We start from the raw sequence: 141,015 nt of genomic DNA, 5'->3' as shown, positions 1-141,015 counted from the left end.
GGAAAGATATGTAGAGGTACTTTAAGGCATAAATAGGTCCCATGAAAGACATTCCAGGGATCATTAATGATCAAGGGAAGTGTGTATGCGAGGATCTTCAAAAGGCAGAAGTATTGAGTCAGCAGTATATAAAGTTTGTTGGTTACATGGATAATGTCCAGAGAGAGGAGATGAATAACACTAAAGAAATATTACAACTTACATATGATAACATGTACATTTACATAATTTGAAAACTTCAATATCAGCAGTTATTGATAAGGTTTTGGGGGATACATTAATGACAGTGGGTTGGGATAGAGTACCATATCTAACGTACATATTTGATTATTGTTTGTATGCTGGAGCTATACCAAATGAATGGAGAGTTGCTATAGTAGGCCCTGTCTATAAAGAAAAGGGTGATCGACATAAAACTGAAAATTACAGCCCAGTCAGTTTGACATGCATTGCATTTAACATTTGGGATAGCATTCTTTCTGATTATATTAGAAATGTTTGCGAAATTAATAACTGGTTCGATAGAAGGCAGTTAGGGTTTAGGAAATGTTTTTCCACTGAAACTCAACTTGTAGGATTCCAGCAAGATATAACAGGTATCCTGGATTCAGGAGCTCAAATGAATTGTGTCGTGATTGACCTATCTAAGGCATTTGATAGGGTACGTCATGGGAGTATACTGGCAAAAATGAGTGCAGTTGGACTATACAGAAGGGTGACTGAATGGGTGGCTACATTTCTAGAAAATAGAACTCAGAGAATTAGAGTAATCGAATCTTTAACTGACCCTGTAATAATTAAGAGTGGAATTCCTCAATACATTATTATTGGACCTTTATGTTTTCTTATATATATCAATGTTATGAGTAAAGAAGTTGAATCAGAGATAGGGCTTTTTGCAGATGATGTATTCTGTACAGAGTAACAAATTACTAGATTGTGACCATTGTGAAGTATGTGCAAAGTGACGTCGATAATGTTGTGAGATGGACAGTAGGCAAGGGTATGAGATAAACGGGGTTAAATGTCAGGCTGTGTGTTCCAAAAATAGGAAAGACCTTTCAGTTTTAATTACTGCATTGATGGCGTGAAAGTTCCTTTAGGTAATCGTTGTGAGTACGCAGGTGTTAATGTGAGGAAAGACCTTCATTGGGGTAATTTCATAAATATGGTTATAAATAAAGGGTACAGATCACCGCAGATGATTATGAGGGTATTTAGGGATTGTAGTAAGGATTTAAAGGAGAGGGAATATACGTGTCTGGTAAGACCCCAACTAGAGTATGGTTCCAGTGTATGGGACCCTCACTAGGGTTACTTCATTCAAGAACGGGAAAAAATCCGAAGAAAAGCAGCTCGATTTGTTCTGGGTGATTTCCGACAAAAGAGTAGCATTACAAAAATGTTGCGAAGTTTGGCCTGGGAAGACTTGGGTGAAAGGAGACGAGCTGCTGGACTAAGTGGTATGTTTAGAACTATCAGTGGAGGTATGGCGTGGGACGATATCAGTACAAGAATAAGTTTGAGTGGTGTCTTTAATAGTAGGAAAGATCAAAGTATGAAGATAAAAATGGAATTTAAGTGTACAAATTGGGGAAAATGTTCGGTTATAGGAAGTGGAGTTAGGGATTGGAATAACTTACCACGGGATATGTTCAATAAATTTCGAATTTCTTTTCAACCATTTAAGAAAAAGCTGGTAAAAGAACAGATAGGGAATCTCTCATCTGGGTGACTGCCCTAAATGCAGATCAGTAGTGACTGAGCTTGCCAAACGGACAAAAAATATCGTAAAAGATATATTCAGTACCAAATTTAATTAGAATGCGGATTAAATACAATAATTATGTTTATAATGTTGAGAGTGAGTACTTAGCCTCAAAGAAGCAGCAGATAAATGAGTTTAATTGATTTAATTAAGTGGGTCGAGCGTGGAAACGATAACAACTATTAGGACATTTTTCCTCCTAACTGTAACTTATCGTTCGTTGGAACGTTGATTAGATAATAAGATTCAAATTTTCCAAGAAGTGCAAAATGTCAGTTACGACACATGTGTATATCACATATCAACAATCAGTTCTCGTCTGTAAGAAATCAAAACATATCCTCGAAAACGTTACATGTGAGTGTTGATAAAGGTAGAAGTGCTCTCAAGATTATCTTAGAAATTTTATATTCACATCCAGTCAATACGGGCAGCTAGAGCAGAAACGATAATGGGGAGCCTAATGATAGCCGCTGACTTGTTTGTATTATGGCTATTGCTGGCATATCCTGTTGGTGAGTATGAAGATTTGTTTCTTGTTTCTTTTAACGGTTGGTAGTTCTTATGAAGAATAGAGTTTCCATACTGAAAGAGCATGTGTGTGTGTGTGTGTGTGTGTGTGTGTGTGTGTTCATTGGAGTAATCCTTGTTTGAGGTGTCTAGTATCCCTTTCAGACCGAGTACGCACAATTGTGTGGGTTCGTATTTTCGTTATCCCTGACAGTATTTGATGTTTTTTCGGCGCTACATCGGACTGCAGTGATTGTGCAGGACACGTGGCGTGTATTTCAATTGATTTTAGTATGCGCTTGACCGCCAGGGCGAAGGAAGAAGAGTTTAAAAAGCACAGTTGATCGGCGAGATGGCAGGAAGCAGTAGTGCCGAAAGTAAGTATTTATTTACTGCGTTTATATTAATCTAGAAGCTTTACTGAATACCGGAATATATTCAATGAAGTGTGTACATTGGTTAGTGAATGTAAATTTTGAAGCTACACCATCGTACGTGATACAACGAGGTTTTGAATTTTGATACGCACAATTGAGTGGGTCCTGTTTTTCGGATGTTAGTTTTTATTTTGTAAAATAAACTATTAATATGTGTATTGAGGAGCATTTTAGTCAGTTCTTGACGTACAAACAAAAATTCACACCTCCAGTTTTCTTTCCGGTCTGAAAGGGGTATAAAAACTCGCAATCTCCACTTTTTCTGGCAGATATGAGTTAAAGCATGGAGAACATTCTGCGATGTAACTGCCATCTATGACGAAATTGTTGAGTTGCGTAACTGACAAAATCCTCCTCGAATGTAATATTAAATATTGCGGTTAGTTGCAAAGTTGGCAATCTCCATCTAGCGTTGAGTTGCATGAATGGGTCCATGTTGTACAATCTCAAGGAGATTGATTGTTTCAAATTTAATGTTGTCAAGGATTTTGTTCCGACAAAAGCTAAAACAAATCCACTGAACAATAATCTAGTGCGATGAGAGCCTCATTATCGAAGTGACATGTTGTTGTTTGAGTCATCAGCCCATTGACTGGTTTGATGCAGATCTCCATGCTCGCCTGTCCTGTGCTAACCTTTCCATTTCTACATAACTGCTCTTACCTGCTTGTCATATTAATTCAGTACCTTGGTCTACCTCTACCGTTCTTACCACCTACACTTCCCTCAAAAACCAACTGCACAAATCCTGGGTGTCTTAAGGTGTGTCCTATCATTCTATCCCTTCTTCTGCTCAAATTTAGCCAAATTGGATCTCCTCTCACCAATTCAATTCAGTACCTCTTAATTTTTGATTCCATTTATCCATCTCACTTCAGTATTATTCTGTAACACCACATTTCAAGAGCTTCTATTCTCTTTCTTTCTGAGCTAGTTTTCGTCCATGTTTCACTTTCATACAATGCCATTCTCCAGATAAAAGTCTTCTAACACATCTTTCTGATTCTTTTCTTAAGAAAGGCCTTCTTTGCTTGTTCTAGGCTGCATTTTACGTCCTCTGTACTTCTGACATCGTTATTATTTTACTACTTAAGTAAAAATATTCATCTACTTCCTTTAGCACCTCATTTCCTAATCTAATATTTCCGGCATCACCTGTCTTCGTTCAACCGCACTCCAGCCATACCATTCAGTAATTTCTCCTGATCTTCTTTTAGTCACAGATAAAATAAGATTATCATCAGCAAATCTCAGGGTTTTGATTTCTTCTCCTTGGATCGTGATGCCCTTCTCAAATTCCTCTTTGATTTCCTTTACTGTCAGTTCTATATAAACATTGAAAAGGAGGGGGTGGTGGTCAAATTGAAACCTTGCCTCAGTCCTTTATGTATTACTGCTTCTTTTTTTTCAAATCCTTCGATTCTTATCATATCAGTCTTATTTTTGTACAGAATGTAGATAATTCTTCGTTCTCGATCTGACATAGGCGTAATTAAAAATAATTGTGAAACTGGCAAAAATATGAGAATGATTTAGCCCGCTGTAAATGAAAGACGTGTTAACGCGAATTCTTCGAATTTGCGAGGCGTTAAATTGTTGAATAAACATTACGGCAATCAGTGCAAAACGTTTGGCATCCTTATATGTCACCCAAATTTGCTGGAAACAATGGGGAATGATGTCCCACTAACTACTCTTACGGTTTTCGGAATTTTGTCCCGCAGGAGTTCTTTTACGTGCCAGTAAATCTACCCACACGAGGCTGACGTATTTGAGCACCTTCATGTACCACTTGACTGAGCCAGGATCGAACCAACCAAGTTGGGGTCAGAAGGCCAGCGCACAACCGTCTGAGCCACTCAGCCCGGCAAGGAATTCGTTGAAAGAGAGGAAGGTTCCATTGAAACAGATGATTTGATGGTTTAGATGTTCTATTTCTGTGGTTTAACAGTAAATATAAGCTGAACTCCTTTTTGATAATGATTTTCTGTTAACTCACTTGCAATTATGGCAAGCTCCTAAGAATTTTGGATGCAGAAGTCAGAACGACAGTGATCAAAATACATAGTAGACATTAGGTTACGTTGAATTTTAAAATGCTTAGGCGTAGAAGGATTATTTCTCTAAAAGTATCAAGTGTTTATCTCCTCTAGTTACAGAGTTCTAATAAATCAGTTTCTCATGTAAATTTGGGTTGATTGGACAATGCCATTTTGCTTCTAATACCAAATACCATTCACTGATCACGAAATTCCCAGATCCAAAAAATCTATAAAGCTGAAATTAGGAACACAGTTTCATCTTTTGACCTATAGGTGCACTAGAAAGGGGTTTTTCAAAATTCAGCTTCTACCCTAGATTTAGGCTCTTTTCCATTGAATTTTTTGTACAAGAACGAGATAAAGCTCATTTTAAGTCTTACAACGCGTGGAAAAAATCTCGGTCAGTACACCGAAATTTACGTCTTCTCTAAAACTATCCCCTTTCGATTTATTGGCACCACACTGCTAACGCTGTGTGTTGAAGTGCTGGGGGGTATATTTTTACAGACACACGAACGATACGATCAGGAGCGTCCGGTTTCCTTTGGAATAGACTGCGTAGGACATGAAAAAAGTTCCAGGAAGATGATATTAGTCTGTGAGTGAAGGTTACTGCGCTCACTGCCAGTTGTCTTATTTGCAGCAATACGATCAGACGTGCTTCTGCGTGCTGTTGTCTCATTTACGGCTACATTATCAGACGTGCTTCTATGTTATATTCAGAGAGCCTTACACTGTTCATTAAACTAACTTTTATTTGACATACATGTTTTCTTTCTAATATATCAATCTTCTATTCTTAGTATTTTTCACCTTTCCAGACTCATTTTAGTCACACTATTTTTACTTTCTTACATATTGCTTAACGGCCGTAGCCGTGTTGAAACACCGGATCCCGTGAGATCTCCGAAGTTAAGCAACACTGGGCGTGGTCAGGAGTTGGATGGGTTGCCACGCGCTGTTGGTGGGGGGTAAGGGAATGGAGGAGCGGAAAGGAACTGGCCACCCTACCGCATGTAAACTCCGGCTCAGGAACACCTCTGCGGAGGTTCGGACCTGCCTTCGGGCAGAATAACCCTTACCTACATTTTGCTTTACGTCGCACCAACACCGATGTGACTTATGGCGATTATGGAATGAGAAATGTCACGGTGGGAAGCGATCTTGGCCTTAATTAAGGTACAGCCCCAGCATTTTCCTGGTGTGAAAATGGGAAACGACGGAAAACCATCTTCAGTGCTGCCGACAGTGGAGTTCGAACCCACTGTCTCCCGGATGAAAGCTGATAACTACGTGGCTCAAAGGCACAGGTAGTTGTTCGTTCACAACGCTAGAGTCTCCTAGAGATCCTTAACATAGGAGTTCTTGCTTCTGTGTTCTGTAGTTCCTGTTATGCATAGTTGAGTCTACTTCCCCTTCCATATAAATCTTATATACTTAGAAACGCACAGACAAGCTTCTGCGTGCGGCCGTCTCATTTATTACAGCAGTACTATCAGATGTGCATCTACATATCCTATCATACAGCTTCATACTGCTCCATACAGTTCACTGAAGTCACACATAATTTTCTTACCTTCTCTTCTTTTATTCTTAATACTTCCACATTTTTAGACTAATTTTGGTCACAATGCTATAGTTGTTCTACCCGATTTTTCTTTCTGTTTACCTACGGCTTTGTTATACTCTAGTTCCTGTTTCTCACAGCTGACTATTTTCTTTTTTCATAACAGGTTTCGTTAGCCATGGAGCTCACTGCTGTTTTTGTTTGTTTGTTTGTTTTAAGTCGCTCAGACACAGATAGGTCTTTGGCGACGATGGGATAGGCCTAGGAAGTGGAAGGAAGCGGTCGTGCCCTTAATTAAGGTACAGTCCCGGCATTTGCCTGGTGTGAAAATAGGAAACCACGGAAAACAATCTTCGGGGCTGCCGGCAGTGGGGCTCGTACTCACTATCTCCCGATTACTGGATACTGGCCGCACTTAAGCGACTGCAGCTATCGAGCTCGGTGAGCTCATTGTTATTGGTAGCGCTTATTCACCTCTGTCTGATAATAGATAACCAGGATAGACTGCGAAATGTAGACCGCATAGCTTTGTAAAATTTTCAGCACGACGTTGTGTAGGCATTCTTGTTCGTAACATACGTTCTTTAACAGCTTGCCGTGCTTCTGTGATTATTTGGCGAAGATGACCAGCATTTTCAGGCTCCTATCAATGCATCCGTGAAGTGACCCCACAGGAAGAAGTCAAATGGCGTAAGATCGGATTACTTGGGGAACTAGGAAACGGGCCCTCCACTTACTATCCATTTATTAGGACACTAGCAAATGTGCCCGTGCTTCGCTACGGTATTTTACATTTTTACGGATATCGAAGTAAATTACTGTACACGCAGTGAATGCGATTTTTTAATATCGCATGTCTCTTAGTGTTATGCATGAAACAGCATGAAGAGGTCGCTATACGTTATTTCCAATGTAAAGTACGAATTTCGGAATTGTGATGATAACTGCAGGCTCACATGCCTACTCTCATTCAAAATCGAGTTGGGAAGTTTTAATTAAAATTGAAGGCCCCTTTGTCTACTGTGCGCTGACAGTTGATTTGAGGAGCTTGCGTTACAATGGCAGGCATCTTTACCTACTTCCATACACAATCGGGTAGGGGAAGTTTGAAGAAAATTTCAGGTTCCCTTGCCCTCTGCGAGTTAAATCAAGAAGGTAAATATTCATTACAATGTTAGTTACACAGGAGTTGGAGAAGGACCCTATTCCTACTGCCAGTCAAAGTTGATGTGTGGAGTATTGTTTACAATAGCAGACGCCCTCCTGCTGACAATCACTATCTATTTGTAAACTATCAATTATAATGGAAAACACACCCTTTCTAGATCACTACAAATCGACTTCAATGAATATGCATACAGTAGTTCGACATACGAAAGTATAACTTATGCATGTTTATAATATTGCAAACTTTCATTTACATATTAACTGTTCCTAAATGGTACGTTATATCTATAAGACGTCTATAAGACGACTATTTTAGCGCCTTTTTTTTTTGGTTAGGTTGAGTTAGAAACTTTGATTAGGGAGAAATTTTTTAAGGGGGCACACACCGCATTACTTTTCGTATACTTGTGTTACAGATAGAAACTGAATTTCGAGCACATATGGCTACTGGTAGGGCCAATGTTCGTGCCGAAATGGATGATTCTGTCTCTCCTATAAGTGAGTCAAACTAATAATTATACGTGTAAAACCTGTAAAATTTACGTACAATCGAGAAATGCTGCTCTGTCTAACGTACAAGGGGTGGGGATACGATAAAATGTCACAAAACCAATATTTCAGATATCTTCATGCTGAGTTCGATTGTGATATCCGTTTTGTGATGCAGCTTACCGTTTAGCAACGAAATAAATCGGAACGAAGGTCTGCACCTTCATTATAATTGCCCCCTTATTTAGATATTTTCTGAGGGAAAATCGAAAATTTTAAACATATTGGAAAATTTGCGTCGGTTACAGGCCAAATTCCAATTTTCTAGATCGCCTGGCAGATTGTGCCGCCATGTTGCTTTTAGGGAGAGGGGTAAAAATGAGGACTTCCAGGAAACGAAAGCAAAAATATATGCAGATGGTCATTATTTCACTTGAAACGAATAACTGTTCGAAAAGTTCGCCAAAGTAGTCGATGTACAGAAACACGATCAATAAGATACAGATAAGTGTTACAATAAAAATACTTCAAATCCTATTTCACTTCTTTTCAAGCCCCCTTAAGTGGATTTTCTGGAAACAAGTACGTGTTTCTTTATTTTTAATGAACATTCCATATACCTATTTTCACTTAATTTTTGGAGATATCAGTTAATAAAAATAATTCAACCCCATTTTCAGTTCTTTTTACGCCCCTTAAGTGGTTTATCCGGAAACAGAAAGTAGATGTTTATTTATTTTTTAAAGATATTAATAATGCCAATTTCCACGTCGGTAACATGTTAAGTTTTGGAGATATACTGTAGATATGCTCATTTAAAAAAATCACCCCGTTTTTCACTTCCTCTTTGGATTATCCGAAAACAAATTATACTTTAATTTTACAGGAGATTCGAAATACCAATTTTCACGTCTGTAGAATGTTACATTTTTTAGATACACTCTTGATATACTCATTTTAAAAATTCACACTATTTTCACTCCTCTTCACCCACCGTTATGTTGATTTTCCGGAAACAAAAAAATACCGTACCTGTTTCTTTATTTTTAAAGGAGATTTCAAGTACTAATTTTCATGTCTGTAACGTCTTTCTTTTTTGAGATATAATATTCTCATAAAAGGTATTCAACCCCGTTTACACCATTTTCCACCTCCATACGGCATTTTCCGAAAACAAAAAATACGTGTTTCTTTATTTTTAAAGTAAATTCCAAATACCAACTTTTACGACTGTAAACTGTTAAGTATTTGGGATATAGATGTACTCATTTAAACAGTTCAACACCTTTTCACCCCGTTAGCGAAGGAATATCGAAAAATCCTCCCTTAGTGAGCATCTACACTGTAATATAAGTGTATCCCCAAAATTTCATATATTTATGTCGAGTAGTTATGGCTGGGCGTTGATTACTGTTAGTCTGAGTTAGCCTTTTATATATAAAGATGAAGCATGAAGATGGTTTTGAACCACTACTGATCCAGCGTGGATCCATCTTCTCTTTAAACTACGTAGTGGCACGCTCTGCAGCAATTGTGGGAGTTAATTTTGACAAAAAATGGCGTTAATGTGCATCCGTCAGGTGGAGGTTGAAGAAAAATATGGCGAATAGGTAGTCGTCCAATATTCGATACCGTGCATTTACTCCCCTCTGTACTTTGAAATGCACCCTGTGTTAAATGGTGACTCTCTGGGTTCCAATAGTGCATATTGTATCGACACACAGTTCCATTGTTGTGAAAGAATCTGAAAACAGGACTCTTGACAGGACGACTCCATCATTGGTCAAACGGGTAATATCCATTGAGGAAATTTTACTGGAACATCGAAACCACGTCCGTGGACTGGAGCTGCTGGATGTAACTGCAGATGGTACGGGTGAAACGTATTATTATTAAATATTAGCATAAAAGACGACTGGCTGATGTTGGTCTGTCGTGTAAGTGGCCATATACTAACATGAGATTTATCCCGGAGAACGTCCAAACAAGTCTCCCCATTTGGACCAGACGTTATTATAGGTGCATCCTAAAAGGAGAAACCCTTTCAAGTGTCCCAGACGACAATCATCGTTCAAGTTTTCGGAACACGTTAGTAGTACGAAGTCTGCTGTCAGGAAACTACTCGTGATACGGCCGTTGCAACTCGAAGGAGTCCCGCATTGCGTTTCCATAAATTAGCAACATAACAACGTATTGGCATTTATCGTAAGTGAATCAGTAAGTGCTGTGATGTGACCTGGTAGGTATGAATAAATCCCGTTAAATATACGTCAAGTCCTGCTGTTCAAAAACGTCTGTCATGCTAGATTCCAAAAACTATACCATCGATACTCACTGATTATTGTGGTGTTCTTCTAGTTGACATGACGAGGGAACAAACACTTAAAAGAGCACAGAATTCCTGCCTGCGATTTATTTACAATATTGGGTATGATGTTCATATCACCATATGCACTAAAAATGGCTTAAGTCTGATAAACGTCGACAGCTACTCATTTTAAGGATGGTGTTTAGAGTGTAAAATCAGCCGTTGATATATTTCTTCCAGATTCTTCTTTTTTATCATAATTTCATGACTTGAATATCCGTTCAAGATCCTTTCTCACTATTCCAGTGCACCGCACAAATAAAATTAATAGATTTGTGATGACTATGGATTTCCCTGCCAGCTCACGTCAGAGAAACTAGCTCTGTATCAAGAGTTAATGTCGCTGAGGATACTAACTACTGAGAGAAACGGACTGCATCAAGTATGAATGTGTGCGTGCCTGAGGATCAGTTAGTTTTAAGAGTTGAAATATTAATTTAGTTTTCGGGCTGACCAGCGGTCGGACACAAAGGGTCTTCATAGACCTACGTGTTCCTTATCTATCTATCTCAGCAGCGGTCGCTTGGTAGGCCAGTGCCCTTATAGACTGTTGCGCAATGGGGGATATCACTTTAGTTAGTAAATTTTTTAAATTTTTAAAAATTTATTTTTAACTATTTAAATTCATTCATTCATTCATTATCATTATAGACTGTTATGCCTTTCAGCGTTCAGTCTGCAAGCCTCTCTTAGTATTTTATTTTAGATTATCAATTAATATATGAGTAAGTGTAGGAGGGGGACTCGATGTCTAACTTCGGCACTGAAAGAAATACTAATAAGTGAGTAAATAAACAAAATAAGTTAAATACACCACGGCCTAGCGGCACATCATCGACTAAGCCACAACAAAAACGTACATGACACTAGCAAGAAGAGTGATATTAATCTATGATCCTTCTTTCTCGGAAGCTAATATCCGTGCCACGATTTTCAATCATGGTTTACGGTGTATATTTAAGATCACCTGGCATTAAGTATTAATTCGATCGTATTGCGGGTGCTTGTGTTATTTCAGAGACAAAGAAATCGCATCTTTGCACAATGGCTGTAGGATTGAGCGGGTAAATTGTGCATACTAGTACTTTCTCTTCCAGTTCCATCACTCCTTTACACTTCAAACCCAAATGCAGGATGCAGAGCTATATACAACTTAATAGAAATTGAGTGTTTGTTGGGTTTCAATAGAACTAAATGGTGGGCCAGCCACCCGGTAAAAATACACTTAATAATTAATTAAATTATAAAATAGAACAATTTACAAATTAATTACGCTGTGTGTATTTGCATACCTACATTATATTGTGACAATAATTCTTTGACACTAATTACAACCGAAGCACATTCCAATTTCAAAGAAATGATTACACAGTATAATCATTCGATTGGTATTTCATGTTCAAACCATCCCTAAGATCTTCCTTTAATCGTGCAAAACACACTTTGGATAGATGGCGAGAAAATATAATTTTCTCTTCAATATTTTGTCTTCATTCCTTTCTTTTAATTTACTCTCACGAAGAAATGTCACAATGAAGATGAGGGGATCTCTTCTTCTAACATTAACTGCAATTTATAGAGCAGCAACTCTATCACAAGGAGAATAACATCAGAATTTGTACATAAGGCACATGTTATTTCTTTTGTTTCATACAGAGGGACGCACAATCACACGAAATGACGAACAAATAATTGAAGGAAGGGAAGCTTTGCCTGGCGAATTCCCTTTCCAGGTGAGTACCAATTAGTTCATTGCCCTACGGAATGTGGATATGAAGAGATTAGCTCAGATACTAAACATTCAACGCGGTAAAAAAAGGTATTAAGTATTAACTAGCTATGTGTCGGAGCAAGAGTCTCAGTATATTGAGAATAATTCAACATAGTTAATTGAACTGAAAATCTACATATATATGAAATAAGAGTTTTGTCTGTACATTGCTCAGAATTTGAAAAGAATGGTATTTCTGTATCGGTCATGTCCACAGTATCAAGGAAATGCACTTTTTACTTTCCCGTAATGTCTGTCAGTCTGTCTGTCTGTCTGTCTGTCTGTCTGTCTGTCTGTCTGTCTGTCTGTCTGTCTGTCTGTCTGTCTGTCTGTCTGTCTGTCTGTCTGTCTGTACACACATCACTAGCAAACGGCTAAATAGAATTTAATGAAAATCGGTATGTAAAGTCGGGGAATAAGTCGCTACAATCTAAGCAATCAATAATTTTATTCACGCTGATAGAAATGGTAGTTTAGGGGAAGGCCTAAAATTTAATTTTTAAATATGTATGTTATTAGTTGTCCTATTTTAATAAACATTGGTATGAAAAGTCGGGAAAAACGTCGCTACAATCTAGGCTATAAATAATTTTATTCACGCTGAATGAAATGGTAGTTTAGGGGAAGGCCTAAAATTTAATTCTCAAATATTTATAATGTTATTGGTCGTAACGATAAATATTACATAACCAAAGTTATATAGAATTAAATTTATGTCTTATACATTTTTACCGTACCGGCTATGATAACACAGATATTCATGTGCTCTGAATTTGGGAGCTTGGATTGGCAACTGCGGACCCTCTAGCAAATCTGGCATTGCTTCTACTTTCTTATAACAGGCTTCCGCCCTCCCATAATCAACTCCTGATCTCTTCCGGCCAGAGGGTATTAGACTTGCGATGCCTATGGAATCTTTTATTTTCTCCTCATTCGTGACCCTTGCGTTTGTATGCCGATAACTTTGGTGCACTTGCATTTTCATTTCTGTTACTCCCCTTAATAAATAATAGCCACCACCACCACAAAATCTTCGTGGAAGATGGCTCCGTGAATATTACACACTGTGTACTAGAGTCTTGAAGTGAAAAGGCGGAGAAGGTGTTGCGTCGTACATCTCAACTACTGTTCTAGATATATAAACGGGGCGTTTCACAACGTCTACTGAAAATTAAAGGACGACAATGTTTTAAATTATTTTAGAATGTCAATAGCTTCACTCGATAAGCTGGTGGTCAAATTCCAAGGAACGATTCAAGATCTGAATATATTCTATTCAATATATTTATTTATCACCTGCAGGATGTCCCAATTACAGATAATATATTAGAAAATTAAGTAATACACATATTTATAAAAACATACAAATATACATCTTCACATGTTTTTTTTACAGACAATTCACATAAAAATTCACATAATGTACACAATTTACACGTTCCACCCCTGAGAAGAACTTTCCGAACTGCAGTGGAAGGGTGGTGAAAAATGACGAGTGACACTTCTAGCTGATTTATGCGCCTAGGTGCTTGCATGAACCAAGAATTTTCGTGTGCGACTACCCTGCGTTTCGGCAGGTGCAATGTGCAATTCTGCCTTGTCGCCTGCTTGGAGCATGAGGAGGAATCAGCTCCAGTATAGCCTGACAGTTCATTTTAATCTTCAAGCATTTGGCTGCTAACAATGCGTTCAGATATTTTCGGCGCGATGCCGGAGTATACATGTCAAGAATGTTTACAAATTCTTCATACATGCTTGCCCAGGAATCCCAAACTAATACACTTCGTGAACCTTATCTGAACTCTCTCGAGATAGTGTATGTGGCCTTTCTGATACGGGAGCCACACCTCACAACCAAACTCGACAGAGGGGTGTTTGGCATTTTCTGCACGACAAATGTTGGCGACTACTCTCAGTTTAATCTGTAAAGAAGTATATTAAATAGGTACAGGCAGGTAAAGCTCAAAATACATTTTATTAACTTTTTCTAAGCCATGCCCGAGTTAACTCGGATGTAAATATGATTGCCATTGTAACATGAAAATGGAAACAATTATATATTTGGGCATGTCTGCTTATGTATTGGAATGTTATCTCTCATTATCACCCATTGTTTGGAACGCTCCTCTATTTGTGCAGTCTACAGTGCAAATGTATTTTAAAACTGTTATCTGCAATTATGACGTCATTGCTGGATCCTCCCCTATTCGCTCAATATGTGGACCAATTAGCTGGGTGCATGCGCATCACGGACTTCTGCTCGGTGCGCACCGGTCGCGTCGAGGAGAGAGCTCGACTTCTCTGGTGGCTGTAGTGCAAGATGGCTGTGTCAGCGCGTGTACTTTGGAAGACATTTTGGTGTGGTTGGAGAGTCTTGAAAATGGAGTTAGACACTCCAGGCTAGGTAGTGGAGAATTAAGGCTATGCCCTTGTGGCTCCAACTAAATACAGTAGAAACAATACGCGACACTGAGCGAGATATCGAGGGACAGCTATTGGAGCTCACTCTAGCGGATAGACCTGAACGGTAGTGATTCTGTCATAAGAGCACATGTATTTTTGTGTGAAGTTTTTGGTGTTATTTATGCGTTTTCAGTGAGTTGGCATAATTAAATAGTAGCGTGTGCCATTCCGTGATATATCCTCTCAACATGAGGGGAAAGGTATGTTCTGTGTTTGGCTGCAGTAATTACGAAGTAGAGAAAAATGCGCGGTCGTTCTTCAGGTTCCCTCGTGACAAGAACATGTAAGTAATACTGTGTTTGCATATATATTCTTCCAGTGACAGAGATGTTTATAGTACTTCATTATCTTCTGACCTGCTCGACCCATGTTTTAACGGGCTTAAAATATTGTATAGTGCAGCAGTTAACCTTCAATACCGATGTGTTGTTGTAGGTGTGATCTGTGGGTTTTGAAATGTCACAGAAGCGATTTGGATAAAGTGTACAAGAAAGGAGGGACGTTACGCTTGTACATGAATTGTAAGATCTGTTCAGATCATTTCCAGGCCAGCGACTTTAAAAATCCTCGACTATACAGCCAAGGGCATGTTACATTTTTACTCTAATTGTACGTAAATATTCCTCAAAGCATCACTATCGACAACATTTTCAAACTTTTCTTTCTTTTATCCCTCTTCTCAGATTAAAGCCGGGATTTTATAGATTTTCTTTCTGTTAGTAGGCTTCATGTTAATAGGAAAATTGTCCAGTTATTAAATGTTAATTCATTGCATCATATGTGTAAGAAATGTGCCGATATTTTTATTGACAAATGTCTTAATGTGATGATACAATGTTTTTAAATGAGGAAAAAAGACAAATCCAACCATAAGATTTCAGGCAGGTATGCTAAAGCTAAAAAAGTAATGCATAAATGAAAGATCAAGCCATTTCACAGCAGTCCATTTCACACCTTGTTTATATGTCTAATTTCAGTCTTTGAATAATAACCTTTTAAATAATTCTTCATTCATTTATCCAGAATTGCTTTAGCAACTTCGAAGTTAATATCTCAATACCACTTTCTTTCTAGACGTAATTTATTTATCCATTTCCGTATATACATTTCCATTGATATTTGAATTTAGCGCGATTTGTTCAGGTCAAGTCACTAGGAGCGCTACCGTCGAATTATCTCCCATTTTAGCAAGGCGAAATCCGTAAGTGTCGTGTATTGTCTCTGCTGTATTTGCTCCAACCTACCTTTAAACTTATTATATGAGAAATGTCGTGTGAGTGTTTACCGTTACCGGCATGGTTAGCTTATAAATGTGCTGTAAGTTGTGAAATTGGATATTCTACCACAAAGATGTAAGTACGGTGAAATCTTAATATTTTTGAGAGCTCGTCTAAGGCCGTGGATTATGTGAAGTAAAAAGACTATCGCGAATCTCGCTTACATATTAATTTACCTTTTCGGCGAACGTTTGCTTACGTAACTGTACTGTGTTCACTTCTGCAAATGAAATTTTCTTAAAAAAGACCAATTCATCATCAAGATTCATTTTTAAATATGTAACTACCTTTTAAAAGTTTTGATTATGGGCTAAAATTTCAAGATCTATAATGAAATTGTGAGGCAATATGGAGTCGCTAGTTATGCGTGTATGAGGTTGTGTATTCTATTTGTTTAAATTTATTAACTTATCGTTCGTGCTGAATTTTCAACTCATTCTTTGGAGTTATTATTATTGTTATTATTATTAAATTTTGGCCTGTGTATTCCTTTCTAATTTTCTTCGTTCTTGTATTTGCTTTCTAACTGTGCTATTATTGTGTCTGTTGCCCTTGGTTAAGTTATGGGATCGTTATTTGCGTTTTTCTGGGGTCTAAATAATGTGATACCTCATGCACGCATCTGGCCCTGTCCAAAGCTTCCTCTATTCAAACTTAACAAAGCTTTCGGCGAACCGTTTAATGAAATGTAAATGTTATTTCGTACTGTCATCCACGACCATAATGATAATTATTATTTTTTTCTATAACGTCGAACCTGTGAGGAATTGAAATTTGCTTGTCGCCTTTTAATGTTATAAATGTCATTTGGTTAACGTTCTCTTGTCCCATTCTCCCAATTGTTTGTGATCTTAGCCTTTGTAATTTGTTGCATCATATATTATCTTATCTTATTTGATCTTATATTATGTTATCTTATCTTGTGTGTACGCATTAATTTTTAGTGGCTTTAACTACTTTTAATGACTGATAGCTTGGCTTCGGTAACGACTAGCTCCAGTAGTGTGCGTCCGTGTTCTGTTATTAATTGTTAAACGTTTATATTATTTTTCCCTTGTGGTTTTTAACTTAGTTGGGAAAATTTTCTGTCATTTATTTATTGTCATTTAAACTTCATTTATTTATTCGTGTAATTTTTATTTGCTGTTGGGGCCACATTTTGTTTTTAGTGCGTGTATCCGTGTGTGTAGCTTATTACTGATGTAGGAATGTATAGCAAATTTCAATTTTAAACAGTTGCGGGCCCTTATTTCATTTATCGAGTGGGAATTAATTTTAAGTTAGATGATCAGTGGTAGGCCTCTTGATTTATGCATTTTCATTATGGTCCAAATAATTATAACTTATTAAATAGGTTGCAACATTTTCAATATTTTAAATTTTCAACATTTTAATTAAGCATTACTTATTAATTTATTAAAAGATATACGATTTTTTAAATCACCCAAACATTTACTTTTATTGTGATAGTCTATATAGGTATCTGCTTTTATTTAATTTTATTTAAAATTCTTTAAGTAGTATTTGCTCTTCAATTTATTTTTCTTTGAGTTTTGTTGGTTTTTAAAAGATATATTAATTGTATATATATACAGTCTGTAGTACCCGGAGTTGCAAGGATGCTTTTAGAATGTTTACCTTTAAGATTTGTGTTACCAGTTAGTTATGTGTGAAGTGAAATGTTGTAGAATACATTTTTGGGATGTTGATTTTACCATCTATTATGTACTTTTATAGTTATTTAGATGTCTTTGATTTCAAGCTTCATACTTTTTTAATTTTCGAGTAAAACGTTGTCCTTGTGGAAGCTCGATTTGACTGGGAAGTATCTGATCCTTTCAAAAAAAAAATTGATAACTGCTATAGATATGTTTTTCGCGATTTCAACTCTCATTGAGACCGTCACCAATCAGCCTTGCTACCCCCAAGAGCAGTGGATTCATCACTAATCTCGGTCATTTTAAGCTATTTACTATTAAGCCCATCTCAGGGGAGACTGAATGTGAGCCATATAAACAATGTTTTCGACATTAATATTGGTTATTTTCCATTATTTTCCCATTTCATCCCCTCCCAACCCCCAACCCCCTCCCCCCCCCACTTTGGGATGATTCATCTTCATAGTACTTTTTTCCAGTTGGTGAGTCATATGTGCACGAAGTTTCGTTGAGAGCTATTCTGGAACATACCCGCATACATCCATAATCTTGGTTATTTTTACATTCATTTTCACCCCTCCTCAACCTCCATACTGACTGCGATGAAGTATGACTTAACCATTCAGAGTGTCACAGTTGAACTTAGCGACCTCGTAAATGATGCATTCGACATTAATATCAGTATTTTCCTTTATTCTTGCAATTTCACCACCTCCGCTAGGAGTGCTAGTGGTGTTTTCCCCAACCGGTAATTGAAATGTGTATCAATTTTATATGAGGGCTCTGCTAGAGGAAACACGGATGCATCTGTAAATTTGATCATTTTTGAAATTTTATTTTCCATCTTTCTCATCTTCACGCCGATGGGGGTTGAATATAGACTTTAACGACGTCCGGAGTGTCACTATTCTTCTCAGCGACCCTGAAAACGTTGGATTCGACACTATTTTCGATATTTAACATCTCACGCCCTCAGGTGCTAGTGTTATCATACCTCTACGCAGTTTGTCTCCTGATAGTAAGTCATAAGTGTACGAAGTTTGGTTGAAATCACTCCCCTAGTCCAGAAACGTATGTATTCAACAATAACAACAGTCGTTTTTAGTTATAATTACATTTCGCCTCCTCCCATAGGTCTTTTACGGGTGTCTTGGCCCCACAGTATTTTTTACAGATAGCAGGTAATATTTGCACCAAGATTAATTGACACCTATGCTGGAACATACACACAAAATTCCATAATCTCGGTCATTTAGAAATTTTCTTTTATTCACCCCTTCTCACGCCCTTGCCGATTAAGGCTCAACTTGCACTTCAATGCCATCCGGACTGTCACTATTCATTTCAGCGACCCCGAAAAGAATGGATTCGGCACTATTTTCGATCATTTTTATGGTACACTCACCCCCACCCCTAAGGGTGTTAGGGGTGCCTTTCCCCCACGCAGTTAGTCTCCTGACAGTAAGTCATAAGTGTACCAATTTTGGTTCAAATCGCCCCAGTAGTCCTGAAAACTATGGATTCGGCATTATTATTGATCGTTTTAATTTGAATTTGTATTTCAGACCTTCCTCTGAAGTTTCTAGGGGTGTCTTGGCCTCACAGCATTTTTCACACATACTAAGTAATATTTCCACCAAATTTAGTTGACAGGAATGCTGCACGTACATCCATAACTCCGGTCATTTTGGTAATTTTACTTTTTCACACCTTCTCACCACTTACGCCAAAGGGGGCCGATCTTGGACTTAAAGAATCTTAAGTGCCACTATTTATCTCATCGCCCGCGAAAACTATGAATTCGACACTTTTTCCGATTATTTTTATATCTCGCACCCACCCCAAAGGGTGATGAACTTGGACTTAGTAAGAATCCGGAGTGTCACTATTTATCTGAGCGACGCGGAAAGCTATGGATTCGACACCATTTTCGATTACTTTTATATCTCACACCCCACTCGCCCCCAACCCCAAATGGGGCTTAACTTGTACTTCAAAAACTCCGGAGTGTCACTATTCATTTCAGCGACCCCGAAAAGTATGGATTCGACACTAATTTAGATTATATTTATACCGTGACCCCTCTCCCCTCGACTTTAAGGGTGCTTGTGGTGTCTTGTCCGCGCGCGGTTTTTCCTGATACAAAGTCGTAAGTGTACCAAGTTCGGTTGAAATCGCTTCAGTGGATTAGGAGGAGGTGTAATACATATCTACCCACACAATGACATTTATATATATGTAGACCTATGTCCGACTCGTTGGCTGAATGGTCAGCGTAATTGCCTTCCCTTCAGAGGGTCTCAGGTTCGATTCCTGGCCGAGTCGAAGATGTTAATCGCTTCTGATTAATACTTCCGGCTCGCGGACTGGGTGTATTTGTCCGCCCTAACACTCTCCTCATCATATTCAGACAGCATACCACACTACAAACCTCCACAGGAACACGCAATAGTGATTACATCCCTCCATATAGGGTTGGCATCAGAAATGGCATCAGGCCGTAAAACAGGGCCAAATCCAATGTGCGACGCAGTTCGCACCTGCGACCCCACACTTGTGGGAAAAAGCGGTAGCAAAAGAAGATGTATATACTCTATATACCTATTACGTACAGTCACCTTTGCTCGTTGGAAACCCTCAGTTTCTCTTCGTTAGGAGTGGGTGATAACTCGTGTCATTCCACAGTTCATATTATATTTTTCAGATTTTTCATATATATTTTACACCATATAATACACAGCTACATTTTTTCAAACTGGGCAGACCTATACAAGTTCGTCCTATGACATGAAGGTACATCTCGATCACGGCATGTTGGATTGCTATTTCCAAATAACAGGCATAAAAATGAACCTCCTTGGCGACGTGTTCCCATCCTCCTATATACAGCATTTATTACTATGAAGATATGGCGTAAGCTGCTGCCACCTAGCGTCAATCTGTCCATAAAGTCGATCCAATCTTCTCGCGGCTTTGGAATTAAGTAAAATTACCAAAAATAGAAAAATAGAAAACTACCCATCGGATTTCGTTCAAACTACTTTTTAATCCCTCTCAGAAGTAATGAGAACAAACTGTGAAATTTTCATCAAATATCGTTCTAGTAGTTTTTGAGTCTATTAACGTCAAATATACCAACATGCAATTTTATATATATAGATAAAAAGATAAAATAAAATTTAAAAATTTATTAAGTTTTTAAATTAACTTTTAATATCGCTTCTTATTTGGTAGTTAACGACCCCTCAAGCATTAATTTTAAGATCCTGTCCTCTTTATTCCTTTATTGTATGGGTCCTCCACGCGTTATATTTGATACTACTGCCCTCAAGGTGAGTAATTTTGTGATTTATGTTAATTTTACCATTTATGTGTTTTCATTGTTGTTTCTGTGTCCTTCAGTGCTGCAGCCGCTATCCCGAACACGAGTTAATTCGGATTTCAAGCAATGGGTCCTTCTCCACTTCCGAGTTCGGTCTGACGTTGTAATTTTGTTGTTCATCACATGTTATGTTCAAACGATGTATGATTCATAAATCACCTCACGTATTCTGACGATCATTATCTTCCTTGTGTTTTTCTTTCAGAGATGTTTTCTGAGATGGGTACGTCAAAATGCACAGAAAGCATGAAGGAAGATTCCTTTTAGAAATTTTAGGGTTATGATAACGCAGACTTTCATGAGTATAGTGAAGATAACTTGCAATAAATATTCTGTAGATATTTATCACTTCATTTTGAATCTGGTAAAAGAGCCAATAGCAAACTATCATCAATTCTGTCTTTCCATAACAGTTTAGTAGCTGTGTAAATAGAAGGTATTTTTAGCCTATTTCAACCATTGTCGAAATTTCCGTAAAAATCTGGTGTCGGACATGCATAAGGCTGAAAATGACTTGCATGTGAAGAGGTTAAGGATAATGTAACAAATTGCTGGGATGAAAATACGAACATAATTACAAAAATCATCCTTCCTCTTAGCGAAATGGGTGCATAATATATTACTTAAGCTGATAAAGCAATTCTAGTCGTATTTAAAACTGCACGCAACTGAAAATACCCGACAGAGCGGTTAGTGGCACTGATGTACAGGCAGCGGACTGCTGACGATTCACGCGTTCGCATGGCCTGACCCATAAGATGTCATGTCATGCACTTGAAAAGATCGATGCGACACTTTGGCCCTGGCGATCTCTAGGACACGACGGTGTGTATTTCAGACCGTCGCGACGAATTAAACGCGTGACAATACATACATTGTCTCTTTCTTCTAGTTGTTTTACAGAACGGCCCACATTGTACCGTCCTGTGACACTTGGCACTAAATGCGTGCATAAAAGCATTCTACTTAGAATATTTTTGAGAATGTTGCTTCCACTGCCTAACATTTCTTAGGGCCAATTTTCTAAAGATACGTAGATGTACGGAATTTAAGCCTCACACATTCAGCAGTAACATCGTAAACTTCTGATTTTTGGCTTAGGTGTGTGTGTGCATATTCCATCCTTAATATCATGTTTGTTTTACCTCGAAACCATTTAATGTCCACGGGGAAGAAATGCTATAATAATGTATTTTTGAGATTAAATGTGTGAAGTCATATCCCTAAAAGTCACGAGCCATTACTGGCTTTAAGTGGTCTAGGATAATAATGAAAATATTTTTCTTCCTACCGTAAATGCATGTTGTCTTTATAATAATATTTTTTCAGGCTTCAATGGGATATATAAACCCTGAAACCAAAGCTTACGTCCACTACTGCGGTGCAAGCATATTGGACAGGCATCATGTACTGACGGCGGGTCATTGCGGCATGCTGTAAGTGACAAATATGCTATACTTATTCAAAATTTACATGTTTTATTGTTGTTGGAACGAGGAAGTTTAACACACGCCTCTTTATTATGTACTATGTACTATTACAACTCCTTCCTTCCCTTAAGAATGAAGTTTTCTATCTCAGATACATTATTATGTTGAGCTTGTACCGTCTAGTTATCATATTTAGCGTTGAAATAATTCCTAATAAGAGAAGTCACGATAGGGATAAAGTGAAAAATTTTGTAAACTGGTTATATCAAGGACGAAGTTCGGATCCTCGGCTGAATTTCAGTATAGACGACTTTTGATCTGATAGACCCCCGAATTTTTTTCCCAGGCAGGTTTGAGATTTTGCCAAATTCAGTTTATTCCTCAAGCAGTGCGCTCGGACTTTTTCGTCTTTTTAATATTGTTACTTGATAATGAGACTGCAATCTCAACAGAATCTACCATGGATACTGCCTGGAATGTGTGAGTAAGTTAGACCGGTGACATCCCGGCTGGTCGGAGGGCATCTAATTGCCTTTCCTTGTATTTAGCTTTTCGTCTGGAGTCTCCTTGGATTTACTGGATTGCAAAAGTAGAATTCTCCTATTCCGAACAAACCCCGAAGATACTAGAAATTTATCAGCAAGTGTATAAAATTCCGCCTCTGAGGTGTAGTAGTTGATGTGAATAGCTGCCACTCCCGGAGGCCCGGGTTCGATTCCCGTCTCTGCCACTCAGCCTCGGGAGGTCAACTGAGTAGACGGGGTCTCGATTCCCTCCTCAGCCATCCTCGAAGTGGTTTCCTGTTGTTACCACTTCTCCTCCGGGAAAATGCCGGGATAGTACTTAACTTATGGCCACGGCCGCTTCTTTCCCTCATCCTTGTCAATCGATTCCAGTCTTCCCATCCCCCAACAAGGGGATAAAAGCTTAGCATGTGAGGCCGCCTGGGCGATGTACTGGCCATCCTCCCGAGTTGTATCTCCCGACCCAATGTCTCACACTCCAGGACACTGCCCTTAAAGCGCTAGAGGTGGGAACCGTCGCTGAGTCCGAGGGAATAAGCCGACCCTGGAGAGTAAACATATTACCGACCTCGATAGCTGCACTCGCTTAAGTGCGGCCGGTATCCAGTATTCGGGAGATAGTATGTTCGAACCCAACTGTAGGCAGTCCTGAAGATGGTTTTCCGTGGTTTCCCATTTTCACCCCACGCAAATGCTGGGGCTGTACCTTAATGCCACGGCGTCATTCTGCGATATATTTGGTCGTAATACTCATTTTACGCCCGGTCCGGGATGCGAGCGACGCTGCGCTAGCTCGAGAGGTGTAGCTCTAATTACGCTGTAAGGGAGAAAGCTCTCAGTACAGGGAAACCTTGAAATTGCGCACCCTATCCAGCAAGCGAGATAAAAACAGCACGCCACACTAAAATACCTCCTAGGTCAGGAGGAGGAGTTAACTTTGAAGGATTATAATTTGAAAACTGGATATTACCATCGTATATTTATGGATGCCAACTCACAATTTCCGCGCCTCAAGTAATAATAATAATTAATAATAATAATAATAATAATAATAATAATAATAATAATAATAATAATAATAATAATAATAATAATAATAATAATAATCAAACTTTGGTACAAGTCTTAGAAATTTGCTGGTAAGGACTCATTGAAATCAGCATAATTTACAATATTTAATAATGTAAGAAGATGTATTAGTAATGACGCACATTAAACAGATGTGTGGTGATATGAAACATCTGACCTCGCGCTTATCAAGAGAGAGATAGGGTAGTCCCTACCTCACACTATTCCGCGCGTTGAAATCCAAGAGAAAGCTTATGAGATTACCAGAGTTTCAGTGATGAGATTTGCATGAAAATAGATCAGTAAAAGGAAGAAGTTGTGATCTACAAATTGAGTATTCATACGACCCTGAGGAATAATTATCAACGGACCGATTTGGGCCTTGTGGGCGGAGATTACCCTTTCCATAGTTGACGACCTGGATCTCCTACTTACCAACCTCTTTCAGTGCGGCTAGTATCCAGTATTAGGGAGATAGCAGGTTCGAATCCCACTGTTGGCAGCCCTGAAAATGGTTTTCCGTGGTTTCGCATTTTCACACCAGGCTGTACCTTAATTAAGGCCACGGCCGCTTCCTTCCCACTCCTAGCACTTTCCTGTCCCATCGTCGCCATAAGACCTATCTGTGTCGGTGCGACGTAAGCAACTAGCAAAAAGAAAAGGTTCTCCTACAAAAGAAGATCAGGCCAGACATTAGTATTCATTCATTATTCATTCGTTGTTCAGACTCAGTCATTCATTCTGAACCAGTGTTGCTCATTCGGCGTGACTCAGTGTTACTCAACAATACTCTGTGTTATTCAGTGTTCTAAATAATCGTGTTAGACAGGGGCATATTCCATGTTAGACTGATACACGTTTATAATATAATCACATTTTTCTTGTGTAAAATAATAATTGTGGTGTGTGGACATATGCGATTCTGATCCCAATATATATTAAGGGGATGCAGACTAGTAAAGTCAGTATCGGCTCACGTGAATAATTTCAAAGAACGGGTAAAATTCCATTAATCGCCAAGACGTAGTGAGTTATTGACTATAGAACACCAATAATTATTTTGCCGTTATTAAGTCATGTGCAGTAATAGGAGACGTTTATTCTAAAAAGTAAAAGTTGTTAGATTAGCTAGGAAATGCTACCTACCTAAGTGAACAAGTGACGCTCACATAGGATTAAATAAGGCTTATAATTGTGCCGTTTTATAACAAAGGGGAATCGAGTAGTGATCTTCAGAGACTGCAACCGTTACTCGGGTAGTCCATTCGAGCCTATGAGTGAGTCTAGCCATATTATGTTCTTAGAAGGCATATAGACAATGCTTCAATCACCAGTTTCCCATTTGTCCATATGTGTGTGAGTGCTCGTCGAATCCAGGACTCTACTCTACCAGAACTCGCCATTGTGGCTGCATTATTGGATTATACTTTACTAGAACGCGCCAGTGTATCTGTATTATTTCAATGACGGACCATCCAGATCTTCCAACAGTGGGAGATTGCCGATGAAGTCACCATGGACGCAACCACGAAGAAGATGAAACTAGGACTCTCTGCTAACGAAGTACCAGTGATGGAGGCTTAAATCTCTACGGGTACCCTCTGATAAAAGTGCGGTTATACGCAGCAATGATAAGTGAATTCCATATTCCTAAGCATGAAATTCACAGGTGTCGGATTAAACGTAACTTTGTAAATATAGAATTTTTCAATATGTACTTTGATAACGTGTAGCTGCCGCAACATGAGTGTTTCAATGCGCCAAAGTTTATTTATTAGTTTGATTTCCTGTGCTTTTGTCTTCTGTGATTATGGATTAATCACGAATATTTATTCCGTGGATTTTGCATGAATTAGTATGTACGGGCACATATGTTGTATGTTTGGGTGAAGCAATTGTAAGGGTTGAATTGATAATTCAGCAGATTTCATAATCCATTCCGAGTTTTATTAGTTGAGATTCGTCTTCACAATTCTTCAAAGTTTTATTATTCAAATGCTTCACGGCTTACGACTTTAATGCATGGTTCAAGTTAGTCCCCTTTTGATCTTAAGGATGCGGACAACTGAAAGAAGGAGATGTTGGCTCGAGGTGCAATCAATGATCTGTATAGTTACGCGGATAAACGTTATGCTAATTAAATCACCTGTCGACTTAGGATCTTGAGTTTGTGATACACGTGTGTGAAGTGAAAGGCGAAACGGAAGATGTGAAAATGCTTAAGATGACAGATTAAGAATATGTTGATAATGATAAATATAATGATGAGGAATGAACCCATAATGATATAGTTGAAGCAGTGAGATAAAATGATATTGAAGGTATCCATAAATGATTATACTTGCCTGGAGAAGAGCGAGAGAATTGAAATGAGAATTACGTCTGGGAGCGAAGTGAAAGTAAGTATTCTCCCAGCTGACGAGGACAGGCTGCCTCTTAGGGAAAGATTTAAGGCCTTCAGAAGGAATGGAATGCCAGGCCTAAGCGGTTGGTCCTTTCTTCTGTCAATGCTCTCAAATGTTCACATAAGATGTTTCCCTCACTTTCGCACTCTATTAAACATTCAAGTGCCAATAACTTGTCCTATCAAAGTTGTATTTTTCATGATTTGATAGGTGAAGTAATCCTCCCAATTTGATATTCAAATGAGGTCATATAGGGACTTCGGGTGCGCCTCGAAGTCGAACTAACATGGTTCAATACCCGATTGGTATCGATGTCCTTGGTTCGACACCAGGAGACTTGTAAAGGGTCACAGTTTCAGAAGGCATTAAAGTGTGTGAATTATATATTTGTGTTGATGTATTTACAGGTAATTGCGTCATTCTTCATGTGTTTATATTTATGTACACTGACTGACAGAGCAAATGCAACACCAAGAAGGAGTGGTCAGAACTTTATGCCAATTGCAGGGTAGACTGACGTCACTGAGGTATGCTCATGATGTGAAATGCGCCGCTGTGCTGCGCACGTAGCGAACGATAAATGGGACACGGCGTTGGCGAATGGCCCACTTCGTACCGTGATTTCTCAGCCGGCAGTCATTGTAGAACGTGTTGTCGTGTGCCACAGGACACGTGTATAGCTAAGAATGCCAGGCCGCCGTCAACGGAGGCATTTCCAGCAGACAGACGACTTTACGAGGGGTATGGTGATCGGGCTGAGAAGGGCAGGTTGGTCGCTTCGTCAAATCGCAGCCGATACCCATAGGGATGTGTCCACGGTGCAGCGCCTGTGGCGAAGATGGTTGGCGCAGGGACATGTGGCACGTGCGAGGGGTCCAGGCGCAGCCCGAGTGACGTCAGCACGCGAGGATCGGCGCATCCGCTGCCAAGCGGTGGCAGCCCCGCACGGCACGTCAACCGCCATTCTTCAGCATGTGCAAGACACCCTGGCTGTTCCAATATCGACCAGAACAATTTCCCGTCGATTGGTTGAAGGAGGCCTGCACTCCCGGCGTCCGCTCAGAAGACTACCATTGACTCCACAGCATAGACGTGCACGCCTGGCATGGTGCCGGGCTAGAGCGACTTGGATGAGGGAATGGCGGAACGTCGTGTTCTCCGATGAGTCACGCTTCTGTTTTGTCAGTGATAGTCACCGCAGACGAGTGTGGCGTCGGCGTGGAGAAAGGTCAAATCCGGCAGTAACTGTGGAGCGCCCTACCGCTAGACAACGCGGCATCATGGTTTGGGGCACTATTGCGTATGATTCCACGTCACCTCTAGTGCGTATTCAAGGCACGTTAAATGCCCACCACTACGTGCAGCATGTGCTGCGGCCGGTGGCACTTCCGTACCTTCAGGGGCTGCCCAATGCTCTATTTCAGCAGGATAATGCCCGCCCACACACTGCTCGCATCTCCCAACAGGCTCTACGAGGTGTACAGATGCTTCCGTGGCCAGCGTACTCTCCGGATCTCTCACCAATCGAACACGTGTGGGATCTCATTGGACGCCGTTTGCAAACTCTGCCCCAGCCTCGTACGGACGACCAACTGTGGCAAATGGTTGACAGAGAATGGAGAACCATCCCTCAGGACACCATCCGCACTCTTATTGACTCTGTACCTCGACGTGTTTCTGCGTGCATCGCCGCTCGCTGTGGTCCTACATCCTACTGAGTCGATGCCGTGCGCATTGTGTAACCTGCATATCGGTTTGAAATAAACATCAATTATTCGTCCGTGCCTTCTCTGTTTTTTCCCCAACTTTCATCCCTTTCGAACCACTCCTTCTTGGTGTAGCATTTGCTCTGTCAGTCAGTGTATTATATCAGTGTATGGTGATTTATGGTGATTTTCAGGAAATCCACATTGTGTGTGTTCGCTTTGTAATATAGCAGAATAAGGTAGTGCCCCCGGAGAAACCCGTATATGCGATAGTGTGATATAATTAACGTTATGAAGTAGATTTTATTAGCGACAAGCGACGACATGATTTTCATGACAGGGTAAATGTGCGGAATTGTATCGTATAGAAAGATTTTAATACTGCAAACTCTGTCAAAGAATATTGTTTCTCTCACGGGAATATTATCTTTTATTTTTGTATAATTTATGTGTTGTTGGGTATTAATAAAGCGGATACCTGCGGGTACCGATGTTAGACAAAGGGACAGATCCCTATTGATTGATAAGTGCAAGATACATGTGTCTAGTATTAATAAGCTGATTTGGGAATGCCAAAAGGTTATTCAGAAGTGATAGGGATTGACATGGACATTAAACGGCATTTTCCATATAACTGATTTTTTGTGTTTAATAATATGGCATTTTCTCGTGTTACCGATTTTTCATGTGACTCTATCAGTTTATTAAAATTATGTCTTGATTGAGAACAAAACATTTTTATTATTCAGATATAGTGTATTCCTCTTTTATCATAGAGCATCCTACTTTCAATATAGTTAGATTAAGTGCCCAATTTTCTAATGAACAGACCATTGCCCGTATGCTCTTGAGCGTAGCCGTTGTGCCGTTCGCCAGTTCAAAACAGGGAGGATGGGACTTCGACGCTCGGGTTTGATTTCTGAAGTTCAACTTCCAGAAGATTTCCGTCCAAATATTTATTTGTGAAATTAAATTTTACACTCAGTTCTCTGCCGAGCCCGAGACAGGTGCAATACGTCCATTATCTCGGTCATTTTGGAAATTTTGCTTTTCACATTTTCTACCCCTGTACAACAGGTGGCTGAAATTGGACGTCAATAATCTCCGGAGCTTCACTATTCCTCTCAGCAACCCCGAAAAGAATGGATTCGACACTATTTTCGATTATGTCTTCATCTTACCCCTCGTAGGTGTACTACGGTTTTCATACCTCCACGCAGATTGTCTCCTGATAGTCAGCGTTGTACCAATTTTGGTTGAAATCACTCCCGTATTCCCGAAGAGGATGGATTCAACACTAATACAGGTCGCTCTTAGTTATAATTATATTTCGCCCCCTTCCCTAGGTCTTCTAGAGGAGTCATGCCCCCACAGCACTTTTTCCTGATAGTAGGTATTATTTGTACCAAGTTCAGACAGCTATACCGTAACGTACACACAAACATCCATAATCTCTGTCATTTGAACATTTTCTTTTCTTTAGTCCTCACCCGCCTGCCAATTGGGACTCTACTTGGACCCAAACGGCATACGGAGATTCACTATTCATTTCGGCGACCCCATAAACAATGGATGTGACAATATTTTCGATTATTTTTATCTCACCCCCTCCAACACCTACCCCTAGGGGTGCTAAGATTTTCGTACCCCACGCGATTTATCTCCTGTTAGTAAACCGTAAGTATACCAGGTTTGATTGAAATCACCTCAGTAGTCCCTAAAACTTTTGATTCGACACTATTATTGTTCGTTTTTATTTATTTATACATATTTCATCTCCTCCCTTAGTCGTTCTAGGTTTCTCCCATCCTAAACAGTAATTTCCTCCAGATAGTAAGTCATACTTGTATCAATATTGGTTGATAGCTACGCTGGAACTTAATTATCTCTTTTTCACACTTTCTCATCCCCTTACATCAAAGGGGGTAAATTGAACTTTAACGAATACGAATGTCACTCTTCATCTCAGTGACCCCAAACATTATGGATTTAACACCATATTCGGATATTTTTATACATCCATCCCCTCGCCCACCACCCAAAATGGGCTGAATTTGAACTTATACAAAATGCGAGGCGAAAGTAATTGTCTCAGCATCCCCTATTTTAAAAATCCTTACTTTTATATTCCATCCGTCTCAACCCCACAAGATGCTAGGTGTGTCCTGCCACCACGCGGTTAGTCTCCTGCTGGTAAGTCATAAGTGTACCTACTTTGGTTCAAATCACTCCATTAGTCCTAAAACTATGGATTCTATACTATTATTGATCATATTTACCTATATTTCACCCCTTTCCATTAGGATTTCTAGGTGCGTCTTGTCCCCACACCATTTTTCACAGATAGTAAGTAATATTTGCACCAAATTTAGTTATCAGCTATGCTGGAAAATACACAGATACATCCAAAATCTCGGCCATTTTGGTCACTTTATATTTTTTCGCCCATTCTCACATCTAGACGAAAGCGGACTGCGTATGAACTTATAAAATATTCGGAGTGAAATTAATTATTCACCGCCCCCGAAAACAGCCGATTGGACACTGTTTTCGATAATTTTTATATATCACTCTCTTCTCGCCTCCTCCCCAAAGGGGGCTGAACTTGAACTTTAAAAATTCCAGATTGTTACCAATCATCTCAGCTACCCCGACAACTACCGATTCGACACTATTTTTGATTAGTTTTTATATCACTCCTCTCGCATGCCCACCTCAGACGGGGCTGAACTTGGACTTATAAAAAACAGGAGTGTCGCTATTGATTTCAACGATCCCGAAAAGTATGGATTCGACACTATTTTCGCTTATTTGGATATATCACTCTCCCTCAACCCAAACCCCATAGGATACTGAACTTGGAATTTAAACATTCCGGAGTGTCACGATTCATCTCAGCGACACCAAAAAGTATGGATTGGACACTATTTTCAATTATTATTATATATCACACCCCCTCGCCCCCTCCTCACTCCAAAGGGGGCTGAACGTAGAATTTAAAAACATCACTGGTGTCGCTCTTCATCTCAGATACCCCCAAAAGTATGGATTCGATACTATTTCGATTATTTTGGTATATTACACCCTTTCACCCTCCGCCTCAAAGGGAGCTGAAGTTGGACTTTGAATTTTTGCGCGTGTTAAAACTCCAATACGTAACAAAGTCTTTATAGTGGACATTGAATCTATCAGTCGAGTTGAACTTTGAATCTGTGAGCGTGTTGGAACTCTAATTGTGACAAGTCGTGTATTGGACTTAGGTGCTAACAGTCGAGCTGAAATTAGAATCTTGTGGATGCTTGTTGTTTTAAGGGGCCTAACATCTAGGTCATCGGCCCAAATTAGAATCTGTGGGCATGTATAAACTTCTAGATGTGACCTACTTTCCTGAATGTGGAACTCAGTTTATTACCACGTTGTCATTATGAAACTTAGTTTCTGAACAAATATTAATTTCAGTGTCACACTACTGCGATATACTATAAACTGTGATATACTTTAAAAAAGTCTCAGTCAGCAGAACTTAGTCTCTGAACGAATATTATTAGTTTCAATGTAACCCTACTGCGATATACTATGAACTGTGATATTCTTTTAAAATCTCAGTCGGCATAATTTCATAATTAAATAAGAGTGTTTAATGAAAGTGTTCAAACTTTCCCACCAATGTTAATGCAAGTGATTATCTATTGTAAAAGGTTAACTCGTGTGCTTCGACACAAGTGGTTATTCTGAATTCAAACTGTGTTAATGTACAACGGTACGTGCCAACTTTCACATTTTTTAATTTATGAATTGAAGTGAATGTTGTTCGATTCAAACAGAACTACCTTCTGAACTATGTATCATTTCTTTTTCAAAGTGTTGGTTATTTATGTGTTACTGTCAGCAGTGTCTTTTGATAAACTCTTGAGTAGTCGCATATTTTACTTTATGTCAAGTGTGCCCATCTTTCCGTGGAATGTAACCATGAACTGTGCTTAATCACTTCCAAACGTATTTTTTCGTCAAAGTATTTATTATTAATGCATGACTGAAAGCAGTGTGTTTGATAAACTCTAGGGCAGTCATACATTTCTTTAAATCTCAAGTGCAATCTTATTCAGTGGAAAGCCACCAATAACTCTGCCTAGTGCGTGAACAATTTCAGTTTCATTATTTCTATTTATGAACTGTGATTTATTTCTTTCCAAACTTGATGATATCCGCAACTTCATCTTTAATGGACTTATAAATTCTGTCTGCAAGGGATTATGAGAATTTAACTGCATATCACGACAGTATTAAATTAAACAGTGCTGTTCAACAAATTTGTCGGGGAACTGTACAATTGTGGACACTCGTGTCAGTTAAGTGACGCGTGAGTACCCCGAAAAATCGTCGGAGATCGTCGGAGAACGTCGGAGACCGTAGAGAACGTCAAAGATTCGAGCTCAATCCCATGTCGAGCCGACCTGAGAGTTCCAGCCTCATCTCATCGTAACGTGAGCAACTTGCCGAACGAGTTCCAATCCAGTTCAGCACGGTGACCTGGGAGCAAAGGTCATCCGATAGGCGATATTGAAGACAGCAAGTATCCACAGTAAGGTGATGTGCACTACAAACATGCATTTTTCTGAATAAAACTCTATATTAATAATATAATTTCGTGTGGCTATTTCTAGCTGAGTGCAGCCCTTGTAAGGCAGACCCTCCGATGAGGGTGGGCGGCATCTGCCATTTGTAGGTAACTGCGTGTTATTGTGGTGGAGGATAGTGTTATGTGTAGTGTGTGAGTTGCAGGGATGTTGGGGACAGCACAAACACCCAGCCCCCGGGCCATTGGAATTAACCAATGAAAGTTAAAATCCCCGACCCGGCCGGGAATCGAACCCGGGACCCTCTGAACCGAAGGCCAGTACGCTGACCATTCAGCCAACGATTCGGACAATAAAACTCTATTCTTAACGTTTTCTTGTAGATGGGACCCTTCCTCCTGTACCAAGCCTTAGCTAGAAATTACCTGGTATTGCCCTGAGATATACTTCATGCCAATTTAAAAATAAATGATAAAGTCGGGCTATAGTTACTGGTACAATACATACATACATACATACATACATACATACATACAATGACATTTACAGTATATATATTCAAGTTCTGTTTTAATTTTCTTCGTATTGTGCCAATTCCCAGTTATAATGTACAACCAAGCGAGATGACCGTCGTTAATTTAAGATGTACGGTCCTAAAATATTATGAAAATTTTATGATTGTATAAAGTTTTATTCACACAAAGAAATCATTTTCCTTTTGCAGTTTTATTAATAGTGTATCGTATGGATGGTTTGTGGTTGCTGGTGCTCTGAACGTGTCCGATCCTACCGAGAACACCAGAGTTGAACGGCCCATTGCACAGGCATACATGCATGAATACTTCAACGAGTTCACCATCGAGAATGATGTCGCTCTTATACGAGTATGTAAATTCTAAATACTCTCTACTAAGTAGGTACTAAACAATAAGGATGAAAGACGCGAAATATTTGAAAGTAATCTATCATTTTAATGTCCTTATTTATTCTCACTTATAATATTAATTTTTCCCTAACATACGAAGAAATGCATTCAAACGTTCTGTTGTCAACTGGATTACGACAATACTTCTCACTCAAATTTTAGAATTTTACCTTAAAACATGTTAAAATTATAAAGATAAGACTGTCACTGAGATAAGTAGTTCACATATTGTATGCTTCTATTTATTATCGCAACAAATTAGATGCTTCACCTCCGTTTGTCTATTCTATCCGCTACTTGTCTTTGGGAGAGAGTTTTCCACTTCATTCTTTACGGTGTTAATAATTTCTGATAATAGCGTCATAAGGTTCACTCATGAAAAACTAAGCCATGGGATTGAAATCTGGAGTATATCCATCTCGACGAGAGGATCTACTGTTGTGCCCACTACTCTTGCGATGTTGCCCTGATGACCGAACCATAACAGCAGCTGATGATTAGTTTAAGCAGAATATCGAATTCTACTTAGCAAATTGTAATTATTTTCCGATCCACGTGTTTATAAATCTCCTTCTTTTACAGATTTCAACAATTTCTCCATGACGTGGCAGTAATTAAAAATCTAATAGCCATAGACATGCCATGAATTATTGCTTTTACCTGAAAAAGTCAATTTATATCACGAGAGAAGATTATTTTTCTTTCCAAGAGTCTTCAAAAAAGTCAAAGTTCCTGGGTACGCATTTCCGCTTGAATTATCTCCTCGAAATTTAACGTTATGCTTTATCGCATCCCTTACAGAAAGAAGCAAGGTTTTGAATACTCACTCCACAAACTTAACCCCGTGAACAGACGGACGAGCACTGCATGGGATCCAAGTATTTCTCCTGCTCATAAAATTGTTGTCTCCTTAGTGCTAACTCCAACGTCAACCTACTCGAGAGTACACACAGTTGGAAAGGATTATTCATACCTCGAGATTCATCGCTGAGTGGACAACTCCTCCTTTCGGGGCTGTTGCAGCAACGCTACAAGTCATTTATATTATTTTCAGTAACATTTAGAAAGTAACTGAACCTGGTGCTCGTTTTAGATGTATCACGTGTATCCAAATGGGAAGCCAGTAACTCAGTGGGTAACGCAGCAGCTGTGGTTAGAAATCCACACTTTGGGTGGTTCCAATTGTGCACTTGTTATTTATCGGTAGTATTATATTTATGATAAATATTAACTAATAAGTGGATTTTTTGCGTGGCTCATGTATTAATGCTATGGCTGGTGCTAACAAATAAGAAAATTGAACCCTATTACTTATATGATGGTACAGGTTGCAGAGTATAATATACCGGTATTTTTTCTTCCGTATCTGAAAAAATGCTTCGACGCTGACAATTCAACCAAGGAGCAGGAATGTATAGATCTATCTACATTAAAAACGTTATTTGAGTAATCTGATGATGTTTACAAGCAAATCCTGTTTCTTACTAATGCTATACGTCCATAATTCGACGGCTTGTTTTGCTTTGTGATAGCAGTGTCGATCTAGCACATCACAGTGCTGTTAATCGAATTACTTTATACTGCTAATGCACAGCATGACATGATAATATTTACGACATGAAGCACGCTGATTCCCTATAACTCATTTCATAAACAGTTTTCTGGGGTAGGTTCTTTAGAATTAGTTGGATTTTGTAGCGCAGATAAATGTTTATTAGACTATATATTTCCTATGATGTCAGCAATTAAATTATCTCTGGCAAATAAAATTCCATCTTCTCTACCATTGCAGAGCAAAATTGATGCTCCGGTATCTTAAATGGCATCAAATGCCTGCACACGACAGCTCATATCATAATGATTCTTCTTCTTCCTCTTCTTTTTGAAAGTCTATACCAAAACTTCGGATTAAAATGAAGATTTAAAATTACGCATAATTTCTCCAGGACTGTCACTTTAATCTCATCTCCAAGAGGGGATGGTGACCAATATAATTCCCTAAAATCTTCAAAAAACTCTCTGTCAAACACATCAAGCTACCATAAGAAGGCCATAAAACTCAGTTCACTCCAAGTGACATTTATCTTTGAAGAAATGTACTGTGAGTTCATTAAACACTCCTGTTTTCTTCGTGTACGACTGATCCTGAAACTTTCTTGTCTCCATAAAGTATTATAAACCTCACTGAATAATCCTGACTGATATAGCGGGTGAGAAAAATAAATTTAATTACATACTCCTTGGCACTACAGCCCCTGTAGGGCCTTGGCCTCCTGGACAATCTCCACCCTCTCTTCTCTGTTGACTGCTCTGGTTCTCCAACTCCCTGTGGTTTTCCATCTTTTTACATGTCCCAACCATCGCAGTCTACTACTCTGCTACTATATCCGGTTTATTATCCAGGTTTATTCAGCGTTCTTAATACCAATTATATTCCATTTCCGTTGCCAGGGTCGTTTATCCATTACATCCGTCCTTTGGCTCCGTAATGAGAGTTATCTTCCGGGGCAGAGTTGTTGAAACCACGCGCAGGCCCCAACCTGGAGGACCAGGGTACTGCTCTTAGTCTGGCCCATCGCCTTAGACCTATCAGCTTGGGTGGCCCTACCAGGAGCCGTAGCTCCCCATGACATAGCTCTAAGGGTAATTTGAGCACCCAAGCCTCCAAAAACACCCGGCAATACCATATTGCCTTCGTCAAGGTGGCAGTACCTGCGGGAGGTCAAAATAAAATTGGCTCGGAACATTTTTACATACATTCATTAATTTTCGTGTCCGCTCAGCATTTCCAGAACACTGCAGCTGCGATGGCCTCGTTGTTTCCTCTGAAAACATCTTGTGGTGTGCATTGGTTGTCCAGGAGAGAACAGATAAGTAGTTGGTTTCGGTCTTGTTCAGCACCACATTCACACAAGGTGTCTGCGTTTGCTGGGAGGATTCCTCGTTTCTTTAGGTTGGTCTTGCATCTAGGGACGCCCACTCTTAAGCGCTTGAGGGATCTCCATACTGGGTAAGGTAGGTCGGCACCAGGAGCTAGTTCTTCCTTTGGTTACATGTCTGAGGGCAGTGAGCTCGTCCATCTGTTAAGACGAGTTGGTGTTCCCTCCAGCGGCAGAGTCCTAGCAGGGAAGCTCTTGCAGGATCTGCAACTTGGTGACAATGGAGTGGATGTCGATGGTCATTCTCCTGCTTTTGTCTCTCGGCGTCCGCAGCAATGGTCCTCGGAATGTTGGGTGGAGCTATACCAACAATTGGGTACAGTGTCTGCACTGGCGTTGGTTTTAGGCATCCCGCGATTATCCTTGCACTATCGCTGATCACGGTATCAACCTTCATAGTATGTACTGAAGCATTTCACACAGAAGCGGAATGGGGGTACATGAAAGGAACCTCCACGAAGATTACGATTATTTACGTACAGTTAATGTTCAGCAATCGGGTGTACCCTGGGCAACGTCAGACGATGCAACGAAATTTTCTGATGGCTGATCCTTTCACAACCGGTCTCTACACAATAAAATATTTAGATAAGGACTGATGCGGTATTGGCCCTCGTTAATGAACATCACAGAATATGTTGGAAAAGGCCTCATTTGCAGAAATGAAAAAGTCTTGATGCCACATCACTCAGAAACCACCGGCAGAACTCAACACGCGAAGGTTCGTCTGGACGCTTTAAACCATGTACAGCAGCAAATATGTAAGGATACAAATGCAGCTCCTTTTTGATAAGTTTTCGACACGACGATTCCTTAATTCCCACTTGCAGAGACACATGGAGTTGAGATTTCATCGGACTTCGTTCCAGGCTTTCCGTCACTCGTTTCTGGTGTTCCAACTCTTTTCGGGTTGTTGCGGGTTTTATTCAATACAGAGCCCGTTTCACGCAATTCTGTCATCAAGTTTTGCATTGCAGATTTTTCTGGAGGTTTTCTCAAAACACTCCCACACTAAAACTCTTGTTCGAACAGTTCCGCACAGGTTTTTCACAAATCGCCCTTGGCCACTCGACAATGAACACGCGGTGATTTATCGTGAACACCATTTTGTGTCGCATTCAACTGGTCACTAAACATGTCTGCTCCTCTCAATCACTCACACGTAATGTCACAGGGACGTATTCGGGAGATGCGCATGCGCTGCCATGTGACCACAACCGATTGGTGCATCGAAATCACGGTGTCCAGTATTTCCTTTGATGGGCAATTGACTTCCAATCAAAAGGATTGATTAATTCAAAATAAATAGTCTGAATGATATTTATTGTTTCATTATTCGCAATCATCTTAACTTCACCCGAAAACAATAACTTAAATTACCAAAATCACCAGATAAAATACATCCCATAAAAAATAAAAAAACTATAATTCTCCTGTTTATTAACAAGGGACACTTCCGCGTCAGTCCTATCAATATTTTCTGGACCATTTTGTGTTTGCCCGCCCTGTAAATACAGTGCAACCTCTTATATCCTGCCCTCTGATATCCGGACCGGTTTCCGGATATTAATTTTACCGGGTGAGTTGGCCGTGCGGTTAGGGGTCCTCAGCTGTGAGCTTGCACCCGGGAGATAATGGGTTCGAGCCCCACTGTCGGCAGCCCTGAGAATGGTTTTCCGTGATTTCCTATACTCACACCAGGCAAATGCTGGGGCTGTACCTTAGTTGAGGGCACGGCCGCTTCCTTCTCACTCCTAAGCCTTTCCTGTCCCATCCTCGCCATAAAACCTATCTGTGTCGGTGAGACGTTAAGCCAATTGTAAAAAATAGATACGAATTTTTCTAATGAATGTATGATAAGTTAATATTTTCCTGCCGGGATGTAGTCAACTACTGTACTGAGTTGGTTTGTAGCATACTATGGAATGCAGGGTAGAAATTAGTGTTACCATAGCGTATCGAAGAGGAAGTGCGACATCTTCTCCGTTCGCCCGTACGAGAGCTCAAGAGGTTGGTGGGACACCCGCTTGGTGGCAGCACAGGCGATTGCGATGTCAACAGAGACCCTTGGCCATTAGCCCGCGTTATATTTGCCTTCAGATGTAGTAATTTTTATTGTTCATTATTGTCGCTGTCAGAGATATTTCGACAGTTTGCATTATTAGTGTATTCACGACTGAGTTGTATGAGAAGTGTTATGTTTTAAATACCTCGGTCTTTGTCGCTATTGTGCTATAAGGCAACGTATATCAGTGCGGGAGGAAACTCCCACATCACGCCCTCTTGTTTTGTACCCGGCTGTAGATCTGGATATGACCGATCGTCTTCAGGTAGGCATTTCTTTAGGCCCCCTAAAGAGAGTGGCGTTTTTTCTGAAATGGGAGAAGGCTATCCATAGAAAAGACCGAAAATTAACTCATAACTGTTTCGTTTGTGACATTCATTTTTGCGATGACTTTCTAGTGAAAGTAGACTCGTTTACGGTGAATGGTGAAAGAGTAGCGATACCAAGACAGCGCTGGAAATTAAAACTAGAAGCATTTCCTCACATATTTCCTGATCTACCCAAGTATATTTCTAAGGCAGTTAAGAAACGAAACTTCCCCACGAATAGGCAATCCACACAAAGAGATTTCTCTAATAAAAGCCCTGAACAGATCGTAAATATCAGTGATAGTGATCAACCTGTATGCTCAGTAGTTGAAGATAGCTCTAATGTCGCAGATGCTAGGAAATCAATTGCGCTATTAAAGAGGAGATTGGAGAATCAGAAACGTAATTTCATTACAACGCGAAATCAACTCAATGTCGCTAAAGCTAAGATACATTTGCTTGAAAAAGACATTTCTGATATAAAATCAAAAAGAAATTTCACTGAGTCAAAACAACTCGGTTCTCTCAGCAAAAAGCAGAAAATTATAGTCGATACAATGTTAAAGAAATGTCAAGCGAAAAGTAAAAAAAGAATGAGATATAGTGATGAATTTCTTCTTGATGCACTTCTTTTAAAAATAAAGTCTCCCAAGAGTTATCGGCACTGTTTAAATCATGACTTGCTGCCTTTGCCTTCTGAATCCCACTTGAGAAATTTGGTGAAGGGCCTAAAATGTTCGTACGGCATAAATGAGCATGCTACCGCTGCCATAGCAGATTTTTTTAATGGAAAGGAGGAACATGAACGCTTAGGGATGTTGATATTTGACGAGGTGAAGTTACCAGAAGAAATTCGCTTTAACTCGGAATCGTTGCAAGTAAATAGTTTTGTTGATTTGGGGAAATTTACTGAAGGTAAAAGCAAGGGTCAGTTGGCAAATCATGCTCTAGCTTTTATGTTTGTTCCTTTTCTACATAACTGGATACAACCCATAGCGAAATATGCTAGCTGGAACGCCACCCCTGGTGATATAGACCTAATTGCAAACATTCTCATTCAAGTCATCATACAATTAGAGCAAGTAGGTTTCCGAATCATTGGTTTCACATCGGATGGTAGCCAGTCGAATAAAAAGTTGTGGAAATGCTTAGGAATATCTGGTAACATAAAGAATCTGAAGTGTTATATTTCCAATCCAGCTGACTCCAACAGAAAATTATGGGCATTTTCAGACGCGCCACATATATTTAAATGTGTAAGAAATCATTTTCATGACAAAGGACAGGTTAATTATAATGGCAATATTGTTGATTATTCATTCTACAGAAAAGCTTACGAATGTGACTCGTCTCCTGAATTTTCCGGATTGAAAGTTTGCTACAAAGTGACCTCTGCCCACTTGGATTCTAATTCGTTTCAGCGAATGAATGTAAGACTGGTATTTCAACTATTCAGTAGATCAGTCGCTAATGGTATAGCATTCTATCGGAGTATTAAAACACAGGGTTTAGAAGACTGTAAACAAAGGGATATTTTCACAAGCGATTTAAACATTACTGTCTGATTGACGCATTAAATTCGTCTATTCCCACTCAAGCACTGTATAAAGGATTACAGGCACATGAAACATTAATTAAATGGCAGAATGTTCTCAGAGATACTCAAAATTCACTCGCTTCACAAAGGATACTGGAGTCCTTAAGAGTTACCGTGGAAAGTACCTTAGAAGTGTCTGAATATTTGTGGGAACGCAATTATAGCTATATTTTGACAGGAAAATTTAATCAAGATCCCCTAGAACGTCATTTCGGTATCCAGCGATCGCTAAGTTGTGATGGTCATCCGTCCAGTATTGACTTTCTACATTTACACACGTTGCAGTCTATTTACGTACCGTCTAAACTTGCCTTATCGTCTGGCGGAAACTGTGAGTGCAGAGCTGAATCCCCATTGACGTCTCTTGTTAATCAAATGCGTATTCTTGCAATAGAAATTGAAAGTAAAAATCGTTCAGTGAAGACACAAGCTGTAGATGAAATCAGGGAAAAAATTGTGAACATCGAAAACGACATTCAAATACCAGACTGGGAAAACAGTTTACCTGAGTTAAGTGGGCGGAATTGTAACAAAGAGTACTTAGTGTATCATTAGCCGGATACATAGTGAGGAATATTTCAAAAGTGATTCAGTGTGATTTATGTCGTCCTTTCCTTTTCGGCAAACCGACTGATAGTGTGCCTGCTTCCGTAACACGAATTAAAGATTACCGCTCAATGCAAAGCGCCACATATCTCACGTATGCGTCGGAAAGTGTTCATAATGTGTTGTTGGGAGTGGAAAATGTTGTTGCAGAATGGATAGTTTATGGGGTGATACTTTCTTCGAGTGCTTGGATAAATTAGATGTTATTAAAGTGAAGTCATCGCAGTTGGGGTGCTGTGAAGATCATGTGCTGTGTTTGCTACCAAAACTCGTATTTCACTACTTGAAATGTCGATTCTTCTTCCGCACGAAGGAGATAAGAAGGGAGCTGGTTACTTCGAAGGCAGCGAAATCATCCAGGAAATATTCCAAAGTGTCCAGCAGATGAAATCATTTTCAAACGAAAGTTGCATGCTTCAGTTTCTTAGTAGATTTTGAAGTAGTAGTCCCGACAATGCCTCTGTTATCCTCTCGCTCAAACATCACTGTGGATGGCAGTGCCATCTGTGCGGCGGTCCACGGTAACTCGTGAAGACGTCGCACTTCCTCTTCGATACGCTATGGTGTTACTATTGACGCATGATCGGAAAATGACTGCAGGGAGTTAAATAGGCTACGATAACAACATTCTGGAGAAAGAAAACTCTGTAAAATGAACATGAAATGAACTTTTGTTGTTGTGATTCTTTTAGGTTTCTTTTTATATTTTACTTATGTTTTATACTGTACTTGAATTGATATCTTTTTTTTCTTTTTTTCTTTTGCTAGTTGCTTTACGTCGTACCGACACAGATAGGTCTTATGGCGACGATTGGACAGGAAAGGGCTAGGAGTGCGAAGGAAGCGGCCGTGGCCTTAACCCATTTATGCCCAGCGGGTCGTTTGCGACCCACCCGAAAGAAAAAATTCTGCCGAACGTATTTTTTGTTGTTTCGCGTTGGTAGAGCATTCAGTGTGTGTAGTAAGATTGCCCGCACTGCCGTGTCTTGGTTGGAGCAGGTTTCCCGCCACAATGCAGATGCTGCGCGGCAGCTAGTTGAGTCGTGGTGGAACCTTCATCGCGCTCTCGCCGTTAATGGTAAGTAGAGTGGTTAAAAGTTTTAAAATGTAGTGTTCAGTGTGTTGATGTTGTTCGGGGATATCTGACACATCTTTAGATGCCCTTCCTATTTCAATATGTCAGTTCGTTCTTACAATACACCACGAATACCATAGTGTGGGTCGCAAACGACCCGCTGGGCACAAACCACAGAACAATATTACTTTAGAGTATTTTTGCATTTAGATGGTTGCAACACAAGGGATTGGCGGAAAATGTTCTAAATAAGTGTTTTTGAAACAATTTCAACTATTCGGAGCACTTTTAAGTCATCCATTCATTAACTAATTAGCAAATTACAATTTTTTAAATATTTATTTCGTGTTTTTCAGGCGAAAAAATTTAACTACTGCTGAAATTCTATCAGAGCTTGAGGTATTGACTGCCAGCAATATTCCTGGAACATTAGTGGATGTTTTTATCACTCCACCGGATGATAAGCCTATTCGGGCGACGAAGATGATTGCTGCAATCCAGACAAAATGAGTGGGTCCCAACTAGGGGCTGAAGCACAAGACTATTTATCAAGGTGCAAAAGCTAACAAAAACCGCTCTAAAGATGTTGGCTTAGGGGAAAGCGTTGTTTTGAAATTCTGCAATGTTTTATCTAAGTTTTACCACAGTGTATGCTTCTCTTTTTACTGCGATACATTTTTTACTTGGTCAAAGCTGTTGTCGGAGTTAAAAAAAGCGAGGAATGCGATGCACTGGCATGGTTCGGTCTAACCGGATGGAGGGCTGCCCATTGCCAGACAAGAAGACGATGTATAAAAAAGAAAGGGGATACTTTGAAAGTGCAGTTGACAAAAAAGACCAAATAGTGGCTGTGACATGGAAAGATAACAACGTCATGAACAGCACAGGAAAAAACCTGTGAATATACCACAGCCACATTTTGTTTCTAAGTACAATAAGAACATGGGAGGAGTAGATCAAATGGACAATAATGTATCTACTTTCCGCATCAACATGAGAGGCAAAATATGGTATTTGCCAATTCTGTTCTGGCTTCTAGACGTTGTGATGAGCAATGCTTGGATTTTGTCGAAATCTCACGGCATGAAGCTTGACGCCTTGGCGTTCCGACGATTCATTGTGACCAGCTTGTTAGAGAAGTATGGAACCCCTCCTTGCAATGTTAACACGAGTCCACCAGTGACTGAAGCCATGCAGGAAAGCCACGGTAGTCATCTTCTGGTGGACAATCAGCCCCGGTGACGTTGTCACGTCTGCAAAAGTAAAACTGTCCGAGCATGCCAAAGATGTGCTGTTGCCTTACACCATTATTGTTTTGGAGAATTCCACAAGAAGTAAAGTGCACTGTGTAAATGAGAACGTATTTTTAGCGCCATAGCTTTAGTAATTTTGACTGATTCAATTTTTTTTATGCAAGTCAAAATGTTTTATAATAATGATGCCAAAGCCTGTTGTGCCATTTCAGTACTGAGTATTCAAAGGAATGTGTAAGACAGACTAGGAAACTCGACTGATAGTATATTTTATATTCTTAATGTTAAATGTTAATGTTAAATTTTGATACTCTTTACATTTTTAGGAGAGATTCCTTCTTATGGCATTTAGTGAAGAGCGACTTCTTTTTAGCATTTTCTATGGGCTTTATAATATTTGCCTCTGTAGTAGATGTGTCATTTTTTCACTAATAATGAGTCACAAAATACACTAGTTGTTCTTATTTTATCATTAAACATATACCATGATGAACCCAAACATGAAAATAGCCAAAGCCGATGTTGGAGGTATGCCCCTGGGGTCCATGCCCAGTGGGTCGTTTACGACCCATGCTATAATTTTTAAACAAAAACAACAAATATTTTTAAAACAATTTTCGGGACATATTCGGACATAACTAAACTGATTCCAGTAGTCAAAACCATAAAATTCGAAAAAAAAATTCTTGGGCATAAATGGGTTAATTAAGGTACAGCCCCAGCATTTGCCTGGTGTAAAAATGGGAAACCACGGAAAACCATTTACAGGGCTGCCGACAGTGGGGTTCGAACCTACTATCTCCCGAATACTGGATACTGGCTGCACTTAAGCGACTGCAGCTATCGAGCTCGGTGAATTGATATCAATATATACATATATGATAAGTCTGGAACGAGATCCACTTAGCCTGGTAAGGTCAACTGAGAAGAGGAGGTTCGATTCCCACTTCAGCCATCCTCGAAGTGGTTTTCCGTGGTTTTCCACTTTTTCTTCAGACAAATGCCGGGATGGTACCTAACTTAAGGCCGTGGCCGCTTCCTTCCCTCTTCCTTGCCAATCCATTCCGATTTTCCCATCCTCCATACGGCGTCTGTTCAGCATAGCAGGTGAGGCCGCCTGGGCGAGGTACTGGTCTTACTACTCAGTTGTATCACGGATCAAATGTCTCACACTCCAGGACACTGCCCATGAGCTGATAGAGGTGGGATCCCTCACTGAGTCAGAGGGAAAACTCAACCCTAGAGTGTAAACAGATTAAATAAATAAATAAATAAATAAATAAATAAATAAATAAATAAATAAATAAATAAATAAATAAATTATATATCAAGTATTATTATAGTGTAGGCGCAATTATAAAATAAAGCTTTGTAGAGTCTTTTTATAAATTGGTGTGCATTTTATTTATAATCTCTGATATCCGGATTTTGTGTTATCTGACCATACGGCGCCACTGTAGTCAGGATATCAGAGGTTGTGTTGTATAAAAATATTATTGTTTTATTTTCCGAAAAATATACCAGAACTTGTGGTGAATATTTCAATTTCAGCCTTCAGTATTGATAATCATTTTCTTATTTCAGGTGGATGGAGAGTTTCCTCTGGATGGAAATATCATCAGCACCATTCCTTTACGTAACGTCACACTGAATCCTCCAGCAGAATGCACTGTCTCAGGCTGGGCTCAATTTTCTCCCGAAGTAAGTAAATATTTCTGACAACCTGCAGCGGGCTCTGCTCAGAAAAAAACATTGTCTTGCTCCTAGAAAGAAGTGCATAATATGTGCAAAACACACCGTATAACGATGTATCCTGAATATGCTTTGTTCAATTTCACTCAACACTAGCCAACCGCAATGATGTCACGTTGGATGTGAAAGGGAGGGTAACATCAATCAACCGATATCTTTTTTTAAGGGCCCGTTTAAGAAAACCGTACCACATGGTGAAGCAGCTCCGAAATCCTTGGCCTATCAAGCAACCTTCGCTCAGCCTAAGGCCTGCAGATTCAGAGATTCAGATTCTATCATTATCGTAGACAAAGGCTGCTGTATCACTATTTAGGTTGAGTTAAGTACGAACCAGCCTGCATAATCAGGCAAAATACACTGACCTGTCCAGGAATTAAACCCGGAGCCTCGGGGCACGAGGTTGGCTAGCTGACATTTGACCGCGGGGTCGTCATGAAGGCCAGTTATATTTTTTGAATATAATACATTGTACACAGTGGTGGATCTTCGACCCAACACTCTGAGGGCATGGGAATGGAAAATAATTTAAAGAATACATCTTGTATTGACCCAAGAACACCATTTAGACATTTCTAAACACTGTTTGTTTTTATATGTTTTAGGTAAGGTGACTAATCTGCAAAGCCAAAATTTTTTAAGGAGAAAAATTACTAACACATGCAGCAACATTTGTATAATATAAAGCACTGAAAAAATCAAGCTAAAATGTTAATATGCTTACCCTCCAGGGTTGGCTTTTCCCTTGGACTCAGCGAGGGATCACACCTCCACCGCCTCAACGGCAGTGTCCTGGAGCTTCAAACTCTGAGTCGGGGGATACAACTGGGGAGAATGACCAGCACTTCGCCCAGGCGGCCTCACCTGCTATGCTGAACAGGGGCCTTGCGGGGGATGGAAAGAGTGGAAAGGATAGACAAGGAAGAGGGAAGGAAGCGGCCGTGGACTTAAGTTTGGTACCATCCCAGCATTTCCCTGGATGAGAAGTGGGAAACCACGGAAAACCACTTCCGGGATGGCTGAGGTTGGAATCGAACCCACCTCTACTCAGTTGACCTCCCGAGGCTGAGTGGACCCCGTTCCAGCCCTCGTACCACTTTTCAAATTTCGTGGCAGAGCCGGGAATCGAACCCGGACCTCTGGGGGTGGCAGCTAATCACACTAACGACTACACTACAGAGGCGGACAGCTAAAATGTTACAAAATATAATTAAAACATAATTTAAAAGTTAATCTTCTATATATATTACTGTATTTAACTATATAACTATGTAAAAGCCAAATACCACTCACTGATCACTGTTTCTCCAGATCCATAAGACCTAGAAAGCTGAAATTAGAAACAGAGGTTCATCGTTTGCCTTAGAGGTGCATTAAGAAAGGATTTTTCAAAATTCTGTTTCTGTTCTAGACTTAGGCCGTTTGCCGCAATAGCTTTTTAAGGGGTTCGGGGGAAATAATTTGACATTAGCGATATTTAAATTGTATTGATTTCAATAGGAAGATATTTTGGAGAATTCTAGTCTTTCCTTTCTTTGGAATTATCATACATGATATATCCGATACTGTAGCAGAAGCTTTTCTTTTTTTATAGAAGTTGGTTTAAGTCGCACCGACACAGATAGGTCTTAGGCCTAGGAATGAGAAAGAAGTGGCTGTGGCCTTAATTATAGTACATCTCCAGCATTAATATGGTATAAAAACGGGAAACCACAGAAAATCATCTTCAGGTCTGCCGACAGGGGGGTTTGAACCCACTATTTCTCGAACAACAGCTCGCAGCTGCGCGCACCTGACAACACGGCAAACGCGCCAGACAAACGCTTATTTCTAAAAGGTACCAAATCAAAAAAGTAAAATTTCACAGTAGAGAGGGAAAACATGCCCACCTCTGTGGTGTAGTGGTCAGTGTGATTAGCTGCCACGCTCAGAGGTCCGGGACCGATTCCCGGCTTTGCCAAAAAATTTGAAAACTTGTGCGAACGCTCGGGCGGGGTCCACTCAGTCTTGGAAGGTCATCTAAGTAGAGAGGGGTTCGATTCGCAACTCAGCCATTCTGGAAGAATTTTTCCTTGGTTCCCACTTGTCCTCTAGCCAAATGCCTGCCACAGCCGTTTCCTTTTCTCTTCATTGTGTATCCCTTCCGATCTTCCCATCCCCCACCCTTGTTCAGCAAGTGAATTCAGTCCGCCTGGGAGAGATATTGGTTCTCTTCTCCAGTTGTATCCCCCGATCCAATGTCCCACTCTCCAGGACATTGCTCATAAGGCGGTAGAGGTGGGATCCCTCGCACTCAACGAGGGAAAATCTGCCCTGTGAGTGGGGGCGGTAGAATATCACCCACTGTATCCCCTACCTGTCGTAAGAGGCGAGTAAAAGGGGCCCCAGGGGCTCTGAACTCTGGAGCGTGGGTTGGCGACCACGGGGCCCTTAGCTGAGTCCTGGCATTGCTTCCACTTACTTGTACCAGGCTCCTCACTTTCAACTATCCTATCCGACCTCCCTTGGTCAACTCCTGTTCTTTTCCGACCCCGACCTTATTACGTATGGAGGCCTAGGGAGTCTTTCATTTTCACACCCTTCGTAGCCCTTGTCTTCCTTTGGCCGATACCTACATTTTCCGAAGTGTCGGACCCCTTCTATTTTTTCTCTCTGATTAGTGTTATATAGAGGATGGTTGCCCAGTTGTACTTGCTCTTAAAACAATAATCACCACCACCACCACCACCACCACCTGGAGGGCAAAACGATTAAGAATGTTGGTTGGAATCAAAATATTTGGAGAAGTGCAAACGTTTAGGTGATTCAATCTGTTTATACAGGCATATCGGCATCAAACACAAACATGCCGTTTCAGCCAATGTCACCGTAGTGTACTTATGGCACGATACTCTCAGCTCGGAGGTCTTTATTCAAACCCCTCTCCTGGCGAAGTTTTATTCTTTATTCTCATGTCGGTCATACGCCACGTAGAGATTTAGGAACATCGCCCTGCAAAGCCCATTTGATTTCGCCCTCGAAACGACCTGATTGGCTAAGTTCAGTAACTGAAAAAATTGCAAGGGCGCGGGATATCGAATTATTTATTTCAAATATTTATCATCATGACCAACCCTCTAACGCTGACATACAGGTTCAAGTTGTTTCAGACCATCCTGTAAATTTGTGTACATTTATCAAGTCACCTTACATTAACTTAAACTGATAAGGCAGACAATGTTTTATTTGTTGCAGTACACGCACCTCTTCGGGTGAAGATGTCGTCTCATCAAAACACAAAATCAGAGAGAAATAGGGAAGTTGGACGACCAAACCTAAAATTGTTGACTGATGTGTAGGGCATCCTTAGGAATGAATGGACGTAAAGGGAAAGCACAAACCGGAACATAATATTAGGGAAGGTGGTGGTTGCTATTTCTTCAGGAAGAGATTCAACTGGTAAAAATTACTCTCAACAATAATCAGAGGAAACACTGAAGAGGTCCGAGGGAACCGATAAAATGAAGGGAAGGACCACGAGGAGCGTGGGAATGAAAGACTCCCCATTCCTCGCAAATACAGTATAATACTAGGGAGAGACCCGGAGTTCACAAGGTGAGGTCGGATAGGGAAGACGAATGTGAGGAGCTTGGTACAAGGTTATGTTTTGTCGTGGGTCCTTGGTCCGGTCATATACAGTTCTTCAGTCTGTCTAATCATACTCCATGCCATTCCACTTTTCCAATTAATCTACGTACTCGTTTCCTACTACAGACCAACCAGTCTTCCAGATTTATACCTGAAGTATCTCAGAGGGAAGCACACCAGTTCTCCGTGCTTACCTAGATCATTACGCATACCACCTTGCCACGACTTAGGCAAACACCCATACATGTCTCTGACAGCCTTCTGAGGAGAACGTTCAGATATTGCTCGGATGGCCTAGATTGACATTGTTCACTTAAACATGTTCTCTGTAAATGATATTTTTTCAACAGAATCAAATTATTTATTTATTTATTTATTTATTTATTTATTTATTTATTGTTTATTTATTTATTTATTTATTTATTTATTTATTTATTTATTTGACAGCCCGTCGCATCCGACATTCTCCAGGAGTTGGATGAAACTCTTATCTCCCAAGAAGATTGCGTAAATGCCTACCAAGACTTCGCCATTCACATCCTGCCAGGCATGCTGTGTACGGACTTTCTAGAAGAAGGTCCTAGTGCTTGTCACGTAAGTAGTCTATCCAGGTGGAGGGACAGTACACTACATATTCTTCTTCTTCTCCTTACTATTACTGTTATTCTTATTGTTGTTAAAGACTGAGTTTTGCCAGCAATTTTTGATGCGTGGAAATGAAATTGAATTTTGTGGTCGCCTATAGAACTGATTAACACTGCAAACTGTACCGAAATATCTTCTTATTCTTATTCTTCCTAGTCTTCTTCAGCACCTTTTTCCATCATTGCAGGTCGGCTGCCTTCATTAATTTCATCCACATTTTTGGTCCACAGTATCCTCTTTTGGCACTATTTATTCAAGAGGTCCAAATCAGCTATATCTCCTCTCATTATCCTCCACCATCCCCTGGATTTCTTACCTTCTACAGACATCCTGCACGCTTTCTTTGTCTTGGCTCTTCCCCGCCTCTTCGCGAACCACGGTCATTCTTCTCCAACACTTGCTAGTACTGGAGCCTCCAAGCTGTACTACACTCAAAATAAGATGTTTGGCGCTGGAATAAAGCACCCATCGAGACAAGAAAGTACCACGAATCACAGCTTTTGTTAGCAATATACAATCAATGGGCGGCGTGTGATGTTGTTCCGGAAAGGAAGTCGGAGACACATTGTTCGCTTCCTTCTGTATAAGTGGTCTTATTTTCCATGTTGAAAATGCTATTTTTCATCTCCTTTAAAAGAGTGATATAGAGTTAGCTGCAGAAAAGTTCACTTCTCGCCGCAAACCACTTCTTGGTGTTTACTACAATGATAGTTATTTGTAAGCAGTGAGAGGGTTTTAAGCAACCGTATGGGAGGAAATGGATAGTTAATATTCTATGGATATCAGAAGTGGAGAAGCACTGTAGGTCTTGGAAACACCCAATGGCGGCTCTGGTAGTAACCACGCAACGAGGTGCGAACATCCAATGGGACCATACTAATTTCGTTTCCTACTGTTCTATGCCAAACGTTTACGTTCACACCAGGAATATGAAATGCATTCACTTATAGTGAGGAAGAGTGAAAGTTTGAACTGAGTATTTATATTTATATTTATATTTATATTTATATTTATATTTATATTTATATTTGTATTTATATTTATATTTATATTTATATTTATATTTATATTTATATTTATATTTATATTTATATTTATATTTATATTTATATTTATATTTATATTTATATTTATATTTATATTTATATTTATATTTATATTTATATTTATATTTATATTTATATTTATATTTATATTTATATTTATATTTATATTTATATTTATATTTATATTTATTTAGCGTATGGTTCTTATTTGGCAATAATGAATTTATTGTAAAGACTGCACTCAAGATATTTTTATACTATACTAAAGATAAATACATACAAAATGGGAATAAAATAGGTAAGAAGTCACCCAGGTCAATGACCACATTTTCAAACCAAACCATAGCTTAGGGGCTAGCATCCAGTAATTTATTCAAGAATCCCCAGAAATCATGGAGTGAGCATTCTTGGACGACACGCTGAAATGGTTGTGTTACTTCACCGCAACCACAGTTTGGGGTATCATTTCACGCCCAAATGTTCAGATTTGAAGCAGTTTTCCTCGTCTCACACATGAGAAGATTATTATTTTTACGGTAATAATAATAATAATAATAATAATAATAATAATAATAATAATAATAATAATAATAATAATAATAATAATAATAATAATCGTATGGCCTCAGCTACCGTGTGCAGACATTTCAATTTGACGCCATCTGGCTGTTTGCTCGTCAATTTCGACGTTCCGTTTTACTCTAGGCCCACTAGATGGCAGACCGAGTAAACCGAAACTCTCTATGGCTGAGATTGTAATGAATTTTGTGGGGTAAACACCAAATGTGTCACCAGAGATCTTTTACATGCCGACATCGTACGACATGGAGTGTCGAATGGACTTTTCTGCGCCCTTCAAAAATCCGACTACCTCTGCCGGGTTTGAACCCACTATCTTGGGATCCGACACTCTACCACTGATCACGGTGTAGTACGAAGAATATTGAAACTCGGAGATATACAGTGTGATTGGAAACTAGCAACGATCCCTGAGCCAGTAAAGATATCAACTCTGTCCTCCAAACAACCTTGGAGTTGAAACCACCGGATATAAACTTCAAGGCAGGTAGGCAGGTAGGCAGGTAGGCAGGTAGGCGAGACTTTAGCCTTGTTTAAGCACAATATCCTCATCAATGAGGAGTTTCTTATTCTGGGTAAATGAACAGTTTTTCCGTAGCTTTTCTTATACATTGAAATGTATGTCGGTAATTTTAAACTTGGTTCGTTACAGTAATTTTTAGCGTGGCCGTTTTTGTCGTTAAACTTAGAAGACTAATGTTATACTTATAACTTAACATTTGTTTCCTTTCGTCGAAAGTTATGTTAGTTATTATTAGGGTCAGTTATACGTGATTAATTTTTAAAATAGCACAGATCACCATTACAAGAACTCTCTCAAGCCTGTCTTAATCAACCATATGGTATTGCCCAATAGTCCTACTTTTACAACCTTCCTTTATATCACATTTATCTTTAACTACGATGATAAGAGCTTCGTGATCACTAATACCATCAATTACTTCAGTTTGTCTATGGAGATCTACAGCTCATCTGGTTATACCAGAACCATGTCCGGAATATTCTTCCCTCTAGTTGGTTCCATCACTTTCAGATTCTGCTGTTCTTCCTGGATCAGCTTATATAATATAGGACAACAGCAACGGCAAATTAATGCTGGAAACTTTCCCCGCTGATCAGGCTTCTATCTATCAGAGAATATAATACTTTAATGGTAAACGGGTGATAAGTCAGGTTATAAGTTTCACAAAGAGGAGAAGTCCTCTCAGTTTTAATTACTGTGTTGATGGGATGACAGTAATTCGCGAGGTTCATTGTAACTAACTAGGTGTTAATATACGGAAATGTCTTCAAAGGGGGATCACATAAATAGGGTTGTAAATAAAGATTACCGGTTCAGATCTCTTCATATGGTTATCAGGGTATTTAGGGGTTTTATTTAGAATGTAATGGTGAGGGCATAAAAGTCACCGGTAAGATTCGAATCACAGTATCGTTCTAGTATGGAATGTTTTTGCTATTGCGTTTTTCCTATTGAGGTTAGTAATTTTGGGTGTTGTATGAGGACGGATCGTATGACCCTCACCATAAATTCTTGATACAAGTACTGGAAAAGATTCAAAGGAAAGAAACACGATTTGTTCTGGGTGATGTCCGACAAAAGAACAGTTGCAAAAAAGAAGGTGCTGAGAAGAGTTGGAAGAAAGGCGACAAACAGCTCAACTAAGTGGAATATTTCGAGCTGTCAGTGGAAGGATGCATTTTAATGACATAAGTAAATGAGTAAGTTAGAGTGGAATTGTTAAACGTATGAAATATAGTAAAATAAAGAATTCAAGAAGACAAAGTGAGGCAAACATTTTATAGGAATAGGAATTGGGTATTTGGATATACAAAAGGAGAAATGAAATTTAATGCCAAAAAGAGCATGATAGTGGTCACAACTACAAAGAAGGAGATACCTACGAGAGGGATAATGCTTAGAGGGGAACAGCTTAGGAAGGTGAAGAGTTTCATGTACGTGGGAAGTATCATAGGGGAAAGTGGAAGAAATAATAAGGAAATAATCGAGCGTGGAAAACAGCCAGGATTATTACTGAAAAGTGTCAGAAGCCTCGTTCGGAGCAAGTATTTCCCTCAGAGAAGCAAAAGAGTGATATACAGGACGTATTATGTACCTGTTCTGACGAATGAAGCAGAAGCCTGGATAATGAGCCTGAGAGCTGTGACTAGAATATAGACAAGTGAAATGAAATTTCTGAGAAGCAGGGTAGGAGCGACAAGAATGAATGAGACACGAGAAAGTTACAGATATAGTAAAAGAAGAGCCCCTACAGAACAGGATAGAGGCATCTAGACTTAGACTGTATGGACACATGAAGAGAATGACAGAGGAAAGTGTACTGAGGAGGCTGTATGAAATGGAGATAATAGGAAAAGGACAGAGAGGAAGGCCAAGATACAGGTTGATAAATGGACTGGATGTGCAGAGAAGAGGAATGGACAGACCAAGAGTGACGAGGGAGAAGTGGTGGGAAGACAAGAGGAGATGGAGACGAAGCAGACCTGGCCAACAGCTGTGAACTACATGTAATGATGAAGTTCAATACATTTCCAAATTCTTTGTATTTACTTAAGAAAAGTCTAGGTGAACAAATGATAGGGAATCTGACACATGGGCGAAAGCCCTAAACGCAGATCAGTGGTGACTGATTTATTCCTATCAGTCGTTATATAAAGAAAGAGATGTACGAACTCGTCCTGTGTCACCTCGTGGACGCATTGAGAAGGAATTGATCGGTAAATATAGATGTCAAACTGCTGGTTTATTTTGCACGACATTGCACCTGCACGTTGGTCAGTCTCGATAAAAGAATACCTTGCTAGGCACAATGTAACGGCTTTGATGAAACCTCCTTACACTTCACCACCTGACTTAATCCTCTTCCTGCAGATAAGAAGTCATCTGCAGGGTCCACGAATCGTGAGAGCTGAAGAAGTAACTACAACCACTATGAGAACAATGAGAGTGCTTGCCAGTAAAGCATCCAAACACTTAACAATCGTTGGCAGCAATGATCAGATCGTAAAGGAGCTGCCCTTAAGGAAATTTTGTCTAAATAAATATTATTATTTTTCTTATAATTATTCTCCCTATTCTTATTCGCCTATTTCTTAAGTTGTTGGTGTTTACACTTGATATGAATTTGGCGCAATTTCATAGCAGGATGCCCTTCCTGACGGCGACCTTATATGGAGGGGTGTATTTGCTATGGTGGTTAGTATAATTGAGTATTGTAAGAAGACATTAATAAATACTCAGTATCCGATAAAGAGAAATTAACAGTACGCAATTAAAATCATCGACCCGTACAGGAATCGAACCTGGAGGTCTCTGAACTGTAAAACAAGTTTGCTGACCATTCAGCCATGGAGGCAAGCACTGTATAGTTGAATATATAGTGATTCATATTCTATGCTATTATCAAATTCAAAAAAGTTGTTGATGCTAGTATCCAGCTCCCTGGTGCGTGGAGGTATTTTAACTTATATTGTGGTTGCATACTGTGTTTAATGGATACTGCCCAGAGAACTTCGTCAGAATAATACTCAAAGGAATATTTTGCAAGCCTTTTATTACCTAGTACAGTACAACATACATTTCTATAAAAACTTTCTTCATCCAGTAAATAAATGTAGTAGCTTCTTCCATGGAGCATGATATCCCTCCATATCCGTCAACCCTTCAGAATAACGTAAACATCCATTATGAAAGCCACTTGTAGGCGTATAAATAAAAACATATCAAGATATCTCTCATGAATTTCTCAAATGTCATGCAATAAGTTACGTTATAGCCTTATTCAAGTAATAACCACAATAAAAAGCTAGAATATTGTAAGATGCTTCTGAAAGTCATCAAATTCAGAACGGTAAGGGTGAACGCGGCTGATAGGCTACATTGATTTCACTTCAAATTTAAATTACTTAATCAATATTTATTTGGCCACAGGATGATTCAGGTGGCCCTCTAGTGTGCGGAAATCAGCTGACTGGTGTTGTTTCGTGGAGTGGAGACTGTTCTACTGGGAGCTATCCAGCAGTCTACGCAGACGTAGCGTACTACAGTGACTGGATTCGAGAAACTCTGGCTAAGAGCATCAAGGATGGTGGTCTCTGAACTTCAACGTGCTACTGCATCAGTGTTATGTAACATATCTTATCTGTATCTAATATTATCAGTGAATGGCGAGATACATTCTCATCGGCTTTAAGGGAAGCAGCAGTTGAGACTAAATACATTCTTCTTCAGAAAGTGTTCTGGTTGTTTCTTTGATATGTCCTAGAATAATGTCCGATCCTTCACTCCTTCCTGATTTTCACAGTTTTCAACAAAATAATTTTGTGGGAATGAAATGTAAAATTCCAATATTTATTATCATCCAGGTTGACATTCTACTGCGGTAGCTGTGGGGAAGCGCTTGAGAGAACTTATGTTAAACCAGCTAGAAAAGTCGTTCTCCAAATGTTCACACTGTGTGCCTGTTGTAATCTGTCATCTGTGAACGGTATATCTAATATATGCTGTTTTTCAGATAATAAAAGTTTTGCTAACTTTTATCTTAAATAAAGATATCAGAAATTAGGTAAGGTTTTTGAGACTGAAAAATTACAATACATAAGAACAAATCACAGTTTCAAGTTTCCATATTCGTAACAAGGAAATAATTATAGCTTCGCATTAAATGTTGATGAAGTTAACGAAATTTCAATTTAATAACAGTATTTACTTTTGTTATCTGGAAAGTCTAATTATTACATTCAACACAAGACAGTGGAAATATTGTTAATTGCAAATTAGTTATTGCAAATTAGGAGTGGAAATCCAGCGTGCATCGGTCGAAAATCGAGTGTGCACTTGGCCAGCACACAGCTCACTTTGCACAGAACACCATGAGAATATTTAGGGTTAGCTTCAAGGCAGTCGGTACAGTTAGTTTAACTGGAAAGTGTGCTTACGAATTGTATGGTATAGGCCTACTTTCTCTTAAGTTGTTCTGAATTTCCTCTAGTTTCGCTGATATGATTTGTAGATCCGTTTATTCCCACCATTCCTAATTACTTTCCGCTTACTTCCGAACTCCAAGCATGCAACCCTGGGGTTACGCATGCCGTAGGTTGGGAAACGCTACTCCTGTAAACAGAAAATGTACGTTAGAATGGTTTAGATGATTTAATATTCTTTTCTTCTTTTTTAAAAATTGTCTTACGTCGCTCCATCACATGGCGACGATGGCGCTAGGAAAGGGTTAGAGGTAGGAAGGAAGCGGCCGTAGCCTAAATTAAAGTATAGCCCCAGCATTTGCCTGGTGTGGAAATGGGATACCACGGAAAATCATTTTCAGTGCTGCCGTCACTGGGCTTCGAACGCGCTGTCTCCCGAAAGGAAGCTCACAGCTGCGCGCCCCTAAACGCACGTCCCGATCCCTCGATAAGTAATTTTCTTGTTAATCACACCGCGATGATAATTTTTACCACCTTCAGTGGTTTTCACACCATTTTTATATCTAGAATGTTGAATTGATACGGCTTAAAAATTGGAAGACTATATTTTCTAACATCATATTGATTTTTGAATAAATTTGTAAATTTAATTTATCTGAATATTAATGGTGCCTGCCTTAGATACAATGTGATCACGGATGTCCGGATTGACAAAACAAAGTATATGGTACCTCACGGGACAATTTTATATGAATGTATAATATATCGAAAATTTAACATGATCGTTCAAAGCTTGAAGAGAATTCTTCAAGATTCCTCGTAGGATGTCTTTGTATTTCTAAAAAAGTACACTGTAGAAAGTATGAAATATATATATAGAGAGAGATTTATTAAAGAATAAATCGTCCGTCCTCCAACGATGCTGACCATTCAGATCCGGAATACAGTCACATTAAATTTTCAATGGAGTTTAAAAACACCAAAAGGTAGAGATTTATTTGTTAATGCTGTAATTATCTTTCCTTTTTCCAAGGTTAGTGGGGGAAGAATATTAATGACGTTCTCTGGTATAAATCGAAATGAATGACATACAGAGTCCCTCAGTATCTGTATTACTATATTTTCTATTTCGCAGAATGGAACTTTCCAAATTTTTAGTAAGGTAAGGGTGCTTCTTGCTTCGTATAGCAGGCCTTTAACAATCCACCTACATTATTTTATACTTCGCTGACAGGTAAGACAAGGACGGAATATAAATAGCTTGCTTATCCAGGTCCAAATCCCGAGCCTGATTTGAGTTTCTTTCAAGGCGTGTGGTGGGATCTAAGACCATTGCTTTCCTGTCCTTTCTGTTGATGTCTATGATGACAGTCCTCCGATTAGAGTCATCGCTAGAGATGCAGTGAACCTCCTCGTGCACCCCCCATCCACACTGTCTTATGCATTGAGCAATCGACGTTGCCCATTAGCTCAGTGCTCCTGCAGAATCCCAGGACACTTCCATCATACAGGTTTACATCATACATATATTTCACCTGACAGTGGTTAAGTTGCCGCGTACGTCTCCGTGGACAAACGTGGTTGAATCTACACCGTGCTTTTTATTATTTCGCGTGGCAAAAGAATGATACAAGAATAATTACAATCTTGTTTAAACGGCCACTGTGTTACAAAATATATCACCGAGCTCGATAGCTGCAGTCGCTTAAGTGCGGCCAGTATCCAGTATTCGGGAGATAGTAGGTTCGAACCCCACTGTCGGCAGCCCTGAAAATGGTTTTCCGTGGTTTCCCATTTTCACACCAGGCAAATGCTGAGGCTGTACCTTAATTAAGGCCACGACCGCTTCCTTCCCACTCCGAGCCCATTCCTGTCCCATCGTCGCCATAAGACCTATCTCTGTCGGAGCGACGTAAAGCAAATAGCAAAAAACAAAAACAAAATATAGGCTACTGTACATGGGATAATAAAACTGCAATCAAGACTTATTCAGAGCTGCACATCAGGTAAGGATATCTAGTTGACAGCTTCTTCGGTGACTCTCTGGATCCTCTCCGCACAACTTGCACAACCTATTGCCATACGATAGGTAGTTTGTGGCGAGTTCCCACACTCACAGTAGAGATGTCTAGCATTTTTCGCTTATGAAGCCGGAACTGCGACCTACAAAATTTTCTCCGTATTCGACGTGGCTGGCACGTCGAAGTTGATGTTTGATAATCTTTGCTTCTAGGCTCATATTATTAACTTTTCCAAGAAAAGAATGTGTATTCAAGTGTCCTAATGTCACGATATATTTACTTCTCGATCCTGTATCTTACACTCATCAGCCTTAGATGTCCCACCATTGAATCGCCCACCTCAGTTTTGGTTTTACAACTCACCGAATGTTTCTGGCTTCAGGCGAGTGAGCTTTCTAAATAGATCCTGATACTAAGAATATGTACTACTGCCAGGAATATTCCCAGTTTCCTATGTCTAACAAAGAGTGTAGATATCCGTATGAGTAATATCGAATTATTCCTAGTTTCATGTTGCTTCAATTGATTGCCCGGTACGAAAATTTTTGTTCCAGCAGGTCGAGAGATATTTTTTCTATTCATAAAAATTCCCGACAAATATAATTTTCATTTGATGCCCCACCCAGTAGAAATAACGGGACAATGGCTGGACATACACAAATCGTAAGACATCTAGTCGGGTTTAGAACTGACATTTATTAGGAAGAACCTCCAATATTTAGACGCTGCCACTGAAAACAAGGCGAAACGCATGGGATTTTATCTATAGAGTTCTATTATTTGAAGAAAACTACAAATTGTAAGGAAACATTAGAATTAGGGCTGTATTTCAGTGCTTTGGAGATGGTGACTAAGGATCTAGATGGAACTGCCGAGGACGAGACTAATTATTTCGGGGATGAGCTTCATTGGAAGTTGGAAGCGCTTCCTCGTGGCGACGAATTGACGAGGAATGGTGCAATGAGCTCCGACCAATTATCAGTTTCCTGAAGGTGGTATTTAGATTTGTACTAAGGGATAGTGGGTTTGTATTTTAAAATTTTTCTAGATTGACTTCCTCTGGCTGACCGCTATGGTGTTCGGACCTGAGAGTCGGATCTAAAATGAATGCCCGAGAACTGTTGTCTTTAAAGACTGTGATGTCAATTCTCTGAGAACTGCCGTTTATGGCCTGTTCGTGTACCTCCTCATGTACTGTGAAACCCTCCTTTCTCAGTTCTATGGCAATGAACGATCAGAGCTAGTGGTGACGAGTGTATCCTAGGAGCTCCCAGCGTCTGTAGAATTCCAGGATATGACAAAGAGTTCTTTCTCTGCGTGTCAATGCCGACAGTGTTTGGTTGTACAGGGATCTGCCTCTCACTAAGACCACCGCAGAAATATCAGCAGTCATCTTTATAGACACTCTCCATTCGTTACAAGACAGTCTATAAATTTGAAACTTCTTCATATTAGGCTTGAGATCATCTTCGTATCGCTTTTTCCTTCCTCGCTGCTTTCGTTGCCCGTTCTTCAATTGGGAACATATCACTTGCATCGGAGGGCATCTTACGAAACGGTACGTCTCCCATGATCAATTGTACGTGGGTTGTTAAAGATATGAAAATCAAACACACTATATATCTTAGCTCCAAATGGAAGGACGCTTAATATAGTTGATTCGGAATCTCTGTAAGGAAACAAATAGTTTTTGTTAATGAAATATTGACTTTTAGGAATATAGCCAGCCTGACAGACAGAGAGACAGACATCAAAAGGAAAAGTTCTACCTCATGTTTCCTGGGTGTTCGGTTACATTTGGTGGAGTTAACTTTCAGGCCGAGCAAAATATTCTGCACCCTCTGATATTCAACTGTTGTGGATCCGTCAAACAACTGTAGGTCTGTGACAGTGCAGAGCATGAATCTCACGGAAAATAGTAATTATTTTCGCCTTTGACGAGTAAGCAAAATTATGTACATATCAAAAAATTTAAAATGAAGGGGCGTTTGACGTAAAGTCCACAGATTTTAGAAAGAATCGATAATGTAAGAGAAAATTGAAAAAGATCTCCTCGTCTTCCTATAAACCCCAGCCCGTTCAGTGATTTTTAAATGGCATATATATCGAAAAGTGCACCCGAATGAGTTGACTCTAAATACAACATTTGGTTGAGATCTAGCCGTCTCTCCGTGATAGTGAAACAAAGAAACAGACAAGCAAATAGACGAACAGACAGACAAAGAGACAAACAGACACGAAAGATGAAATCCACTCATACAGTTTTGATTTGAATTAAAACGGACAAATATATCAAAATCAGGCAAAATAAATGACATTACAGAGATTTGTACCCGTTCTTCCCACGGGAATTTGCAGTGGATTACATGTTATCTTCAGAAATGTGTGCGAAGCAACATGGCTCTACCCACATGTTTAATGCGACATTTCGTACGAAAGCGCGTGGCAATAACGTAAAATATGAAGAAGAACTACATCGAGAGAGAATGATGTCTATTTCCGAATTTATTGTCTGGTACAGTTCCTGGTAGGAAGTTGTGCGAATTTCTCCCTGGTTCTCAGGTTGCATACTGTATCTCTGACCGCTGGCGTGACGCTGTAACATTGATGATACCTCCCTTAATATCTGTCTTAACGAAAATAGTAAAATGGCTCTTTGGTTTTTCCCGTTGCCCACCTTGACGTGACATGTCCTACGGGACTTGAACTAAATATCCAATTTTTCGTAATCATCTGCATTATTATTCGTCGTACGATAAATACGTACATGGCGTAAAGGAACGGAAATGACATATTCTTAAACGTTTGTTGTATACAGTCTTTTGATAGGCCTAATGGTAACGAAAATATTTGAGAATAATCGTCCTATAAATACCAAATCCATGTAATTAACATGACATCATATCCACCTGATAACACAATCCTTTCAATTTGAAGGATGTTCCAGAGTATCGCTTTAATTGTCAAGTTGAACAATGGTAAAGTACTATGACCCTGAAGGCTGTGCGAGAACGCCTGAAGGAGTTTAAAAAACGGATGTCTGATGTTCAAGGTCGCTTGGAGCAAGCCATTGCTGCTAGTATGTCAAGTGCTGCTAACCCAAGCGTCACTCTAAACGGCCATGCATCAGGCTTCCAGGACTTCCGAGAAATTATATCTGCTGAATTAAGTGGCATGAAGAAGGGGGTAGGCCAGCTGCAATATCATCCACATCGGCAAGATATTCAGCTTGAAGAGGCAGAACAATACAGCAGGATGAACTGTCACCTTCTTCACGGCGTAGGTGAAACATCCGGCGAGGATGCCTATGCCGTGTTGTTAGAAACTTCGAAAAGTAAGCTGAACATTCAATTGTCTGCGTACATCATATATTGATGTCACAGGCTGGCCCGAATGAAGGGGGTGGCGGATGAGGTGGTGTCATCGGGGAATAGAACTATTATACACTGACTGACAGAGCAAATGCAACACCACGAAGGAGTGGTCAGAACTTTATGCCAATTGCAGGGTAGACTGGCGTCACTGAAGTATGCTCATGATGTGAAATGCGCCGCTGTGCTGCGCACGTAGCGAACGATAAATGGGACACGGCGTTGGCGAATGGCCCACTTCGTACCGTGATTTCTCAGCCGACAGTCATTGTAGAACGTGTTGTCGTGTGCCACAGGACACGTGTATAGCTAAGAATGCCAGGCCGCCGTCAACGGAGACATTTCCAGCAGACAGACGACTTTACGAGGGGTATGGTGATCGGGCTGAGAAGGGCAGGTTGGTCGCTTCGTCAAATCGCAGCCGATACCCATAGGGATGTGTCCACGGTGCAGCGCCTGTGGCGAAGATGGTTGGCGCAGGGACATGTGGCACGTGCGAGGGGTCCAGGCGCAGTCCGAGTGACGTCAGCACGCGAGGATCGCCGCATCCGCCGCCAAGCGGTGGCAGCCTCGCACGCCACGTCAACCGCCATTCTTCAGCATGTGCAAGACACCCTGGCTGGTCCCATATATCGACCAGAACAATTTCCCGTCGATTGGTTGAAGGAGGCCTGCACTCCCGGCGTCCGCTCAGAAGACTACCATTGACTCCACAGCGTAGACGTGCACGCCTGGCATGGTGCCGGGCTAGAGCGACTTGGATGAGGGAATGGCGGAACGTCGTGTTCTCCGATGAGTCACGCTTCTGTTCTGTCAGTGATAGTCACCGCAGACGAGTGTGGCGTCGGCGTGGAGAAAGGTCAAATCCGGCAGTAACTGTGGAGCGCCCTACCGCTAGACAGCGCGGCATCATGGTTTGGGGCGCTATTGCGTATGATTCCACGTCACCTCTAGTGCGTATTCAAGGCACGTTAAATGCCCACCGCTACGTGCAGCATGTGCTGCGGCCGGTGGCACTCCCGTACCTTCAGGGGCTGCCCAATGCTCTGTTTCAGCAGGATAATGCCCGCCCACACACTGCTCGCATCTCCCAACAGGCTCTACGAGGTGTACAGATGCTTCCGTGGCCAGCGTACTCTCCGGATCTCTCACCGATCGAACACGTGTGAGCTCTCATTGGACGCCGTTTGCAAACTCTGCCCCAGCCTCGTAAGGACGACCAACTGTGGCAAATGGTTGACAGAGAATTGAGAACCATCCCTCAGGACACCATCCGCACTCTTATTGACTCTGTATCTCGACGTGTTTCTGCGTGCATCGCCGCTCGCGGTGGTCCTACATCCTACTGAGTCGATGCCGTGCGCATTGTGTAACCTGCATATCGGTTTGAAATAAACATCAATTATTCGTCCGTGCCGTCTCTGTTTTTTCCCCAACTTTCATCCCTTTCGAACCACTCCTTCTTGGTGTTGCATTTGCTCTGTCAGTCAGTGTAATTAAATTCCTGAGGTACCACGAACGAGACCTCATCTGGCGTACCAAGCGAGGTCTGAAAGGTACTAAGCTACTCATCACGGAATCTCTGACGTCCACACGGATGTAACTACTAAATAAAGCACAGGACTTCTGTGGTATCGACCGGATTTTAACCCAGGATGGCCACATTATTATTCATCTAGATAATGGAAAGAAGCTGCATATTAATTCGCCTTGTGAACCGAATTCACGCTTCAGGCGACTAGGTGGAGTGAAGAAACCGTTGCTATGTGACTTCACAATATTATTGTTTTATTTGGTTTATTGTGTGTGTGTTTGTGTGTGTGTGTGCGTGTTAACCCGTCAGTGGTCCACTTCATCAGAATATCCAGGTAAGATTTCTGTCTTAGTACAAGTATGCCCGTTAGCCTGCCAATTACGAGACCATCCTCTGACAGTAACCGTAGCTCTAACAATAGCACTCCATCCCAGCACATAGATGCCGGTAGCCTTCTGAAACAAAAACTTTCACTGCATCCTTACGCTCTTCAGTTTTGCCATTTGAACAGCCTAAGCTTACTCACACCCGTGGACAAAATAAAGATTATATTGAACGAAAATTTCGTCCATCTGATAGGTATCAGTGAAAGTTGTTTGTCTCCCTTAGTTCCAAACAGTATGGTTCACCATTATGACTATAATCTATATCGTAATGACCGCACCAATAAGAGGAGTGGAGATCTCGCCCTTTATATTAGAGAGTCATTTTCACCTCATCGACGACTGAGATGCTGAAGGCAGAATTCTTGTTCCTTCTGCCTAGGAGTCCTACTTTTAAGACCTTCCTTTCTATCAAATTTATTTTTAACTGAAACAGAAACAGCTTCGTGATCACTAATATCATCTATTACTTCGGTTTCTCTACAGAGATCATCCATTTTTACCAGGATCACGTCCAGAATATTCTTCCCTTCAGTTAGTTACTTCACTTTCATAATCAGCTGTCTTTCCCATATTAACTAATTTGTCATTTGTTGGACATGCTTCCTGCCGTTTTCATTACCTTCCCAATTGACATTCGGTAAATTGATATCACCCGCTACAATCACGCTCCTTCCCATACTGTTTCCCACATTGCTGATTACATTATCAAATAATTCCCAATCAGCGTCAGCGCTACCCTTTCCCGATCTATAAACTCCAAAGATATCAAGTTGCCTGTTATCTTTACAGATGAGCCTTACACCTAAAATTTCATGTTTTCCATCTTTAACGTTTATTGGCTTACACATTTTTCTTTCTGAAACCATAATTAGAAAAAGTAGTTACATCCTTTCCTTGATCTCTTATGATTATTTTTAGAAGGGGATAGTTATCTGACTGTACTTCACTTTTACACAATAATTACCACTCAAAAATAATAATAATATTTTTCCTTACTTTAATGACTGAGGTTGCCAGACTGACAAAGAATATCATATAATATACATTTATTACCTAATCTAATTTGAATACCGATTAAAGAAAATACGGTAAATCTATTTACAATATAGAGAGAGTAATACTTAGCCTGAAGGAAGCAGCAGGTAAATGACATTAATTAATTTAATTAAGTGAGTGAAGCGTAGAAACAATAACAACGTCATCACCTATTAGGACGTTTTTACTGCTAACTGTGACTTATCTTTCGTTGGAACGATCAATAGATAATAAGGTGCTATTGTTCCAAGAATTGCGATATGTCTGTTACATCTGTCTATCGCTTATCAACAAGCAGTTTTCGTCTATAAGAAATTAAAACACATCCTTGATAAATCACTTGTGATCGTTGATAACGGTAGAAGTACTCTCAAGATTATCTTACAAATTTTATGTAACGGCCTTATATATTCACAACCAGTCAACTCGGACAGTTAGAACAGAAACGATCATGGGGTGCGTAAAGTTAGCCGCTGAGTTCTTTGTGTTATGGCTATTACAGACATATCTTGTTGGTGAGTACGAAAATGTGTTTCTTGTGTCTTTTGACGGTTGGTCATTCTTATGAAGGATAGAGTTTTCATACCGAATAAACATGTGTGCGTGCTGATTGGGGTAATCCTTATATGAGGTGTCTGGAATTAAAACTGGCAACCTCCACATTTTTTTTTTCTGGGCAGAAATGAGTTAAAGCACGGATAACATTCTGCAAGGTGTCTGCCATCTATGGCGGAATTATTGAGTTGCGTGACCGACAAAACACTGCTCGTATTTTAACGTTAAACACTGCAGTTAGTTGCAAAGTTGACAGTATCCATTTAGCGTTGAGTTGCAGGAATAGCAATCTTTATGTTGGCCAATATCAAGTGAGCAAGATGTCAGGTGAAGAAGGATAGAATATCCACACCTGTTTCCAGTCATCGGACCGGCTCAGGAGTGAAATGAATGAAGCCCCAATCTAGCGGCGAGAATAGGAATTATGCCGGCTGCCGAAGCCTGTCGCACTCCTCAGGGGCAATCATTAATTGATGACAGATGAAATGAAATGATATTGGAGAGTGTTGCTGGAATAAGTTATGATAGAGAAAACCGGAGTGCCCGGAGAAAAACCTGTCCCGCCTCCGCTTGGTTCAGCACAAATCTCACATGACGTGGACGGGATTTGAACTACGGAACCCAGCGGGGAGAGGCCGGCGTGCTGCCGCGTGAGTCACGGAGACTCTAGGTGTCACATGATTGCTTCTAATTTAATGTTACCAAGCATTTTGTTCCAACAAGAGCTAAAAAAAGTCCAACGAGCAGTATTCTAGTTCGAGGAGAGCCTCATTTTCGGAGTGTCATAGTGGTTGCTAAAAGTGTTTGTGAAACCGGCAAAAGTATAAGACTGATTAGTCCAACTGTAACTGAAAGACGTGTTAAAGTGAATTATTTGGAATTGCGAGACATCAAATTTATGACTAAACATTACGGCAATCTCTGGAAAACGTTTGATATCCTCAACTGTTACCCCAGTTTGCTGGAAACAAGGGGAATGATGTGACAAAGAATGAGGATGAAGTCGTTGAAGGAGAGGAAGTTTTCATAGAAAAACCTGTTTTATTTCTGTGATTAAATGCAGTTAACATACACTGAAATCCTTTTCAATCATGATTTTCTGTTAACTCACTTGCAGTTATCGCAATCTTCTAAGAATGTTTGACACACAGGTGGAAATATCCAACCGTCACTTGCCAAAGTTTCAGTCTCCAATCTTAAAAACGCTACTGCTCAAATTTCATCGTAGATATTAGGTTGTACTGCATTTTAAAACGTGTGTGTGAATAAGGGTTATATTCCGTTTCGTGCATGTATCTTCTCTAGTTAGAGAGTTCTAACAATTCAGTCCCTGATGTAAAAATGGGTTGATTGGATACTTCCAGTTTTGCTTCTAGATCCCTCACATATAAAATTTTAAAAAATTCACTGATCACGAAATGTCCAGATGCAAAAGATCAATAAACCTCAAATTAGGAACATAGGTTCACCTTTTACCCTAAAGGTGCACTAGGAATGGATTTTTAAAAATTCAGCTTCTGCATTAGATTTAGGCCCTTTGCCCCAATATCATATAGGCCTATTAATACAATTGAAAATTTAATTTCTTGTACAAGGAGGAGAGAAATCTAATTATAATTCTTACGATGCCAGGAAGAAATTTATGTCAAGGTACCGAAATCCACGTCTTGTCGAAAACTAACCATTTTCAAGATATTGGCACCACACGGCCAACGTTCTAGGTCAACGCACTGGAGAATATATTTTGACAGAAACACGAACGAAGAGATCGAAAGCGCACGTGATCTCACCCTGATCGATGATCCCGGAAGACAACAATCGTGGATGGCCTTGTCCATCATGGAGGATGTTCACATAGTCCGAAAATGGTTTGGAGCAGCAGATGGTTTGGCGAAGTCGATCTCCCCGGTCCATGATGTGAGTGGCCTAGCCGCCTCAGGTTGTATCCAGGTAGGGCACAGTGTGTGGAAGCTGAACGGTTTCGGACTCGTAGCGCTGGTAGCTGTCCGGACGGCGAATCAGAGTTGGCTGATGTGGCTTGGTATCTGACCATTTTGACGGCGGCTGCAGTGAAGGTCGTGGGATCCGCCAGAGAAGATAGTAATCGTCCCAATCAGTGACGTTATTGTCGAAGTACGGAATGCCGGCCGAAGACGCGTGTGTGCCCAGGCTGAAGAGTTCATCGTCCAATGTTTCCCATAGAGCCGAGCGAAGGCGAAGGTCGTCCACGGGCACATATGATACAGGGATGGGGAGGTTCGGAAGCGTCGTCCAATGCATAGGGATCGACGTTAGCCTGGTAGCTTCGAACGAAATCAGTGATCGTCGGCGCCGGTGTGCCTGAGGCGAGGAGGACCGCTCTATCCGGCTCATTCTGGCCCAAAACCTTCCGATCAAAAGGCCCTGCGCATCCAGTGAAAAGGCCTTGTCATGGTTACAGCACTGTCTCTAAACACAATCAGGTGATCAAAATCGAACTGATGCATCTCAGTGATGCACAAGCGTGCCGTGAGGGCGGCAGTGGTCGTCTCGGCGACATCGATCCGATGGGGTTCTTCGAAAGCCTGTGCCCAGCCTTGGTTGGTGGCCGGAGCGACCACAGCGATGGATCATGGGGTCGCATCAACGTAGACAATGTACTGGAGCACTCCTGCGGGCATTCGAAGTGGCGAAGCAAGAAGATATCTCGTAGGAAGATTAGTTTAGACATGAAAGCCGACCATTCCGATGACCCTCTTCCTCTAATCGTCCAAAACATATTTTGGATGGATGGTGAGAAAATATAACTAATATCCTCTTCAACAATTTGTATTTATTCACTTCTTTTAATTTGCTCTCTCGAAGAAGTATCACAGTAAAGATATGGGGTAGGGTTAACATATATGTCATCTTGTTAACCATTAACTGCAATTTATAGAGTAGTAACTATATCAGGAGAATAACGTCGGAATTTTTACATAACGCTCATGTTGTTTCTTTTGTTTTATACAGAGGGACGCACATTCGCACGAAATGACGAGAGAATAATCGGAGGAAGGGACGCCTTGCCCGGCGAGTTTCCCTTTCAGGTGAGTACAAATTCGTACACAGTCCTCCGGAATATGGATACGAAGAGATTAGCTCATCACAGAACATTCAACAAGGAAATGAGGGAATTAAGTATTAAGTAGTTATGCGTTTGGTTGACAGTCTCAGCATATTAAGAATAATGAAGCGTAGTTCAAGAAGGTGAAAAACAGTTATTTAAAGACTCGTTCTTCAATAAATTACCAAAAAATTCCTGCACGGAATTTCTGTGTTTTAGATATTGCCTAAAATTCTAGGCCCATTCAATCCGAGATTTCTGAAAGGCAGATCGGCGTTCAACATATATGCTGAGCGATACATTTTAGCAAGTGTTTACAAGAAATTGCCTACCCTCAGTTTCATTACAGAAGGGACCGCCCCCTTTCGCCGCCATTCTCGGATAATGATACCCGTCGCAAGGCACTCCTAGGGAAGTGAATGGCAACAGCCATGATGATTTGAACCAGTCAAAATCGGGAGATAACGTGATTCACTTTTCCTCTGGACTGTATAAAGTCCTCCACTCAGAAATTGATTCGAAAATTAGAAGAGGACTAAACTCAGAACTTAATACCATCAAAAGATCTTACAATCGAGCTGTGTCCGGGTGCAAGCCACAAGTTTCGATGTATACTTAATAGAAAAACGTATTTGTATACAGGTCTGCAGAGCAAGAAGCTGCGCGGTATAGGTCACGTAACTATCAGTTTGCATTCGGGAGGGAGTGGGTTCGATCCTTACTCTCAGCAGCCATGAAGACGGTTTTCTGTGGTTTCCCAATTTCAGACCAGACTGTACCTTGATTAATGCCATGGTTGCTTCCTTCCCACTCGTACCTCCTTTTCTGTCAAATCTTCATCCTAAAACCTATATGTGTCGGTGTGACGTGAAGCTAATTGTAAAAGAAATATGAGAATAACGGTCTAATCTGGGTTCGATCCCCACTGGTGTCCGGTTGGCCATTTTTGTTTTATACTGAACATCTCTTTTGCATGCACTGTATGAAAACGACCAAGTAACTTGAAGTATTCTTTGAATTAACGTGTGGTGATGGAATTTACACAATGGACAAGTGTATACAATATTATACAAAAGAAAAACCTGCAAAGAATACATGGTACTAAGTAGGGAACAATTACACATGGATATCTAAATTATTTATCCACTGCACTAGGGATACTGAGACATCAGCAAAGTCGTTCCGGTCTCAACCATTAACATGCAGAGGGCATTCGTCCATTATATGATGCATGGTCTGGACCAAAGCACCACAATCACACGCTGGAGAGTCCCTGAAGCTCCACTGGTGAAGGGAGAATGCAGATCTTCCACAATTAGTGCGAGACCTGTTCAGTGACGACCACGTTCTTCTTGACAAGCTGAAACCAGCTGGGGCGTGGTTTGGATTAAAGAGGCTTGGCCACTCCGGAGCTGTACGAAACCATTGCTCTTTCCATTCCTCTTTTAAATTGAAACCACCATCCATTAGATTCTTAGCTGTTTTAATTGGTGGCTTACGGGATTTCAGCCTTTGTCTCCAGAGATCTGCGACATCCCTGTGGATGAGTAGAGTTGGAGTGGACCTTATCATATTCTTGAACAAGGGCTCTTGAACGTCGCACGCTTAGTGGAGCAATGTGGGACAGGACTGGCAGCCAGTGCGTTGCAGTAGACTTCAGAGTACCAGAGATGATACGCATGGTGGTGCTAAGTTGTACATCGACTTTCTTCACGTGGCAATTGTTAAGCCATACTTAAGAGCAGTATTCAGCTGCAGAATACACGAGGCCAAGCGCAGTACGTCGTAATGTTCCCGCTGAAGCAACATGTGGTGATGAAGACTAAATATTTAACAGTTGCTAATTTCTATGAGAAATAATATGTTTAAACTTCTCATTCCGGTCACAGGTTCGACGAACCTCTGCCACTTACAGGCCACTTAATTTCCCGGTTACAATATATGGTAAGACAAAATTTACTGATGTTAAAGCGTGTTCATAATATGAAACACTTCTGAATGTAGCCAGAATCCTGTCACTGAAACGACAATAGATAAGGCAAGTTAAAAGAGAGTAACCTGTTCTTGCAACAACACCATGGAAACCACCTGTGGGTGGGGATGTTATTGCCTGACAGTCGTAAGAGGAGTATGGTGTTTCAATTTGGGAGCTAGTATTGGTGACTACGGTTCCTCTAGCTGAATCTGACATTGCTTCCACTTATGTCCGGCTCCCCAACTTCATCTATATTATCCGTTCTCACATGAACATATCTTGATCTCTTCCGATTCTGAAAGATCAGTTTGGCGAGGCCAAGGGAAACTCTCATTTTCACCTCACTTCGTGACTCTTGCCTTTGCTTTGCCGATACATACGGACCACTTGCATTCTCATTTCTGATTACAGTTAGGAGGATGGTTGCGCATTTGTAATTCCACTTAATAAATAACAAACACTATCGCCACAAAACAATAGAAATCTCTTTGTTTCCATATGAAAGAATTCCCGTATGCACGCCCCAATGTGGGGCAAGCTGAAAGCATTCACCAGACGATACACGTAGTTATGTTTATAACATAATGACGTATATCTTGATGTTCAGAGCATGTCTGTATTTTATTGTTGGTTTTGCTGAGGGTGGGGATATTGCCGGTTATTCGGCTTTGTTAGCTGAAAGCTATAGCAAGCTCTAGCCAGACCAACCAGACGGTTCATTCTGTGGGGTACAAGTTTGAGAGGTATAGTGAAAGCGTGTTTTAAAATTTTGTCGAAATCTGTCAGAGCAAGTTGTGGCTTTTACGCTTCCAATCTCTGTCACAACGCTACCCTTCTCTTCCACTCGGACTATCCTTCCTTCTCACACTCACATTATCCTTCCCTTCCCAAACCCGCCTGGAACCAGGGGAACAAACCCAGGGTTCGTATCTGGATTGTTAACACTTGAAAACGTATGGGTAAGGGTGTGATCGATGGATTTCTATGAACGTTGTTCATACTTCTTCTTCTTCTTCTCCTCCTTTTTCTTCTTCTTGTACTATATCCTTATTGGATAACAGATATCATCAAAGCGATCTGGTTCTTGTTCTCTGCAACTCAGAAAATCGCGGGGTGTCTGAGCCCATACCATTCTCGTTGATGTGGTAGCCTAGATATTCTCCTCCTTCCTTCAATTTTATCTTTTAATATAAGCTACAGGAGTCCGTATTTATCATTTCAAATGATATGACCAAAGTATACAGCTTTCTTCTTTTTGATGTTGTGCATGATCTATAGGTCTATTTTCAGGCGTTGGAGTACTTCAGTGTTACGTATTCTGTCAACCCATGATATTTTGAGCAGGCGCCGTTAGCACCACACCTCAAAAGATGGAAGTATTTCGCTGGTGTCCTCTGTTAGGGTCCAAGGCTCGATGCCATAAAGTAAGATAGAAAATACATAACACCGAAGTTAACAGTGACTGAGATTCATCTTAAAACCCCGCTTGTAGAAAAGATTCCTTATTCTCTTTGAATGCAGCCCTTTGCCTGTACAATCCGGGACCTAATTTCAACAGCATTGTTCCAGCTGTGATCAAGTACGCTGCCAAGATACTTAAAGCGTTGGACTTGCTCCAGTGATGTGCCAGCTACTGTCAAGTTGACAGGTTGAAGGACATGTTTGCTTACGACCATTACTCTAACCATTTCCGTGTTTAAACGCAGACCTACTGCAGCACTGTGTTCAATAACACAGTTTAGTAATGTCGGCAGATCTTCTGCACTTGTTGCAAGCAGAACAGTATTGTCTGTATATTGCAGATTATTGATTGTGATCCCATTAACAACGATGCCCTCATACTAGTCGTTAGGAGATTGCTGTCCTGTGGTGCAAGATTCTGTTTACTCACGAAAACTGGTGTTTGAGCTCTTTTACACACGCGTTTATTGCCATTTGTTATATGGAAACCGTACAGGGTCCTTTACGATTCATTAGCAGTATATTAATATTTCCATTTCATTAAGATCGTTTCAGAAGGAGCATTATTTGTAGCATAATGGGCAAAAGGAACGGTCCCTGGACTAGATCGGCGTGTGGCCAGAACCGGACCTGCGAATGAGGACTCGACAGACAATAGAAAGGAGGAGGTGAAGGCAGTCCGAGCGGAAAAAACTGCTCATTCTCCTCAGAGTGATTAATTAGACGCTACGCTACAAATAGTCTAATACGCCCAGAGGTGGGGCTTAGGTACTGGGTTCTACACTAACGGAAGGAATTTCCCATTTTACCTTCATGTTTCACGAGTGCCAATGTCGTATTTTGGCCTGCAAAATTATGTGATATTCTGATCTAGACATAGGAAAATTTTGTAGGGCTCATCAATGAACAGAGCTAAATTTGTGTGTTTTCCAGGCTCAAGATGTGGAATACTTTGTTCACGGGGTGAATTAAGGTCACCAGTTGTCCAGGTGCAATTAATGGAAAACAGATATGAATTGAAAGCGTCTAGAAGCCGAGAATTGCGCCCAAAATTTAACTCCACCAAGAGACGTGTGTGCTCTAATTAAAGTAGTGAGCTTGATTACATAAAAATTGCCTATCGATCGGCGGTTGCATTTAGCTCACGTGAAAGGAGAAGTCAACATCTATAACATGAACCCCTTAAATGTTTTGATCGCCATTTATTAACGGAGCTGAGTTGCTTATGACAGAGCTATGTTACGGTCAGTTGGAAATAAAAGGAACGTCACTGGCCGACCCTAGAGTGCCTCGCGTCAACTAACAAAGGGCGAATTTGTGGCCCATCGCGATCGTAGATGTTATAACCCGGGAGTTCATCTTGTGAACTGTGAATTAGGAAACTTGAAGAATAGCCAATCGAGCCTAGGCAAAATCTCAGATTCTAATTAAGTAGGCTGCAAGGAAAATATGAATAAATGCACAGCGGGAACTGGCTAGAACAACGCAAGCATAAAGTACTGCCCCTTAGCAGTCAATTAGCGTCATAAGTTCATGGCAGAAAATTTTGCGGTAGGAATCAGAACTATTCGGCGATCCGAGCAAGGGTTTCTCGAAATTACCAGTGCCTTCGTCGTAGTATCATGTGGAGCGCTCGTGTCTATAGCAACCCGTTTACATAAGGGACACTCCTGTGGTAAATTCTGTGTATGTGTCTTTGCAGCCATAACAAAACGCGTGACGAGTGCTAGAGCTATTGGTTTACTTCAAGATTGGTAGCACTTTGGAGGATCCCATTCAATATAAACTGCAATCGGCGGAATTGGTAGGCTGATTCTTCCGACTACAGCGTCGAGAGGATGAAAGGGTAGAACTGCACCATGGGTTGTCCGTGGAAGGAAACTGATCACCAAATAGATTAGCAGATGACCAGTTTTTCCTTAGTATGCACTAAGCGACCGGAATCAATGATATAGGCTTTTCTTCTTAATGACATAAGTAATGTAAATAATGCATGCCAATATATTGAGTTTGATTTTTCTTCTTCCTAATGGTAACGTATAGCCATAAGAGCGGAGGTATCCCGGCAAATCCACATTCATTCTTCCTTTCCTTGTTACTATTTGTGAGTACGTGAGACAAGGGTAGGAGAGCATGTTCCTTTTGAGCTTGCATTAGAGGGAAGGAAAACAGTAGTGAATGGTGAGGGGATTATACCCTGTCCAGGAATTTGTCATTATTATCATTATTATCAATATGGTTGTCATGGGACATAGACGGCTGGTAACTCAAGGGAGGGGGGGGGTCATTCAGGCATTTGCATGTTAAGATAACGTGTACCGTAGTTGTTCAAGGATGAAATATTCAGGAATGAAGAATTCTGGCTGAGAGAGGGATATACCAACGTCTGATATTTAGGGAGAGAGTTTTAGGAGCAGTATTTTAAATTTCCCTTTTTTGTTGAGTTATTACTAGAACACTACTATGAGTGTTTGTTTGGTTTCCGTATGAAAAAGTATGAATTTGCAGCGTGTGTCAGGAAGTTGGAGGAGTGATGAAATTGACGGCAGGTGCAGAAAGGCATAGTGAGATGTGAGATGAGAGATAGTAACATTCTATATGCTCTAGAAACTATGAGAAGTAGCAAGGTGGTTGGTCGCCCAAAATAATCTAAGATTAGATGTGGAAAATAATGGATTAGGATGTTAAAATGCCCCAAAGTAGTCCGCGTGACTAATGAGAGAATGAAGTATCGGTGAAAAATATTCTTCGGGAAGTCTACGACGATATAATGAAATGACGTATGGCTTTTAGTGCCGGGATGTGTCTGAGGAATTCGGCTCGCCAGGTGCAGGTCTTTGGATTTGAGAATTAAATGATGATGAAGACGACACATTCACTCAGCCCCTGGGCCAGCAGAATTAATAAATTGTGATAAAATATCCCGACCCTGTTGGGAATAGAACCCGGGATCCCTGAGACCAAAGGCCAGGACGCTAACCATTTATCTATGTAGCCGGACTACGACGATATCAATAAAAGAGACAAACAAAGTGGATAGGGCGATGAAATGAAAATACCAGGAAGTGAACTAGTGGTTGTAATTAAAGGACATGACCCATTACTGTCAACAAATGGAGGGGAACTTTCTTTTCGTCCGTCCCTTCGCACAGCAAGGCCGGCCATGTATTGCACACAAATCATGGGTCCACTGCGATTTCACACTTTGCTTTCTTTCTAGAGCTTTTGTCAGAACGTGTGTGTCAAATGATAACATGCTAACCATAAGTGATAATAATGAATGGTAATTAAGATATGTTCCGAGCTGCCAGTGGAGAGATGGCATGGAATGACATCAGTAGACGAATAAGTTTGAGTGGTGTCGTTAAAAGAAGATTTTTTTTTTTTGCTAGGGGCTTTACGTCGCACCGACACAGATAGGTCTTATGGCGACGATGGTATAGGAAAGGCCTAGGAGTTGGAAGGAAGCGGCCGTGGCCTTAATTAAGGTACAGCCCCAGCATTTGCCTGGTGTGAAAATGGGAAACCACGGAAAACCATTTTCAGGGCTGCCGATAGTGGGATTCGAACCTACTATCTCCCGCCTCTACGCGCACGGCCAACTCGCCCGGTGTTAAAAGAAGAAAAGATCACAATATGAAGATAAAGTTGGAATTCAAGAGGACAAATTGGGGCAAATATTCGTTTACAGAAAGGGGATTTAGGGATTGGAATAACTTACCAAGGGAGATGTTCAGTAAATTTCCAATTTCTTTGCAATCATTTAAGAAAAAGGCTAGGAAAACAACAACAGATAGGGAATCTGCCACCTGGGTGACTTCCCTAAAATGCATATCAGTAGTGATTGATTGCTTTCCGCCCATGTGTAGTAGTAGATAGTAGTAGTCAGAAGGAGCCCGGTTTGAAACCCGGGGGAGCCGGCCCGCGCAGGCTTGTGTTAAAATTGAGATAAATTTTAGCCGGTGCAGAAGAAGGTTATGTCCATGTTCCTCTTTCAGGAATGGCCCATTTGTACATATGATTTTGTTCACTGTCTTAATCTATGTCTTTCACTTCAAAAAGAACCGTTGCCATCGTTGTTGATCCTGGCGTCAGGATATACGGGAGTACGGAGAATTTTGCTCATTGTTGTGTGTTCTATAAAAATATTTTCGGTGTTACGCACGTGGCGTAAAGATCCGATTGCATGTGCGAATAAGAGAGTGTATTATGTAGGGGACATCTACTCTAGTCATGAAGGACGATGATCGACAAAAAGACCATGTTAAAGTCAAGATTATATTTTGTCCGAGGAATTCTGTAGTGTAATGATACAATCGAACGCCCTTCAGGCTAGCCTATATTCGCATATACTTTCTATACTTGTGTGGAGAATTTTATTAAGAAAGTGTTGTTTATTCTTATGTCGCACTTCAGTAAATAATGCGAACGACAGGAAGCATGACCAACAAATGGCAAATAAGTTAATATGGGAAGGACAGCTGATTCAGAAAGTGCTGGAACCAACCAGAGGGAATAATATCCTGGATGTGATGCTGATAAAACCAGATGAGCTTTATAGAGAAACTGAAGTAATAGATGGTATTAGTGATCATGAAGCTGTTTTTGTGGTAGTTAAAAATAAATGTGATAGAAAGGAAGGTCTTAAAAGTAAGACTATTAGGCAGTACCATATGGCTGATAAAGCAGGCATGAGGCAGTTTCTAAAAAGTAACTATGATCGGTGGAAAACGGTAAATAAAAATGTAAACAGACTCTGAGATGGGTTTAAAGAAATTGTTGAGGAATGCGAAAACAGATTTGTACCTTTAATGTAGATAAGGAATGGTAAAGACCCACCTTATTATAACAGAGAAATAAAGAGACTAGGAAAGAGGTGCAGACTGGATAGAAATAGAGTTATAAATGGCTGTGGAAATAAGGAGAAATTGAAGGAACTTACTAGAGAATTGAATACAGCAAAGAAATAGGCTAAGGATAACATGATGGCAAGCATAATTGGCAGTCATACAAATTTTAGTGAAAAATGGAAGGGTATGTATAGGTATTTTAAGGCAGAAACAGGTTCCAAGAAGGACATTCCAGGAATACTTAATGAACAAGAGGATCTTCAAAAGGCAGAAGTATTCAGTAAGCAGCGTGTAAAGATTGTTGGTTACAAGGATAATGTCCAGATAGAGGAGGAGACTAATGCTAAAGAAGTATTAAAATTTACATAATATGATAACAATGACATTTACAATAAGTTACAAAAGTTCAAAACTAGAAAAGCGGCTGGAATTGATCAGATTTCTGGGGATATACTAAAGACAATGGGTTGGGCTGAAGTACTTATTTGATTATTGTTTGGTCGGAGGAGCTATACCAGATGAATGGAGAGTTGCTATAGTAGCCCCTGTGTATAAATGAAAGGGTGATAGACATAAAGCTGAAAATTACAGGCCAGTAAGTTTGACATGCATTGTATGTAAGCTTTGGGAAGGCATTCTTTCTGATTATATTAGATATGTTTGTGAAATTAATAACTGGTTCGATAGAAGGCAATTCGGTTTTAGGAAAGATTATTCCACAGAAGCTCAACTTGTAGGATTCCAGCAAGACATAGCAGATATCTTGGATTCTGGAGGTCAAATGGACTGTATCGCGATTGACCTGACTAAAGCATTTGATAGGGTGGATCATGGGAGACTACTGGCAAAAATGAGTGCAATTGGACTAGACAAAAGAGCGACTGAATGGGTTGCTATATTTCTAGAAAATAGATCTCAGAGAATTAGAGTAGGTGAAGCTTTATCTGACCCTGTAATAATTAAGAGGGGAATACCTCAAGGCATTATTATCGGACCTTTATTTTTTCTTATATATATAAATGATATGAGCAAAGGAGAGGAATCGGAGGTAAGGCTTTTTGTGGATGATGTTATTCTCTATAGAGTGATAAATAAGTTACAAGATTGTGAGCAACTGCAACGTGACCTTGAAAATGTTGTGAGATGGACAGCAGGCAATGGTATGTTGATAAACGGGTTTAAAAGTCAGGTTGTGAGTTTCACAAATAGGAAAAGTCCTCTCAGTTTTAATTACTGCGTTGATGGGGTGAAAGTTCCTTTTGGGGATCATTGTAAGTATCTAGGTGTTAATACAAGGAAAGATCTTCATTGGGGTAATGATATAAATATTATTGTAAATAAAGGTTACAGATCTCTGCACATGGTTATGAGGGAGTTTAGGGGTTGTAGTAAGGATGTAAAGGAGAGGGCATATAAGTCTCTAGTAAGACCGGAACTAGAGTATGGATCCAGTGTATGGGACCCTCACCAGGATTACCTGATTCATGAACTGGAAAAAATCCAAAGAAAAGCAGCTCGATTTGTTCTGGGTGATTTCCGACAAAAGAGTAGCGTTACAAAAATGTTGCAAAGTTTGGGTTGGAAAGAACTGAGAGAAAGAGAAGAGCTGCTCGACTAAGTGGTATGTTCCGAGCTGTCAGCGGAGAGATGGCGTGGAATGACATTTAGTAGACGAATAAGTTTGAGTGGCGCTAATAAAAGTAGGAATGATCACAATGTGAAGATAAAGTTGGAATTATGAGGACAAACTGGGGCAAATATTCGTTTATAGGAAGGGGAGTTAGGGATTGGAATAACTTACCAAGGGAGATGTCCAATATATTTCCAACTTCTTTGAAATAATTTAGGAAAATGGTAGGAAAACAACAGATAGGGAATCTGCCACACGGGTGACTGCCATAAATGCAGATCAGTATTGATTGATTTGATTGATTGACGTGCATAATTTTTATTCCTGACCCCGTTGCATGATTCTTGTCATTTCTAGTACCGAGTAAATAGGTGGAGTAAAATAATCCTACTTTCACAGTAGGTATGACTCCATGTGAAATCTTTTTCTTGTTGATTTTCTTTTAAACGTAACCACTCCCATTGTCTCGAGCGATGCCGGAGCTCCCCAAGAAAGTAGGAGGAAGGCGGTTCGAAGCCCGTGTTGGCGGCTCGAACCGCTTATTAATGCAGTCTCATCCATGGTTGCTTTATTCGTTTACACAGGCGAATTATTACGTTCGTGTCTCCTAGTCAAGCCCAGTAAGTGTACAATATGCAGCGGCAATGGACATATAATATCAGTTTCGCAAATCCCTTTTCTCTTTGAACTGTGGAAGATCAATCGATCAATCACTACTGATCTGCATCTAGGGCAGTCGCCCAGGTGGCAGATTCCCTATCTGTTGTTTTCCTGGCCTTTTCTTAAATGATCGCACAGAAAATGGAAAATTATTGAACATTTCCCTTGGTAAGTTATTCCAATCCCTGACTCCCCTTCCCATAAACGAATATTTGCCCCAATTTGTCCTCTTGAATTCCAACTTTATCTTCATATTGTGATCTTTCCTACTTTTAAAGACACCACTCAAACATGGATCCGTGAGTATTGTATATTGCATACTGGAATCATGCAGTGAAAATACGGGAAATGAAAGCTATAATCCCACCTACTCTGATGAATTTATGGATTGGGCTTTACACAACCTCTACTGAAAATGAAGTGACGAAATTTTTAAATCATTTTAGAATGCCAATAGCTTTGTTTGAGAAGCTGGTGGTTAAATTCTAAGAAGCTATTCAACAAACTCAAAGATCTGATATAGAACTTGGCATTTTCTCCACGGAGAATAGTTATAATCACTCTCAGTTAAAGCTATAAAATTATATTAAATATGCACATGCAAGAAAGCTCACCATAAAGCTTACTAAGAATAACATAACATTTCTTGAATGAAAAAACAAAAATAATTAAAGAAAATAGTCCACCTTCTTAACTTAATTCTGTCTGTCATTCAGGGCGATATTGAGAAAACCGGAAGGCTTCAACAGCTGAAAGTGGTACCAGTTATAAGTTTGTTTCGTCTTCTTAAAAAAAAATTCATTTGACCTCTCACGGCCACGGCTTTTGTATTTTGTTTAAAGAAAAGTGCGTTTATTTCAGCGAAATTATTGTCTCATTCGCCGTGACGATGTAGGTACACAGCTACACCTATCGGCACGAGGGCGAACTGCGTACATCGTGACTTCTGTTACCTTTCACAAATACTTTATATGGAATAAACGGAGACCTTATGCGGAGCAGAACTGGTACCAGATATGGGTTACAGGAACTATGCAATGACGACCACCATACTTGAAAGGCTTAGAGAAAAATACTGTCTTTACGTGGAATGAATTATTTCTTCCGTTCTGGTGTTTCAAAACATTATTTCCATCAACTTGCACAGCGTTATAGTGGCCATGGTCGTTAAAGTAGGCAGGTGTATATTATGATCTGACGCTGTGGTTAGCCTGTTCGAGTCCTGTTGGTTGAAAATTGTTTTATCATCAGAATATTAGCCGGCAGGATAGGAGAGGTGATAGTATGAAATTTCTGATCACTGCATTGCGTGCCAAAAACCTAGATTAAATTCCAAGACTTTTTGCTGTGTTCACGTGGAGTCAAGACAGGTGACGCTTTTATGTATTCTTTACAAAAAAATATACAATGAACCTCTCACTAACCTCAACAAACTCAAAGATCTGATATAGAGGTTGGCATTTTCTCCACGGAGAATAGTTATAAATACTCTCCGTTAAATCTATAAGGAAAATACGATTCTATCAGCGAAGTTGTTTTCAAGACCAATGTAATGATGACGGTCATACATGAGATTTGCAGTGAAAAATACTATCCTTCTATGAAATGAATGGATCATTTCTTTCTCCACTCTGGGGTATGAAAACGCACTGTCTCCACAGTTAGCACAGCCCGCAATGCTGGCGATGATCGCTTAGGCGTGTACGTTAAAGGATCAGACACCGTGCTTAGCCGGTTCGAGTCCCGTTGATCGGAAAATAAACCCACTAGAACGTTGGCCGACAGGAGAGGAGAGGTGGTGGTATGCATTTTCTAACCATTAGAATGCGTGCCAAAAGCGTGGATTAAATTCCAAACCTTTTTGCAGTACTCACATTGAGTGAGGGCATATGACGGTGTTGGTGTTTCGTCTGTCGAATAGAGACGTAAAGCGTTGAACAGAACCTTGGGTGCTATTAGACAGGTGTAGGCTCTGTGTCGGCAGGGGTTTCACCCTCTCCCTTCCGACTATCATATAGTACGTCATTCATATTGTCTCATTAACTCCTCTAATGAGTTGATGGTAGGGAGGGCATCCGGCCGCAAAAACTCGCAACCAAGATTCATCTCCTTTCTTACCCGATCCCGTACGGGTTGGATATATGACTTTTTGAGAAATGTCACTTAACAAATGTTGATCTTCTTCGCTGTAGGTGTTTCTATGTAGAGACATGTTTCGGCTGAGATGGAATTTGGTATGCTTGGTTCTTTCTAGATAATACGCCCCTCATTCAACGAGGTGAGGTTGTCATTGTGTTGCACATACGGAGAATTAGGCCAAATTGCACTATCGGGATTCAACAATACCGGATACGATGACATGTCTTTCAGAACGCGGCTAAACGTATGCGCGTGGCAGTACATACAATGACCTATTTGATCCAGTTGTTTTACAGACGGGTCGGAACTTTGCTGTCCTGTGCCATGAGGACGCTAAACGCGTGCATAAAAGGATTCTGCTGTGAATATGTTTGTAACAGTAACATTGTAAACTGCGTGCTAATGTTCTCCAGAAATACAATTTCAGGTCTTCCATTAGAAATAACACTTGGAATTTTCCACTTCAAATCATTTATCAGGATTGAATCCTTCCTTAGATGTGCAGTATTTCCGCTAGAAGCACTCAGCAGTAACATAACTTCTATTTCTTGGCTTAGGTGTGTGTTTATACTTATGGCGCTATTTTATGTTTATTTTATCTCGAAAGGAGTTAATGCCCATGGGGAAAAATTCTACAATATATTAATCAATCTCCACAGACTTGCATTTAGGGAAGTCCTCCAGGTGGCAGATTCCCTTTCAGTTGTTTACCCGGTGTTAAATAATTTCAAAGAAGTTGGTAAGTTATTAAACATCCCCATAGGTAAATTATTCAAATCCATAACTCCTCCTCCTATAAACGAATATTTGCCCAAAGTTTTCCTCTTTGGTTACAACTTTATCTTCATATTGTGATCTTTACCACTGTTGAAAACACCACTCGAACCTGTTCATGTACTGATGTCATTCAACGTCATCTCTCCACTGACAGCTTCGAACACACTACTTAGTCGAGCAGCTCGTCTCCTTTCTCCGAAGACTTCCCAGCCCAAAATTCGTAACTCTTTCATAACACTACTCCTTTGTCAGAAATCACGCATAACAAATCGAGCTGGTTTTCTTTGGATTTTTTCCAGTTCATGAATCAAGTAATCTTGGTGAGGGTCCCATACACGGGAACTATATTCTAGTTTGGCTCTTACCAGTAGCTTAAATGCCCTCTCGTTTACATCTCTACTAAAACCCATAAATAACCTCATAGCCATGTGCAGAGACCTGCACCCATTATTTATAAGACTTTTATATTACCGTAATGAATATTTTTCCTTATAATAACACTATTAGTCGCGATTCCTGATTCGGGGTCGGGATTGATGTGTATTTATAGTGTTATATTTTTGAGATGAAATGTGTATAGCCACATCACCAATCCCATCGCAAATGCATTTTTTTCTTTGCAGGTGTCAATAGGATATATCAATCCTGAAACCAAACTTTACGAGCATAACTGCGGTGGAAGCATATTGGACGAACACCACGTACTGACGGCAGGACATTGCGGCGTGCTGTAAGTGATATATAAAATAACATGTTCTGACTGACTGATTCATCATCGCCGAGCCAGAACTACTAGATATAAAGAAATGATATTTTGGGGATCCATTTTATATTACAGTGTAGGTTCTCACTAAGCGAGGATTTTTCGATATTCCACCGATAACGGGGTGAAAAGGGGGGTAAATTGTTTAATAGAGTATAGCTGTATCTCAAAATCTTAAAAGTATACGGATGTAAAAATTAGCAATTAAAATCTCCTTTAAAATAAGCAACACGTATTTTCTGTTTTCGGAAAATACAATTAAGAGGGGTGGAAAAATGTGAAAAGTTTGTTGAATAACTTTTATAAGGATATTTTTTCTCAAAAACTGAAGAGGTTGCAGACATGAAAATTGGTATTTGAAATCTTCTTCCAAGAAAAGAAACATGTATCTTTTTTGTTTTTGGAAAATCCAAATAATGCGTGGGTGAACAGGAGTGACAAAGGCGCTGAATTTTAGAAAAACTGTATCAACAGTACATCTCAGTATATATATTTATTGAACGAATCAACGACTTCCCGCAATTACGGGTTGCCACAATGGACAAAGTAAAGCATATCAGGATAGAGAAAGTTTTTATCATATAGAAATATAGTGATAATAAGGATTTCTTAGATTATGGAGGTCCGAACAGGTGAGATTTCAGGATTTGTACTGATCCACGTATGGTGGGGGTAACTATTCTTTCAATGCTGTTGATTGGCAGGTCGAACTTTTTCCAGAATTCTACGAACAAGGCAGGTATTGTGCCACGAGCACCAATCATTAGGCCGATAATCTCTACTTCATTCAGCTGGTATTTATTTTTGTAGAACGGAATGGTGGGCGCGTAGATGTTCTGTTTTTCAAGATGAATTTCAGTAGACTGGCCGACATGGTGCTCGAATCGGATAGTCGGATCGATAATGAAGCCTTTCGTGTCGTTATTTTTAAAGGCAATTATGTCAATTCGTCTTGTGCTCCCTGTCGTAGACAAACCGTGGACTTCTTCATATACATGTTACAGACGTACAATTTGGTACTTGGAATCTACTGTAAAAGTAAAAAAAACATGAATAATTTGTTTTCGGAAAATCCACGTAAGGAGAACTACAAACTGGGTGAATTTTTAAAATGAGCATATCTACAGCATATCTCAAAAACTTGACATGATACAGAAGTGAAAATTGGTCCTCTTAATCTATTTTAAAAGTAAAGAAACATGTATTGTTTTGTTTTCGATAAAACAACTTGGGGTGGGGGTAAAAGGACTGAACAAGGGGTTGAATTAATTAATTAGGATACCGATGTCTCTAAAACTGAAGACGTTACACACGTGAAAATTAGTATTTGGATTTTCCTTTAAAAGTACTGTATACGTATTTTTTGTTTTGGGAAAATCCATTTAAGGGGGCTGAAAGCATTGAAAAATTAGTTGAATTATTTATATGAGGATACGTATATCTCAAAAACTAAAGATTTACAGACGTGAAAACTCGTATTTAGAATCTCCTTTAAAAATAAAGAAACACGTACATTTTTGTTTAAGGAAAGGCAACTTAGGGGGGAGGGGGTGGAAATAATTGAAGAAGAAGTTGAATTCTTTTCATGAGGATACTTATATTTCAAAAATTGAAGATATTACAGGTGTGAAAGTCGGTATTGATAATATCTTTAAGAAATAAATACATATTTGTATATTTACGATAAGGCCACTCAAGAGGTGAGGAGATGGAAAGAAGTGAAGAAGTTGAATTATTTTTATGAGGATACGTACTTGTCAAAAGCTGAAGACGTCACAAACGTGAAAGTTGATATTTTGAAACTCCTTTAAAATAAAGAAACACGTATTCTTTTTCTTTTCGGAAAATCCACTTAAGAGGCTGGAAAGAATTGAAAAAGCCGGTGGATTTTTTTAAATGTGTACCGGTATATCTACAGCATATGGAAAAACTTAACATGTTACAGATATCAAACTTGTTATTTGGAATGTCCTTTAAAAATTCAGTAACTTTTTCTGAAAAGGAACTTAACGGGGAGTGAAAATAAGTGAAAAATGAGTTGAATAATTTTTATAAAGATGCTTATATCTAAAAAACTGAAGATGTTACAGACGTGAAAATTGGTATTGGGAATCTCCTCTAAAAATATAGAAAAATATATGTTTTGTTTTCGGAAAATCCGCTTATGTGGGGGTGGGGGTGGGGAAATGACTGATAAAAGTGTTGAATTCTTTTTATGGGGATACTTATATCTCAAAAACTGAAGAAGTTACAGACGTGGAATTAGGTATTTGGAATCTCCTTTAAAATATAGAAACATGTGGTTTTTCCGACTTGAGAGAAGACTGTTTCTCACTTGTACTGTTCTATACCACATGGTCATTTAGCCCAAAATGCAATACCACAAACGTTGTTTACAAAGAGTTTCTGGGTAAATGAAAATCAAGTTTTCCGTCAGTTTTTATACTTGAGGGAATTTCAGGTAATGTCTTAATACAGTACCGGGGAACGATAACTTTGATCAAATTAGAAAATCCACGCGACCGAAGCCGCGGGGAACTGCTAGTATGATATATATATATAAAAAAATTGGCATGTTATATTGTTGTTAATTTAGAATATAGTTTAATGAGCCAGGAGGTTTCACACCACATACTGTAGCCTCTTTGTTGTGTACCATGTCGGCTCCTTCCTTCCTTAAACTACGATGTTCTCTGTCTCAGATATATTATTGTGATGACCGTATACAGTCTAGTTACCATATTTAGAGTTGAAATACAGTGCCTGACAAAAACCGTTAAGCACCCAACAGGAGTGTTTGAAGGTGAATAAAACTAGTTATGCTGAAAGAACATGTGAACTAATTACAGTATGGGATGATGGATACAAAGCTGTTGGCAGTTACAGGTGGAATGTTGGCGCCAGGTAAATAGGGTGTCTCCCCCCCCTCCCATTGTGCGGTTCGGAATGGTGCCTTTGGATCCTCTCCTGAGGCAAGTTCATCCACAGTTGTTACAGCTGTCCCTCCAGATCTCACAGGCTGGTACTGGGACAGAGTCACCTTCCAATGCCATCCCACATGTATTCACATGTTGCTGGCCACGGGAAGACCTCAACTTACTCTAGGCAGTTCATAGACGCATGTGCTGTGAGTAGACCTGCATTTTCTTGTTGGAACACTGTCCCAGGATACTGTGCCATAACACATAGGACGTGCGGACGCAGAATGGCTGTGACGTATCGCTGTGCCTTTAAAGTCTGCCGAAGCTCTAATAGAGGTGACAATGCATAACCTATGGCTCCCCACACCATGATGCCAGGAGTGTCTTTCCACATTATGGGCAGGATCTGCCTTCTCCCCTCGACGCCCCATAGGAGGTAATGGAGAAGCGGGACTAATCACTGAAAATGATGCGACGCCAGTCGTCCTCTGTCCATGCCTCCGGGGCAATGCACCACTCCAAACGCAGGCATTGTTGTTCTGATGTCAATGGCAACATACGCATGTGGCGGTAGGACAACAGTCCGACGAATGCGAGTCGTCGAGACACTATGCCTGAAGTCTCAGGATGTTGTAGACTCTCCAGTGCATGTTTGCGGATGGTGGGTGCCGAAGTTAAGGATCCCGCAATGAAGGCGCACCGTACTACGGTCCTCCATCGGGGTGGTATTTCTCGGTCGATCCAAAACTGCACGACCTGATTGGGTGCCCTCGTGTACCCATTTAGTCCAGTATCGGGCCGTTGTGACATCTGAATGGCGCACATGCCTGGCAATTGCACGATAGACCAACCAGCTGCATGCAGTCCCAAAATGCGGCCACTGTCAAATCCTCCCAATTGGCGGATAGGCTATCTAACGCGTCTGCGAGGTAGAACGGTGCCATCACGAATGCACTCTGGTGGTCGTTCTACGCATTACAGATCCTTGTAAATATAATCGTTTACTCACACATCAATGGTATGCATGTATACCGAAATGGGATAATATTGGACCACTCCTTCAGGGTGTTAAATATTTTTTGGTCAGGCAGTGTAATTTCTGATGAATAAATTAGAGATAAAATAAAAGTCAGAACAAGGTGTTACGTACGGGCGGGTGTACTTACCTAACACTTTATAATTTTGTAAACTGGTTATTTCAAAGACAAATTTCGGTTTATCTGCTGAATTTCAATATAGATATAGTACGATGTTGGCGTGTAAAGTATCTCTCTCTGGTGACACATTCATAAAAACTGAGCCACAGACGCCCAAAAGAGATTCGTTTACACTGCCACCTAGTAGGCTAGGAGTAAAATAAACGTCAAAATTATTATGATCGATAAAGTACGCAAATATAAGTGATAATGAGATACCAGTAGACTAATTGAATCGTTAGGAGCTAAAATGCATTAAGTCAGTTTTCACTACTTTTCTGAAGAGAGAAATAAGTATAAATACTCAGAAAAGCGCAATGTTGATATTATACATTGTAAAACAGATACACTCCTTATATTTGCAGTAGGGAAAGGTCAATGTCCTGTAGCTTCTTTAAGTTTATGAGCACCTTGTCCTTATACGCCCTCTCATAAGGCATTGCAAGGCTGATTTCCCAGATAAAATATATGCGTGGCTGGGGAGTGTATGAAGACTGATGCTTAAATCACTCCAGTATGGTTGCTGTTGAACTTGAATAGCTTGAATTTTATGGGTGAAAATGGTTGTTTCTGCTTCTTAGGTAGTTACATACCTTCCTTGGATATGACAGACTTCTTAAACAGCGATAGCCACCATGCGTCAAAATTTACCACCTCATCATATCCCACGATGTGAACTTCAAAATTTTTCATACTATTCGCTATTGTCTCTACATAGTCTTTTCGTGTATACAGTCTATCAACAGTTTTTATTTTCTTCTTCAATACACCAAAATTTCTGTCGCAAGGTAAATATGAATGTCCACGTTCGGGAAACCTGTGGGTTACTGATTGAAATCTGCCTGTGCCTGTCCAACCCATAGACATTCTGACTGCGGTGTGATTCCTATTTTGGCCAGGACACTCATCCGAAATTAAGTGAAGGTGTTTCACATTTTGAGGAATATAATGCGTTATGCAGTGGTTCAAAAAGGAGCACTTTTCATTGGCCCCTTTTTCCCGTTGCCCTCATGATAAAGACAGACTACAGTGTGTCCATTTTCCAGATCATGTACGTTAAATACATTAATCCACAACTGGCGCAGGTAAAAAATATTTCTTGTTTTGGAATCCTAGGCAAAGGCAGACTTTCCATAAAATCAAATCACTATGTTGGCAAAAGAATTTCACTTCTTATTAATAAAGAACTATGAAATTATTGACTGCTGTGGACATGGATTTCCAATACAGCCTTTGGTGTTCTTCCCATTGTAGTTTATGCAAGGTGAACCTTTTTGGATAATATATTTTATGATTTTTTTCTTATGAATACTGCCTTGTCTATTTCTTTTAGGAGACATAAAGCACAACACACAATTCATGTAGTGAGCAACCAGGAAATGCCGCAAAATAATATAGCGCAGGAATCCTGCAGGGCAGCCAACATTAAATACGGCGAAGAAAGGAAAGAAGTCATTGACTCAATGCTTTCCTCCTCCGATCGCGCAACACATAGCAGTGGTTTCTGCCATAATCAGAAGGCTGACTTAATTCCTTCTTATGCCGTTCGACGGCCCCTGGTTCAATACCTCAGAATACTGAATAATAAAAACATGTGCAATTTTGATTTAATGATTTTCAGCTCCGACCGATTCAGTTGGTCTAAGCGCGCGGTATTCCATAGCAGTTTGGAGACTGCAACATCTTTTGGAGAAGTTATCCATGATTATCATTTGTAGTGACGACCCTTGAGCGTCCTGTTGTCTCACTTCGTTCACGTAAGACAGATCCCGTATGACAGAATGTGTCAACGACAACTGACATTGTTCTGTCGTTACTAATTAAATCACTCTTCGTACTGTTATTTAACTTGAAGAACACTTGTCCTATTCTGACGCCGCACTCTGTATGCCTGGAAGTAATGATCCAAAACAACCATCTCTTCTATTACGAGAACTCTGAATTCTCAAAATTATGTTTAAGGAGTTCACGAGGACTTGGAAGAAATTTGGACTCAGGAGGGAGATACACAGGAAAGAACAACCCTTAGGAAGAAAATTGCGGGAATGAGGGATGCACCGGAGAAACTCGTTAAGCAACCCAACATCTCGAGCAACACGTATCATCTGTACGCAGATGATGTGCAGGTCTGCTCACACGAAATTAACTGGTATTCACGAAGCTGTCTGCAAAATCAATCAAGAAGTGGCGCGTCCCGAAATGTGGACTGGACTAAACAGACTCAGAATGAACCCGTAAAGCCTCAAGCTATAATGATAGGTACATCGAAGATGCATTATTACTTAACGAACGTAGATATCCTCCCCCCCCCCCAATAACATTAAATTGAAATATCATCCCTTTTGAAAACAAAGTTAAAGATGTATAATTAATACTGAACAAAAACATTGACTGGACAGAACATCTAACCGCTATATTACCAACGAGTATTTTTCTACCTTCACTCACTTAAAGGAGTGAAAGATCTAGTTCCTTTCAAGGCCACAGAGCTGTTGATTCAACGGCTAATAATGCCTTTGTTTGACTACTTTGATGACGTCGTGTATGGCAGACTAAGTGGCGCCCTCTCTACCAGACTCCAGAGAGCTCAGAATGCTTGTGTCCGCTTTATAATGAACATTACAAAGTATTATCATATAAATCCTGCATTCCATGAGTTAAATTGTATTAAACTAAATCAGCGTCGTAGCTATCATTAGTCGCTTCAACTCCACAACAATAATATACAAGCAGACACCTTCTTATATAACAGATTCTTTCTAGTTGCTCTCAACCATTCATAACATCCCGACCACAGTTGCAGCTAAAGTAACCCTCAAAGTACCTAGGTGTAAATACAAGGAATGATCTTCATTGGGGTAATCACATAAATGGGATTGTAAATAAAGGGTACAGATCTCTGCAAATGGTTATGAGGGTGTTCAGGAGTTGTAGTAAGGATGTAAATGAGAGGGCATACAACTAGAGTATGGTTCCAGTGTATGGGACACTCACCAGGATTACTTGATTCGAGAACTGGAAAAATCCAAAGGAAAGCAGCTCGATTTTTTCTGAGTGATTTTCGACAAAAGAATAGCGTTACAAGAATGTTGCAAAGTTTGGGCTGGGAAGAGTTGGGAGAAAGGAGACGAGCTGCTCGACTAAGTTATATGTTCCGAGCTGTCAGCGGAGAGATCGCGTGGGAAGACATTAGTAGACGAATAAGTATGAGTGGAGTCTTTAAAAGTAGGAAAGATCACAATATGAAGATAAAGTTGGAATTCAAGAGGACGAATTGGGGAACATATTTGTTTATAGGAAGGGGAGTTAGGGATTGGAATAACTTACCAAGGGAGATGTTCCATAAATATCCAATTTCTTTGAAATCTTTTAGGAAAAGGCTAGGAAAACAACAGACAGGGAATCTGCCTACTGGGCGACTGCCCTAAATGCAGATCAGTATTGATGGATGGATGGATGGATGGATGGATGGATGGATGGATGGATGGATGGATGGATGGATGGATGGATGGATGGATGGATGGATGGATGGATGGATGGATGGATGGATTCATTGATTGATTGATTGGTTGATTGATTGATTGATTGATTGATTGATTGATTGATTGATTGATTGATTGATTGATTGATTGATTGATTGATTGATTGATTGATTGATTGATTGATTGATTGATTGAAAATACCAAATCACAGATCCACACTCTGCAATAAATCTTTTGACGTCAGTACAATTTGAATATGAAATTCGTTGCCCAGTGACCTAAGTGACACCATATCTGAACCGGTATTTAAAAGGAAATGTTGGCAGCGGTACTTGGACGGATCAAGTTGAGTGTATATACATGAATTCTACTTTCCTGTTTTGTTATTTCATTCCGTGTGTCACTAGGTTTTACTATATTTGTTTTTTCATGCATTAGGACCATTTTATTTATTCAGGATTATTTTAGATACGTTTCATTTTATTTCCTTTCAAGCTTTTTTACACTGCCAGACAAAAATACCAAACACCATGAAAGAAGAAATGTAGAATACAGAAATATCGGCAATAAATTTGTGGGATAACATATTTAATTGATTAAAGGTACAAGACTGCAGGTTAATATCCTCCCAAAAAAAGACCCTCTCAAATATGCCATGTAGCAAACGTGCATGCCTTGTGCCGTACAGGTGCTGGATGTCAGCTTGTGCGATGGTGTTCCATGTCTCTTGCATTTGGTCGGTTAATACAGGGACGGCAATGCTGGCCGTGGATGACGCTGGAGTTGTAGTCCAGGCCAAGACAACATGTCGGCACTCTGTAGAGCACGTTGGGTTAAAACAGCGGCGTGGATGTGTGCATTACCCTGTTGGAAATCGCCCGCAGGAATGCTGTTCATGAATGGCAGTACAACAGGTCGAATCACCAGACGGACTTAGACATCTGCAGTCAGGAATAATCACGAGAGTGCTCCTGCTGTCATGGGAAATTGCTCCCCAGACCAGAACTTCCGGTGTAGTTCCAGTGTGTCAACGCTGCAGACAGGCCTCCTTCTGACCAACACAAGGCCACCACTGGCACCAAGGCAGAACAGGCTTTCATCGGAAAACACAACGGACCTCCACTCCGTCCTCCAAGCACTCGCTTGACACCACTGAAGTCGCAGACGGCGGTGGTTTGGGGTAAGTGGAGTGCACGCCGCCGAGCGTCTGATTCGGAGCTGTCCTTGTGTCATTGTGGTGCCAGCTTTCGCTCGATTTGCTCCTGCAGACACCGTCCGCTGCGCCACAGACGTATGCCGAATATGGCGGTCTCGGTGGTGCCATGGGGACGTCCGGAGCCCGATCTTCTTGCGAGCGTAGTGCACCTTTCGTTTATTAATGTTCCCGCGGTGACTTCCACTATTACGCCGCGTTGGAGCATTAACTGAATATACACATGTTTAAATATTGCCCCGGCTACAAAATTCAAAGCATCGGGTCGTAAATCATACCTAGACTCTGAACTGAGATATAATTTATGAACACGAGCTACAACAACATGGTGCATATTCGCTTCTCAGGGTAAATTCGCTTCATTATATTCCCATACGCTTTAGACAAATCGTAGATTCCGTTGAAGAGTATCCGTCCGTTGAAACAGTCATCCCGTATACATACGTGAAGGAAATTATCTGATCATCAGCTAGTATCTAGCATAAATTAATTCAATAAATCCGTATATTATCATACTACTATATACTACAAGTTACTTTAGGAATAGAAACGCGAAATCAAAACTATATCTAGTTTATTAGCATGCTAATGTATTATAAAATTGAATAATATGCATCCATCGGCAACAAAGAAAGGAAAATCGTGTGAAATTACAAATATCATTCTCAAATGCTTGGCTTCCGAGATAAACATATTTGAAAGATCTTTAAGTTATCATCATATTTGCTTACATTTTCGTTAAGTTTCAAAAATATGCCATATCTTCCATGTTTAAATTGATACAAGGGGAAAAATAGGGACCAAAACTTTATTAATCCAAGGAGGAGTGGAATATCTTCCTTTTAATATTGTTTGGGACTTTCTTTGGGGCATCACTTAGGTTTCATCTTTCTTTTCGGTCTGTTTGACCAAATTTACTTCGATACATGTTTGGGTTCTTGTTTGTGACTCATCACGTTACGAGATAAGCATTACCATGTTTAAATCTGGGTTCAAAACACCCATGAAGTTATTAATATTCCTATCATAACCCAAAATGAATAAATAAAAACAGTACATCACCATATGTACAAAATAAACCAAATAATCTTACTACAGAGTGCCATAGATATGATAGTACGTCAGTCTAACCTGCGAAAATCGTGCCATGCATTCCTAATCATGTGCCAATATATTTACATATTCTCAAATATCTCTTCGCTGTGCTAAGTTTTTGTCAAAGTAAACCTTACTTCATATTAGCGTTAACGTGCTGACCTTCAAATATGTAAATATGCGAGACTCCATTCTATTCCTGAATATATATACTACGTAATGTATAACAAACACGTAACCTATCCATATCTTCCGCTGAAAGTTACTACGAGACACATTATGCTTGGCTCGAGAAATACATTCAACTTAACATGGCCTAAATCCTTCACTTGCAGTGCTAACCCAAATATAAATATAATACGTAACACAGGAATTCGCAATTCAATCATCTATCCCATTCTCAAGCAACAAACAGAAACATATCTCCTCAATCTAATTATAACTTGCCACATTAACATTCCATTTCCTTCATATATATATATATATATATATATATACCTCCATATTTAAAAATATCTTCATTCAATTCCACTTAAATAACCTCTGTGTTACGGTAGCAATACTTAATAACCTGATTATTCTCTCATACACTGCAACTTCGTAATATTTCAAACAATTCCTTACAATACAATTATCGTACTGGCCATGATTGCAACACATATTGACCTGAAGTTTTAGGTTACGTCTCGTATCTTGCCTGCATTTTCTACAACCACAACTGGTTAAACGTTTCACGGTCTACAAGTATGGATTGGCACTAAACATGCACAAATGCTCAATCAGATCTAGTCTCCATTAACCGTAAATTATCACATTATCACCATAGTTATATAGCATAAATTGGCACATTTCATCGGCTAATAATTGGAATTTGTATTCTAATATCCTTTCATTGGCACTACATCTCTTACTTCTAGCACTCCTGCACACATATAAATATTTTTCATCAATTGATTTCAAATTCATTACGATGCAACTCATAATACTTATCTCGTAACGGGATTTTGCTGCTGGATCTCTCCTGGACTATGGCATCTTGGAGTAGGCAGCCCCTGCGATCCAAAGATTACGTCATCTTCGGCTCCGGCTGGGGATCTTGGCTTGAGCTATTTAGTCTTGGGCGACCAATTCCATCTGTTTAAGCTGAGTCCATCTTGTCACCAGTTCTCATGCAATCATAAAAGAACAAATACATATTAGAATTCATAGTATACTGGTGGATAGTAGGCTACTCAATACGTAATATTTGTTTTCAAAATCTCGTATTGATCGAAAATATTCTTTTTTTAAACTTATAGATTTCTGTAATTCGGCCTACTTCTTGCTATTTCTTTTCGCTTAAGCAGATATTGTCTCCCTCCTGGAAACAATAAATTATGCCTTCCTTAGCAAGGATTTGCCGCTATGGTACTAATTTCGGCAATGTATAACTCGGCTGAAGTTTCCTTTCGCTTCTGAGTTTAGGTGTTACAGTAACAAATATTTTCCTTCAAATCTACGCCTTTTCTGCCGATATTCTTGCAGATGTAGTCTTCACTGCTGTTTGTATATTAATACTTTAGTATTTAACGTTGCGTTGATCCTTTTATATCTTTCCGTAAGTCGTGCTGCTCCTCTTCAACTCGTAACTCTTTCTCCTCAAGGTAGTCAAGAATCGGTTTCATTCAAATTTTTTAGTCCATCATTATTTAATCTTGAGATTCCTTTTCCTTGCGGCCGGGCGATATCGATTTACTAGATCTCTACTCTGTGTACTTGTACATTACCTGAAGCTATTGTGCGCCATATTTGTCCACTGTTTCCATGACATTTACGGCCGCTAATGTAACGTAATGGTACATTTCACCTCCACGTTAACTTTAAATATGTTGGATACAACATATTTAATCCGCTCTTCCATATACTTGTATAATGGACCTTTACGTTACATTATCCTCATTCTTTGTATCTCATTCCATGTTTGATTATTTCTTAACCACTTTGATATGATTCTTCCTAATTTCTTCCGTATAATCACTCTTGGTCGTTTTCATTCCCATTATCTGTTTGACATTCAATATAGGGATCATTATCTTTCTCACTGATTTCTAAAGTATTATTTGGCATTAATCCTTCGTTTTCTCTGTAATAGTATTTTAGGTTTGCTGCGTTATATACCCCTTTATATGTCCCCGACATATTTTCGATCTGGTATGCGTTGTTTCCAAACACTTTCTTAATGACATATGGTCCATCATCTAAATGTGCAAATTTCGCAAATACCTTCCCTATGACGTTGGAATTGGGCGTTTTCTTAACTAATACAAGATCATTTACTCTCAATTGACGGTGAAACTTTCTGTTTCGTAATCTCTTGAGCCTCTTCCGTGATTGATCCTCCAATTTTGCGTGTACCATACTATTTAATTCCTGAACACTCAGTCTATCCTCCACTAGCCTTTCTATCACTTCATCCCATGGCCTATGAGGGATTTCATCTCTATGTAGAACACTTGGGATCTGTCCGGTTGATTCATGTACGGTATTGTTTATACTGTGCTCAATTATTGGTATTACATCAATCCATCTCCAATGGTTGTTTCCGCAGTAAATCCGACAAAACTTCGAAATCTCTTTCATACATCGCTCTACTGGATTTGACGCTGGGTGCCTAATTGAACACATCACATGTTTTATATTCAACTTCTCCATAGCTTCACGGAACTGTTCTGACGTAAACTGAGTACCATGATCGCTTAGTATTCTCTCAGGTTTTCCCATTCTTGGTATGACACCATTAATGAACGCGTGGAGGACTTGTTTTGAATTGGCTCTCTGTATTGGTCGTAAAACTATATATTTAGAGAATATATCCATCGTTACTACGATAAACTTTCTTCCTTTACTAGCCACTGGAAGTGGTCCAAAAATGTCGATTGCGAATATCTCTTTTGCTCTATCTGGTAGTATTGCTATTGGTTGGTGTGTAAGTAATCTTGCATTATGTTTGGTTCTCTGGCAGATGTCACATGTCCTAACCACTTTCCTTATCATTGCCCTCATTCCTTTCCAGGTAAATCTTTCCAAGACAGTATTTAGCACCTTGTCAATGCCCCCGTGTCCAGTGATTCGGTGGGTCAACCATATTAATTCCCTTTGTAACTGGGCTGGCACCACAATTCGTGCTTTCCTCTGACCTTCAAGAAGATACTTATTTAACCTCCCATTTATAATCCGGTATGTCTGTCTTATGTTCGCTACCGTAGTCTGTCCTTCCAATTTATCTAGTATTTTAGCTAGATTCGCATCTGCCCTTTGTAATATCTCAATAGTTTGCAGCCTTTCAATGATTTGCTCGTCTCGGTCATCCAACTCTATTTGATGTATTAACTCTTCCGTTTGTTCTGGATTTCTACTCAAAGCATCGGACAAAATATTATCCTTTCCTTTACAATGTTCTATTTTCAACTGAAACTGCTGTGTAAATAATATCCAGCGCGTTACTCGTTCGCTTGCCATTGCGGCCTTCAAACCAAAGACTAACGCCTTATGATCAGTGCGTATGGTCACAGGACATCCACTTATTATTTTCGCCCATTGCTGCAATGCGAACACTATTGCCAAGAGTTCCTGCTCGGTTGTCGTGTAATTTTGTTCATGCTTTCTTAATTTACGGCTTGCAAATGCCAAATATGTTCGCTTCTTTCCGCCTTCTGGTTCTTCTTGATACAGGCATGCCCCGATTCCAATCCTGGATGCATGGGATTGTATTACGAATTCTTTCTCGTAATCAGGATAACCCAATCTGATACTATTCGCCATTAATTCCTTCATTTGTACGAAAGCCTTTTCCGCTTCATTACCCCATTTCCACCTATTATTTATTTTGTGTAATTCTTGTAACGGTGCTGCCACTTCGGTATACCTATTACAGTGATCTGCAAAGAACTGCGTCATTCCAAGGAATTGTCTAATCTGCTTAATACTTGTTGGCCTCGGGAAATCACATATTGCTTTGATTTTAGCTGGGTTAGGTCGTATTCCTTCTCCGTCGATAACATGTCCAACAAAAGGGATCTCCGACTGGCAGAACTTTGACTTTGCAACATTGACTTTAAATCCAGTGTTCTTCTAGTTATCCAGCAACTTTTCAAGTCTCTCACAGTGCTTTTCGTATGTTCTCGTTGCCAAGATCAAGTCGTCAACATAGGAAGTCACATAACCCTTTACTTCTGCTGTCAAGTTTCTATCCAGAGCCCTGATAAGAACTGCACAACTGTTTTTCAAACCAAATGGAAGCCTGCAGTAAGCATACGTTTGATTGTCGAACATGAACCCAGTCAATAGTCGTGACTTCTCCTCCAACACAATATGATGGAATGATGATGTGATATCAAGGCTAGAAAAATACTTCGTGTTCTTGAATTTCTTAATGATGTCCTTAATTTTTGGTACCTTATCATATTCTGGAATTAGCTTTTCGTTTATACCCCTCGCGTCTAGGCAAATTCTAAGGCTACCGTTGCTTTTCTTTACGATTACCAAAGGGTTCAAGTATGGTGTAGCTGTTTTAACTATTATCTCATCATCCAACATTTCCTGGATTATTTCTTTCACTTGCTGGAAATATTTTTCAGGTATATCAAACAGCTTTGCTCTGTACGGTGTCCAATCGTTAACCATCAGCTTGTATTTGAAATTGGGGATTTTTCCTGGTTTGTTCTTAAATATGTCTGAATACTTCTTCAAAATTTCGTACAACCTGGTTTTCTCCTCTGGCGAAATCTTAGCTTCCATAAGGCTTTTCCATATTTCTTGATCCTTTTCTTCTTCCTCTAAACTTAATATTCTTTCAATAGTGTAGGCTATCTCTGATTCTGCTGCCTGATTTGGGCTTTGGTTTATAAAATTGCTCTCCTGGTCAGGGCCATTTGTCTCCCGAACTACAATTCTCATATGTTCTGACAGATCCTTCCTAACGCTTATTCTGAGTATTTCTGTCGTTTCCTTCCCATGATCTTCGCTAATTGGAAACCTAATTTCCTGTCTTTCCATATAATTGACCATTTTTGTAGCAATCAAGAAATCCACGCCTAAAATAATATTGTATTTTATTCTGTTCATAATTATAAATGGGTGCTCAAATCTTTGGTTCCCTATTCCGATATTCAAATACGTTTGCATTTTGCATTCCACAGTTTTATCTGGTATAATTCCTTTGATTTTTATTCCTGACGCAGGTATCGTTGGTAACTTCATTTTTCTCTCAAACTCTAAGAATAACATGTTCGAGATCACACTAATACTCGCCCCAGAATCTATCAGACAATGCGACCTCATTTCGTTTACTCTTACAATAATTATTGGTTAATTTACTCCTTGTGGTCCTACATTCGATGATTCATCATACAGTAAATCTTCCGGTTCTATCTCCCATGACTCGATTTGCGCAATTAACCAACTGATAATTTTGCCATTCGATTCTCTTTCTTTATTTATTGCACCTATCATTTATGCCTAATGTATAATCGACGTTTTTTTTCTTCTCGGAAACGTCTATCCCTGCACTAAAGTTTTGTGCATTCGGATTCAACCTTCGTTTCCCTGCCTCCATCTTCTTGTACTCCTGGAGTTCTAAGCTCTCCGCACCTTCTGTCACCAACCATTTCTTTGTCCTTAATCGCCTGTTCCCATTTATCCTTATTGTTTGAATTTTCCCTTAATTCTTGGACATACTTTCTTTTGGCAAATTCTCTACCCTTGTAACTTTGTTCTCTCCTTTCTTCGTAGGGTTGCCTTCTTCGAAAGTTATTCCGAGCTCCGTTTCCTGAGTACCTATTATTCGTCCTATAATATGGTACATATCTATCGCTCGTTTGATATGTCCGTCGATTTACATATCCTTTTTGGCATTGGCATTCTTTTGTTTGTTTCTTTCCATCCATTTCCCGGTTTCTACCACCATTCTTAAGTTCTCTCCATCTACTATTTTCCACATTCTCCGGCGCTATCACATTTATCGATGCCTCATTCTCTGCATTCCGCATTAACCTGGTCGTGGGATGTGCAGTTGCCATGTCTAGTTGCCTTAGCCGGTCTTCCATTTCTATAGCTGTCTGAACATTTGCTACTGCCAAGTGTCTTTGCACCTCGGGAGGAAACTGCCTCTGGATTGTTTTTATTGCTTCCAATTCGCTTGGTGCGGCGTCCAGATCTTGAAATCGTTGAAATTGGAACGCGAAATAATCGGAGTATCTTGTCTGCCCATTAAATGCGAATTTGCGGGAGTATAGCTCCATCCTAAGCTGTAATTGTACCTCTGAGCTCCAATACCTTCGCAAAAATGCTGTTTTAAATTCCTCATAATCATGAAAGCTGTACCTAAATGCTTGGTACCATATACCAGGGTTGGAGTCTAAGTGTTTTTCAACTATTTTGAGCTTTCTTTCATTCGGAATCTGATTAGCCCTAAAATAATCCTCCATTTCTCGAAGAAATTGCTTAGGTGATAGACTTGCAGTGTTATCAAAATGTTTTGGTCTATCATCAACTGTTTTAATAATATTTATTACTGCTGGACCTCCATTGCTACAATTCCCGTTTCCAATTATTCCACCGTTGATAACCTGGTTGGAATCCGTCGTCATCGTTGGTGTTGTTTCTCTTTCGTTCATCCGAATATCCATATTCCCTAACATACTGGATCCTGTGTTTTGGTCATGTACCCTTAATTCCTGTATCTCTTTTCGGATAGTCCGCAATTCAGTTTCCGTATTATGAACTCTACTGTCAACCTCATTCTTGTTCCGCTCTATTTCCTCTCGGATTATATCTATTTTATTCGATACTTGTTCTCTCGCCAGGATAAAATTTACTTCCACTGACTTATTCGTATTTCCTATTATCTCATTTAATTTGTTCATCCTCTCTTGATATTGTTCTCATCTCTCTCTGGAATCTAATTTCAAGCTTTCCAAATTCTCCGTCAAACTCTTCATCTCCTTCTCCTTCAGAGTTCGTATAACCTCTCTATTTTCCTTCAATTCCTTGCTGACTTCATTTATTTTTTATTAACCTCTTCACTCCTATTTTCCACAATTTCCGTCATCTGATTACGCAGCTCGTCGATATCTGTTTTAATTTGCGTGACTTCGCTTCCAAATTTCTCAATTTCCGTTCTTATGACCTCTTTCATATCTTCCCTCATTTCTTGCTGCCTCTCATTTTGCCTGTTAATCTCTTCCTGCTGCTTTTCATCCTGTCTGATAATCATTTCTTGAAATCTCGCATTAATCATCTCTTGGAAACTTTCATTTTGTTTCCTTGCTTCTTCTTGCCTTTCCCTTCTTTCTTCCTCATTTCGCTTTCTTGCTTCTTCATTGTGCCCATTAATCATCTCTTGAAATTTCTCATTCTGCTTTCTTGCTTCCTCTTCTCTTCCTTCCAGTTTGTTAATCATTTCTTGGAATTTTTCATTTTGCTTTCTTGCTTCTTCCTGTCTTTCTCGTCTTTCCTCCTCATTCCGTTTTCTTGCTTCTTCCTGTCTTTCTCTTCTGCCCTCCTTAATCATTTCTTGGATTCTCTCCAAGATTCCCTATTGATTGTCCTTGATCTCCTGTATCGCTTCGTCTCTCTTCCTGACTTCCTCCTCATTTACCTTTTGGTATCCCTCTAGTTGGGATTTCAACTGCGCTAAATTCGACATCTTTATATCGTTTAAAATTCTCTAATATGCCTGTTAAATTCTCTATAAGCCTAACTTTCTCTATGTATCCGTAAATTCAACTAATTCGATCTCAAAATATTACTATAACACAGTCTGTCAGACTTAATCATACACTTATTCTACAACTTTTATTACTTCAACAAACTCTTTCTTAATTTGGAATGATCACCCAAGACTACTTTAGCTCAACCAAACCAGCCTGTCCAAGTCACATGAGAATCCAAACATTTAAAATAATAGTCATTTTCAATTATGTTTATCCCTTATTCACTTAACCTACATATACAATAAATAAAATTAACATTCCATTAATACACTTCCACTATCCTAAGTACCTAACGAAATTTTCTCGGAACAATCTAAATAAATGTATAGTCAATCCGTTTCCTACTTTATTCCTAGTATACAAGAAATCATCGTTCCTCGCATGCCATATTTGCATCCGCAATCCATCATGCTTCATTTCATTCTTCCATGCCGTCTCATAGTTACATTCTAACTCATTGTGCAGCTTTCTTCTTGATTATGGTATACTATATTATGTTTGCCATCCTCTTTTCCTATTATCTCTCTTCACCGCTACAATCTAACCTCATATATCTTCATGTCATCCATAATCTGTCTTCTCAATATTCCTTTATCGCGATATATTTTCCTCCTCCTCTGCCTTATGTTGTATCATTAAATTATATTCAACCATGTCCAACGTCTATCTCCAATTCCCATCATATCATTTTCTTCCATCACTCCTTTTTCAACAACTCACTTTACGAATAAGAGCTCAAAATATTACACAACAGCCACGGCACTCTTTTCAACTTGCTCGAGGCTACGGCATCATATAACCCACGTCCAATCCAATCATCCATATCTCATCCTCAATATTTGCTCCATAATCAAGCTATAAAATTTCTGTACATCCAGAATTTAATTAATCATCCGACCTCTTCAAACTTTGCCTCACGTTCGGGACGAAATTTAATGATATTTGGCGACCACGGTACCTTTCTCTTCAACTTGCTCCACTGTTGGGGGCCAAATTTAATGCACCTATCGTTTATTAATTTTCCCGCGGTGACTTCCACTATTACGCCGCGTTGGAGCATTAACTGAATATACACATGTTTAAATATTGCCCCGGCTACAAAATTCAAAGCATCTGGTCGTAAATCATACCTAGACTCTGAACTGGGATATAATTTATGAACACGAGCTACAACAACATGGTGCATATTCGCTTCTCAGGGTAAATTCGCTTCATTATATTCCCATATGCTTTAGACAAATCGTAGATTCCGTTGAAGAGTATCCGTCCGTTGAAACAGTCATCCCGTATACATACGTGAAGGAAGTTATCTGATCATCACCTAGTATCTAGCATAAATTAATTCAATAAATCCGTATATTATCATACTACTATATACTACAAGTTACTTTAGGAATAGAAACGCGAAATCAAAACTATATCTAGTTTATTAGCATGCTAATGTATTATAAAATTGAATAATATGCATCCATCGGCAATAAAGAAAGGAAAATCGTGTGAAATTACAAATATCATTCTCAAATGCTTGGCTTCCGAGATAAACATATTTGAAAGATCTTTAAGTTATCATCATATTTGCTTACATTTTCGTTAAGTTTCAAAAATATGCCATATCTTCCATGTTTAAATTGATACAAGGGGAAAAATAGGGACCAAAACTTTATTAATCCAAGGAGGAGTGGAATATCTTCCTTTTAATATTGTTTGGGACTTTCTTTGGGGCATCACTTAGGTTTCATCTTTCTTTTCGGTCTGTTTGACCAAATTTACTTCGATACATGTTTGGGTTCTTGTTTGTGACTCATCACGTTACGAGATAAGCATTACCATGTTTAAATCTGGGTTCAAAACACCCATGAAGTTATTAATATTCCTATCATAACCCAAAATGAATAAATTAAAACAGTACATCACCATATGTACAAAATAAACCAAATAATCTTACTACAGAGTGCCATAGATATGATAGTACGTCAGTCTAACCTGCGAAAATCGTGCCATGCATTCCTAATCATGTGCCAATATATTTACATATTCTCAAATATCTCTTCGCTGTGCCAAGGTTTTGTCAAAGTAAACCGTACTTCATATTAGCGTTAACGTGCTGACCTTCAAATATGTAAATATGCGAGACTCCATTCTATTCCTGAATATATATATTACGTAATGTATAACAAATACGTAACCTATTCAATATCTTCCGCCGAAAGTTACTACGAGACACATTATGCTTGGCTCGAGAAATACATTCAACTTAACATGGCCTAAATCCTTCACTTGCAGTGCTAACCCAAATATAAATATAATACGTAACACAGGAATTCGCAATTCAATCATCTATCCCATTCTCAAGCAACGAACAGAAACATATCTCCTCAATCTAATTATAACTTGCCACATTAACATTCCATTTCCTTCATATATATATATATATACCTCCATATTTAAAAATATCTTCATTCAATTCCACTTAAATAACCTCTGTGTTACGGTAGCAATACTTAATAACCTGATTATTCTCTCATACACTGCAACTTCGTAATATTTCAAACATTTCCTTACAATACAATTATCGTACTGGCCATGATTGCAACACATATTGACCTAAAGTTTTAGGTTACGTCTCGTATCTTGCCTGCATTTTCTACAACCACAACTGGTTAAACGTTTCACGGTCTACACGTATGGATTGGCACTAAACATGCACAAATGCTGAATCAGATCTAGTCTCCATTAACCCTCAACTGGTATCATCTACGTTTGTAACGTAACTGTTATCATACGTCTGTCAGACTCCAGATATTTACTTTTAAATTAAAATATTTGTTCTTAATTTTTTGTTATTTATTCAACTTATTTCCTTTAAATATATGTTTGCAAATATGTCAGTGCAAGCAGTAGTGGAAAAAAATTACAAACCCAGAAAAAAATTATAAAATAATAGAATGATGCTCCAAAAATGTGGATGCTTCTGCTTTTCTTAAAAATCTAGAAAATATGATTATTACGATTATTTCGCTGATATATCAGTATTATATAAGGACCATCCAAACAAATAAAACATCAAATTACTGGAAAACTCAAAACATAAATTTAAATTTTAAGGTTCAAAGTCACTGTTTGTTAGAAAGCACAATTTTCCTTATCACAGGATATGTTACTTTATTATTATTTTTTTTTTTGGCGCACTCCAAGCAGATCGGTTTTCCGCACTTCTGGCACTGGTACTTCGTTCTTCTTTTCAGTTGAGGATCGCAAAAGTAGCACGTTTTACGAACCTCGAAGTATTCCGGTTCCTCTTGTTCGTCATCAATCTGATGAATCCTCCTCATCCAGAATGTCAGTTCACGTGGAATTTTCTCCACCTCAGTAAGCTTCCGATGCATTTGAGAATATACCAGTGACTTGGCAAGTGTCTTCATAAAATCAAGCCTAGCCATTATCTCAATAAACACTCAATACTGAATAACGTCATTCCCGAACAATAGTCACGGAACTGGTATTATACGTCTGTCAGACGGCGCGATAATTTTAATAGTCACTTATTCAAGGTGAAACAAAGCGAGCGGTACATCACCTTCCCTGCAGGGAAACAACATTCCAGCTGAGAGGTACACATGGGAAGAAAGCAGTAGGCTGAGGATAGGAGAGGGGATGGCCTTGGGAAAATTTTCGGCCGTCTCACAGACGTATGATACCAGTTGAGGTTAACCTTAAAATTATCACATTAGCATCATAGTTATATAGCATAAATTGGCACATTTCTTCGGCTAATAATTGGAGTTTGTATTCTAATATCCTTTCATTGGCACTACATCTCTTACTTCTAGCACTCCTGCACACATATAAATATTTTTCATCAATTGATTTCAAATTCATTACGATGCAACTCATAATACTTATCTCGTAACGGGATTTTGCTGCTGGATCTCTCCTGGACTATGGCATCTTGGAGTAGGCAGCCCCTGCGATCCAAAGATTACGTCATCTTCGGCTCCGGCTGGGGATCTTGGCTTGAGCTATTTAGTCTTGAGCGACCAATTCCATCTGTTTAAGCGGAGTCCATCTTGTCACCAGTTCTCATGCAATCATAAAAGAACAAATACATAGTAGAATTCATAGTATACTGGTGGATAGTAGGCTACTCAATACGTAATATTTGTTTTCAGAATCTCGTATTGATCGAAAATATTCTTTTTTTAAACTTATAGATTTCTCTAATTCGGCCTACTTCTTGCTATTTCTTTTCGCTTAAACAGATATTGTCTCCCTCCTGGAAACAATAAATTATGCCTTCCTTAGCAAGGATTTGCCGCTATGGTACTAATTTCGGCAATGTATAACTCGGCTGAAGTTTCCTTTCGCTTCTGAGTTTAGGTGTTACAGTAACAAATATTTTCCTTCAAATCTACGCCTTTTCTGCCGATATTCTTGCAGATGTAGTCTTCACTGCTGTTTGTATATTAATACTTTAGTATTTAACGTTGCGTTGATCCTTTTTATATCTTTCCGTAAGTCGTGCTGCTCCTCTTCAACTCGTAACTCTTTCTCCTCAAGGTAGTCAAGAATCGGTTTCATTCAAATTTTTTAGTCCATCATTATTTAATCTTGTGATTCCTTTTCCTTGCGGCCGGTCGATATCGATTTACTAGATCTCTACTCTGTGTACTTGCACATTACCTGAAGCTATTGTGCGCCACATTTGTCCACTGTTTCCATGACATTTACGGCCGCTAATGTAACGTAATGGTACAGTACCTTCTCGTGACCACTGCATGCACAGTGGAGGCATTCCTGCCATGTTGTTGCGCAATGGTGCGGAAGGAACATCCACCGTCACGTAGCCCTATCATACGGATTCGTTCAGCCACAGTGAGATGTTGATACTGGCCTCCTCCTCGGCGTCACCGTCACAGTCACTCCGTCCAATCTCACGGGTAACTAACGCTCTCAAATAGTACAGACCATATTTAAAACAAACCTGATGTGCAAAGTCATGGGGCGCTACTAGTGCCACGCTAATTCGATTTGCGGGAAATTTGAATCAATGTCATCTTTCAGACGTATGAACACGCCTACCAACGTTCGTTAATATAGCACAACCCGTTCTTGGTGTTTGGATGTTCTTTTTCCGCCAGTGTAAAACTTTGCGTACGGTTTAGTATTATAGTGTGTGTGTTCGTGTGTGTAATATGTTTGTAATATAACATTCTAAAATAATTTTATTGTATAAATTCCACCTGTTCAATACACGTTTGCCATTTAATAAATGGTCTGTCTATAAAGCAACATAGGACATGTTTAGACCAAGCCTAGAGGTCATCATCAGCTAAAATTACATAATAACATAAAGTAGAAAGACATATACAAAAAACTATGATACATAAAAACTTGAGATAAAATACAATCAAGTTTTTCAAAACTAGCACTCCGTTTCCAGAAGCATAGCAATTAGAGCAACATTTACCAGTATTCACAATTCTCAAGTATTTCCTACAGCCAACCAATGAACCCACACTTACAACTAAATTCGTCCTAGTTTTGGGCGATGTACATTTTAAAACAAAGATTTCAATTGGATTTGTTGATTGTATTTTATCTTAAGTTTTTATGTATCACTGTTTTTTGTATATGTCTTTCTTCTTTATGTTATTTTGGCTGATGATGGCCTCTAGACTAGGTCGAAACATGCCCTATGTAGCTTTTTAGACAACTCTTTATCAAATGGCAAACGTGTATTGAACAGGTGGACTTTATACAATTAAATTATTTTAGAATTTTAGCTTAGATATTTAAAGTCAATACGGAACCCGGGACGAAGTTCATTACTTGTGCAATACATGTAATATATTGATGAACTTTATGTACATTATAAGATAGAGCCTGGCAGCAGAGCAGGGTCCACAGTCTGTTGTTAGTTGTTAGGTAAACGTTGACAAAGGGTGAGCAATAAATTGAGTGTTCTTTTTCTTCTCTGGCATACTATTTCCATTAATAATGAACAGGTATTTTTAGATAATATATTGTGACAGTTTTCCGATCATTTTATAAGTTGTTATAAGCTAAGAGCAGTGGAATACCAGAAAATATTAAGCTATCAAATACAGCATGCCACGTGTATCTCCCATTTAATCATGCGATGAGGAGAGATCTACTACCTCAAATAAAACAATACTTACTGACGAAAATTATAACATTTTCCCGGAAAATGTTGAAAAGCTACTTGTAGCATTCTTAACTAGTGTTAAGTCCAGTTAATGTGGCCAGTTACTATCAGTGTGAGAACTAGAAAATTATTGCGATGTACTTATGCCTTTGCTGGCGGGACCTAGTGTTTACAGTACACTATGTCTTCTGGTATGGGCTAGAGCAATCTTGTTACTTTCATTGAATCTGTCTCAGCTTTATCCTTTGCTTTGACAAAATGAACGGTACTGAGGTATGAGTGATTGTAGTAATGCCATTCCTTCTGCAGCCAATACCTGCTATGAATGGTGTGAAAATATTGCTCATAGGGTCGGTTGGTGCTTGCATTTCGGTGGGCTTGGCAGACTGATATGTAATAGCAACTTCTGGCTCGGTGAGGAAAGCAACGGGAAACTACCTCACTCCTCATTTCCCTAGTACGCCTCTTCAGTGATGCCTAGGGCATCTATGACAGCTGATGGCGGAGATGTTGAGGATCCAACCAGCCTTCGGGCTGAGGACTAAACATACCTACTTATGTTATATATATTATATTTATGTAGATTTATATTTATATATATTTATTTCATTTTTATCGTATTGTTATGCATAGTCCGCCTGATGGCCATCTTCGTTAAGTGGTCAGGTCTGAAAAATAAGAGTCCCATTGGAGGAAGAAATATTCTCCAATGAAACGTTGATTGTCTGTCGAAAGCCTGGGTTCAATTTCAAATCTATCTATAGTGTTCACATGGGATGAGGGCACATTGATAATGATTTGACCCTCGGATGAGGACCTAAAACCTTGAACAAACTTCTTGGTGTTATTCCACAGAAGTAGGCTGTGTACTGACACAGCGTTTCATCCTTTCCTCTTCTCATTGTCATCATCAACCTCCTCCTCCTCTTCATCATCATCATCATCATCTCAAAATGAGATGCACAGATCACCCATGGACTTCAACTGGAAAGACATGCACCACTGCATATTGTTCGGGCATTAAATACAGAGAAAATCTATAAGGGCTTATTTTGTAAAAAATAATCTAAACATGTTCCAAACAGCCCATAATAGTTTTTATATTTCAACATTAAAATATGTATTTCACATTTTGAACTTTATTAACATATGTTCAAGTTCTGTACAAATTTTCTTCATATTGTGCTTATTCCCAGTTATAATGTAGCAGCAAACGAGACAACCGTTTTTAATTTTGGATGTTCGGTCCTAAAATGTTATGAAAATGTTAAGTGTGTATAAAATTTTATTCACACAATACAAATTCATTTTTCTTTTGCAGTTTTAATTATAGTATGTCGTATGGATGGTTTGTGGTTGCGGGCGCTCTGAACGTGTCCGATCCTACCGAGAAAACCAGAGTTGAACGGCCAATTGCACAGCTGTACATACATGAAGACTTCAGTTGGGACACCCTCCAGAATGATGTCACTCTTATCCGAGTATGTATAATTCCAAATTATCTCTACTTAGTAGGACACAAGACGTGGAATATTTAAAAGCAGGTAATCATTTTGATGTCCTTCTTATTTAAACACTTTGTAAAATAATTTCACAATAACTTTTGAAGGAATATATTCAAACATTCTGTTGTCGGTTGGATTAAAACAATATCTTTCATTCAAATTTTAGAATGTTAACTTAAAAAGTGGTAAAGTTATAAAAAGAAGACTGACATGGAGATAAGTAGTTCAGATATTGTATGCCTCCATTTATTGTCTCAACCAATTGGATGCATCCCCTCCGTTTGCCTATTCTATCAGCTATTTGTTTTAGGGGGAGAGGATTCAACTTCGCTTTTATGATGTTTATGATTTCTTATGGTAGCGTCATAAGGTTCACTCATGAGAAACTAAACCATAGGATTGAAATATGGACTGTATACGTCTCGTTGAAAGGATCATGTGTTGTGCCCACGACTGTTAAGATGTTGCCCTGATGACCGAACCATAATAGCAGCTGATTATTTAAAGCAGAATATCCATACGTTTATAGATCTGTTTCTATTAATAATTTCAACAGTTTGTCCATGATATGGTAGTCCTTACGAATCTAACAGCCATAAACATGCCAATGAATATTGGGTTTATCTGAAGAAATATTCCTGGGGACGCATTTCCGTGGTTGTGAATACTCAGTCCACAACCTGAACCCCGTGACCTGACGGACGAGCACTCTATTACAACTAAGTCTTTCTCCTGCTCAAAAAATTCTTGAGTCCTCAGTGTGAAAGCCAACCTCCAGCTATTCTAAAGTACATACGGTTGGAAATAATTATTCATTCCTCGACATTCATCACTCATCGGCTGACGTCTACTTTCGGACATTTTGCAGCAACGCTGCAAATCAATTACAATTATTTTCAATAATATTTACAAAGAAATTCAACCACTTGCTCGTTTTAAATCTATCACGTGTACCAAAAGGTAGGCAAGACAGTAACTCAGTGGGTAGCGCAGCAGCTATTGTTAAAATTCCACATTTTGGGTGGATCTGAGTGCGCAATTGCTATATATTGGTGGATTATAAAATCTACGGTGAATATTTACTATTAACTGGATTTTATAAGTAGCTTAAGTATTAATGCTATGTCTGGAGATAAGTGTTACTTGTGTTGAGGGTATAGGTTGCAGATTGTAATATACCGGACTTTCTCTTCTGTATGATCAAGAATCGAACCTGGAAACCTCTGAAAAGAATGCCACGACGCTGATACTTCAACAAAGGAATCGGTCTATATACACTGACTGAGCAAATGTCATGGGATAGCGGAGCACTGATGTGTTGTCTGCGCACCACACGCCCCCTGTACCAGCGGCAGTTGTATAGGAGACCTCGTGAGCAGTGGCTGTGCATGTGACAGGTGTAACATGGAACGTCGTCGTGAGCTGACACCGTTCGAACGGGGTATGGTAGTCGGTGCCCGACGGATGGGAAGTGCGATTTCGGAAGTGGTGCGGGAATTCGGCTTCACACGATCTACCGTGTCCAGGGTGTATCGTGAATGATTGAATACGGGTGTCACCGTCCACAACAGACGAACGACCGGCCGTCCAGCCACCCTCGATGACCGTGACCGGCGACATCTGAGACGGATTGTCAATAGTGACAGACGGGCAACCGTGCAACAAATCACGGCTCATTTCAACACAGGCCGTGCTAGACACGTCTCCCAGTGGACAATCCGTATGAACATGGGTTCAATGAGGTATGGGAGCCGGCGCCGCACACGGGTGCCACTGTTAACCCAGCGTTATCAAGCGCAACGACGCGCATTTGTCACCAGTCACCAGGGATGGACACTGGAACTATGGCGTAACGTGATATGGTCGGACGAATCACGATTTCAACTGTACCATGCCGATGGGAGGCACCATGTATGGCGCAACCACATGAAGCGATGGATCCCGCCTGCCTCGAAGGTGTGGTCCAGGCCGCTGGTGTCTCTGTTATAGTCTGGGGTGCATTTTCCTGGTATGGAATGGGCCCCTTAGTTGTTCTGGAAGACACTTAGCATGGTACGCGGTATGTTGAGCTGCTCGTATACCATCTCCACCTATGTTTGCCTTCCAGCGCCCAGACGGTTCTGCGTTTTTTAAGATGATAACGCGCCGCCACATCGCTCCCACGTCGCCCGGGAATGGTTCTAGGAACATGCAGCGGAGGTCCAACGACTACCATGGCCACCCAGGATCCCCGATATGAACCCTACAGAGCATATCTGGGATGTCCTGGATCGCAGGCTCCGTGCCATGGATCCTGCACCCACGAACAGACCAGCATTGGCGGCCGCTCTGCAAACGATTTGGTGTCAGCTGCGTCCAGAGGACTACCAGGGACTTGTCGACTCACTTCCACGGCATCTCACTGCAGTTCGCAGGGCCAAAGGAGGCCCCACACGCTATCAGGTGACTATCCCATGACATTTTCTAAGTCAGTGTAGACCTATCTACATAGAAAAATGTTATTTGCGGAATCTGATAACGTCTGCGAACAAATCCTCTTTCATACTCACGTTCTGCCTCCATAATACGAGAGCTTGTTCAGATTTGTAGTAGCAGTGTCGATGTAACCCATCACAGCGCTGTTATTCCTGCAATGAATTACATTTTACTGTTAATACACAGCATTGCATGATATATTTACGACATGAGAAGTACGGTGATTCTCTATAATTCATAAACAGTTTCCTAAGGTAAGTTCTTTAAGATTAGTTGGATATTGTGGGGTAGATAAATGTTTATTTCGCTATATATTTCCTGAAATATGGGCACTGAAATCATTTCTGACAAGTAAAATTTGCGTCTCCTCTACCATGGCAGAGAAAAATTGACGTTCTTGTACCTTTAATGGCACCAAATGCCTGCAAACTGCAAGTGACATCATACTCTTCTTCTTAACGAATCGAAATGAAATGTTCGGATTGAAATGACGATTTGAAATTAGGTATCTGGACCGTCACTGTCACTTTAATCTCATCTCCATGGTAAGCAATATCTCTCCCTAAAATCTTCAAAAACTTGGTGTACCTCCTCATTCTCCAGGAAGAAGTCCATAAAACTCAGTTCACTCCAAGTGACATTTATCTTTGAAGAAATTTACTGTGGGTTCATAAACACTCTTATTTTCTTCGTGTAGGACTTATCCTGAAACTTTGCTATCTCCATAACGTGTTATAAACCTCACTGAATTGATTTTAGCTCATGATACACCGGGTGGGCAAAATAAAATTGGCCAGGAAAATATTTGCAATAGGACTGATGCTGGATTGACCCTTCTTAATGAAAATCATAGGAGATTCTGAAAATGGCCATAACTAAAGAAATTAAAAGACTTGATTCCAATTCATTCGGAAAACACCGACAGAACTCAACACGCGAAGGTACAGCTGGACGCTTTAAAGCATGCAAACAGTAAATTTGTAAGTATACAGATGCAGGTCATTTTCGATAATGTTTCGAAACGATGATCTTCTTAAATTCCCACTTGCAAAGATAAATGGAGTTGAGATTTCATCGGTATTCGTAAAGGCTTTCTGTCACTCCAGCAATGTTCTTTGGTATTCGAACTCTTTTTGGATGGTTACGGTTTTTATTCGTTGCAGATCCCGTTTCACACCATTTTGCCACTAAGTTTTGCATTGCAGACTCTCCTGAAGGGTTTGTCAAAACACTGCCAGTTTTGAACACTTGCTCAAACAGTTCCGCACAGGTTTTTCTACGAATCATGCTTCGCGTAACAGTCGACAATGAACAGGCGCTGTTATGTCGTGAGCACCATTTTCTGTTGCATTCAACTGGTCACTACCACGTCTGCTTCTCTCACTCACACGTAATATAACAGCGACGTATTCAGGAGATGCGCATGAGCTGCCATGTGACAACCAATTGGTGCATCGAAATCACGGTTTCCAGTATTTCCTTTGATGGCCAATTCTCCTGTTCATTAAAACGGGTCAAAAACGCGTCAGTTATATGAATATTTCCCGGGCAAGTGTTAGTCTGCCCACCGTGTAAATACAGTACAGTACAACGTTTTATATCCGGCCCTCTCATATTCTAGCTCTCCGATATCCAAACCGGTTTCCGGAGATTAGTACCTTTCGGTTCAACAAATCTGTAATATTTCACCTTTGTTGTTGGTAGTTTACATGGATCATCTCTTGAAAGGTATAAAGTGGTAGGGAGGTATTCAGTTGAGTGGATATGTTGTAAACAATCTGGCCTATGCTGACGACTTGGTCTTAATGGCAAATTTTGCCGAACGCCTGCATTCTAATACTTATCTTGGAACTTGAACAACCGAGCACGATAGATGCAGCCGCTAAAGTGCGGCCAGTATCCAGTATTCGGGAGATAGTGGGTTCGAACCCCACTGTCGGCAGCCGTGAAGATGGTTTTCGTGGTTTCCCATTTTCACACCCGGCAAATGCTGGAGCTGTACCTTAATTAAGGCCACGGCCGCCTCCTCCTTATTCCTAGGCCTTTCCTATCCCATCGTCGCCATAAGACCTATCTGTGTCAGTGCGACGTAAAACAAGTAGCAAAAAAAGGAACTTGAAAATAAGTGTAATGTGTATCAATATTAGCCTTTCCAAGGCTAAATTGATATCAGTAGGTAGAAATCCAAGAAATTGAGTGTCAGATTGGTAATAAAAAGTTTGAACAAGTAGATAATTGCAAGTATTTAGGACACCTGTTCTTCCAGGATCGTAGTATAGTAAGTGAGATTGATTCAAGGCGCAGTAAAGCTAATGCAGTGAGCTCGTAGTTCTGATCAGCAGTATTCTGTAAGAAAGAAACTATCTTTACATCGATGTGTTTTTAGACCAACTTTGCTTTATGGCAGTGAACTGGGTGGACTTAGGATAACTTATTCGTAAGCCAGAAGTAACATGCATGAAATTAGCAACAATGATTGCTGGTACAAACAGGTGGGAAAATAGCAGGAGTGTACTCGAAACGAGAAGATAAAGGCTGTTAAGAATGAACTCGATGGATGAAGCTGTAGAAACAGATTTCGGTGTTGCGGTCATGTGAGGCAAATGGAAGAGAATAGGACACCTAGGAAAATAATTGACTCTGTTGTGAAGGCTGAGAGAAGTAGAGAGAGACCAAGACGACGATGGTTATACTCAGTTTATAACGATTTAAAGATAAGAGGCATAGAACTACACGAGGCCAGAGAACTAGTAACAAACAGAGAATTTTGGCGGCGTTTAGTAAATTCGCGAAGGCTTGCAGACTGAACCATAAAATGGAATTAAGGATGGAAATTAGTGTCACTGTAGAAGAATCCGGAAAATGACTGCAGCGAGTTAAATAGGCTACGATAACAACCTTCTGATAAAAGAGTAAAAGGAACATGAACATAACTTTTATTTGTCGAGATTTTTATGTTCCTTTTTTGTTTTACTTATGTTTTTCACTGATTTGATATTAGTATATATATATATATACACTGACTGACAGAGCAAATGCAACACTAAGAAGGAGTGGTTCGAAAGAGATGAAAGTTGGGGAAAAAACAGAGATGGCACGGACGAATAATTGATGTTTATTTCAAACCGATATGCAGGTTACACAATGCGCACGACATCGACTCAGTAGGATGTAGGACCACCGCGAGCGGCGATGCACGCAGAAACACGTCGAGGTACAGAGTCAATAAGAGTGCGGATGGTGTCCTGAGGGATGGTTCTTCATTCTCTGTCAACCATTTGCCACAGTTGGTCGTCCGTACGAGGCTGGGGCAGAGTTTGCAAACGGCGTCCAATGAGATCCCACACGTGTTCGATTGGTGAGAGATCCGGAGAGTACGCTGGCCACGGAAGCATCTGTACACCTCGTAGAGCCTGTCGGGAGATGCGAGCAGTGTGTGGGCGGGCATTATCCTGCTGAAACAGAGCATTGGGCAGCCCCTGAAGGTACGGGAGTGCCACCGGCCGCAGCACATGCTGCACGTAGCGGTGGGCATTTAACGTGCCTTGAATACGCACTAGAGGTGACGTGGAATCATACGCAATAGCGCCCCAAACCATGATGCCGCGTTGTCTAGCGGTAGGGCGCTCCACAGTTACTGCCGGATTTGACCTTTCTCCACGCCCACGCCACACTCGTCTGCGGTGACTATCACTGACAGAACAGAAGCGTGACTCATCGGAGAACACGACGTTCCGCCATTCCCTCATCCAAGTCGCTCTAGCCCGGCACCATGCCAGGCGTGCACGTCTATGCTGTGGAGTCAATGGTAGTCTTCTGAGCGGACGCCGGGAGTGCAGGCCTCCTTCAACCAATCGACGGGAAATTGTTCTGGTCGATATTGGAACAGCCAGGGTGTCTTGCACATGCTGAAGAATGGCGGTTGACGTGGCGTGCGGGGCTGCCACCGCTTGGCGGCGGATGCGCCGATCCTCGCGTGCTGACGTCACTCGGGCTGCGCCTGGACCCCTCGCACGTGCCACATGTCCCTGCGCCAACCATCTTCGCCACAGGCGCTGCACCGTGGACACATCCCTATGGGTATCGGCTGCGATTTGACGAAGCGACCAACCTGCCCTTCTCAGCCCGATCACCACACCCCTCGTAAAGTCGTCTGTCTGCTGGAAATGCCTCTGTTGACGGCGGCCTGGCATTCTTAGCTATACACGTGTCCTGTGGCACACGACAACACGTTCTACAATGACTGTCGGCTGAGAAATCACGGTACGAAGTGGGCCATTCGCCAACGCCGTGTCCCATTTATCGTTCGCTACGTGCGCAGCACAGCGGCGCATTTCACATCATGAGCATACCTCAGTGACGTCAGTCTACCCTGCAATTGGCATAAAGTTCTGACCACTCCTTCTTGGTGTTGCATTTGCTCTGTCAGTCAGTGTATATTAATGTCCTCCTCTTGGTGTAGTGGTTAGTGTGATTAGCTGCCACTCCCGAATGTCTGGGTTCGAATACCGGATAAGCCACGAATACTTTAAAAAGTGGTAGGAAGACTGGAACGGGGTCCATTAAGCCTCCTGAGATCAACTGAGAAGAGGGGATTCGATTCTCCCCTCAGCTACCCATGAAGTGGTTTTCCGTGGTTTTCCACTTTCTCCTCAGACAAATACCGGGATGGTATCTAACTTAAGGCCTCGGACACCTCCTTTCCTCTTCCTTGCCTATCCATTCCAATCTTCGCATGCTCCATAAAGCCCCTGTTCTGCATAGCGGATGAGGCCGCCTGGGCGAGGTACTGGTCTTCCTACTCAGTCGTATCCTCGATCATGTGTCACACTCTCCAGGACACTGCTCTTGAGCCGGTAGAGGTGGCATCCTTCGCTGAGTTCTAGGAAAAAATCAACTCTGCAGTATAAAAGTGTTAAATATATATATTGTGTAATGTTATTATAGGCTCAATTACTTTAAGTTTTTGTAGGGTCTTTGTATGAAATCGGTTGCATTTTGTTTATACTCTCTGTTATCCGGATTTTGTATTATCCGGACCACCCAGCGCCACATTATTCCGGATAACAGAAGTTGTATTGTACATGCATATTTTTTGTTTTATTTTCCAGGAAATATACCAGAACTTGTGGTGAATATTTCAGCCTTCAGTTTTGATAATGATTTTCTTATTTCAGGTGGAAGGAGAGTTCTCTTTGGATGGAAAAGTGATTAGCACCATTCCCTTACGTGATGTCACACTGAATCCACCGGCCGAATGCACTGTCTCAGGCTGGGGTCAATTTACTCCCGATGTAAGTAGATATCTTCGACAGCACGCAGCGGGCTATCTTCAGACAAACCATTGCTTTGCTCCCAGGTACTGCATTATTCACACCGTATGGCGTTGTATCCTGAATATGCTCTGTGTAATTCGACAATATTTGGCAACAGCAATGATATCACGTTGGAAGTGAAAGAGAGATTATCATCAGTCAAGCGATGTTTTATTGTTTAAGGTCCCGTTTGAGAAAACCGTATCACAAGGTGCTGTAGTTCTGATATCCTGGGTCTACCAAGCGACCGTCGCTCATCACGCAGGCCTGCAGATTAAGAGCTGACGCGTGGTCAACTTGATTAAACCTCTCGGTCACTATTGTAGACAGAGGCTGGTGTCTCACTGTCAGACAGGACCTCAAAATTGTTATTATGTAAGCTGAGTTGACTTCGAACCAGCATGCAGAGCTAGTCAAGTAGAACCTGGGACCTCCGGGTATTCATAAGCCAGATACCATTCACTGTATCTCCAGATCCAAAAGATTTAGGAAGATGAAATTTAGAAGAGAGGTCCATCTTTTGCCTTAGAGGTACACTAAGAAAGGATTCTCCAAAATTCAGTTTATGTCTTAGGCCCTTTAACACAATAGCCTTCTACGGGGTTCGTAGGGGGTTAGGGTGGGGAGAAAGAGACTTTGACATTGACGCTGTTTCTTTCTTTGGATGTATCATACATGACATATCCGGGACCATATCGCGAGCTTATTTCATTTTTCACAACTTTGTCTCCCTGTGGTTGGGGGCGGTAGAATAACACCTACGGTATCCCCTGTCTGCCGTAAGAGGCGACAGAAATGGGCCCAAGGGCTCTGAACTTTGGAGCGTGGGTTGCCGACCACGTGGTCATGAGCGGAGTCCTGGCATTGCTTCCACTTGTGCCAAGCTCCTATCTTTCATCAATCCTATCCGACCTTCCTTGGTCAACTGTAGTTCTTTTCCGACCCCGACGCCACTAGGCTTCCGAGGGTTAGGGAGTCCTTCACTTTCATGCCCTTTCGTTGCCCTTGTCTTCCTTTAGCCGATACCTTCATTTTTCGAAGTGTTGGATCCCTTCCATTTTTTCTCTCTGATTAGTGTTATGTGGAGGATGGTTGCCTAGTTGTACTCCCTCTTAAAACAGTAATCACCAGCACCACCACCTTATAACTTGGTTTACGTCGCACCGACACAGATAGGTTTATGGCGACCATGGGATACGAAAGGACTAGGATTAGGAAGGAAGCGGCCGTGGCCTTAATTAAGGTACAGCCCCGGAATTTGCCCGGTGTGAAAATGGGAATCCTCTGAAAACTATCATCAGGGCTGCCGACAGTGGGGTTCGAAACCACTATGTCCCGAATGCGAGCTCACAGCCCCTAACTACAGGTCCAACTCGCTCAGTAAACACTTATTCCTGAACGGTTCCAAACCAAAAGAACAAATGTACAGGAGAGAGGAAAATTATTAATGATGTTGGTAGGAATCGAAATATTTGGTGTGCATGGTACTGGAGAAATGTGGCAAAAGTTTAGGTGATTCATCCTGCATATAGAGTGGTCGGAAATAACGTGAACCTTTTATACGGGCGTTAGAGGGTTGGTCTTAATGATAAGGAATCTGAAATAAATAATTTTATATCTCGTATCGTTGTCATTTTATTAGCTTGTAAAGTTAGCCAATCAGATCGCTTCGCAGGTGAATTCAAATGGGATTTGGGTGACGCTGTTGCCAAATCTGTACGTGATTTAAGAACACACCGTTCGTTTCAGCCAGTGTCACTGTAGCGAACATGCTTTGGCTAGATGCTCTCAGCTGTATCCAAACCCCTCTCCAGGCGAAGTTTTATTCTTCTGGGTCTCTCATGCCGGTCATAGGCCACGTACAGATTTCGAAAAAGTGCTGCTCCAAAACCATTTGATTTTGCCCGCAAGCGATATGATTGGCTAAATGCAGCAGTTGATATAATCGCAACGGAGCGAAATATCGAATTATTTCTTTCAAATTAGTTATCATTATGGCCAACCGTCTAACGCTGACGTGTGTATATGTATCGAGTGACCTTAGATTAACTTAGATTGATAAAGCAGACAGTGTTTTATTTGTTGCAGTACACACATCCGCTCGGATGAAGACGTTGTCACTTCAAAACAAAACAAAACAAAACAAAACAAAACAAAACAAAACAAAACAAAACAAAACAAAACAAAACAAAACAAAACAAAACAAAACAAAACAAAACAAAACAAAACAAAACAAAACAAAACAAAACAAAACAAAACAAAACAAAACAAAACAAAACAAAACAAAACAAAACAAAACAAAACAAAACAAAACAAAACAAAACAAAACAAAACAAAACAAAACAAAACAAAACAAAACAAAACAAAACAAAACAAAACAAAACAAAACAAAACAAAACAAAACAAAACAAAACAAAACAAAACAAAACAAAACAAAACAAAACAAAACAAAACAAAACAAAACAAAACAAAACAAAACAAAACAAAACAAAACAAAACAAAACAAAACAAAACAAAACAAAACAAAACAAAACAAAACAAAACAAAACAAAACAAAACAAAACAAAACAAAACAAAACAAAACAAAACAAAACAAAACAAAACAAAACAAAACAAAAAAACAAAAAACAGAGAGAATAGGGATGCTGAAACGATCAAAACTAAGATTGTTGAGTGACGTCCAACACATTCTCAGGAATGAATGGACGTAGAGGGAAAGTACGAAGCCGAAAATAATAGCGGGGAAGGTGGTGGCAGTTATTCCTTAAGGAAGAAATACAGCTGCTAAAAAACTCCCTCAAATCAGAGGAAATAATGAAGAGGTCTGATGCTTTGAAGAATGAATATTATTAGTTAAAGGAAGGGAATAACCACGAGGACGTGAAAATGGAAGACTCCCAATTCCTCGCAAATGTAATACTAGGAAGAGAACCGGAGTGGACCAAGAAAGCTCGGATAGGAAATATGAAAGTAAGAAGTTTACACCGGTCCTTGGTCCGATCAGATGCAGTTCTTCAGTCTGTTTCATCATACACTATACCTTTCCACTTCTCCAATTAACCTACGCACTCCTTTCCTACTACAGATCACCCGATCTACCAGATTATCCCCGCCAGTATCACCGAAGGAAGCACACCAGCTCTGCGTGCTTACCTAGACCAGTACGCATAGCACCTTGCCACGACTTAGGACTTAGGACTTTGGTAAACACCCATGCATGTCTCTGACGCCTTTCTGAGGAGAACGTTCAGGTTTTGCCCAGCTGGCCTGACTTCATGTTGTTCACCCTCATATACGTGTTCTCTGTGAATGATGTTTTACAACAGAATACAATTTTATTTTATTTATTTTTTCTTGCAGCCCGTCGTATCCCAAGTTCTCCAGGAGTTGGATGAACCTCTTATCCCGCAAGAAGATTGCGTAAGGATCTACGAAGACTTCGCTATTCACGTATTGCCAGGCATGTTGTGTTCGGGCTTCCTCGAAGGAGGTCCTAGTGCTTGTCACGTAAGTAGTCTATCCAGATTGACGTAGAGTACATTTCATACTATTATTATTACTGTTAAAGATTAGATTTCGCCGGCGGATTTTCATGCTTGGAAATGAATTTTTAGCCCACCTATAGAATTGATTAACACCGGGAACTGTAACAAAATGACTTCTTGTTCTTCTTCATCTTCTAGTCTTCTTCAGCGCATGTTTTCATCATTGCAGGTCGACCGCCTTCATGAATTTCCTCCACATTTTTGGTCCACGGTATCATCTTATGGCACTATTTATTGACGAGATCCAACTCAGCTATATCTCCTCATATTATCCTCCACCATCCTCTGAATTTCGTACCTTCCACAGGTATCCTGCGTGCTTTCTTTGTCTAGGTTCTTCCCCACCTCTTCACATTCCGTGCTCGAACCACGTTCATTCTTCTCTAATACTTGCTAGTAATGAAGCCTTCAAGCTGTACTACACTAAAACTAACGTCTCAAAACAACACGTTTGATGCTGGAATAAAGCACCCGTCGAGACAAGAAAGCACCACGAACCACTGCTTTTGTTAGCAATATCCAATCAATGGGCGGCGTGTGGTGTCGTTGTTCCGCGAAGTAAGTCGTAGACTTATTGTTCGCTTCCTTCTGCACAAGTGATCGCATTTTCCAGGTTAAAAGTTCTATTCGTCACCTCCATTAAAGGACTGATATAGAGTTAACTGCAGGAAAGTTCACTTCTCGCCGCAAACCAATGCTTGGTGTCTAGTTTTTTCTTTGCAAGTTGCTTTACGTCGCAGCCACATAGATAGGTCTTACGGCGACGATGGACAGGAAAGGTCTAGGAGTGGGAAGGAAGCGACCGTGACCTTAATTAAGGTACAGCCTCAGGTATTTGCCTGGTGTGAATACGGGAAACAACGGAAAACCATCTTCAGGGCTGCCGACAGTGGGATTCGAACCCACTATCTCCCGAATACTGGATACTGGCCGCAATTAAGCGACTGCAGCTATCGAGCTCGGTACATGCTTGGTGTTTTCTACAGGGTTAGTTTATTAGTAAGCGGTGAGAAGTGTTTAAGTAACTGTATGGGCAGAAATGGCTAGTTAATATTCTATGGATGTACGAAATAGAGAAGTATTATAGGTCTTTAGAAGCATCCATTCGCGGCTCAGGTAGTAACTACATATCGATATACGAATATCGATTGGACCATAGAACTACTAACTTTGGTTTTCCAACGTTCTATGGCAACAGTTTACGTTTACACCATTAATATGCAGCGCATGTTCTGATAGCGAGGAAGTTTGATCTTAGTAATGCATTTATTTATTTATTTATTTATTTATTTATTTATTTATTTATTTATTTATTTATTTATTTATTTATTTACATAGTGCATGTTGCACATTTGACAATCAAAAATTTATACTCAAGATTTCACTCAAGATATTTATATATTACATTCATATGTCCGCATCTGTTTTGTAGTGGTTAGTGTAATTAGCTGCCACCCCTAGAGGCCCGGGTTCGATTCACGGCTCTGCAGCGAAATTTGAAAAGTGATACGCTGGCTGGAACAGGGTCCACTCAAACTCTGGAGATCAACTGAGTACAGGGGCATTCGATTCCCCTCTCGGCCATCTTCGAAGTGGATTTCCGTGGCTTCCCACTTCTCTTTCAGGCAAATGTCGGGATGGTACCTAACTTAAGACTATGGTCGCTTCATTCCCTTTTCCTCATCTATCCCTTCCAGTCATCCCATCCCCTACAAGGCCCCTGTTCAGCCTAGCATGTGAGTCCGCCTGAGTGAGAGAATGGTCCTCCTTCCCATTTGTATCCCCCGAGCCAAAGTGTCACGTTCTAGAACACTGCACTTGAGGCGGTAGAGGTGGGATCCCTCGTGGACTCTGAGGGGAAAACCAACCGTGGAGAGTAAACCGGTTAAGAAAGAAGAAGACGTATATATACCAAAAGAAATGAAATGGCGTATCGCTTGTAGTGCCAGCGGTGTCCGAGGAAATGTTCGGCTCGCCAGGTGCAGGTATTTTGATTTGACGACCTTAGGTGTCCTGTGCGTCGTGATGAGGATGAAATGATGATGAAGACGACAAATACACCCAGTCCCTGTGCCAGCGGAATTAACTAGTGATGGTTAAAATATTGGACCCTGCCGGGAATCGAACCCGGGACCCCTGTGACTAAAGGTCAGCATACTAACCATTTAGCTATGGAGCCGGATATATATGCTGAAGACTAATACATAGAAAAACGGAAGAATACATTAGGTAAAGAAGATTTCTAGGTCAATGTCCAAATATCGTAATTAAAACATAGCTTACGGTCTGTTATATGGTAATTAGTTCAAGAAACCCGAGAAAGCATGCAGTGGGCATTCTTGGACGACATGATAAATTGTCCTTTCTACAACACCACAGCCATAGAAATCTTTCCACCCCCAAACATTCAGAGTAGAAGCAGTTTTACTCGTCCCACACTTGATAAGATTAAGATTTTGCCTTGTAGTACGAGTAAAGTTGAAACTTGCGTTAATCCTTGAGGGAGTAATGATATCCACTTTGTCCACCAAGCAACCTTGGATTTGAAACCACTGGATATAAACCTCAAAGTAGTTCTCCAGGCATGTAGGCGAGACTTTAGCCTTGTTGAAGCACATTTCTTAATATCTTCATCAACTAGGAGTCTCTTATTCTGAGTAAAGGATCAGATTTTTTCCGTAGCTTTTCTTATACATTGAAATTTTTGTCTTTAAGTTTAAACAGTTATTTTTAGCGTGGCCGTTTTTGTCGTTAAGGTTAGAAAACAAATGTTATAACTGATTCCGTTTCCTTTTTTCTCGAAAGTTATTTTAGTTATTAGCAGCGTCAGGTAATCGTGATTCATTTCAAAATAGCACGGATCATCATTATTTTATAAAAAAATTCTCAAGCTTGTCGTAATCATCCATATTGTTCTGCCTAATAGTCCTACTTTTACAACCTCCCTTTCCATCACATTTATGTTTAACTGCTATTAAAAGAGCTTCGTGATCACTAAAACCATCTGTTACTTCAGTTTTCCATAGAGCCCTATAGGGCTTACTTGGCTCTACTAGCACCATGTCCGGAATATTTTTACCTCTAGTTCAGGACGTCTCAAATTCTCAAAATGTCAAGAGTGCAAACCGAGGCACAGAGGTTTTGTGCACCGCGTATCGGTCCGACTCGGCTCGGTTCGGACCAGCGTTTTGTCTCGGAGCGACTCAGGGTAAGCTCGGCTCAAATCTACTCGGATGGTGGACTGCTGCAGAGCAAGTAAGGCAGTGACAGACAGGCGGAGAGAGCGAGAGAGGCGTAGGGAAGGAGCGGGACAGTGCTATTGCTCAAAACTGTATGTTGTTGGAGAGGATTGCCAAGTCATCTGTAAATTGGGGTTCTGCACTTTGGTTAACTTAGCGAAGTCGTCTTATGCACTTTGCGGCGTGCAATGCACCGGTGCATGCGCTTTCAGAGGCCCTGGTCTGCTTGGTTATATCCCTTTAAGATTCAGCTGCCCTTCCCACATCATCTTCTATACCTAAGAGAGTAGCAACAGCAAAGTAATGCTGGAAACTTTCCCTGGTGATGAGGCTTTTGTCTATCAGAGCAGACAACGTTATAAGTTTCACAAAGAAGAGAAATCCTCTGAGTTTTAATTACTGTGTTGAAGAGATGACAGTAATTCGTGGGGTTCACTGTTACTACCTAGCTGTTAATATACTGAAAAATCTTCATTAGGTTGGGGGGGGGGACATAAACAGGATAGTAAATAAAGATTTCCGGTTCAGATCTCTTCATATGGATACGCTATTATTTTTTTTGCCATTTTGCATTACGTCGCACCGACACAGATAGGTCTTATGGCGACGATGGGATAGGAAAGGCCTAGGAGTTGGAAGGAAGCGGCCGTGGCCTTAATTAAGGTACAGCCCCAGCATTTGCCTGGTGTGAAAATGGGAAACCACGGAAAACCATCTTCAGGGCTGCCGACAGTGGGATTCGAACCCACTATCTCCCGGATGCGAGCTCATAGCTGCGCGCCTCTAACCACACGGCCAACTCGACCGGTCATATGGATACGAGGGTATTTAGGGGTTTTATTAAGAATGTAAAGGAGAAGGGATAAAAGTCACTAGTGAGACCCGAATTCGAGTATTGTTCTAATAAGGAAATATATTTGCTATTTAATGTTTCCTATTGAGGTTAATAATTGTGAGTACTGTATGAAGACGAATAGTGTGACCCTCAGCAAAAATTCTTTATACAAGTATTGGAAGAGATTCAAAGGAATGCAACGCTGGTTGTTCCGGGTGATTTCCGGCAATAGAACAGTGTTGGGAAAATGTCGCAAATTTTGTGCTGGGAAGACTTGGAAGAAAGTACACGAACAGCTCAACTAAGTGTAATATTTCGAGCTGTCAGTGGATGGCTGGCTTGGAATGGCATTAGTAGATGAAAAAGCTAGAGTGGAATTTTTAAACATATGAAAGATGTTAAATTAAGATGAAGTTAGAATTCAAAGGGACATTTAAAAAAGGCAGAAATGAATCACTACTGATCTGGATTTAGGACAGTCGCCCAGATGGCAGATTCCCTATCTGTTGTCTTCCTAGTCGTTTTTTATATGATTGCAAGGAAATTGGAAATTTACTGAACACCTCCCTTGGTAAATGATTCCAATCCCTAACTCCCCTTCCGATAAACTAATATTTGACCCCATTTTCTTTTAATTCCAACTTTATCTTCATATTGTGATCTTTCTTAGTTTTAAAGACACCACTCAAACTTACTCATCTACTAATGTCATTTCACACCATCTCTCCACTGACAGCTCGGGGCATACCACTTCGTCGAGCAGCTCGTCTCCTTTCTCCCAAGTCTTCCTAGCCCAAACTTTACAACATTTTAGTAACGCTATTATTTTGTCGGAAATCACCCAGAACATATCGAGCTGCTTTTCTACATCCTTAGTACAACCTCAAACCCCCTCATTACCATGTTCAGAGATCTGTACCCTTTATTTACAATCCCATTTATGTGATCACCCCAATTAAGTTCTTTTCTTATTATTAACATCTAGGTAATTACAATGATTCCCAAATTGAGGCAAATACTCTTATATATAAGGATGAATTAGGAATTTGGATAATTTACAAAGGAAGATGTTCAATAAACTTCCAAATTCTTTGCAATTAAGAAAATTCTAGCCACCTGGGCGATATCAGATAAAAAGTGACTTACTGTATTTATACCTAACAGTCGTTGTGTAAAGAAAGAGATGTACGTACCCAGCCTACTTCACCTTGTGAACACGGTGAGAAGGAAATGATCGGCAAAACAGAGGTCAAACTGTTGGTTTCTTTTGCACGACATTGCACCAGCACATACGTCAGTCTCGATAAAAAAAAAAAATACATTGCTGGGCATAATGTAGCGGCTTTGAAGAATCCATTACACGCTTCAGATCTGTAACCACCTGACTTAATCCTCTTCATGCAGATAATAAGTCATCAGCAGGATCCCCGAATCGTGGGAGCTGAAGAAGTCACTACAAACTCTATGAGAGTGGTTTCACAAATTGGTTTTCGGTAAAGCTTCCAAACACTTCACAATCGTTGGCAGGAATGTGTAACGTCGTAAAGGAGCTGTTCTAAGGGAATTTTTTCTAAACAAATATTCTCCTTCTTCTTATTCTCGCTATTCTTCTCCGCCTACTTCTCAAACTTGTTATGAGTTTGGCCCAATTTCACGAACGGATGCCCTTCTTGACGGCGACCTTGTATGAAGTGATGTATTTGCTATGGTGGTTGGTATTGTTGAGTGTTATACTACGATGTACATAAATATACAGAAACCGATCAAGAGGAATTAACAATACGCAATTGAAATCATCGACCCAAAAAGGAATCAGACCCGAATGCCTCTGAAACAGAAAACCTGTTTTCTGTCCATTCAGCCATGGAGGCAGGCGTTGTATAATATAGAGTGATTTATATTTTGTGCTATTAAGAAATTCCTGAAAGTTTTTGATGCTAGTATCTAGCCCCATGGTGTGTGGAGGTCAGCTGTCTGGTATTTTAACTTATATTTGGATGGAGACTGTGTTACTGGAAACTGTCCTTCAGACTTCATCAGAATAATACTGAAATATATATATATATATCTTACACGCATTTTAATACCTAGTAAAATGAAACATTTATTTCTATCCAAAACTGTCTTCATCCAGTAAATGGAGTTTAGCTTCTTCTATGGAGCATGATACCATCTCCATGTTCTTCAGCCCTTCAGAATAATATAAACATCCATTAAATAGGCCACTTTTAGACGTAGAAATAAAATATTATCTTCATATCACCCATGAATTTCTCAAATGTCAAGTAATAAGTTACATTATAATCTTATGCATTAAGAAAAACCAGAATATTGTAAGATGCCTATGAAAATCGGTCATCAATTTCAGAACCGCCAGGTGAAATGCGGCTGTTTTAAAGATTGGAATTCCAAATATAAATCAATCTGTATTTATTTGGTCCACAGGGTGACTCAGGTGGCCCTCTGGTGTGTGGAGGTCAGCTGACTGGTGTTGTATCGTGGAGTGGAGACTGCATTAATGGTACCTACCCAGCAGTGTACGCAGACGTAGCGTACTACAATGAGTGGATTCAAAAAACCCTGGCTAAGAGCATCGAGGATGGTGGTCTCTAAGCTTCAACTTGCTACTGTGTCAGTGTTACAAAACATATCTTATCTGTATCTAATATGACATATGAATAGTGAGATAAGTTCTCATCAGCTTTAAGTGTGATTAAATACTGAAAATTCTCCTTCTCAAAGAATTCTGTTTGTTTCTTTCATACACATCCTAAAATAATGACCTATCTTTCACTCCTTCCTGATTTTCACAGTTTTCAACAAAATGTTGTAAGAATGAAATGTAAACTATCATCCAGGTTGACATTCTACTGTGTTAGCTGTGAAGAAGCTCTTGATAGAACATATGTTAAAGCAGCTAGAACAGTCGTTTTTCAAACTCTTCACACTGTGTACCTGTGTAATCTGATATCTCTGAACTGTATGTCTGATTTTTCGGATACTAAGGTTTTGATACTGGAAAATTACAACACATAAGCACAAAATAGAGGTTTCAGTTTTCATATTCGTAACAAGGAAGCAATTATAGCTTCACATTAAATATTGATGATGAATTTAACGAACTTTAAATTTCACAACAGCATCATATTTGTTATATGGAAGTCTAATAATTACATTCATCACAAGACAGTTGAAATACTGTTAAGGAGATCCTTGGCTCTCTAATGCTACATTACATGAAGAATTTCCACGTGCTTATTTTCTTGTGTATGAGTGTGTAAGCAGATGAAGATATATCCGCTTTTTCAATTATATTAAATGTCTTGAAGCAAATTAGGAGTGGAAATTTAGCATGCGTCGATCCACAATCGGGTGAGCGCTTGGTCAGCACATAGCTCACTTTGCACACAACACCATGAAAATATCTACGATTAGCTACGTAATTTAACTGGAAAGTGTGCTTCCGAACTGTGTGGTATTCCTTCTCTTAAGTTGTCCTGAATTTCCTCTCACTTTTTCTGATCTGATTAGCACGCCAGTTCATTTCCGGCATTACGGATAATTTTCGCGTTCTTCTGAACTCCCAGCGTGCACCCCTGGGATTACGCATGCCGTCAATTGGGAAACTCAGCTTTTATAAACAGAAAATCTAGATTAGAATTGTTTAGATGATTAATAGTGATAAGTTAATTTCCTTTCCATTTTTACAATTTACTTTACGTCGCTTCATCACACGGCGTCGATGGGGACAGGAAAGGGCTAGGGGTGGGAAAGAAGCGGCCGTGGCCTAAATTAAAGTACAGCCCCAGCATTGGCCTCGTGTAAAAATGAGATACCACATAAAACATTTAGAGGGCTGCCGTCACTGGGTTGCGAGCACACTGTCTCCTCACAGGTGCGCGCCCCTAACCGTACGTTCAACTCACGCGGTAAGTTAATCATACCGTGATGGTAATTTATATCATTTTCAATGGTATTCACACTATTTCTCTATTGAGAATGTTCAGTAGTTACTGCTCCAAAACTAGAAGACTGTATTTTCTAACACATTAATTTTTGAATAGATTTGTGAATTTCAAATATCTGAAAAGGAACGGTGCCTGCACTAGGTACAAGATGACCACGGTGGTCTGGGAAGGTACCTCATAAGACAATTTTATATGAATGCATAACACCTAGAAAATTTAACAAGTAATTTACAAATGATAGTTAGAAACTTGATTCCTCGTAGGATGTCCTTGTATTTGTACAATGAGAGTGAACATTCAGATCCGGAATACAGTCTGTTTCCAATTTCAATGGAGGTTAAAAATATCAAAAAGTGGATATTTAATTGTTAATGCTGTTATTATCTTTCTTTTTTTTACAGGCTTAGTGGGGGAAGAATGTTAATCGCGTTCTCAGGTATAAATGGAAATGAATGACTTGTAGAGAGACCCTCAGTATCTGTATAATGAAATGAAATGGCGTATGGCTTTTAGTGCCGGGAGTGTCCCTCTTCCTCATCTATCCCTTCAAGTCATCCCATCCCCTACAAGGCCCCTGTTCAGCATAGCAGGTGAGCCCGACTGGATGAGGGACTGGTCCTCCTTTCCAGTTTCATCCCCCAACCCAAAGTGTCGCGTTCTAGAACACTGCACTTGAGGCGGTAGAGCTGCGATCGATCACTCGTGGAGTATGAGGGAAAACCAACCGTGGAGGATAAACGGATTAAGAAAGAAGAGGACGTATATATACTAAATAAATGGCGTATCGCTTTTAGTGCCGGGAGTGTCCGAGGAGATGTTCGGCTCGCTAGGTGCAGGCCTTTTGATTTGACGCCCGTAGACGACCTGAGCCTCGTGATGGGAATGAAATGGTGATGAAGACGACAAATACACCCAGCCCCCGTGCCAGCGAAATTAACTAATTACGGTTAAAATTCCCGACCCTGCCTGGAATCGAACCCGGAACCCCTGTGACCAAAGGCCAGCACGCTAACGATTTAGGCATGGAGCCATACAGTACCTGTAATTTATTTTTCTATTTCGCAGAATGGAACTTGCAAATTTTTTCGTAAGGTGTATCTCTGACTACAAAGGGTGCTTCTTGCTTCGTATAGCAGACCTTAGACAATCCACCTATCGATAGGTATTTTATACTTCGCTGACAGGTAGGACAAGCATGGAACATAAATAGCTTGCTTTTCTAGGTCCACATTCTGAGCGTGATTTGAGTCTCTTTCAAGGCATAAGGTGGGATCTAAGATCCTTTCTGTTGATGTCTATGATGTCAGCCCTCCGATTAGAGTCGTCGGTAGAAATCCAGTGAACCTCCTCGTGCTCCTCCCATCCGCGCTGTCTCATGGACTGAGCAATCGACATTGCGCATTAGCTCAGTGCTCCGGCAGAATCCCAACACATTTCCAAAGCACTGAACGTTACGTTTAAATAATATATATATTTCAGTTGGCAGTGCTAAAGATGCCGCGTACTTCTTCATAGACAGTCATGCTTGAATCTACAGCGTGAATTGTATTATTACGTGTGGAAAATAAAATTGTACATGAATAATTACAGTCTTGCTTAAACAGACATTTTGTTACAAAATGTATATGAGACAGTAGAACTACAATTAAGACATATTCAGAGCTGCACATGAGGTAAGGTAAGTTAACAGCTTCTTCGGTGGATCTCTGAATCTTCTCTGCGGTGCACCCATCTACTTACTGCTTAAACCCTGCTAATGGTACCTTGAATTTGCACAATGGACATTCCATTGTTCCATTGTTGCTTGTTGCCACACTCACTATGCAGATGTCTTGGTTTATTTCACTTATGAAGCGAGAATTGTGACCTTCCATGATTTGTCCGCATTCGACGTGGATGGCACGTCACAGCTGATGTTTGATAATATTTGCCTCCAGGATCATATTACTAACGTTTCCAAGATAACAACATGTGTTCAAGAGTCCTAATGTCATGATATTTCACTCCTTTATCTTGTATTTTATACTCATCAGCCTCAGATGTCTCACACCACTGAATCGTCCCATCTCAGTTTTGGTTTTCAAACTCACCGATTGTTTCCGACTTCCGGCCAGTGAACTTTCTAAATAGATCCTGATACTATGAATATGCACTACTGCCAGGAGTATTTTTTTTCCCTATTTTTAACAAAGTGTGTCACTATCCGAATGAGTAATATCGAATGATTCCTAGTATCATGTTGCTTCATTTGATTGCCCGGTACGAGAAGTTGTGATCCAGCACGGCTTGAGATATTTCCCGGTCATAAAAACTCGCGACCAAGATCTTTTCAATTCATGCCGACGCCGTAGAAATAACGAGACAAGGGCTTGACATACACACAACATAAGATATCTAGTCGAATTAGAACTGAAATGCGTCGTGATACGTAACATAACTATTATATTGTAAATTTGGAACTTCTTCATATTAGGCTTGAGTTCATCTTTGTATTTTTCCCCTCTGTCCTTTTGTTGTCAGTTATTCAATTGAGAACCTATCACTTGCATCGGAAGACATGTGACACTCTATTTCTAATTTAAAATTTAGGAATTTCGTCCTTGTAAGTAAATGTCCGTGGCACAGGAAGCCATTGTCGTTCAGTTCGTAATATCCAGAAGTGAATCGGTTAGTTTATGATTTCTGTAAGTCACAAAATGTAAACTTGGGGGAAAACAAAAAAACTGACTGGTGAATAAACCAGAAACTATTTGTAAACTATTTTGTCTCTGAGGATCAATACTTACAGAAATACATCATGGAATTAGGATATGAAGTTTCATTCTTTATAACTTTGTCTATAGGTCAGTTTAAAACTCTGTGGTCGTGCGGTTAGGTGTGCGCAGCTGTGAGGTTGCACCCGGAAGATAGTGGGTTCGTACCCCCCTGACGGCAGCCGTGAAGATGGTTTTCCGTGATTTCCCATTTTCACAGCAGGCAAATGCTGGAGCTGTACCTTAACTAAGGCCACGGCCGCTTCCTTTGTCACTCCTAGGCCTTTCCTCTCCCATCGTCGCCATAAGACCTATCTGTGTCGGAGCGACGTAAAACAAATTGTAAAAATGACTTAAAGGAATACAAAAATTCATATTCATATGACTTATTGATGTGTATATCTGTTTTATTTATGCATAAATTGCTATAAGCATTTACAGTAACAAAATATATAATATTTGAATACATAATGATACACGGAAAATGCTTCTTTAATGAAAATTCCCCATTGACTCCTTGTTAGTGGTGCTCTATTAAAAACAGTATTCCAGAAGACGAGTTATAACGGTTGGAAAAGTTATTTTCAGTTAAATTATGCATCATTAGTAAGCAAATATTAGGTAATATTAGGTTAAATATCAAAATACCCGCAAGGTACATTAGTATTTCGTGGATTCACTTCTTTGTTATTGTAGCCTGCGTATGAAGTTTGTTTCACTCTTGCTGTTTGAATTTTGTTACACTTATATCTGCGTCCAAAGAGAAGTCGCGGCTGCTTGTAGGTACGACACGAGTAATACTACACTAAGCTACAAACATTGGTCGTGATAAACAGTGCGAGCTCTCTGAAAGAGATGCATGTTCATTATTAAACTGTTCATTACGCAGTACTTACAGTAAATGTGTACCTAAACCACAAGTGCACCACCAATTTGAAACTTCACAGCAGCACCTTAGTTCACAAGAATCACCGCGGACGGAACCGGTGTTTATTGTCAGACCTTTAGACATGAGAGTGGCGCATGCGCAGCCCCGCATGCACACGACTTTTTGTCAAACGACCATAGTACATCCGTATTCCTAGTATTTTTTTTTTTGTTGGTAGGATCGTCTGAAAAAGACATGCTTGCACAACAATCAGAAAGGCTTTAATAACAAACGTAATATAATGTGCTTCCCGCGATTAGTAAAATTCGTGTTACCAACAGCTGATACTGACAGCACACTCTAGCGGTAAAACACTGTTACCTTGAGAAATCTCGCAAGTCATTGGCTTATGGAGTTTTAAACCTAACCAAATAGCCTATTGACGATCCTTTCAAAGCCGTTGTATACAGCAGACTTATGGGGGTTCTACACAAAATGATGTAGCTACCCTTCGACATTCATTTTGTGCCATAAAACGAAATTGTCAAAAAATGTGATTTACGGGGTTTTAAAACTAACCGATTCAAGTGTTTGTCTGCGTGTATTCGTGCGATGCCCAGTCTAATCTACGCAAAGCTCTTTCTTTTTTTTCTTCCAAGTTGCTTTACGTCGCACCGACACAGATATGTCTTATGGCGACGATGGGATGGGAAAGGGCTAGGAGAGGGAAGGAAGCGCCCGTGGCCTTAATTAAGGTACAGACCCAGCATTCGCCCGGTATGAAAATGGGAAAACCACGGAAAACCATCTTTAGGGCTGCCGAAAGTGGGGTTCGAACTCACTATCTTCCGGACGCAAGCTCACAACTGCGCGACCCTAACCGCACGGCCAACTCGCCCGGTGATGATAGAATGAGTTCTTGGTTCAGGATGCTTACAGGGGTTAGACAAGGCTGTAATCTTTCACCTTTGTTGTTCGTAGTTTACATGGATCATCTGCTGAAAGGTATAAAGTGACAGGGAGGGATTCACTCACCTGGAAATGTAGTAAGCAGTCTGGCCTAAGCTGACGACTTGGTCTTAGTGGCAAATTGTGCCGAAAACCTGCAGTGTAATATCTTGGGACTTGAAAGTAGGTGCAATGAGTATGGTATGAAACATGCCTTTCGAAGACTCAATTGATGTCAGTAGGTAAGAAATTCAACAGAAATGAATGTCAGATTGGTGATATAAAGCTGGAACAGGTGGATAATTTCAAGTATTTAGGATATGTGTTCTCCCAGGCTGGTATTATAGTAAGTGAGATCGAATCAAGGTGCAGTAAAACTAATGCAGTGAGCTCGCAGTTGCGAACAACAGTATTCTGTAAGAAGGAAGTCAGCTCCCGGACCAAATTATCTATACTTCGGTCTGTTTTCAGACCAACTTTGCTTTACGGGAGCGACAGCTGGGTAGACTCAGGATTTCTTATTCACAAGTTATAAGTAACAGACATGAAAGTAGTGAGAATGATTGCAGGTACAAGCAGGTGGGGACAATGGCAGGAGGATATTCGGAATGAGGAGATAAAGGCTAAGTTAGGAATGAACTCGATGGATGAAGGTGTACGCGTAAACCGGCTTTCGTGGTGCGGTCATGTGAGGCGAAGGGAGGTAGGATAGGTTGCCTAGGAGAATAATGGACTAGGCCATTGAGGGTAAGATAAGTAGGGGAAGAACAATGTGATAATTGCTAGATTCGGTTTTGAATAATTTAATGACAAGAGGTGGGGAACTAAACGAGTTCCCATAGCTCGTTAGAAATACAGGACTGTAGAGGCGTTTAGTTACCTAACAGGAGTTTGCAGAGGGATTGCTAAAAGGTATAAGAGTCTATAAATTACGTACACATATGTACGATGTATATTATTATTATTATTATTATTATTATTATTATTATTATTATTATTATTATTATTATTATTATTATTATTATTATTATTACCGAGCAAGTGACTGTGCAGTTTTGGTCACGCGGCTATCAGTTTTCATTCGAGAGAAAGCGGCTTAGAACCCCACTGTCGTTAGCCCTGAAGACAATTTTCCGTGATTTCCTATTTTCACACCAGGGAGATGCTGGGGATGTACCTTAATTACGTCCACGGCCGCTTTCTTCCAACTCCTAGCCCTGTCCTATTCCATCGTCGCCATAAGTCCTATCTGTGCCGGTGCGACGTAAAGTAGGCTGTAAATATATTATTATTATTATTATTATTATTATTATTATTATTGTTGTTTCGTTTAGGCCAGCTAAGTACCACGACATTCAACTATTGCATTTTGGAATGGGCTTTGATGTTTGCCCAGTAGTTGCGCATCCTCAGGCTGTGTTGCTCCTTCGTCTCCTTTGTCCAAAGGACGCCAGTCTTCTTTGTTGGTAGTCTGTCCTGGAACTTCTTATGTTTAAGCATCTTCCTGAGTGCTGTCCGATCCTTTATGATTCCTTCTGTAATTCCCAGTTCCTGTAGATCTTTATCCACTTCGTTCAACCATGGTGACTTATTCTTCCTATTTTGCCAGTAGCTGAGAATCCAATTGGTCAACCTGGTAGGATGCATCCTGTAGACGTGCCCATATAATGCTAGGCGTCTCGTCCTTGCTAGATTCGTTATTCTATTATTATTATTATTATTATTATTATTATTATTATTATTATTATTATTATTATTATTAACATGTTTGCAATATTTAGGTATATACCATAATTCAGGTACACTATATTATTTAATTACTACACTAGTTCAAAAAGAAGCCTCACTCCTCTGAAACTCTCTTTTTGTTCGGAAATAAAGAAGCTTTACAGTAGGAGCACGTTTGAGATAACGCTCCTTCTCCATTCCTGAGTGTAATTTATAAGGCTGTGGTCTTAGTGACGCCTCGTAATTTCATCTTCGCCGAGCTCGAACGATCTACAACGAATGGAGCCAAATTAATTCAGCAAAAATTACCGTACCGATGAAATTGAATAGAAGAAATCAATAGAACACAAGTGCTGCACCAGTTTAGCAGACATTATTCCTCCCACGTTCTGCCAAGATACTTCTTCTTACTATCAGGTAAGTAATTCTTCAGGGAAGCATCTCTAAGTTTCGTTGCAAGTGGAGTTGACAAATTGAAAATAGAACTTCTATTAGTCAGTTGCCATGTTCTTTTGTGTTACGTAGACAATATGACAGTTTATTAGAACCAGAAAGCTCACGCAAGAGATCAAAATACAAAAAAAAGTATGGGACAATGTTGCATCCCCTACCCGGTTATTTTGAACTATATTTTGAGGCTATTTTTCATCCACCATTAATGAAGTTGGTGGAGAAATCGAGATCAGCGGGAAACAACACACACTCCGCTATGCAGGTTATACAGTGACACTTGCTGACATTTTAGATGGACTTCTGTTCCTTCCAAACGGTATCAACGAGGCACATATATCTTCAGCTATAGCTCATTCCATGTTAAGAAAACAGTATTGGTCTTACGACAAGAGGATTGCCATGTCGAACGGCTCTGCTCAACACCATCATAGGAAAATGGCGACACATACATTTGTGAAATTCAGTATTTATGTCCAAGACAAAAAGCAGAAGAAACTAAAGTTACAAGTTTTTTTTTTGAACTAATTTGGACGAAGAGTTTACAGGGGTTATTTGTGGTTTATACAGAATCAGAGGTAAACTACAGCACACAAAAAACCTCAGTATTGAAGTGTAAGACAAATGGGGGAGAAAATAGACAAATAATTTTTTATGATCTCAAGGGGTGAGGGATGCATTTAATTGCATTTAATAAATTCCTCCAGGCAATAAAGGTTAGAAAACAGACGCAACAAATAAACACTGTAGATGACTCTACAAAAGATCACAGTGTTAATATTAAAGAAAGAAATCATACACGTAGGCTCATCGCGTAACTCACACTCAACACAAGACAATTAAGCACTGATTTAAAGCCTAAAAACACCTACGCAACAAATAAATACTGTAGATGACTTCACTACAGAAAAGGGCTGCCGGCGCTTCTCAGAGAGAGGGACTACATGAGGCTTGTACCAGAAGAAGGAAAACAAAGGAAGGAAATGCAGCGATGGCTATTTCCTCCATTGTGCTTCCTCCATACAAATGTACTTATGAAAAAGAAAATGTTGTGCAGTTATGTTAATAACTCACGGGAAAATGCCTGATCATTTTTTATCTATCTTTCATAATATATTACAAAGTACAGTATAATATCCCTTAATCACGAGGAATTATGGGTGTCTCAGACGGGGTGTGTTCACTCCATGTACGTCCATAAGAAAACTACTGTTTTCTAAATAATGTAATATTATTATTAACAAATACATCGCAATTGGAAAAACTCCCGGTGCCAATAATCACTTCGAGTAGTATGATAATAAAGTAAAAACAAAGGTAAAACCATAAATTCCATGGACAGAAAATATTACGGGAAGTACTACAAGTTTAACATTCTAAATCTATTACCAAGCCATGTAACTCCATGGTCACACAATTAAAATATTGAATATGAAGTCCTACAGCCTGTTTTCCTTCCTGTCTTTAACCGGGCCAGGGATGTAATGAATGAAGCATATATAGGCTATTAGTACCATGGGGTCGCCACTCCCAAAGTTATTTATTAATGACTGATAGATGCTATGAAATGATATTGGAGAGTTTATCTGGAATGAATGATGACAGAAAAAACCGGAGTACCCAGAAAAGATCCTGTCGCACCTCCGCTTTGTCGAGCACAAATCTCACATGGAGTGACCGGGATTTGAACACCTATGCTCCCATTGAAAGTAGGAGTTTGGTGCGCACTATCAACAGAGAGAGTCGTGGGTCGATTGATTTTTCTTCACGATACAGTGAACACTAAACAGTACCGACGCATTTTTAGTGAATTCGTTGAATAATTGGATAATACTGACTTGCGTCAAGCGTACATTCAACAGGACGGTGTCACTTGCCATACGTCACGTCAGTCTACGGCGTTGATCAACCGTTACTTAGACGACCTTATAATATCCAGGAACTTGTGGCCACCAGGATGATCGGCGTCACCAGACATTTCCTGTGAGGTTATCTAAAAGGCCCTTGGACTTTTGAAGATGTGAAGGAGAACATTACACGCGAAATCATTGTTAATGACAACGTAACGGTCGAGTGAACTGCCACAAACATGAAACGATGTGTTATGCTGTGTCTAGATGCGGACGGAGGACATTGTCAGCACAACCTTTAATGGCAAAGTAATCTCTGAAATATGCTTTATATTTAAGACACAGTAGCAAGTTACTTATATCCTTCTTGTCAAAATTAACATAAAATGAAAATCATATTTTATATGATTCTCACTGTATAATTAATATGTACCGGTTTTATTAAAATATTAATTACTGGAAAATGTGCCCGTGCTTCGTTACGGTATTCTACCTTGTATCTAGAGTTCTAAGTTACTGTACACGCAATGAGTAAGATCATATTAAAATGTATTGCATGTCTCTTAGGGCTATCCTAGAAACAAAACGGGTGGACCCCATTCGTTTTTTAACATGTAAGGTGCACGTTGGGGAAATTTTGATGATAATGGCAGGTCACATTTCCTACAGCCATACACAATCCAGTTCGGAAGTTTCTTCAATAAAGGAAGGCTAACTTGCCAAGAGCCATTCAAAATAGAGATGGATAGATTTTATAATAATGATAGGTACCATTTCCTAATCCCAGTGACAATCGAGTTGGAGAGATTTCATTATAATCGAGAAATACTGCGCTATCTGAAGTATAAAGAATCGAGATACGAGTATAAGATATAGGACAAAATTTGAAGATCTCTCGAAATTGAGAAGCGATTGTGTAATCGGTTTTGTAAACTGACGTGCAGTTTAGAAAGTAGTTACCACGAAACGAAGGATGGCAAACCATTGAAATTGCCTCCATTTATCGACATTTTCCGGGGCCTAAAGGTGATACGTTTGTACAGCCTGTAACTTTCCTTCAAACGAAAGAGTGCCTGGTGACCAAGCAAAATTATGTACATAACAAAAGTTGTTTAATATGAAGCGACGTTACACATATAGTGCACGGATTTTACAGGAAATCAATGGTATAAGGGAAAACGGGAGAAATATCTTGTGGATTAGCTACAAATCCCCATTCTATTGAGTGATTTTTAAATCATATGCCTATCTAAACCTTACCTTGGATGAGTATACTCTCCATATATGAAGTTTGTTCCAGATATATCCAGCCGTTTTGCTGTGATGGTGAAACAGACGGACAAACAGACAGTCGGACAGACAAGAAAACTAAAAACCATTGATCCGATCTTGAGTTGACCTAAATCGGAAAATTATCTGAAAACTTTTTAAGAACAAACGAAATTACAGACAGCGGACCCCTACAACTTTATTTATACAGATAAGCATAGGCACGTTTATAAGTGCAGACCTTCATTATGAGATTTACTGCTTTTAAGTGGTACGTCATATCACAAAGGAATTCCGTTATCAGACGCCCCTTTTAGTGTTCTACATCGTTGTTCCTATGACATTTTCTCGTATTTCCTATATTTATGGGTTATATTCAGTTAGAAACATGATATAGGGGGAAATTTTGGGTACAGTTTTCGCACATTACTTTATTTTTCGGATACTTATGTGCCAGATGCAATCATAAAATTTGGTTAACATATGACCACTGGTGGTATCAATGTGCGTACCGAATTTGATGATATATATTACCTATAAGTGTTCCATACGATAAGATATACTTGTAAACAGTACAAAAGTAACTTAAAATTGAGAATTGCAGCCCTATCTAATGTATAAGGGATCGCAATGCCACGATGTATCATAGGAACAAAGATGTAGATCTCTCAAAATTGAAAGGCGATTATGTTATTTATTTTTGTGATGCGACTTACCGTTTAGCCACCAATTGCCCCAAAACGAAGGTCTGCGCCGCCATTGAAATTGCCTCCATATTTTGATACGTTTCTAGGCCAAAAAGTCATATATTTGTACAGCTTGGAATTTTTCCTTAAAGGAAAGAGTGTCCCAGGTTTCTGGATTAGCACTCGCATACATACGGAGTAATTAAGGGAGAAAGTATTACAGTTAAGAAAGTTGAAATTAGTAGAAAATAGGATTATAACTGAGGACAATCGTATAGGAAAAATATGTAACAAACATGTACTGTAAAATGAAATGCCCCTCACTAAATTGTGATGATATGAGTTACGGATATAAGAAGGCAGTGACAGAGGAGAAATCTAGGCGCAGGGACTTTTAGGTAAACATATAAGAATATAACTTATGGTGCTATTACTTAAGCCTAAAGTGGGAAGACACAGGCAAGAAATTAAAGCAGAAAACAGAAGTAGAAGAGAAATGCAGTGAAATTTATAGGAAATGCTAGAAAATACCTTACGGTGTGAAATCATGGTCTACACTCCGCGGTACTGTTCAAGTATTAACAGCCTCTTCGAAGACGATTGCAAATCCAAGGGTATTCCGCAAATTTCCCGCAGAATGGCGGCATGACGTCTCACCCGCCTTCTACGCAAGGAACAACCACGAGTTTCCACGAATGTTGAAGAAAATGACGTTTTGTTACTTCCCCGCTGGCAGGCAGCCAGAGGCGTTGCCATGGTAACCGGTCGGTTCGTTGTCGGACTTTCGGCCACTCAACGCAGAGCATGAAACCCGCACAAAGTAGTAATTTTCTCCGTCATTTGAAGACTGAGCGAAATTATGCTCAAGCAAAAGTTGTTTAGAATGAAAGGACGTTTCACATGTAAGACACGAATTTTACAAAAAAAATCAGTAGTATAAGAGAAAATAGAAGAAAACTATTGTGGTTTCCCTATAAATACACATGCTATTCAGTGATTTTTGAATCATATGCATACCTAAACCTTTCCTTGTATGAGTATACACCATGTTTGAAGTTTGGTCGAGATCTATCCAGCCGATTCACCGTGCTGGTGGAACAGCCGGACAAACAGACTAACAGGCACGAAAACTAAAAACCACTGATACGGTGTTGAGTTGACCTAAATCGGATAATATCTTAAAAATTTGAAGAACAAAGGAAATTACAGATAGCGGACCCCCTACAACTTTATTATATTGATACCACTTTTTCCCCACTTTTTCACTTTCTCCTTACTCTGTCCAAGTAACACTCTTCCTTTGAGTTTCGATGAAACACCAGCCACTTGATTAGCGTTATGTTAAACAACGATACTAAGCATGTACTCTCGAATCTGATAGACAAGCATTCGACACCGTCTCCGCACCTCTCATCACCCCTGTCCCACCATTGCGCTCAGAACGGCCAATTCCTTTGGCTGTAACTGACTGCCACAGTAACTTAAATGTATTAATTAATATTTAAGATTAAAGCTAAACGTCTAAAATGTATCTTGAAGATTATATTTCCAAATATTAAATCAAATTTGGTAACATTTCACTCGCATGGCTTAATGACGAAAAGTAGCTGTATTTAATATATTCTTTCTGAGTTCTGATACTATTTTTCTGTATTGCATATAGTTTAAGATCATTGTTTAATTGAGAACCAGTGACAATAAACGACTTACTGCACTTAACCGTACGATGCTGTAGAAGCCGATGAGTGTTAGCTGTAAACCTGTTGTCCCGATCATGCACTTGACTCACATGAACAACGGATTTGGCCAAATATCAGGGAGCATTAGATGTTAAAATTCTCAGCAGTAAGCAAGCAGCTGAGTATGATAGTCTATTCCTGAGTTTCAACCACTCTGCGGCCTTGTAGTACGATAATACAAGAAAATCTTCACGAATATTGTTGACGAAACATAATATATAGGCATTCTGGAGTTTGGTATTATTTTTTTCTGAGATATCCCTGAAATTACAGTGTCGTAACTTAAATTGGAAATATAGTTTGGATCAAAATCTTTCTCACTGAAAAAGGAAGAGGTACAGAGGTCGATAGCTGCAGTCGCTTAAGTGAGGCCAGTATCCAGTATTCGAGAGATAGTAGGTTCGAACCCCACTGTCGGCAGCCCTGAAAATGGTTTTCTGTGGTTTCCCATTTTCACACCAGGCAAATCTGCTGTACCTTAATTAAGGCCATGGCCACTTCCTTCCCACTCCTAGCCCTTTCCTGTCCCATCGTCGCTGTAAGACCTATCTGTGGCGGTGCGACGTAAAACAACTAGCAAAAAAATAGGAATATATGGCAAGTTTTAACAAAAATGATACCAGTGGATCTTTCTATTCTTTTTTTAGCTCAACGACAAACCTTTTGTTCCGAAACTATAGACGTATAGACCTCAAAAACCAAATCAAACCCCAAGACGAATTAGCATCGAATGACCTTGCCCTACCAAGCGACCGCTGCTCAGTCCGAGGCCCTGCAGATTACGAGGTGTCGTGGTGATGTGATGAGCACGAAGAATCCTCTCGACCGCCGTTCTTTTGGCTTTTGGCGTCTCGGACACCGTCGAGGTAGTTCTGTCTGTCTGTCTGTCTGTCTGTCTGTCTGTCTGTCCGTCTGTCTGTGAGGTCATTAGCCCAAGGGCTGGTTGGATCCTCAAATTGTACCACGAAGGATTATGCCACAAAAGCTGAAGCATACTAGGCAGGATGAGGAGCGAGGCAGTTTCCCATTGCTTTACTCGCTGGGCCAGAAAGTGATATTGCAGCACAGCTAGCCCTGCGAGTAGCATCTTTGTTGAGACTCAGATGTACTAGCCGTGCGCCGAATGCCATTGCTCAGCACCATCCATACCCCAGCAGCGTAAATATTGTCACAGCCTTGACTGAGACTAGGACTTCGATAAAAGCTACAATTTGCTCTGGTCTGTGCCACGAGAGAGGTGCAAAATTACTGCATTCATAAAGAAATGGTGTAGCAGTTAGTGAGACATAAAACCAATGACATTCATTATTATTATTATTATTATTATTATTATTATTATTATTATTATTATTATTGTTACGGAGTTTCCCGTGGTAGTTAGAGGTAAAAGAAGGTGCGGGGGGGTGAACAGGTCTCAGGCTACGAAATTAAAGTGAATTAAAAGTTTAACAAGGTTATATTTTCTTAGCAAAAAACAAGAAATAACAATAATGGCAGGTACAGAGTAGCAAAACCACTAATCGAGAATGTACAATTACAGGATTTGGGCTCCGAGAGCCAGACACACAATTCTGAGCAATTAGCCCAACTTTACGATATACAGAATTCAAACAAAGGGGCAGAAGACTCCAATCAAGCCCAGGAGCACTTGCTCCAAATTACACAGTAAAGCCTCCTCGAGGCATACAACACTCAATTTTCGAAAAAGAGCCACTCGCTCTCAACTTTAAGCCTATCAAAGGCCACACCAAACTCCACCTTCAAGTTGTCCTCTAAGGACATATACACAGGGGTAACATACCCAACCTA

At 40.1% G+C, this 141,015-nt stretch overlaps 2 protein-coding genes across 2 annotated transcripts; both read left to right on the top strand.

Annotated features, from left to right (window-relative positions):
* The first annotated feature begins 12,009 nt into the window (after positions 1-12,009).
* LOC136874568 (trypsin eta) lies at positions 12,010-55,248 on the top strand. Its single transcript, XM_068225483.1, has 6 exons — positions 12,010-12,081; positions 22,229-22,335; positions 33,334-33,493; positions 44,962-45,078; positions 49,201-49,347; positions 54,976-55,248. Exons 2-6 carry the CDS (start codon positions 22,235-22,237, stop codon positions 55,141-55,143), a joined length of 693 nt encoding a protein of 230 aa, XP_068081584.1. The 5' UTR covers positions 12,010-12,081; positions 22,229-22,234; the 3' UTR covers positions 55,144-55,248.
* Positions 55,249-67,349: 12,101 nt separating this feature from the next.
* LOC136860941 (trypsin-4) lies at positions 67,350-125,685 on the top strand. Its single transcript, XM_068227155.1, has 7 exons — positions 67,350-67,641; positions 67,861-67,937; positions 82,070-82,176; positions 107,355-107,514; positions 115,191-115,307; positions 118,689-118,835; positions 125,393-125,685. Exons 1-7 carry the CDS (start codon positions 67,350-67,352, stop codon positions 125,558-125,560), a joined length of 1,068 nt encoding a protein of 355 aa, XP_068083256.1. The 3' UTR covers positions 125,561-125,685.
* The last annotated feature ends 15,330 nt before the right edge of the window (positions 125,686-141,015 follow it).

The sequence above is a fragment of the Anabrus simplex genome, chromosome 1 (assembly GCF_040414725.1).
Source record: "Anabrus simplex isolate iqAnaSimp1 chromosome 1, ASM4041472v1, whole genome shotgun sequence".
In the NCBI taxonomy this organism is placed as follows: domain Eukaryota; kingdom Metazoa; phylum Arthropoda; class Insecta; order Orthoptera; family Tettigoniidae; genus Anabrus; species Anabrus simplex.
Note: the sequence above shows the minus strand (reverse complement) of the source record. Positions and strands in the feature narration are given on the sequence as shown.

Coding starts and splice junctions, on each gene's coding strand:
- LOC136874568 (XM_068225483.1), top strand. CDS start 22,235: ATGGGATATATAAACCCTGAAACCAAAGCTTACGTCCACTACTGCGGT. Junction 33,494..44,961: donor ATGATGTCGCTCTTATACGA/GTATGTAAATTC, acceptor TTCTTATTTCAG/GTGGATGGAGAGTTTCCTCT. Junction 49,348..54,975: donor AAGGTCCTAGTGCTTGTCAC/GTAAGTAGTCTA, acceptor ATTTGGCCACAG/GATGATTCAGGTGGCCCTCT.
- LOC136860941 (XM_068227155.1), top strand. CDS start 67,350: ATGCATCTCAGTGATGCACAAGCGTGCCGTGAGGGCGGCAGTGGTCGT. Junction 115,308..118,688: donor GGGGTCAATTTACTCCCGAT/GTAAGTAGATAT, acceptor TTTTTCTTGCAG/CCCGTCGTATCCCAAGTTCT. Junction 118,836..125,392: donor GAGGTCCTAGTGCTTGTCAC/GTAAGTAGTCTA, acceptor TTTGGTCCACAG/GGTGACTCAGGTGGCCCTCT.